Source organism: Falco punctatus (assembly GCF_963210335.1).
Source record: "Falco punctatus genome assembly, chromosome: 7".
Taxonomy (NCBI): domain Eukaryota; kingdom Metazoa; phylum Chordata; class Aves; order Falconiformes; family Falconidae; genus Falco; species Falco punctatus.
Window position 1 is genome coordinate 44,491,098 of NC_137587.1, and position 116,274 is coordinate 44,607,371.

A 116,274-nucleotide genomic window follows, 5' to 3' on the forward strand; every position below is an offset into this window, starting at 1 on the left:
TAAAGGAACTGTACTTGGTTATCTAACCATCTGTAGCTTGAGATGTTCTTCATTTCTGTATCTTTGTGGTAGGCTTAAATATTCTAAAGAGAATTGCTGACAGTTATTCCAAAGAGAACTCTATCTCTGAAGAGAATGTTCATGTAAGTGTTAGGCATGTATCATTTATTTGGATCATGCAACAATTCCCTAAGTATAAAAATCATTGTTCAATAGACCCAAAATTACTACATCAGATGCAACAGTGTATATCAGGACTGAGGAAAACGTAGTGATCAAGACAGAAAAACTGAGTCCAGAAAAAGGTAACGTATATGGTAAAGGACATCCCATTCTAACAGCAGCTTGCATCTGCCTGCAAAACAGCCTTCACATAAAATGTTTCTTGGGTAACATTCATTTACTTAGGCCCACAAATAGGAATCCACCTAGACAGCACTAGATGTAAGAATCTGTTGCAAAGGTAAGAGAATCAAGTCAACTAAAATTGAACTCTGAGACAGCAATGACCGCAGAGCAATAATCACTATGATGTTTCTAAAAGATGAATGAAGTTGTTAAGGGAAGAGGAGAAAAGAAGCAGCAATAAAACCTTCATCCAAATAGACTACTGTCAGCTTTGGGAAAGGTGAAGATCAGCAAAAAAGCAACCGGGTTAACAAGGTATGACCCAAGGGTCTGACCTTAGGAGTAGCTAAGAGCAGAGCTCAAAAGGATGCAAGGCGTACAGACACAGACCTGCAGAACACAGACATTTTATCAACAGGCTGATTCTGACCCTACCTGCACACCTAGTTTGAGATGCTCAGGCTGTTCTTTTAACTGTGGTAGGTTTCCTTGATTACTGCTCCTTATTTTTTAACATCTTAACATTTTAACATGAAAAAGTGGGCTGCTCAGCTAAACATCTTCGTAGTCTCCAGACAAACAAACCTACACCTGTGATTTGACATGCAAAAGGAAGTATAAATGCATTAAAAAAAGACACTCCCACTCCTGTAATTTCTTGCATTGTTAATTCATTAATACCTCTCTATTGGTTGGCTATTTTGTTGTTATATGTGAAGCAGGACCTCTCGCTTATCCCAAAGGCAAGACAGCCACATTTAATCCTGAATGAGATAATAAATATGAAGAAGGGGGGGTGGGGGGGGGGGTGCGGGTAGGGGAGGAGAGGAATACTTCACTTGGAAGGGACCTACAACATCATCAAATCAACTGCCTGACCACTTCAGGGCTGACCAAAAGTGAAAGGATGTTATTAAGGGCATTGTCCAAATGCCTCTTAACACTGACAGGCTTGGGGCATCAACCACTTTTGAAGCCTGTTCCAGTGTTTGACCCTCTTGGTAAAGAAAAGCTTCCTAACGTCCAGTCTCAACCTCCTCTGGTGCAACTTTGAACCATCGCCACTCATTCCATCACCGGATACCAAGGGAGAAGAGGTCAACACCTCCCTATCCACCTCCTCAGGAAGCTGCAGAGAGCAGAGGTTTGTGAGTCAGTGTCCATGACAGAAGATCTGTCTTCCATGGATTGTGGAGATATTAATGACTCTCAAAAAAATTAAATGTACATTGATATAGCATACACAATAGATGAAAAGTTTTCTCGGTACCTGAGTGAAAGCAAGAGAGGTATAATTTATTTGGAACAACTGGGAAAGGAAAATCCTGGGTAAGGGAGGAAAACATTGAAAACAGGTAATACTAAAACTTTTGGAAGAATACTAAAACATCAAGCCAGGTGACTTTGTAGTCCTCACAGAGCTCATAAACCTATGGAGCCAGCTAGGTGCTGTCTTCTGTCACCTGCATTGCTGGCAGCAGTGCTGGAGCTGCAGGGCACTGCACCAAAGCAGGTGTCCTCAGGGGTGAGGCTGCTGGGAGAACAGCGCAGCAGCTCTGCACAAAAGCCACTCTGGTAAAGCAGGTCAGAAGAGAGCATCCACGCTGAAGATCCAATCCAACAACTTTTTCTAGACATGTATAAACTAATACTGAGGAAAATCTGAACTGCCTGCAACCATGCTAGAAAATCCATCCAAAGATAATTAAGAGATGCTAATGAATGCTAACTGAAGGCCCCACCTTACACTTGGTACAGTCCTTAACTTGAAGAAATCATAATCTAAATGAAAGAGAAAAGCAACATGTGGATGGATAAGGGCTATTATTAACCCTGTTTCATAAATGGAAAAGTACTAAGAAATTCAAAGCCTGGTTACGATGTAAACCATTTCTACCTTTGTAATAGAGAAAGAGTAAATTAGAATCACGCTATGAAGGGGCCTAAAAAGTCTCACAAGAAACAAGGGAAATAATCTCAAGTTCCTCTTAGATCCAGTTCTCTGTCTGAGTCAAACCCCTCCTTCATATGTGGAAGAAAACCAACACACGTGATGCCAGTAAAGAAAATAAAAGCACTCTCATAAGCATCAATTTTTCCCAGCAGAAAAGTGTCCCAGCTTGCCCAGAAACTCTGTCCCACTGAACAGCTTCTCTGCACTGTCAGATTTGTGCTCACCAGCAGAGGAGAAAGTAGTTTTCTTACTGCTTTAGTACCTATCCGCCTCAGAACAGTGAAAGCACAGCTTCGAGTGCCATCTAGGGGAGCGCACCCCTCTGCAGAAAAGAGTTTTGTTGGTTGAAGATTCAACTTCTCAAAAGATTTTCAAACTGACCCACCGTTCACGTGTGCTCATTGCGCTGGGCAAAACCTGTCTGCTGTCGTTCTTGCGTGCAAGTAGTAATACAGAGCGTGGAGCTAGTGGAAAGCAGCTGGGGAAGTTCTACTTCACCAGAAATTTTAATTAGTGAATGGATATCTCAGAATATTAAGCAGCTTCTAGAAAGGAAATAGGGGAAGAGAGTGCTGATAGCACCTGCGTCTTCCTCAATATGTTTGCACATATGTGAATACTCACAAAATCTCAGTGTTATTCGTAAATATAACTACATGTCTTGAAAATCTGCCTTAATAACAGCAAGGATTGATTTGTAATGATGGATAAAACATTGCAAGGAATCTTGGGAATGTCTGGAAGAGATAGCTAAGGAGCAGCCTGGAAACCAAAAAATGGAAAATTGGTGGGATCATTTATATGGGAATTTGTGTATATTCATAAAGATGTAAATCAGTCCACATATAGATGATCACAGCAGGTCCCTTCGCCATTCTCAGCACAGAGCAGGGATTCAAAAGCACCAAAACATTTCCTCTGGAGGGTGGGGAGGTTGCACCACGATGGGGAAGCCTGTACCCCTGCTACCCAGTGCTGGCTGTGGCGAGAGATATGGCCTCAGAGCCAAGGCTCTGCCAGCACATGAGTGAAGCCACGAGCTGCCACACACCGTCCAGAGCTGGAGAGGTTGACAGCTCAGAGATGGAGTGCCAGGGCAGGGGTTTCACCCAGCCATTCTTGGAGCCATGCTCTTGGCTTTCACCTTGGGCTCCCTCACCTCTGCTGTACATCAGTCCCAAAGCAAAATGCTCACTTTGCAACTCCACTCCCCGTGTCAGGCAAAGGTGCACAACCTCGGCGAGGTTCACAGAACCCCAGCCCAGCGTCACATTGCTCCACGGCTGGAGCACATGCCCTGTTTTCCATTCCTGTCACTTCTGAGTCACCCAGGGTAGAGCTGCCATGCAGTGGTGAATATGGACACAAGGCTCAGGTTTATGGTCTGCGGTGACTGCAGAAGAACAGGCAGCCCAGAGACACAACACTGGTCAAGCCCAGCACCAGAACAGCTCTAAAAGAGCAAGGACGCTCATCCAAGCACTGCCCACAGTGCAGGTAAGATGCCTTTGCCACACCAGCACTCCTGAAGCAACTTCATCCTATTCCTCCCATCCTATTTGCTCCATGAGGCCAACACACAGACATCCAAACACCACCAGACACTCAGGGCCAACACACAGACATCCAAACACCGCCAGACACTCAGGGTCCAGGGCAGCTGAGCTGAAAGCTGGCCCCAAGATTTAAATCCCAGGCATTTAACCCTGACAACTAGACTCAGCACTTAAATACAGGTATTCCCCTGTACCTCTAATTCTTAAATGCTTTTTAAAATCTGCCCTTGCTATTGTAGGAGATTACTTACATGGCTCAAATCTTAAAGTAGCTAGGAGTTTATTAAAAGTATGCTTAAACACATGTAAAGTAAACTCTGTTAATGGAATATTAACATTGAAATATATAGCTTCCTAAGATAAAATACCATGGCAATAATGATCTGCATCACCGATACATTGAGATCTGGTTGTACCTTCCATGTTTGCTTTAATATCAGCTTGTCATATAACACTATGCATTTCATTAATTCAGGATGAGGTAATCACACAAAAAAAGGAATGTCACACCCTGCCTATTGGTTTTGCAGGCAGAGTCAACTGTGAGAAGTTCTCACGTCATCAAACAATGTGGACACCGCAAAGAAGCAATTTCTCTGACAAAAGCATAAAGAAGAAAACTCCTTGTTTTGCAGAGGGAGCAAGATTCAAACATATTTTTTGTTTCTATTTTAAATGTGTATTTCAATGCATTCAGAGTCTGCCTTTCCAGTTACAGTCTTTCTGCCTCTGAATATTCTCCAGATTCACTGCATATTTGGAATTCCAGTCTCGCTCAAAAAGGTTTTTTAATTGTTCCTGGATGGGCAGTTGCTTTCTTTGCAGGTTGGTCAAGTTCTGTTTGACAATTAGTCCCACGCCAGCTGTATTAATGAAGTAGTCTTCTGACCAATTGGAAGTCCCTATGCAATGGAAAAATAGCTAATTAGAAACCATTAATTCCCCAGTGTTCTGTTTGATCTCCATACTTAAGTGCGCATCGCCTGGCATTGCTTGTTTGTTGTACAACTACAGATCTCATTTGGACCAATGCAGCAGCAAAAATCAGGTCACCTCCTTACTCCAGACCTCAAGTTTCAGAAAGTCAGTATTAACTGCAACCCTGAAGCTTCATAACATTCTGATTCCTTACAGCCTGTGACAGAGATACACAAATCTACTCATAGATATGGGAACAGAATGCAACATTTAGGTATTAAGAGCAGTAAAAGCCAGCGTTTTATATGGGTTTCTGTGTTTAAAGAAAAAAATTAATTCTCTTTGGTTGCTAAAGGAAAACAAGAGGAGAAACTGGATCCTTGATCAATAAATCCTCAGGAGCCATTCTGGGCTCAGCATGCAATGCCCACTTCTAAACCAGGCAAAGCTGGAAATCCAGCTGTAGACATTGCCTAGGGCTCTCTCCAAAGCTACCACAATTCAGAAAATCAAGCACTGTGAAAAAATACACATTATCACTTAGCACTTGTCCTGGTGTTCACCTTAGCCAGAAAAATCTACTGTCAATTCCAGAAGGTGCTTAGGCATGAAAACAAGCTATCTGCATATCTGCCTTCAAAAGACAACTCCGTATCAAACAAATTCTATTAAAGGCAGTTGGAGCTGCAAGTCCTCAGTCCGTTGGAAGACTGGGCTATTTGCTGGTTTGCATTGCTCAGAGGATGAGCTGGCTGAGGTGACAGAGCCCTTTCACATTCCTGTTTTTGAGGGATTCTAACAAAAGAGCAAAAAACAAACACCATCCTGACTTTCAGGAATGGAGCAGCAATTGACATTACCGTATTCCCATTTCCTTTCCTAGAGTTCTGTTCAACAAACAGTGCGTGGAATTAATTCCTCCCAGCAATTTCTTTTTATTAAAGCACGATAATGTTATATACTAGACTATCAGCTATCAGTGCATCATTCTGAGCACACAGTCTGCGAAATCCCTACTGTGCTTGTCACAGCCTGTGCACTCAGACTTGTCATGCTCTGTTCTTAATGGTTGACAATCATATGAAATCATCTCTTACTGAACTTGACCTACATTATTGTCTCTCCTTCACATCTCTACTTCTTTACCCAGGGCAGACTGCTTCACATAGCAAAATGAAGGTTTTTTGATACTGCAGCCCATTCTATCTCAGTCTCAGTCCTATAGATCTGAAGATGCTGTAAGTATTTGGAATAATTAAATACATACCAATATAGGCTACTTTATCAGTGACCATATATTTGTTGTGATTCACTCTCCCATGAGGAATATTTGTGTGATTCAGAACCGGAACAATGAAGAGTTTCTGGAGGGAGAGAAATTAAGTATATAAATAGAAACACCAGAGTGAGAAGCAGATTGCATAATTGGACAACACAGATTTTCTATATTTTCAAAGAATGGAATAGTACAGAAAGGACAGAAGAGAATATTCCACACACTGTTATTAAATATACCATAAAAGAGATGTTACTCTTATCCAAGAAAACTAACAAATACTACTTCCACTATACATAAAATTGGATAAGCAATTGAGATCAGATAAGGATAGTGTTTGCTTCACAATGTTCCATTAGTGGCACAGCCATTATCATTACAGGGCAGACAATTAAATGCAGTTTTAGGCAGCTGTTTAATAGATCTGCATTTACCGCTGATTGCTGCTCTTATTTTGTGCTAGAATGGGCTGATCACAGACACAAGGAGTACTACAGGCAACAACAATGCCTAACTTTTTGTGTTAACTCCTAAAATCTAAATTTCTGTTCCTCTCTCTCTCTCTTCCTCCCTCCCACCCCACCCCCCTCAAAACCATTCCTCCTTACTTCTGTGACTCTCTGTTGTGATAACTGCATTGCGTTGGCAGCTTCCACACCATCCCCTTGACACATTCCAGCCTAGTGCCTATAGCCTGTACGCAATATTTAGTGTTCAAAAATGGGTCCATTTGTATAGACAGTCAGCAGAGCTCTCAATTCTAAAAAACTGAGTAATTAGACCCATTTAAGACACTCTATACAGAAAAAGGTCTGTGAGAAGAGCACTAAGTTGTCATATAAACCGTTATTGTCATGGTGCTCAGCAAATGCAACTACTCAGATAATGTCATAAGCGCTGCGGATAGGCACATCCCTTGATATTACTCGTAGCTTGCAATAGCTGGTTCCTCAATGATCACCTCTTGGGCCTTATTTTCTTAAGGACCTGAAACAGTCACTGCAACATTGGACAATCTGCTTCTCTAAAACCTGCTACTTGCACATGCAACTGGCGACTCAGACTCAAAGATCCGTGTAGGGCCCATGTCCTCAAGCTGTCTTTCCAAAACCAGATTTCTTATACGCACCACGTCAACACTGATGTGGGCATGCGGGTTGTTGAGAGCACGCAGGGACCTCAGATAGTAGAACATGGCTGGGTCAGAGTGGGTCCAGCAGCTGGCCAGAAGCCGGATTTGTACTCTGTAGTTGAAAGCTGCACGTCTCAGAGCGTTGTCAATGGCTGGCCAGTATCTAGAGAAAAGTAGGTGGGTGGAAAAAGGGATATTTTTGAAACGGGTCCATAGAAAGTTGTGACAATAAACTGAGAATACAGGGGATGCTGTGCACAGATGGGATCTCTGACGTCTGGCAAGAGGAGCACTTGTGCCTTCACTGGAGTTATAAATAAAATTTCTGTCTTCTAACCAGCCAGTTCTTTTCACAGTGTTTTGAGACCTGCAGTCTCTGCCAAGTAGGGTTGAAATTGATCAAAAAGTTTAAAGTTTAGTAAAGTGAATGTACACAGATACACACACAGCATGGTGCCATCATGCTCATTTCCATAGGAAACTAAAAATAATGATAGCAACTCCAATGTAAAGCCAGATCATACAGCACAGAGCCCAGAGGAAAGGCTAAAAGCCATTTTGCAGAACATGGCCATTTCAGGATCCTGAAGATTGTTTCTAGTGCACTAGAAACGCTAGTCCGCAGTGGTCCTGTGCCGTCAGCTGGTGTGGACAGGCTCTATTCCCTCCCCATCCCTCCGTGCCCTCTTTAGTAAGCCCTGTGCCCCCGAGGTAACAAACACATCTGTGCTCTTGTGAACACTTATGTTGGAAGTAGCCTAGGGGAAAATTTTTAACATCCTTCACCCAACTACACAGCACAAAGAGCTGGACGATGTACATCCCAGGACTAGTAACTCCAAACACCCCTGTAGCATTTTAATTCTGTAGTTCCTAACAAGCGCTGCATGGAGGATGACAAGCATCTTTAGTACAGATTGGAGGACGGATACAGACAGAGGTCCAGCACTCACTCACAGTCCCATGTGCAATGATGGATTAATTTGCCTAAGTTATTCCTTTCTGTCTTATGTACAAAAGCCTGAATTCTCTAATCCTCCCCTGCACATTGCCCTATCCCAATCAATGGACTGGCCACATGCTTTCAGGCTCAGGCTGACTTGTAGATCCTGAAAAACTCCCCCCCCCCCCAAAAAAAAGCTACTTAGAAATGCTATTTTTGAACAGTTTCCATTTTTAAAATATATCAGTTTCTAGTTGATTAACACTCAGGCATTAAGTCAGCAGCTTTGTTCCCTCTGCCTCAGCTGCTGGAGGAACCTAACCTGAACTAATCAGCCTCAATTCATGGGGCTGCAGCTGGTTGCTGTGGAGATAGCCCGAGGCCCTGCACCGCTTTCCCTAGGCCTTTCAAACTCTTGTCTGCATCTGATCAGACCCTAGATGTCACAAATGGTGGATTAAGGCTTCAGATGAAGAATGAGGAGTATTTACACACTCATTCCTAAGGGGAAAAAGGGAGTTTCTGTGAACCTATTAGCTAAAATGAGGAGATGAGCAACCCAGAGATTCGACCATACAACACAGAAACCAAAAATCCTCTAAGCGATTTGATTTATGAAAAAATGTCCTCCAAGTGGAAGCTCTTCTTTGAGATTTTGTTTCAAGGCCAGTGGAATTATCTCTGTCTATCTATTATCCTATATCCTTCCTGCTAACACACCCATGCCCAGCTGAACAACAGAGGCTTCACGCAGTCATGCCGCACGGCATAATTCTGGCTAAATGGCAACCCAGAGCTCACCCTATTCTTTACAAGCCATGTTGTATGTAATTATTTTGCTTGAACTTCTTTCTCAGTCAGATTATTTAGATGACTGGAAAACTCAGAAACGTTACAAGCAAATAATACTCAGAGCACTTGGTTGCATGTAAACGTCCTAATTCAAGCATATCTAAGAGGATTTGGAGTCTTAGTGGTTGCCCCATGACTGACTCACTTTCTGTGTTACTCAGATCTGAGCTGATGTGCAGAGTCTGCATAATTCTGCTGTGACCTTGGGCAGCCCACTGGGACCATGGCAGTGATCCACCACACACAATTTGATCACTCCAGATCACTACTACCACCACCTCCCTGAGAGCTGCTGCTGCTGCATGCGTCCAGCACGCTTCAGGGACTTGGCTGTCCTCCGGTGGAATTATAAAAAAGGGAAAATGGAAGCCTAAAAATTCCTTCTAGAGGCTTTCATCTATCATTGCAGAGGTCAGCAAGGACAGTTAAGAATCACCCTCTAAACTATAGGTGAAGAACATCAAACAGGCAGCAAAGCCAGTTGTGAAGAGTCTTCAGAAATGAAGAACAGAAAGAGAGAAACAGGAGCAGAAGAGGCGGGGGGGGAGCAAACAACATTTTCTCTGAAAAGTCTGATGTCAAATATATTTCTGCTGTTCCCATTCCTCTCTCTAGTCCTAAAGCTGCTCTGTTATATTTTGAAGGGAGCTGTACCTGACTGTCCCTATTCTGGCACTTCACAGTTTTCTTGCTGCATGAAGAGCACAGGAGGCTGCTTTAAAATGCTAGTGAAGCACATGTGCAATGCTAGATGCCATCCCTTCTGCAGCATCAGTGTTTGCATAGTTCACCAGGAGGTCACGAATGTAGAGCAAAGCCTCAGTTCTCTCCACTCTGAATATTTTCATTGCAGAAGGGGTGAATAGTGTATCTTTCCTTTAAAGAGTGCAGTCAACTGGTTTGCTCAGGATTAGAATTGTACCTCTCTGGATGAATGAAACGGCTGGTAGGGAAATAGTCCATAACAGAAATATAGACAAATTTCTGTGCCTCATTGATAATACTGATTATAGCAAAGAGGTCATGGGTGCGACCCTCTGGACAAAACGCTGGAGGAGAAGCCTGTAAAGGAGAAAACATGCAGGTCAGTGATTTCATCCTTTTTTCTGTCAGACTGACCAATTTATATTCAGATCAGTCCAGTTTTCATTACAATAGCACAAAGCACTCGAGGTGGACCACTGTTGTTCCTCACGCCTTCCATGTCCTCATGGGTGAAATACTCACTGATATGTTGAGCCCACAGGTGATTAAAGGAGACCTGCACCCTGGTCTTGCCATACTACCTGACAGCCAAAGCTGGGTCAACCCTTACTCCTTGAGTAGTTCCAGAGAAACCTGTTGAATGAATTAATTTCCAGCTGGAACACAAGTAACTGAGGACTGCTGAACAAACTTTTCTGGCCAAGGTTTAAACATAGTTTACAGTCTAACTTGTCATTTTAAAACATACTTACGGAAAAATAGGCTTTGGTCAAGATTCCATTAAATTCTACTTCCAGAGGCTGATGCTTGTTAATGTGGGTAGAATAATTAAGAGGCCAAGGGAATGGGATGGTGGCATTGGCATGTCCAAGATCCCAGTAAGTACTAAATGTTTTCCAGAGGTCTTTGGCTAAGCAGCTGCAGTTGTATATCACAGCACCAAACTCTTTCACCTGCAAAGAGAGCAAGCTGTGTCACAGCCCCAGCAAGAGCCACCTCCGTCTCCAGGAGTTTCTTTGCCATTTCTCCCACTCAGTCAATATTCTACATCATTATGATTTTTCTCTGCTGTTAGAACATGCGTTTCCCCCCAGATTTCTGAGTATGCAGCAGCAGAGCTTACCTGAGATAAAGATCGCCAGTCCATATTTGCACTACCAATATATATGTGTTTCATGTCTACTATCCAGAACTTGCTATGCAACACTCCTCCTGCCAAATATCCAAAATCAATCTTTTTTACATGAGCCCCTGAAGGAAGATGAGGAGGGGAAAGAAAGAGTTTAGATACAGCATGGAGATGGCAAACTACACTGCTCCCTTGACTGCCTGAACCTGTCTGGATGTCTAATGCTTGCAGCCAGTAATAACTACCAAAATTCACAAGTACTCGTTCCTGGGACTACAGTCACTTGCAAAAATATACAAAATGTGAACTTCCAGAAAAATCCTTAAGGGCATGACAACACACACAGAAATCACAAACCAGTGAACTCATAGTGCTTGTCCTGTGAACCCATGTAAGCGCCGTGCCAGAACAGGTCTTGGAGCCCAGTTTCTCTCAGATGCCTTTTTCGCAGTACTGAAATTCGGAGTGCATCAATAAGGGAGATAATTACCTTTTTCCTCTAAAAGCTCAAGGTCAGTTGAATTTGTAGCTAAAGTTGGCATACTTGCTGCAACATACACAGAAACGTTCTCTGCAAGTAACGTCTCAAACCTCTTCAGAATATCTTCACCCTGCATGGTACATTGTTTGTTACTTTTTATATTTTGTTATAGAACATTTATAAGATACGTGCAAGTACAGCGTTACTAATGAATGCCTCCTTTGAAGAACCCCAACATAAGGAAGGTCAGGAATGTCACCTATTTCAGGAGTGTTTCATGAAGATCCTGATGTAATATACGAATCAAAGTTTATTTTCTGTCATTTAATACTATTAGATATAAAGTTTAAAAGGATGACCACAGCCATCCCAGACTTCAAAGGTGAATGCCCCAGCAAAGGTCAGCTGCTGAACGCTCAACAGATGCATTGTGTCATTCCTCCCTGAAGATAAAAGACACTGTCCTACACTGAGCTGTCCCTTTACAACTGTCACTTCTACTTTTTCTCCTGTAGAGAAGATGAGTCATCTTACAACACCAGAGCCACCTGGGGAGGAAGACAAGGACAGCAGTCCCAGAGAGCCCAGGAGGACAATGAGGAAGGTGTGCCAGAGGCTCAGCCCACGGTAGTAAACAAGCCAGCATCTGGTCAATGAGCAAACAGCACAATTCTCCCAACGCTTGACTAACACCGTACCTGCCTGAAATAAGGTGGGCTTGTCCCATCTGCTTTTCAGAAGAGTCCCCCAGACCCTGCTCAGGATTGCCTGGGAGGTTGCTAGCTGCCACAGGCCAGAAGAGAGCCAAGGGACAATTAAACATGATGGATGGTCACAAGATGAGCCTGTGCCATGGCTCCTGTCACTCACTTTTGCTGATGGAGCCAGAGAGGCCCCGTAGGAAGCCTGGCTGCACAGGGTACCCAGGAGGCCAGCCCAGCAAAGGAGAATGAATGTCTTAAGCTGCCATCCAATGGCACTGTTCTGGGACACCTGCAAAATGGGCAAATGCAGACACTTGTGTCTGTACGCAGTGGAAAAGCAGCCTCTGAAGCATCCAAAAGTCCAACAGAATTTGCTTCCTGATTCTTCCAGCTAGCCAGTGGGAACTGGGACGTTCACTTGTGGACGTGGGATCCTGTAGGCCTTTCAGCCATGCCTCTGGCTGCCCCTCCCACAGGCTGACCACCTGCAGGGTAAGCAAGGGTTGTTTTGAGGCTGGCCCCTGGTTGCTCTTAAAACACAGCATGGAAATATTCAGAGACATGGATGTTGCCCACATGGGATCTAACTTAACTGGAGGAGGAAAGCTGACGGGCTGCTTCAGACCAGCATGGAAAACCTTTCTGAGTTTGCAGGAAGAGTCAAAGCAATGTCTCTGGGAGACAGACCACGCAGTCGTTCTGTCATCTGCCAAGCGTACATGAGACGTACAACCATAGTTGTGCTTGTCATTGATTTTCTCCTACCTGCTTGGAAGATGAATCATTGACATTGATATCCTTCCCCGTAAGAGACCAATAGTAAGAAGCCACATGAATATTTTCCTGGGCTATATCGAGGAGTCTCATCCAGGCTTGGTACAAGGGTTTGGCTGCAGTGCTATTTATCTCAAAAGGTAAGTCATAAGGAACGTTTTCCACAAGTTCAAAGCTGCAACGGCAATTGTATATGGTGAAGCAAGCAACTGTGACCCAAACAGGAAACCAAGCACCTGTCAGGCTGTACAGTTGGCCATTTTGGACATCAACCTCACAACCAAACAAGCTGAGCTGGACAAACAAGCTGGGAGTACTCTCAAGTTTTGTAGCCAAGCATGTATTGGACATTGTCCTCCCAAACCCAGCAAGATGGGTTCTAAGCTTTTTATGTTACCGTATTAAAGATGAGGAGAAAAGTAACCCCCTAGGGCTAGATGTTGCTTTGGTACACTTTCCACCCCCTGCCAGAAGAAACCTTCACTGCCCACTCCAGCCTCTGAAAGCAGGAGAGCTCAGCAAAGGCTGCTTTGCCCTCTAGTCACTCTGCTGCCTCCCACCGCTGCCACAAAGGGAGGGTGGCTGGAGGTGGTAGAGTAGCAACAGAGCAGTGCTGCACATAGGCCAACAGGACCAGTAGTGGGGCAGTGATACTGCCCCTGCTGCCCCCCATAATGGGCAACTACTGATGACCCAATGCCTAAACAACACCCCCACTCTTCCCAAATTAGTGATACTTTACCACTTATTATACAATGGGAAGAGAAAAAAACCCATGCTGATATTGTCAGCACTGTAAACATTTCTCCACCTGGTGATTACTTCTTCATGTGCCATCAGGCCTGGCTTACCTGCAGGAGTCATTGGATCTACTGGTGTCCTTCTCAACTATTGTGGCTCCTATGAGATCTCCGTAGAGTCCTTCTTCCTCCCCCAGCCCTTTGTAAATGCTGACAATTGCTTCTTCTCTGTTAGGATCAACTGCGCTGTCCACTCTCATGAAGTAAACAGCCATCAGGGCAACAAGACCAAGCATCAAAATTCCCCCTAAGATTTGAAACTAGAACAGAATCCGAACAGGTGAAGATTTAAGGAGTCACCAAGTCACTGATACACCAGCTGATGGATGACTACCTGTTGCAGGTGAGTAAATCACAATCTTTGCGTAGTAGTTCTGCTTTCAGCTACTGGAAGACAGTATTTTTAGATAAACTACTGAAAGTGAGGACCACAAGACACATGGGGGTTGGTTTATGTGAGGACCATCTTTTTAGTTTTGGTTTAATTTTTCCTGTGACAACATATCAAAAACCTGTTTTTTTCCCAAACTTTAATGATTAGTTTGATGTTGATTAGCTTTATTTTAGCACAAGACAAATGGGTGTTCAAAAACCCATTAAAAAAAAAAAATCCACCAAAATCAAAACAGAAAAATCCATAACACAAGATTAGATGTGGGATTAAGATGAACACTACCATAAAGAGGAAGCTCATGAAGTCAGGGGAGAAAAAAACAGGCCTGAAAACATCAGAAGCAGAAGGACATTTTGTGGTTTCTGAACACATTCTGGTTTTATTTTCTAACTTAAACCTCACTTAAGTGAAACTACACAAATCTCGTTTATCCATGCGGCAAGTATTTCCTTGTTCTAGTGTAGTGAGTTAGCCTCATTTCTCTTTTTCTGTGCTTCCTTTTTATTTTTTTTTCCATCTATGTTCAGGGGGAAAAAGTAGCCTGGCCACCTGGTACATGCAGATCTGCATGTCAGTCCAGCCAGCTGCATGCTGAAATGTGTCCCACCAGGCTCTCTGTGTTGCCCTATACTGAGGAGGAAAAACCAGCCACCAGTGCAGACTCACTTGTCCCAACAACTATCGTGTCTGGCTCCCCATGGCAGTTCCTGGGAGCTGGGACCATCCACCACCCTGTGATAGGCAATGTGCACTTCAGAGAGGAGCTCCTGAACCTCCAGGCAGGAGAACCACGTCTAGGACTGGTCATGAGGCTGTAGCTATGAATGTGAGTTCCTGGAAGGGTACATATGAAAATTTGTGCTAGTCGAAGAAACCAGTTGCTTCTGAAAGTATCTATTTCAGTTTCTATGTGGATAAAGTTTCTTATTTTTCATTTTCTCTGATTTTCTTGAGATCTACAGTGCTGCCATCAATTTCAGGCAGTGATTTAAATTAAAAATGTTTTTGAATTGATTGTCAACTTAAATTTTTTCCCTCTGGTTTGTTGTCCCTCTCGTGGAGGGCAAAAAAAAAATCCCAGCAATTTTCAAGAGTTCTGCATTTCATCCTGTGAACACATTGGCAAGACTTAAACATCGCACGGGTTTTAGAAGACATTTCTAGGGTAAGAGATATATTTTGAAGTTACGTGTTGACTGTCACCATGCTGTACACTGCGATGTCCAGGTACTCTAGGCATGGTGAATAAATAAACTAACTCTGGGCTGATGGTGGAAGTCAGGCTATTTGTATGAGCAAGGTTTGCTGTCCTGAGTCAGGGCTGCAGGATTAGGCTCCACGTCACTCTCAGCAAGGTTTGATCAGCCTGCCGGATAAATCAGTGAGGGTTTTGCCACTCACTTGGTTTACAAATAGGATTGAAACCTCCATGGATTTCTAAAACAGGCAATAAAATCATTCTTCCTAATCTGTTATTTCTTCTCAGATATGTCAGCGTGATCTCAGCTCTTGTAAGCAAATGTAGTGTATCTCAATAATTACCGTTTTGACGTCTTTTTGATTGTTCACGCTTAATTTCATGTTGGAGGACTCATTAAACATCAGGGATGTTTTCAATGTTTTTTTCACAATCTGAAAAACAGAAATGTATGCAGGGGGAAAAATAAAGCTTTATGGCAACATTTGTATAAAGCTGGTTACAGACTAAAAATGCAGGTTACTGTCATTGCTCTGTCTAGTGCTTGGAAATTTAAGCACACATCTGTGCAACGTCATCACTGTATTATGGGTCTTGAGTGACGTTAACGTTATGAAGTGAGAGGGAGACAGGTCCCTGCAGTTTGTCCCTGCTGCTGTTTGCACTGCAGTAATTAATGCATAAACAACTGCATTGCTGCCTCTTCAAGTTATCCTTCAACACCCACTTTTGTCCTGTTGCAAGCTAACACATTGCCAACAAGCAATAATTAAGCAGAGAAGTCACGGGTGATAGCGTACAGCATCGATGTCACCCTGCATGTGGTTCTGTCAGGCTCCTGCTCTGCTCTCTTCCTATGCCTGTGAGTTGCCTTCAGTGCCGGCGGTGTCTCTTCTAGAATGGACTCTGTTAAGGTGACAGAGACCAGGCTGAAATACAAACTCTGCTCCTCCCCTGTTGCAACCATGACCCTAGAAAATAACTTCTTTTCTCCCTCTGACAGTATTGCTCCAATCTTGTGTTATCACCAGCAGAGGCCACCACAAGAGCAAATACCCAAATATACCAAAACTGAGAGCAGATGGTAGGGCAGGGGTAGTTGGCCGCTTGCCTCTCTTGCCTTCCCAAAAGGTCAAATCAAAACCTTCTCACATGTCCAACCACCCCTGCATCGCCAGAGGTGAATTCACCCCGTAAGAGGCAGCTGTTGTTTTTCATGCTCAGAAGCAAGCAGTACATCCTGGAGTGCTGCAGATTTCAGCAAGTGCTACCAGATATCACCACCTGTCCAGTCCCCAGACCACTGCTTTCTATCCCTGAGCCACCGGGCACTGTACCCTGGTGGACCAACATGCTGTACTGGTTTCAGATATGCAGTTGCTCTGTGGGTGGCCACACTCAAATTTAAGTTTCAGATAGGAAGGATCCTGCCAGCCTTGTCCCATCCATCTTGCCATACGTTCACAGCTAGTGTCACCTGAACTGTGTGGTGTCTGCCCTCCCACATCAAGGCCAGATATGTCCATGCTGTGGGCAACCCCTGCCCACCCCACCTTTCTTACAGATGCCGTGACCACGTGGAACAGGAGGGAGTTAGACACAGCATAGACATACTCCAAAGGCTTCTCGTGGGACCCAGCTCACAAGAACTAGCGGGGCTGAACCAAGGAGATGGAGGATGTCTTGGAAGACAAGGGAGGTGGGTCTGAAACAGTGACTTGGGGAATGTGGAGAGGGATGTGAAAAGAGAGGACCTAAGGTAAAAGACCAGACAAGGGAGAATGAGAAAGGTGAAGAGGGAAGAAAGGGTATGAACAGTCACACCTGAGAGCATACTAGAGCTGCAGAGGTGAGAGCTGAGTGTCCACGTCCAGGTCTGCTTGTTGGTAGTACCAGCTGTAATCACTGCCGCAGTGCCATGATGTCCAAACTTTCCAAGGCAGTTTTACTCCCACTTTACCGGCACTCCCTTCCTTTTGGTGCCCCCAGATGCACAGGCAAGCTTTTACACTAGGTACACACATAAGTGCTGGCAGATGAACACCCATTCTCCCAGCCCTGGAGAAACTGAGGTGCTGCTAGCAGTGAAGGCCGGCTGGCCGTTCCCCAGCGAACATCAGGTCAGCGTGGCCCTGAAATCCCCGTCCATGTTTTAAGCACAGTACAAAGATGTCTTACCCCAAAGAGCTTGCAGCCCAAGCAGGGGCAGGGGGTATAACACACCGTGCAGAGAAAGCTGTGTGAGTGCAACACACGTCATTGCCCCACCTTGAGAGAAGTGGTCAAACACCGACCCAGAAATCTTAGTGGGAAGAAAAGGAAGAGAGAGCAAGAGAAAAGATGCTAAGAATTTTGGGAGGAAACTGAGCCAAAGAGATTTTAAAGCAGGAGAAAGGCAGCTGAAAAACACCACCAGCAGCCCTCCAGCCTGGGCCAGGAGAACCCATGAGGCTGCAGGTCCCACCACAGCTCACTGCTTTGGTGGCAGCTGCCCCAGCCAGCTGGGCTACCCCAGTAACAAACAGCCCCCCGGCTGCCCCGGGGGGTTCTCAGCACAGAACCCGAGCTTGAGAGGTGTCATCTTCTCCCTCTGCCCCCCAAAGCCAAAGTGCTCCCCACGACACGTTCGGTGACACAGGCTGTGTCTCGGTAAGGAACTGCAGCTGTAGGTGCACCTACAGCCATGTGATGACTTCACAAGGATGGAGCTTACCAAACAATTAGTTTCAGTTCTCCTTCTCAGCAACAGTCACAAAATGGCTTCAAAAAGCAGCATTTCTTTTAAAATACAAGAGCTAACAGGTCTCCTACATGCCATAATGGAGTCATCTACCATGTAGTTCAAACAAAGTTATTGATATCTTTGGCTGGTGATGGGTTGGATTCCCAACTGCTATACAGAAGCCATGAGAACTGCACTAAAATATGCAGTTTAATTTTTTAGAAAGAAAACATCAGAGACGCAACCAGAATTCTGAAGAACAATATTGTAGCCAGTCAGTAATTAACTATGGCTCCCTCGAAGCTTTCAGGGCTTTTCCAGCTGCCAATTTCCATGAATAAAGTCCAACCAAGAGCAATAAATACCAGCACTACTTAGCATTGCTTCACAGGCTGGAACACAAGCTAATACTACAATCTGCTGAGCACACGCAGGAGACTCTTGTTTATAACGTTAAGGCTGCTTTCTCCCCGCCCCCAAAATAACTCTTGGTACTGCTTCTCTCCATCAGCACCAAACTGTTTCAGATTTTGGGTTTTGAACACACGGATGAGATTTTTCACCATACAAAGCCCTCCCAGGAAGCTGTTTGAAGCTCCTCAGATGAACAAAGCACGCTCTCCTCGACCACCCCCCAGCACTCTCAAGATGACAGCAGATGCACTTACCATCCTGGAAGACCTTCTCCTGTGTGGATGTCCTGCTGTAGTCTGACGTTACTCCCAACTCTACTTAAAAGGGGCAGCGCACATACTTATCACCAGGGGCTTTGTTTCAGGTTCTTCTGTCTTTTTCCTCCTGCTGCTGAAGATTACTTCCTCTTAAACGCATTTTCACAACATGCACTGACAGAGTCCCAAGTGATCATCTGGTTGTTACAGCCCGGTTCTTAGACTCCGGGTCCTGATCTTCACCTGTTTGGCATAACTTTCTACGCTGCCTGACCTGGTTCGAGCTGTTGAACAGCTAAGTTCCCCCTGCCCTCAGGGGCGTAAGATCAGTCTAGATCAGCACTAGACTAGCCAACAACACAGAAGACACCAGTTGAAAGGACTGCTCAGTTTCAGTGCAGTTTGCATCGCAGGCATGGCAGTATTCTCACTGCTTCATTCTTAACCCACCAGCAGCTTCATTCTAAACAGACAAACCCTCCAAAACCTCCTCTCCACCCAGTTCCTCTCCCAAGAGCTCTCCTGCTCAATCATCCTTGGACAAACATAAGGGAACAAACTAGCTCCTTTGAAATAATACAGCTTTCACCTTAAACACACGGTATTTAGAATTTGCAGTGACATTGTCGAGGGAGAAGGTTACATGCAATGTTGAGTTTGATATAATTAAGCTATAAAGAATCACTAACAGGCTGAAACAAAAGTAATGATTAAACCGACCTATTGAATAAGCTCACCAAGACGTAGCAAGCTTTCTGGGACACCAGGGATGTAACAATAGACAAGAGAAGTGGGGTAATGGGGCACTGCAGCCAGTACATGGCACAGAGAACAGGTGAAGTTGTGAGCAAGTCGTGTACATGTTTCCCAAGAAAGTTCAGCTGAAGTTCACCAACTTGTCGACGACCATGGGACTCAAAAGACCCCCCCAGGGCCTTATGCATATGTAACTCATTTTGGGAAAGTAGTTATAATACGTACAGATTTGGGGGAAATGCGACTAATATGTATACTTTGTTACAATAAAATGAGGAACTCTGGTCAAATAGGTGTGCATTTGGGATGCTAATCTCCACGTGCCCATTGCTGCAATGAAGAGTGCCTGCCTTCTAGGCTTACAAAATGAGCTCTAGAGGGTTTTCTTCTTGCTGTTTTTTCAGTTCCAAGTTTGAGGCAACTTCTAAGAAATTATGTCTTCTGTAAAAACCCAAAGGCTGCACCCTCAGCTGACGCTGCTGTTATCCTCCAGGCAGTCCCTCGATCCTATTGAACGGAAGGATGCAGTCCAGTGCCTAAGGAAGGCTGCTATGGGGTAGGGGGGGGGCGGGGGGGGACGACAAAGGGGAGACAAATGAGGCTAACAAGGCTTTATCATACCTTGTATTAAGCTGATGATGATGGGAAAGCTCAGAGGAGCCAGAAGATACATCAGTTATGGCAGAAAGAGGCCTTCCTCAAGGACGCTGTAGATGTCATAAATCCTCTCCTTCCGCTGGGACCAAAAGACAAGCAGTAACTCACAGAGAGCCAGGAGTGAAAGATGGTGGAGCAGATGGGACGCTTGTCTGACCAGCCAGTGCTCTCCTGAATTTACTGCTGCGCACAGATGACCTGCTACTGGGGCCACCCCAAATCTCTACTAAATACAGGACTGAGAAACAACACAGAGGCTACCACCACCCCTTCAAACCAGGTTACCAGAGAGCTGAAGACAGGATCCTGCTTGACTGAAGCTTCACCTGCAGTCAGGGAAAAGAGGCAGCTCCAGTGAAGCAACATGCTGAGGGTCCAGACAGCCCTGGGACGTGTCCCTGTCCCTCTGCTGACTTCAGAGGCTCAACATCTAGATTGAGTATTTCAGCCAGGCGCCTCATCAGTTCACGCTGGCGTGCGTGCTGTACACATCAGCAAGCTTAGACACGAGCCACCGGGCTCAGTTTATGTGCAGACTGAAATCCTGGCGTGACCTACACCAACGTAACTCACAAAAGCTCCCACTGAACACAGTGGGTTCAGGATCACACCACACAAACAGCAGCACATTCATATGGCGTTCAGGACTTAATCATTTATTGCCCCAATATAACCGGTTTAGTTTAAACTGGGAGAGGCTGGGTTATATCAGGGGGAAGAGCAGCTTCCAGAAAAAGTACCCGTTTTTCTCCTCCTCCTTGGCAGCTCTCTAACCACTTACAGCACTGATTAATCCCATCGTCCTCCTCCTCTCCAGCTTGCAAAAGCCTACTTTCCTTCTGCTTACCTGACCTCATGTATCAGCCTAACATCAATTATGCATTTCTGATCTTACTAGCAGCGTTGTAGCTCTGACATTTTATGGATGGAAGTGGGTTTGTGGGGAAAACATGATTTATTTGACCAACGGATGCAATCGGAGGGAAGAAAGAGACTGGCAAGTTTCAAGGCAAACAAGCAATCTTTTTTTATTCCTCCTCCTTCCCCGTCTCTCAGACAAAGTTCTTTCTACCGGTTGCTCTGGTTGACTTGCCACAAATCCCCCACACCGAGTAAATACACCTCTCACTGTACAGTTGAATGTCACGCTGTGGTTAACGTACACCCTCCAAAAAGCAGGCTTGGCCTCCAGTTTGTTAGAAGGGCGCACTGGAAGATGCAGTGAAAGATCTTCTAACGCCTGTGCGGGAGGTTCGCTAAGAAACTGCCAGTTTAACACGTTCTCATCTCTGAGAGCTAATAATAGACACAAACATTGCCACTGCTGCAGAGATTACTACAAAACTACGTTTTCCATTTCACGAGGACTAGGCGGCTGGGCTCCAAACACCAACAGTCGACAGAAGGATGGGAGGCAGGAACAGCCAGGGTCCTCACACTTGCAAAGAAAAATGCTCTATTTATACTTTGTGCCAAAAGATTGTATACTCAAATGAGCTGGGAGGCGGGAAGAGAAAAAGTCATTTCAGGTCAAGAATTGGGAAGTGATTCAGCTGTTAAGCCTAGAGAAAATTTGAAAGTCTAAATAAAATTGTGATTATTTTGTTTGGAAATACTTTTAAAGGTTTACTCAAATTCCATTAAGAAACTCCCCAAAATAAAACCACCAACCAATAAATTCACTAAATTACCTAACCATGGACTTGAAACATTTAACTTGAAATATCTAACACTTATTCGGAATAACTTTGTTCAACCTAAAATTATATGATTCTCAGATGCATTTTGTTTGCAAAAATATTTTAACTGGGGGGGGGGGGGGGGGGGAGGGGAAACAACCAAAAAAAAACCCCAAACCCAGTGATTTGCATAGCCCAAGTAATTGCAGAGTCCTTTCTTGTCCCAGTCTCGTCACTCCTGTGTGGCACTCACCCTCCAGTCGCACCTAGGAAGGGCGACAACAGGTGTTAGGAAAATCTTCAGCAGGTGCTGTCTGCCTTGACCACCTCCAGCGCTGTACTACAAAAGTTACACTCCTCCTGTTCGATTTGCAAAGTACCTGGCAACCCAAGACACCGCTGGCCCGATGCAACTGCTGTCCTCATATCCTCCTGAGGATAAAGAACATTTTTCTTGCTTACACAGAGGTTGCTTTGCCTGCGGTGAAGGTGTGTTACGGGCTGTGGTATAGCCCATCCTCTTCCAGCCTGCCCAGCTGTCAGTAGCTAGGAGGAAAATCCATTCCCTGGGAGACACGTACCACCCAAAGCAGTGACCTGCTATCTATGGTTAGTGCTCTGCTCAAGCCTCTTACTGAAATCAAATTTCATCTGTGCCTCTGGATCTTTCCTTGTCTATGAAGTGCCCCCGGGTGTCAGGGGGATGCCACGTTTTGGGTTTGTGGCTTTTTTTTTTTTTATTATTTCCTATGGTTCCTCCAAGGTGGATGTTGACAAAGGCAGAAGCATTGCTGTTGAATAAGCCTTGTCTGGCACCAATTGTTTTGGCAAGTACAGTATTTGCAGTAATTTCTGTTCAGAGAAGGAAAAAAAAAAAGCTTAAACAGGGTAGAGTCCTAGTGAGCACTGTTTTCTTGCATTGGTTTTTCTTAGCTTCCCTTGCTCAACCCACATCATTCAGAGACCTAAGCAGCCAATCTGTTAAAATAAACCACTTTTTCTTGATAACTGCATCAGGTGTGCTCCTGCACACAGGTGCCCTAAGGCTCTACAGGGCTGCGTCCAAATGGTTGTGCCTCTTCTAAGGAAAGGAGCCCACCCCACAGCCTAACCACCCACTGGTGTCCCACTCCAATCCCATCTTACCAGGAAAAGCTGAGACCAGCAGGGCTTTGCTCTTGAGCTGTCCACAAATGTCCCTGTTGAAAAAGGCATGGTCCTCTTACACCATCGTGTGGGCAGGACCCAGTAGATGGTGTCTATTGATAGATCTTCACACGACATCAAAAAATGACAACGTGTCTCTCCAATGACTTAAAAGTTTTGCTCTAAGGAAAGATCCTGCAAACCCTGCTGAAGGCAACGCTTTCTGGTGTTCCCTTCTATACCCATGTGGAAAGCCAGACTATTTTCCAAGGCAGATGAGGACGCTGAAGAGCCAGGCAGGATTGCAGCTGAACACTCAGCAGGAAGACACACACAGGAGATCACTACTTTTGCCATCTATCCTTTAGTTTTACATTCTGCCAGATAGCAGCTTTCATTCCACTGCAAATAGTTTTGGCCACGGTTCCACTACCTCTTCTGTTTATTCAGTCAGACTGTTAAAAATTAATGAAGTGGGTGTACTACTGATTTCAAAAGGGCACTTGGCAGGGCATCCCAACTCAAACACCGCTCAGTACTGCTGGGGAAGCCTGCGGAGAGGCAATACAGAGTGTAACCCAGCCCTGTACACAGAAACCCTTCTCTGCAGACGTCGCACACGCAAACTAAGCATAAGGAAGCCTCCTTAAGAAAGGCAGAAGAATTTTTAAAGTTTAAATTATTTTCAACACAAAATCCCTCCCTAAAACTTTAAGCATAAAAGGTCTCATGTTCAAAGATGTAATGCAAATGTCACCAGAGGATGGGAAGTTTCCCACTGATCCTGGTTAGGTACTAATATCTCCCTCCCCCTCCTTGACGTTTGAGTTACTGCTGGCAATCAATGCAGTGTTTTTGTCAGCTATGCACGTTCTACTTCCTATGGAAGCTGTGCTAATGCAGTGGGTACGGAGGCAGAATCCCACGTGGCACTGAACCGGCTGGGGGAGGCTGGAGGCACCTGAAGGCTGCGCAGAGGGGAAGGAGGAATTAACGTTATTTCAAAAGTGCCAGGAAGGATGCAAAGGTCAGAAAGAACTGCAGGAGGGAAGGAGGACAGTGATGGAATGAAGGGAAAAATCAAGAGAATTTCACAGACATGTAAATGTTAATATAGATATCTAATATACATGCATATATATATATATATAAGGTGAGAGCAAAAGAGTGAGTCTAATGATGTCTTTCTGTAATCACATACCTGCTGGGAAATGATCATATCCAAGCTGGATTAAACTTCCATTGTTAATGATGGCAATGAAATAAAACAGTACCAAAAACTAAATCAAGTATCACCATACCATACTCAGCAGTAAGACCACACTCAAGTGACAGGGACATCAAGCCTGTAAGTACAGGTGCAGGGAAAGGGACCCCTGTGCTATTGGAGAGGGGTCTGCCCCAGGCGTAGGTGTCAGCAGGATGGATCCAGCTGCACTGTGTGTCTTCTGTTGCTGACAACTCTTCCATTACACTGTACTTAACACCAATGTAAACAGGCAGTTGAAAAATTTAGTCCATCCAATACATACTCCCCCCCAGATTAACACATGAAATCCAGACCCATTTTCACATGATAAAAGAATGATTTATTAGAGCAACTTTATGATAAAATTATATAAAATAACAATTTGTTTTTTTAAAGACATCCACAATATCACCTTGAAACAAAATGTACAGATACTGCCTATAATCCAAACAAAAATAAATTACCATTCAAAAAAAAAACCAAAAGCAGAAAAAAAATCAGGGCAGGAGAAACAAATCAAATTTATACACAGTATTTCAGGAGGGTGTAGAACAGAGATAGTCATTAATCGATTCAAGTTATACAAACGTGTTTCAGCTTTACTCTCAGACAGCTCAGCTTGCATTTGTGTTGCATGCAAATGGAATGATCCAGTGAACAGTTCAGAACAGCAGAATCAGCAGCATAACAACAGCAGAGAGTGAAATAGGCACAATTCAGCACAGGGCACATCGAAAGTGAACAGGTAGTTCTGTCTGGTCTTTGCAAAAGTTATACACATTTACGGAACTTCAAAAATAGCTACTGTGATCTGCAAAACGAGAAAAAACTAGTAGAATCTTGCACTTAAATACTTTACACTTTATCTTTTTTTTTCCCGTCTCCTCTTTTTTTTTTTTTTCAGTAGGCTGTATGTAAACATTCCATTAGTTGTACCTTTACTAAAATACTCAAAGATGATGCAGACGTTCTTTCCTCTTGGAGCATGACCATGACATGACATCACCATAGATACAGTTAGGTCCTCGCTCACAAAGCTTGTACACATCCTCCCAGGAATTTACATTCACACAATCAGAACAGAGTAAGTTTTTAACATCTGAAAGCATCGAACTGAGAACACTGTTTTCAAGTATAGTGGAAGAGCTGAGGGCTGGGATTTTGAAAGGTACTCATGGCATTAGGCACTCAAAGCATATGGAAACCCAAAATGACCTGAGCACCTGCTTCCCTAAGACTTTGAAAATCCCACCCTTTGTTACATTTCTTTAGTCAGATACAAAACACAGGAAAGCAACATGGTATGGTCAGTGTCACCCCTGTCAAGCTCAATGCAAGGCCCATCCATAGCTGATGGAAGCCAACAGGTATCTTGTGGACTGACCCTGGGCCACCCCGATACACCACTACACACCCGTTAGAGTCACACTGGAGCCGCACAGAGGTGTTTGCATGGTTGCATACAGTACTGCTTGTAAGAATGAACAATCAGCGAAGGAGTAATAGTCAAGTGGCTAGCTCTTTGGCTTATCTGGAGCAGGCAAGTGCAAACGGGGTGTACTTCAGAAGCAGTGAATGCAAGAAAAAATATGTTGCATGTCATCGTTGATTAGCAAACAGTTTTAACTGCAAAGATCCAAGGATGAACTTTGTGTCAGGACACAGAAACATTTTACAGTTTGGCTGATTCACAAACAAATCAAGCTGGGCATCCTCCCCGCCTTCACACACACATATCCGAATTCTAACAGACACCTACTGTTGCATCTTTAGTCACTTGAAGAGGTACCATATTTTGCGGGTTGATTTAATTGATGTAAGGTGTCTGTGGGCGCTGCCTCAAGTTCAGAACAGAGCAACCAAGGAAGAAAATCCACCCCTGATGTGTTCATCAATGAAAGAAGAATCAAGCGATTTTTAAGTGAAAGTAAAAAGAACTTCCATCAAGGACATGTAGAGAAAAAAAAAATAATCCACAAGAGCATAGCCATGAAGATGTGGAAACATTGTTAACAAATAATAATAAAAAAGATGTCTGAGTAATTCACTTGTCTCTACAGCAAAACTGAAACCACCACCACCACCTTATCTGTGAAGGTCCTGCAACTCCTAGTGAGTTAGGGTAGCACCTGTTCGGTTCAAACCCTAACCAAGGGCTTGAAAAGTTGTGTCTCATATCAGGAACAATGCCAACACTTACGATATTCATCAAGGACAGAGTCAGGTATTTCAAGAAAAGACAGATCAGAATAAATGACTGAACGAACACATTCAGATAGTGCATATGTTACAGGCAGAAGAACACCAAGGGCAAGTTCTTTTTTTATTCTGCACTCATCTACGTGAAATCCAGCAGATTTCTTCAAGGAACAGCATCTCCACATAAGCAGATGAGTCTTAAAACCTACTGGAAATCTTGGAAAGATAATTGCACCTATTGTTTACTAGCCAGCAATCTTGCACGCTCAAAAGAAACTAATGGCCTGATGGCATACTCCCATTTTGGGAACGATCCTGTTTCTGCTGAAATTACTAGAAAGCTCCCTCTGGCTTCACCAGGAAAGCAATCATGGTCTTCACTAGTAAGATTAAACACTCTGTGAGCATCCCTATTTATTTAAATTATTTTAACAGGTTCTCACTGTTACAATATTCTAGCAGAAAAGCTCAGGTAACTACTGAAGCTAACTAAGGAATCCACTACCCACCCCAAAATATAAAGCCAGCACACAAGAAGCAGTCAAGCTTGGGAAACCATTTTCACTGGTTAAACTACACACTGTATGAGGGCAAAGTGGAACTCATCTGCTCACCTTTCGCAGTAAGCATATCCTCCATGGCTACAAAAGAATTTCTTTACCTGATTACTGTTTATTGACCAGGAAGAATGAAAAAGGAATTGATACAAGACAGAGAAAACTGGGAGCAAACACGTCTGGAAGAGGTCCCCTCAAAAGCAAAACTTTTGTCCTTAAAGTAACAAAAATTGCTTAGTGTTTTGCAGTTTAACAGAAAGACAGAACACAAAAAACAACTTTAAATGAGAAACTGCTCAGTGCAACTGCACCCAATCCTTAGTGTTTCTAGGATTATAACAGACCAAAAATAAAATCCAGACAAAAATCCCAAATGTACCAAGCGCTTGACACTGTTGAATAGTTTCTGAGGAATACCACAGAACGGTGGTCTTCAAGCACTTTTGCATTGAAAAAAAATTTGTAACAGAACTAGCCATAAAGGTGGAGCTACATTTAAGCCATTTTATTTTCAGTGCTGTCAAGTGAACGCTAGCTCACAGCAACTGTGCAATTGTGTTTATTACATGAGCCATTGGAACAGATGTTTTTCTTAGCAATTAGCTAATTGCAAACATCTTAGTCTTTGGCCCAGCCAAGAGCATTTGTAGCCAGCTCATTGTAAAAAGTCTGTATATTTAAAAAAAAAAAAAAAAAAAACCAAAAAAAACCAAACCCACAACCAAAAAAAGGCAGCTTCAAGACAGCTTTTGTACCAAAATCATGAAAATTTGGCAAGCTAAACTGTAAAATCTGAATTTTTGTACCTGCCCAAACTTTGGGCCTGAAACATCATCAAAAATAGTAACTGTATTAGTAGTCTTTACATTCATACCACTATTAAATTTTACACTTTCCCAAGAGAAAAACAAAGGGTTTATTCTGTCTCATTCTGGTTTTTGGACTGAAAAAGAAGGATTCACAACTTCAGTGTGGTTGCCTTTTTATGATTGCCAAAAAGGACTTCTCACACAACTGTAGTAAGAGTTTCTCCTAGAAACCCACAATATTGCACGATCATTCTGTTGGATTTGCACATCGATTCCAACAGAGTTGTAATGCTTCACTTATACACTTAAAAAAAAAACCAATCAAACAAATAAAACCAAACCAAACATAGTACCAAAAAAGTGTTGTTGTTTTTTTTTTAAATTACGCCTCATTACAACTGAATAATTATAAACAGGCCAATGCAAGAACACTTTAGCTTCGGCAGTATTGAATGGAGCATATGCAAAGCCTGTTTTCTCATGGCACACTGCAAGACTGAGTAATTTTCTAAAATCAGTTTGCCTCTATGCTGAATATGTGCTGCTCCACAGTGCTAGTCTTGTTTAAAAGGCATACACAGACTTTCCATTCACCCTCACAGCATAGATTATTTTTTTTTTGTGCAACGTGTTAGCAATCTAAACAACTGCTCCACACAAACTGTCCACAAACCACTCATACACAATACTAATGCGACAGTAGATTACAATATGATAGCAATACAAAATATTGTATCAGATCACATATTTCTCTCCATCAGGAATGAAATTCGAATCTTGTAAGCTAGAAGACCCACAGTTCGATTTCTGTGTGTAGTTTCTCATCTGTGCTGGGGACAAAGTCTCCAGTGTGGACCCAGAAGCATTAGCAGTCCTGACTTTAGTGGCTGTAGATTGCTTAGCAGCAGAAGATGCTTTGTTACTGGCAACTACATCCAAGTTTCCAGTAGGGTCAATGATAGCATTTATGACTGGGGAGGGGGAAGAAGAAAAGAGACATACACAGACATATTAGCAGCACTCAGCAGAGTTTCTAAATAAAATGAAGGCAGCAGAACTGCAGGCAGCACTCGCATTCATTTTAGTCATAGTATTTTCTTCATTAGTACCTTCAAGCCTAAGCAGCTTTAACAATCAAAACTTCTCCCAAACTGAAGCTACAGGACACTCAACTTTCTGGTTAAATTGGAGAAACCAAACTAAAGCAGCCAAAGGGCAAGCTTTTAGCAGGACCCAAAATGACGCCTGTATGCCTTTATTAATCTTCTAGACAACGCAAGAGCTTGTCTTGCCTTTTCTACTGCACAGATCCATGTGCAAAACTCAAGTCCAAAAAGCACAGTACAGCTTATTGGCTGAAAGAGCTGCTAAATATTATTTCAGCAGAACAGACCTTTGTCAGTTCATGTTATGGGAATATGATAATTACCACAAACAAAGCATTTCCACAGCAACAGCTTCCACATTTCAAAAGTCAACAATTTTCTTAAAAATTGGCAGCACAAGATAAATCTACTGTTCATTCCATATGCACACTCAACAGAGAGCACTGTGCTAACACACTGAATTTCTGCATCCTTTCCCAGCTTTCACTGGCAAATCAAGTCATATTATTTTGTGCAACTTACTGGCATTTGAGAGACAAAAAGAACACTTTAAATGACCAACCTTCAAGTTGTTTTTGAACTCTCCTCAGCTCCTTCAGGATAGAACTGATTTCCTAGAAAGAAAAGCATCAGAATGGGAAATTAAGCAAAGTACTCAACTGTCGAAGGAATCTAGTCTTAATCCTTCTGCCTCATCTGATCAATAAGATTCAAAGTCCATTCCAACCTTGCTTGTTTAACAGAAAAGACAAAGCTAGTATCTGTATCAAGGTGCACTTGGTCAGTACACAGGGACCTCTGCTCTGCATCATTTCACCATGCGCTACCACACCACCCAATTCATAGTCACAGTGATTTTTTAGGTTTGAGATGCTAGCCAGATTAACTGTAAAAAGGCTCCCCCACATCCTCTTTAACACTAAATATTGGAAGATTACTTGTAAACTCAACTCCTAGACCAGACAAAGCAGCTGGCCACATCTATACTGTGGTAGCACCCAGCCACACAGGTCCCGCAGAGTGTTACACGTACACTAGCATCAACCGTGTTTGTTGGGTCCGTGACTGTCCTTAAATCCTTACTGGCAGTCCCCATCAATGACAACAGGAGGTCACAAGAGCACAGACACCACCCTAGGGCTGAAGCTTTTTTATTGCCATATTATTAAACTGTTACAGGTGAAGAAAACAAACGTTCATGATAACCACCTGTCTACAACTGAAGCTGTGGCAACCACATGGTAGGTGATGCTTTGGTAGATGTTTAAATGAGGCTTAATGACCCTGAATTTGAACATCTGTTAAGGGGCTGGGTCTTTGAAGATGAACCACAGAAGGGAGAGGGTAAGAGCTGGTGAAACACAACAGCTGAAGGAATTCACTTTGTCACATTTCAAACAGCAACAACACACAGCAGTTCAACACATGCAAATGGACTAGTAATTTCAGAAACAGATTTGAGAAGAGCCAGAGGTTGTTGTTTTGGTCTCTTACAAAGCTTTCATGGACAAAAGCCTTCAGTATTTCACTTGTTTGCATGGTCTTACCTTGTTTGATGTCTTCAGAATTGGCACTTCATTTTCTGAATTAATTTTGGCCTCCATCTCCTCCCAGGTGCTTTCTGAGTTTTGAAACAGAATCCTGCAGCACAAGAAGCAGAGCAGGTCTTAAAGTTGCCATTCGAAAGCTGCTTGTTTAAAAGACTTCATTATCACAAGATGTGGCAACAAAGATTAGTGTATTAGCAACTGGACAAAGCACCTTTTAGTTGATTTAGGAACAATCTAAAGTCCTTCCCTAACTGGTGCCTTCTAGAGCAACAAGCAGCTATGGAGAGATTTCACAAACTTGGTGACCTGCAGGCTTTCTGAGAGACTCGGGACAGAAAAGGAAAGAGGAGAGAATCCACCGATTTTCTGCTGTAGCTTTGCACAGGCAACATTTAAAAGTTAAGGCATCAACAAGCATTACAAATCCATCATTAAAACTCCAAAGGCCAAACGTATGAGGAAAAGACACGGCAAATAATCATATTTCCCCTCATTCACACACACAGTTTCCTACATCGAGATTCCCTGCTTTCCAAGGAGACAATGTACTATCTTCCACAACTGTAAATCAACAAACTCAGCAGCAAGTCAACATTTCAGGCCAGGGATAAAAAGTTACTTACTTCATTTTTTCAGCTAGATTTTCTGTATTTTCACGGATTGTATGTGATAACTGGGACACTGGGTTCAACATCAGATTGTCAAAGATGACCTAAAACATAGGGGCAAATCAGAGAACTTTCAGCAAAAGCGGCGTATTACAAAACTGGAATTTTTTTTACAACAAACAATCTCCACTCAAACGTCTTCATCTATGTGGACGATACTTGAAGCTCAAAAGGAGATTAAGATGACGTGCGGCTTTGTTGCAGCACTTTGGCAAAAAAGATTAATACTAACTTGTTCAGATTTTTTTTTCTGGAGACAGAGAGACAGAGTTGTCTGCAGTAAGGTAACTACTTAAGCATTTCTGAAAGAAAAAGCTTAAGAGTTTCCAAGCCTCACAGGCACCTCCCCCCATCAAAAGCCCTCAAAAGCCAAATTACAATGCAAAAAAGTCCCACAAGCAGTCACACTGAAACAATCTACTGTTATTTATATGGGTTCAAGCCACCTTCGCAGCCAAGTATCCCACCATCTTACATTCTGCTTTATTAAAATACACAACAACAACTCACCAACCCCCAAATATTCAAGTCCTGTGGCTCAGCAGAGCCCCAGGGCTTCTGCCAGGAAAGCCCACATCAGCTGGTGGCACTTTGAACCTGCACCTTTTATTCAGGCTTGGCACCTCTCCACATGGAAGTGAGGGATTGCTCGAAGTCAGGGGCAGGGCAGGGGCAGTACCAGTACCAGGGGCAGTACCAGGGGCAGTACCAGTACCAGGGGCTCAGCCCAATTTCCCCCTTTGTTAGCCCGGCTCAGTCACACTCCTCCAGAGCAGCGCAGTGACTGTGCTGAAGTCCAGCTCTCCCCTCCTGCCTGCTCTGCCTCCCTGGAGCCTCTGCCCCAGCTTTTCCTTCCCAACCAGAGCCAGCAGGCAGAAAGCAAGCAGAAGCAACAGCTGAGCGTTGCAGCAGCAGCAGCCTGCACTTCACTCTCCTGCCGCATCACCCCACTACCCCCAGCCCAGCACCATTCCCAGCCTCAAGTTTCAGGCCAGTCTTCCTCACCCCTTAGCATCATCACAGTGATTTCCAGGTCACCTTGCTCTCTCAGCCCAGAAGAATCGCATCAAATTGCGTATGTTGGAGGAAGCAAATCAGAACAAGTGGCTTGCTCTCTGCACGGCATGGCACAGCAAGCCAGATGTGCTACAGCACTCCAGCCCAGCTGCAGAAACTCCTCCTAAGGTCCAGATTCTGCCACTGCTGCTCCATGGGCAGCTCTAACCAGGACGCCAGTTGCAGAAAAGTAAGGTGCCATTAAACTATCAGTGCTGCAGATTTCAAAACTAAGGTTTTGGTGTTTTTCTTTAAAATAGAAGTGAAACAGCCTAAGTAGGCTCCGACACTGAATGCCTCCTCCCGAAAAACAAGTGACCAAGCCTCAGGTTTTAGTGGAGTTTTACACAGAAAAGGAAACTTCCAGTCAACATCGTCAAGAAGGGTGAATCTGTTCCTTTTTTTTTTTTCTCTTTTTTTTTCTTTTTTTTTTTTTTTTCTCTTTTTTAAACACTGTTTCTATACCTACAATTCAGGGCTCTTGAGAGGTATTTTTGGTTTTGTTTTTGGTTTGGGTTTTTTAGGGTTTTTTTTTTTTTTTTTTTTTTTTTTTTTGAGTTGCCTCTTTTGGCAGCTTAGAAAGAACAGGTATACATACTGCAGCTTAAAGCAATGTCATATATAAAGTAAAGAAAAAGGTGGCCTGCCTCCTCACGGTTTCTTGTCCTCGTTTTTCTTGAAGGATCCTCTTCTCTATTATCGTTCATATTTTGGTCAAAATCCTTCAGTTCCACTGATCCTGGAGGCACTTTCTGGTAGTTCAGACTTGCTTCTGGAATGTGCTGCACCAACTTGGAAATAATGAGTAATGAGTCATTAAAAATTAGTAGGGAAGGAGGCACACAGGCACTCACTGCAGGTATTGCAGATTTTCAGGCAAGCCCCAGAGGAACACTGATTCATTTAAGTCTTGTTCAGACAGGTATGGGTTCCTAAGCAAATTACTAGACCCCAATCCTGCAAGCATGTCTACCCACTGGAGTCATCCTACTGAACTCAGTGGGGTTATTTTATAATTTTGAATCTTGTGCGTGTACTTGAAAAGTACATCTTTGCCTTTTTTGAATTTAGCTAAAACTCAAAAAGGCCCTGCATTCCCATATCTCGTGTTTTAATTTATCAACGCAACATTAAAGCCACACTAAAATTAATCAGAAACCAATTAGTAACACATGGAAGAGATGAAAAAGCAATACAAAACCACTGATAATGCAAATTAATTAACAGGAAGAACAGAAAAGATAAAACAGCTATTCCTGTTTGGTTGACTGACAGACAAAACCTCTAAAAGAAGGGCAGGAAAGTAACAGCGACAAGACAGAGATACAAAAATAATGGGATGGAAAGTGCACCTGAGATGGATATGCCAGCCGAAAAGATCTACGAGCAATCTGTGTTAAAACAGAAACAAAGAGATCAATGCTAGTGAGTGACTGTGGCAGCAAGTATCAGAGAACACATGGTTTGGGGTTATTTTGGGTTGACATTCCCAAAAGCAGATTCCCGAGGACCAGCACTCAATGCCCACCCCTGGCATGCACTGAAGCCCACGTCCTGGTCACCAACCAGTTCTGCAGAGGCGGTCTCAGGCAGCTCCCCAGTTACTTGGAAACGGACTGTGCCAAGTGAAATCCAGCAGCCCTCCAAGCACAAAGAATGGGCTAAACATACGGCCAGGAGGCTCTTTGGCTGGCAAAGCACACAGCTCTTGCGAGGAAACCATGTGCCATCCAAGGTTCAGGCTCCCCACGCTCTGTGCAATAGCACTTGGGTTATACACACGCAGAAGGTATGAAATATTATGGTACAGGGGCACAAAAGCCAAAAACGCTTAGCTAATAAAGCTTCTCTTCTTTAAGCATCCTTTCATGAAGTGCAGAACCAGTAAGTTAGGCTGCTTACGGCAGTGAAACAGCATCAGGAAGGAATGAGATATTCCTACAGTCCAGCAGTTCTCAGCACAACCAGTTGAAAACACAGTGAGGACAGCACCAGCTCCACCACAACCAGGAGATTTTCATGTGTGACCTGGACTCTTCTCACGCTTTCTGTTCTGTCATGCCCACAAACATTTCCTCTAGTCATACCAATACCAGTATTAAGTTAAACAATAACTTCAGAAACTAAATTGGGCTCTGAAGTTTTTGCTATACGTCATCAACTTTAAAAAAAGACCAACTAAAAGAATTTCACACAGCTAAAATTTGCAAAGTGGCCAGTGATTTGGAATGACCCACCTGACTATACCTGCAGCAGCTGCAATTCTTGACTGCCCAGCTCTGCAGAAAGCTGGATCCTGTAAAACCTACGCACCAACAACCCAAGGCATCCCAAACAACCTGGAGCTTCGGTAAACAGGATTCATGAAGATTTCACCCTTGCTGAACTCTGGTTTGGTTTGGTTGGTTGAAGAGGTTTTGCTTAATTTGTAGCAGTACTTAACTCAGTATGCCAAGAATTTAGTTTATTATAAACTATACAGTTGAAGATACAAAACCAAACAAAACTACCCCAAACATGCATTGGGGAAACTGAAAACCTCCCTGGCAAACATCCAAGCCAACACTAGTCCTGAAAGGACAGAACATGAAAAATAAGGTTTACACCTAAGGCTCCATCTTAACTTTTAAGAGAACACTGATGACTTTAACCTTTAACCAGGCTTTGTGTCATGGTGCAACGCAGCAGTTAAACACCACACAGCTGCTCACTCACTCCACTCCACTCAGTGGGACAGAAGAGACAATTAGGGAAAAAAGTAAAATTTATTGGTTGAGATAAAGACAGTTTAATAATGTAGAAAAGGAAGGAATGATAATAGTAATAATAGAATTAGAATATACAAAACCAGTGATGCACAATGCAATGGCTCACCACCCACCGACTGATGCCCGGCCAGCTTTCCCCCGAGTTTATACGCTGAGCACGATGCCATACGGTACAGCATGCTCCTCTGGCCAGTTTGGGTCACCTGTCCCAGCTCCGTCTCCTCCCAGCTTCTTGTGCCCCCCAGCCTGCTCGATGCTGGGGTGGGATGAGAAGCTGACAAGTCCTTGACTTAGTGTAAATACTTCTCAGCAACAACTGATACATCAATGTGTTACCAACAGTACTCTCATCCTAAATCTAAAACACAGCACTATACCAGCTGCTAAAAAGAAAATTAACTCCATCCCAGCTGAAACGAGGACACTTCATATTTAAAGTAATATAAAAAGCAATTCATTTGAGGCTGAGAAATGCTGTCCCACACACTGGTCCAAAGTGAAGTTTCTGGTACGAATTAAACCCTAAAAATGATTCTAGCATCAGCATTTATTCTTCCCCGCTTTATTAGAATAGGCATAAATAGCAGCAGAAAGTCAAGAACTAGCAGAATGGTATACAACACTGCAGGAGCCAGAGCAGTATAAGAAACAGTCACACACAGCGAACAGTTCTTATTCATATACTTCCTTTTATCAGGTGTTTCAATACACTGCTGTTACAACTATAGCAGCTATTTCTCATCACTGTCATTTCTTAGAATATTTTATATAAAGTTGTTTAATAAACACAAAATTCACAGCGCTTAGCATCACACACACTGATCTTCAGATATTTCCTAGCAACTTCCCTGTATTAAACCAAAAATAATTGTGTTGGCACAGATTCAGCAGTATTTAGACTGAGGGAAGCATGTCTGCCGATTCTAGTCCAGTTCCAAAGATGAGATACACATTTATTAAACCCGTATTTCTTTTAATTGCTCCCATTCATAACTGGACCCCTAGGATGCACCGTTCAGGATCCCAAGCTATCTGGGATTCAACTCCACATCTCAGCATAGCCAGCAGAAATCCTGCTGATTTAACCTGTTGCTGGTTATCACTAACATAAGGCAGCTTCACTGATGAATGGTGGCATTTTGGGGGTAACTCCAACGCCCCCCAGCACCTGGCCCTGCTGAAATCACAGTGCTATCCAACCTTATTTGGAGTGAGTCTAGTTAAAAGCCTTTACGGCAGTTTCAGCCACCACTGGCTGAACACACCAAGGGTTATCTGTCTTCATGGCTCCTGCCACTGCTTCCTCCTTCACGCCACTTTCAAGATTTCAAAAACTGCTCTAGCAGCGGGTACTGCCAGGAGCATTACCTACAGCACAGCCCTACATTTGCTCTCCTGACTATTTTTATACTCCTGAAGGGGCTGACTGGCATGTCCCACCCAGCAGCGCCGCAAAGCCACGTAGCAGAGAAGCCCTCAATTTGGGTCCAAGCAATCCTGGCTTTGTGATCCTGCCATTCAGCATCACAACCACACACTTTGGAGCCCATCATTCTGCACAGAGCAGAAACGCCACGTTTCACAGGTGCCTCTTCCTCTACCAGCAGAGGACATAGTCCTCTGTATGACCTGACTTATGGTGGTACCCTTCAGTGGCACTCCACAAAAAGGTAGGTACGCTGCTTTTCTGGCAGGAACAGGAGTACGGGCATTACCAACCCACAGCAAACTTCCATTTGCAAGTCAGAAGTAAGGTAGATACGTCACCTGAACTGCTCGGAAAAGAATAATACAAAAGGCAGTTTTGGGGGTGTGGCGCTCACAAGGAAACAAAGCAACAGAACACTTTATCTCAGAGCCTGATGTTATTGTGAAACATTTGTGCACTGAGGCTTCCAAAGGGCCCCAGGAAAAAAAAACCTTGCTGAGCAGGCTGCAGCTGACCTTGGCTTAACACAGCCACACTCCCTGATCTTCTGGTAATCTCCCTAAATTTTTGTTTTGCACCTTCAGTGATGATCACAGCAGGGTCACAGGGCCTCCAAGTACTCCCTTAGAGGGTGACGGGTTTGGTCCTCAGCTCTGAAGCCTGCTTAGGTCAGGCCTGCAACGCTTACAACAGTCAGACAACAGGGGGCCAAAAGGCCCATCTGAACAGCAGACAAGAGCAAGCTGTGTATTTTTTTAAGCCCACGATGGTGGTAGACAGGAGGGAATTTAGATTTAAACAGCAGCATTTAGCAGCTGAAGCCTCCTGGTGACCTTGCAGCCAAGTCTGAGCTGAGTCCCTGTGCCACAGCACTGGTGAACCGAATTAAGAAATTACTTCTCTTCTCCCCACTCCAGCGCATACAAACTGTGCTACACAGCCCAGGAGGATGCCACAGCTCCACTGAAGAGCTGGAAGACACTTCCCCAACTAACTGCTCTCCTTGCTCAACACTCTGGCTGGAGAGCGAGTCCCTGGCCTCGCCCAACGACACAAAGATGGAGGGAAGGGATTCAGGTAAGACCTGCCCAGCATTTCAACAGCCCCGGCAGAAAGCCCAAAGCAGAGATACAAAATACACAGCTGGTACAGAGCATGTAGCCAGAGCACATGGTCAGTGCCTTGTCTGAACAAGGCGAGAGGCTCTGGCTCCTAGGAACAACAGCACACACCATCCTGTTCCTCTGATGCAAACTTCAGGGACCAAAGTCCAACCAGAGGCCATGAGATCTTTAGGAAATAGGGCTCCCTCTTGGCAAGGCCGGCTTTAGCACAGAGGACGGCAAAATAAAGAGCACCCTAAACAGTCTGCAGTCAGTCTTGCTGGTGGTGGTTTTTAAGAGGATGGGGAATGAGGATTTTTCAGTGCTGCAGCAACTGGGGATGCTGCCCTGGTCTCCCCCCACAATTGTGCCCCACATACTTACGAGCATTCAAAGGCAGAGATTTCTGTCATTCGGGATCTTACCTCTTCTCTGGCCGATATGGTGGAAGCAGGAGTGTTGGGCACAGAGCTGAGGGAGGTGCTTGGTCCCGTCCCTGATGAACTCTGTGAGTCCCCATCTCCGGCAACATCATGAATCTCTCGGGCAAGTATGGCCACATCCTTCACCAAGGTTTGGCTGAGTCTAAAGCACGGGGCATGCAGCAGAGCCATTAGGACACATGATACAAGCCTCACATTCATAAAATATAAAAAGAGAAGCCATAAAACATTTGTGGGAACTGTAACCTTTGCAGAGGCTAGGGAAAGCAGGTTATTTTGGGGTGCCTTGGCAGGGTGCCGAGAAACATTCTGGCTGCACACAAAATAAGTCCCCTCCCCTCCCGAACTGTGCTTTGAAGTAGAGATTTGATAAAAAGCAAATTCTAGTGACTACATGCTACCAGAAAGTATTGGAGACAATCCACACAGAAGCTTTAGTGTTATTGCTGTCCCACCCATCCACTCTACTTCCTTCAGGGGTTTTTTTGGGTTTGGGTTTTTTTTGAATTTTTTGGTAGAACCGTTTTTCTTCTTGGGACTTCTTTGTTTTCCCTTAAGAAGCCCATACCATAAAAAACCCATCTTTTTGCTTTGTTACTTAAATAATAAACCCTCAAATTTTCTTTCCTTCTTCCTTGTGTTGTATAGACTGTAAAGCAAAATCTGCCTCCACGTTCTCCAGAAGGGCTGAGGGGTTACCAGGGTAAGCATGGCATACCTTAAGGGATCTGGTTTTCAGAAACCAAGTCTCAAAACCTCAAGTCCCTTGACAGGTGTCCCGTTAACACTTAGCAACTTCAGCACACTGCTCTGCTTGCTCTAGATCCCAAAAACAGTTTCTGTCTCTGCATTGTTGCTAGCAGAGCTTAAAAAAAAGCTCGTTCAGACCAAAAGCAGATGTTGTGGTAATTTTAAAGAAAAGCGTCTCAGAAAAGAAACAATCTTACAGCTAACCTGCTTCCTCTGAAAGACACTTTCTTCTTCAAATGAAAAAAACAACCAATCTGATAAAACTGTCAGTTCATCAAAATATTTCCTTGGGAAGAAAACGCATAATTGAACTAATACAAAGCAGTTTGATCTGCCTGCCTAAGATGCTCCCTCTCCCTGCTGGTCTGTATAGCGCTGTCACGGAAGGCAATCCATTATGTGATTCACTTACTGTAAACAAGTGGCATTTTCCCTTTTAACTCTGTCTGACTCCTGTAAACCCCTCCCAGTTAATTTGGGAGCAGCAACGGAAATCAGAACTGCAATTACGAAGCAGACTCCGTGACCGAGCCCTGCAACATGCAGCGCCAGACAAGTCTGACGCAACCTTTTATTTACAGCTGCTGCGAGAAGCGCTCTCCCATGCGAGGAATGCTGCGAGGAGGGAAGCCAGCGTCTCCCACATGCACGCTCGGTGCGGCACCAGTAATGCAGCCCAGTTTGAAGGCTGACACGTTTCCAGCAGCCTGATAGCAATGGTTCAGGCAAGAAAAGCCCTTTCGAGATGAGTGTGGCAAGCCATATGGAAAGGCTGACCAAAAGCAGGCAGAAGACAGTTTCCTCAGTCAAAAGTATTTCAAGTATGGCCAGTACAATGGGAGACCAGTATTTCTGGAAAGTTGGCATAACACAGTTGCATATTAGAGATGTCAAACCTCAAATGCCACTGTTTAAAAAAAGAATCTATTTGCTTTACCGCCAAGGTCCTCCGGGCAACCATCAGACCACCAGTAGACACAGTATCCAGGGACATCAAGCTAAGCAACGACTCATTTATATACAGGGCCTAGACGGATCTGGATTCAATTGTACCAAGCAAAGAGGGTTCTGTCCTGCAGCAACTGCCTACTGCTCCCTTGCTGGCTCCAGGCAAAGCAGCTTTGACAGTTTACACACTCGGTCTTTACTAATCCATCTGAGTTCCTCTGCAGAGAATGAGGACAGTTCACACCAGCCGCTCACCCGCTGGCTTCCAGGAGAGAGCAGGTAAGCAGGTCTAACAGTTCCAACTTTTGACAGACTTTGAGCTAAAAGAGGAGACCCATCCACAGCTTGCACAAGAAACTAGGCCATGATACAATACCCTGCACCTTGGCATTTTCCAGAGAGAAGGTACAACCAAGAAGGTACACTCAAGGCGGTAAAACTTCATGAAAACCTTCCAAGTCTGACCTAATCAGTAATCAGATATGAAGGAGATGGGGGACACACAAACAACAGGAGAGAGTGCCTCTCCTTCTGCCTCCACACCTGAGTTGGGTTTGAACGCCAGGGAAAACTCAATCCATTTCCAACACGTGAGTCAACATGTAAAGCCCCACCTCACCTGGCTATTTCTGCTATCTCTGCTGTTTGCGCCATGAAGTTGTAGGGGTCAGGGTGGTCATCGAAATCTTCATCCTCATCCGTTTCTCTGCCATTGTGCTTCTGCTTGCTGAGCCCAGAGCCACGCATCCTCGGTGTTTGTGTGGCTGTTGAAGTATGGGAGCGTTTGTGTTTAGGGGAGCTGTGATTTGAGCCATATTCCTCCTCCGAAGTAGAAGTGTAATCTGAACCCTGTGGTCTCCGCCTCGATGCTTATAAAAAATGAATTGGTTTCAGACCAGGGAAAGTAGTAAATAACTACAAAAGCGCAAAAAGTTTAACACAAAACTAGCCCAAGAGCACAAGGAAAGGAGAGTTTCTGTGCAGATTTTAAATTAAACAGCACATTCTGAGAGCTTATTTCAAAGTTGAGCACTTCTGTGGCTCCCATTCACTATGCAAATTTGGAGTAGAAAATTCCAATGGAAAAGCAAAATGACTATGCTAACAACTCCAGTGTAGTAAATTACTACCAGAGACTTGGCTTTCCATGCACAGAAACTCTGTGTGTAAGCAGCACACGTTTCAGACTCCTCATAGCCCCACAGAAGTCCTTTTCTAAAAAGAGCCCAATTTTCAAGCCTGCAGACACCTTTGCAATTAGCTGCGAGTACAAGCAAAAGGAGGGGGTTTGCGAGTGAAGAACAGACTATGGAGCTTGGTGTTATTTGCAAGAGTCCACACCCCCACCTTCACCTCCTGCCTCGCAATTCACCATTGTTGACACTACAAGAAAGAGTGTTCACACAGTCAGGACCAGCTCCAACCCCTGGAGCCAAGTGGAAGCTGCCCACTTATCCCAACTGGTTCTGCAGATCTGTAGACACCCAGGTCCTCCTTGCACGGGATGCATCAAGATGTCCTTATTTGAAAACTGGGCTCCCGGTGTTCGCTGCCTCACTACACTCTCTATGGATACCGCATCATTCCCTTCTGGCCTTCCCTGGAGAATGAAGACCCACCAAACACAGAACCAGCCAAGTTACTTAAAATTATAACACCTAAAACCTTCAATGTGTTACCAAGATTACTGTAACACTGAAACACTGCAAGCAAATTAAGCATCATAGATCATACAAACAAAAATAACAAATTTGGCATATAAGATGCAGAAACTATAGATAACTACTGTATAGTGGAAAAAGTATTCCTAGACATTGCTATCTCAGCTACAGCTAAGTAAGTATCTTGGCTTAAAATATACACACAGAGAGAAAAAAATAAATTTGCTCATATTCCATCAACAGAGATTTATTTTTTTTTTAAACACAGGTTTAGAATCAAGAGGTCACCCTGTTACTGAACAGCAATTTTAAAAAGAAGAGCCTCATTTTTCATCCTTGTATGCAAAGAGAAATCAGAATCAACTCCCTCAGTACCATTCAAGTTACACTGGATAAACAAATCAGGTACACAAAGGAGCAGGGGAAAGAGGCTCTTAGCTTTCAGAATTGGTAACTTGGATTAACTTGGATTATTTCACATACAGTTACTTCAGATGGTGTGACAATCTACTGGCATTTTTTTGTCTCATGGACAGAGAGTTCACTCTGTTCCTCTGTTAGCAAGATTAACTTTCTCCCACCAGGAGAGCTGGAAACTGTTGTGGTTAGCTAAACACTTTAAGAAATCCTTGAATGAATCAGCCACATCTGCCTCCTTACTCCCAAGTCTTGACACTCGGTGCTCTCAAAGGTTGTTGTATCATGCTACAAAATTTCTTGATGGCAAAACGCAGCAAGTCAGTTTATCAGCATTTCACTTTTGTTCCAGGAACAGGGTGCTAGGTGATGATTCACTATATTTTTAATAGCATTAGTAGAGGAACATGCATCACACACTTGGTACAGCACGATGAAGCATGAAGTACACTAGTATACTTAGAGCTTGTGCAAGGTCCACAATCCTATCAAGGCATTAGAAGGTTAGTATTATAAAAGCAACTATCTCAGAGAAAGGATTAGCATAATCTGCTGCAACTACAGACTAGGAAAGGTATTAGCATGCTGCTACAGAGCTCTAGAAATCAAAAACCAATTCATTTAAAGCAAGAACTGGCCAACACTTATCATTTTTTCTCCAAATGATTTGAAGTCTGTGGTCCAAAGGCAGAGGGAGCACAAAGAGTGCCTCCTGTTCGGAAAAGTCTGACCACGTTATTTTGCTTTAATTTGCTTATTGTTTAACAAGAAGTCAATAATAGCATTATCTCAAAAAAGGCAAGAGAAGAGACTGTATATACTCTTAGCTTATTCACATTCTGATTTACATGCATATTTAAATGTGTAAGAAAAAAATCATCAAAATGAAAGGGAAGCTGGATGCACTAAAACAATTCAAATCAAAAGTAGCAGAAAATAACATTTTTAGCATGCAATAAAAATGAACACTGCAAGAAGGATAATTATTTCAACTGTTTGAAAATATATGAAAAGGACACATCCAGAACCCTAAGACCCCTTCCAAGAACACAGATCTGCTGAAAATAGCATCCCTCTCAACGGACCTGAGGAACCCAGCCAAAGGGTTCTGCCTGTCCCTTTGGCCCCCCGTCATTCCTAAAAAGCTAAGCAGACAGATCGGCTTTGCCACTTCCATGGCAGGTCAAGGACTACGGGCATAGACTGGGACTTGGACAATCCGTGATTACCAGTTAAGACCTTAGAGCTGTCAACTGCATTGTCCCCACCTCTTAATCAAAGGTTGATTTCAATATAACAAATGTTGATATTGCAAGGGTCTGCTGAGTGCACAGCTGTAGGGCAGGAGAGTCCCCAGTCCTCCCTCTCGTAGGAAACACAACTGCGCATCTGCCTTACCTATGGCAAAAGTGAATGAAAATACACAGTAGCAGAAATCTCTTGGAGCAATCAACACGTGCTGTCCAGCTCCACATCTGCATTTACAGGAAGAACAAACGGACAGCCTTCACAACATAGGGACATCCATTTCTTGTTTTCCTGTTTCAGATGCCTTAAAACCTGCCACCTTGGACATCAGCTGTCACCAACACCGTTATAAGCTCTCTGGGAGCAAACTTTGAATCTTAGAAGTCGAAGTAAAACAGAACAGAATTCCTTGTGGCACTGGAAAGGCACTAAATTCTACATTTTTAACAGAAAAATGGCTAAGACGCTTCTGTCAAATGGCAACGGGTTGTTCAAAGAACAAAGTAACGGGGGTGGGAGGGGGGCAGGAAACGGGAAAGAAAAATCACTATTTGCAACGTCCTTACTGCCAACACCACACCACTATCTCACTGGGTATGAGAGATGCTCTGCTGTCTCTAAACCCCCAGGAAATCTCAACCTCCATACTGCTCATTAACGCAGACTTTGTACTCACCGATGCAGCACTTGTATTACTGAGATAGCAATCCTTGGCAACCATGCACAGCCTATAGATCGGAAAGATGGGAATAAGAGAGAAACATAAAGCCCAAGCACTTACTGGATGAGGAGGAATACTTGACACTGCTTGAACGGGTCCTGCTGAAAGGCTGCTTTGCAGAGGCAGCGGCTGCTATTTTCCTGGCCGCGGCTCTAACCTCTGAAACACCCGTTTTCCGATAGGACTCCACACTCCGGCCTGAAAACCCCGTCCTCGACTGCGCCGTCTCGGAGTCACTGGGCACCGTAAACGAACCTGCCCGTTTCCTCGGCATGGCGAGGATGTCCAGCCGAGAGAGCTTCTTCGTCTCCGTGGACTGCTTGGTGCCCGGAGCAGTGGCTTCAGAGTTGGAGGCCGTTTTCTCCGTATCGATGCACTCGTTGTCCGAAGCATCTCCCAGCCGGGCACGACGTAGCTTTGAGGCCCTTGTGGGCCGCGGAGTGGATAAACTGTTGGAACGGGTGAGAACTTGCTGGATTTTCTGCACATTTGAGGTTGTTTTGCTGTGGTCCTCCTTGGTGGATTGAGTAAAAGGTTTCCTTCTGGGAACTGGCCGGGTTACCGGGTGCTCGTGGTCAGACACGACTGCGTCGGGGACTGGCAAGTAAGGCAAGCTCGAGCTCTTCTCGTCATCTGTGAAGTCAAGCGACCCTCGGGTCCCAGCACTCCGCTTCATCTGGAAGCGCTTGGTGGTCTCCACACGGTTTGACGCTTCTGGTGCTTGCGTTTTCCGCTTCTCTGTCAGCCTGTCCCGAGCGCTGGGCTGCCCGCACTGGTCCTGGATGGAAGGCGTGGAGGAAGATTTCTCCTTCTGCAAGCTCACGACCGCTTTGCGTTTTGGGGCATTTGTTGGGACGTTTTTGCCACTCACCAAGCTGACCGTGCTGGCAGTGTCCACATCTGAGTCCCCTGACAAGGAGTCCTCCAACTGACCAGCAGTTTCTGAGGGCTCCAGATGTTGGCTTTGACCAAGTAATTTGGCTTCCAGCGCTGCCAAGGCAGTTTCAGTGTCTTTAAGGAGAAGATGAGTCTCCTGACCAAAGTCCATACGAGTTGACCGAACAGCCTCTAAATCTTTAAGCAGAGGGTGACTTGAAATATGCGGGAGTTTATTTTGAGGAACACCACTGCTTGATTTATCTTTGGTAAAACTTTCCTGTCTAACAAAAGATGATGCTTCCTTTCCTGCCATGTTTTCCTGATCTTGAGGAAGACTCTGATGAAGGGAAATAACGACTTTTCCAGCTGCATTTATGTAAGCGCTAACATCTTTGACCGGTGGCTTTCCAGGAATTGGTGTGCCAGCAGACTTGAAGGAAAACTCCTGATCCTTGCCATCTTTGTCTGCTCGAGCATGGGACATGCTCAGAGAGAGCTTGGAGGGAATCCCCGCATCGTTGCTGTCATCACCAATGTAGAATGAAGTAGAAACTGGCTCGCTCACAGCTCTCGTGTTTGAGACTCGGGAGGCTCCTGGCTGCCGGCTCTCTGATCTTGTGTCTTCCCCCATCTGCTCTAGCATTTTATTGTTCTCTTTAAATTTCTTGCCTTTTTCCATGCTGAAGCCATCATCAGATCTGCTGGCATCGCTGAGGCTATCTGGATCCAAGTCTTCCTGGATGAAGAGGCGGCTGCTGGGATCACCATAGGCTTCCACACAGTGATCCTTCACGATGGTTCTCTTGGTAACCTCAGAATAGGACTCTTGGCAAACCAGGACCGTGGGTGTGGGGCTGTCCGATTTGTCACTTGGTGGGAGCTGGGGAAGAAGTCGCCTTGTTCTCGAGGGTGCAGCGTTTTCTGGTTCCCCAGGTTTTGGGGCTACACTGCTTTCTGCAGAGAGTGAAGTGGACAAGAATCAACTGTTGTACAACTATACCACTTATTTATTTATTTAGGAAAAGCTTGATCCTGCAAAGTGCAAGTCTATAAGAGCACTCACAAGGAACGTGCTTAGAACTAAGCTTTTATGTAATATGAACATCAACAGGGCCTGGCTGGTGCTCACTCCCTCAGGTTTATCAAAACAGGCACTACACTTAATTCCTTTGCTGAGTCAGTGCTCAACACCTTCCTTCCCTCTCTCAAGGTAGGGACTTCCATTCTCCCATAATATTCCTCTCAGCACAAGCACATACCTTAGGGGCTAAAAGCATTGCTGGCATCTATCTACAATAAATCAGGGCACAGGAATGAGACGAAAAGTCAATAAACCACTGCAGCAATTCAGTGTTTTAAAGTGCAATTCTACACAACATAACCCATTTGACTAAACAGATAGTCTTTTTCACAGGTCAAGTTCTCATGCAATCATATCCCACAGCAAAGTCTCAGGAGAAAGACCCTATAACAATTAAGAGGCTCTGAATTAGAGCTCACCACCTCAGCGTGGGTGGACTTATCAGTATGGACACACTTCATAGAAAGTGCACCCTTATTTCTCCCATGCTGCTGACCAGGACTTCATATCTGATACTGCTTTTAAATACCAAGATAACTAATTATTTGATGACAGTAATACTTCAAACACTCCAGGAGTCAGGTTCTCACACAGTGTGAAAACTGACAGTAAAACTCGGAAACCTTAAAGGTTTCTTCTAATCTTTACTGAAGCTATCCACAGCTGTTGATGGCAAGAAGGTAATGACAAATATTCCCAACCAAAAAGGTTGAAAACAAAAAGGTTGAAAATGTTTACAAAAGCCAACAAAGTGCTCTTCTCCCTTTCTCACATACCAACAGGACCATGGGGTCTGTAAGCTGTCTTCCCAGTTACAAGGAGAGCCTGATGTTCTCCCACTTCCCTTCTCCCCTCCATACCCAGTTCTCTGTGCTGACCTCCACACTTCAAACCCGCCATCTGACAGCAAACCCCAGAACAGCCTAAAATTCTCAGCACAGCCAGACACGGGAGAAGCACGCAAAAAAAGCACGAGTCAGCCATGAAGTCCAAGTTGCAAAGGGCTTTCATCTGGCATCATAAGGCAGTCTAAAGAATCACTGCTCAGGGCTACTGAATACCCAAGGCTCTTACAATCTTCCTCCTTCCCAGGTGCCCTTCAGCCATGTCAAACTTAACATTTAAGAACTTTTTGGATGACTCTGAAATGCAAACCAGAGGCTCCCTCCATCTCCACTCCACTGGGAACAATTCACTCTGTCTTTCCCATCCTCAAATGCATTAGCTAAAACAGAAAATAAGCCACAGCCAGATGCACAGAAGCCTTTAATTTCTGCCTTTCATATCATCCTGGCTTAGATTCAGACACCTTCAAACAGTAATGTCAGGATGAGACTTACCTGCACCTCCATCACCCTGCACAGAGACAGATCCAGAGTCAGAGTAACTGTCCGCAAGGCTCGCCCACCTGGACACCCACTTCTGACTCCCTTGAGATGCTGCAGACATCTACAACAAGGTGGGGAAGGTGGTGTCAGAAAGAGGGTTTGTAAACCAATTCCTAGCCACAAAATCTCTCCTTTCACACATACATCACTCGGTCTCCTCAAAATGGAAATCAATCTACACATCACATTTCCATCCAGACAGAAAACCCATCTACACCTCTACAATCCCAGCAAATCCACCTGGACTGGCCATACCTGTGCATCTGCCTGAGACCCACTCACAGCTTTTGAGGCAAGTGCCTGGAGCAAAGGTGACTTCTGACTAGTGCCATTTTCACTGATTAGATGCTGATGAGAACCAGAGTCATCTTTTTCACCTTTAATTATTGGTCTAAAGGCTGAAGAGATTCTGGAAAATTCGGGTGACTCAAGAACACCAAAAACCTGAAAAGGTATTTGCATGGGAAAGATTAAACCCCAAGAAAATAGGAAAATATTAACCCAAAAATCCAAATCCACAAAGCACTAGTCACACACAAATTATGATCCCAAAAGGCCAGAAACACTTGTCAATGCTTCCTTACTATGTAAATAATTTTCTACTGTACTCCACAATAGCAGCTTTAAATACACTTATTCATAGAATCCCACTCATAACCACCTTTCCTCCCTTCTTCATTATTTCAGTATGTTGCCTTTAACAGTAGTAACTTTCACTGAAAAGGAGTCCCTTTTCAGCCCTGAGAAATTCAGGATGAGGTCACGAAAGCTATTTACCAGCTCATTCATGGAAAATTAGAAACAAAACGGGTAAGCTCCATCTCCAGGAACTTTCGTAGACTGTAGCAGAGAGTGGGCTGAGTAAAGCAGCCTTGCACTGCCACGTGAGAACCCGGGAACGGATGCATCTCTGAGATAGGTGAGTGTTTGAGTTAGTTGGCCAGATTCCCTCTGAAGATAAACAGGCTTTCCTAGGAGGGTGACCAAGATCCATGCCTCAGAACAGGTTGTTTCTCTTCCCTGACTACAAGTAGTTCAGAGAAAGATGCTACTGTGGAGGGTGCCTAGGCTCGGAAGAGATAGCCATAAAGTTCTCCACTCTCACTTTTATTTAAAAAAGTGCGTGTGCAATGGTGGAATAAAAAGTAAAGTCACCTCAAAACCTCAGCAAGTCCAGAATTCAGATCATCTTTCTTCCTGGACAGAAACACTGAGGTCCAGTTATTACTTATTTCCTGAGTGTCAGGATCTGCACTGCACCAAGCCTACGGCAGAACCAGGAGCAGAACTTGGCCAGCTTGCCTGCCGGAGTCACACAGCTGCCAAGACTACTCCCCAGAAATAATTGCGTCTCTGTGGCATTTTTATTCCTATTTCCCCACCGGAACAATTAACCATCTAACGTCAGGACTAGGGCCTTGCTGTGGCTTAAACATCCTGCCCTGAAAGCTTCCGATCGCGTTTCAAACAAAGATGTAAGGAAAAAATGTAATAAACAAGAGAGGGAAGCTAGATCCAGGCTCACAGAACGCTGTATACAAAGCTCTACGGCCAGGTTCAATTAAGGCTTCCTTTGAACCTCACCGTTCTCCTGCCTACAATTCACTAAATCTTCATAGCAGCTTGCCAGTTTTGTTTTTATAATAGACCGCAGATGAAAGTTAAACCTGAAAATCAGCCAACCTTTGGTTTGCCCTGTGGTTGCTTAGTTGGGTGGATTTTTTTTAGCCTCTCCCTCATCTCTGGGGTTTTGTTTTCAGGCTATCAGTCACTTTGCAAAATCCAAACAAGTATAGATCCAGCTAGGATTGCCTCTGCCCTAGACCACACCCTTCACTATCTCAACTAGCTGCCACTTGCCCTGCCAGCAAGCACTCCCTTTCCAACCAGGCACAGCTAAATGCTTCCCACCTACCACTTGGGAAGGATCAAGAGCACCAGCCCTTGGTCTGCATTTCCTTTGGCCCAGCATAGGATACTGCATTAGCGATGGGCTGCAGCTCCTGTTCTCATAACGGTGGGCAGGAGGGGATGCAACGCCAAGGCAGAGGCTTGGAGCAGTCCTAGAGACTAGAGCGGCTCCCGGCATGATACGCCTCATCTTTATTCTGTCGTTGCCTTTCCTCTAAACAGACTGCAAGCCCGCTCTTGCACTTTTGCATCCAAATCCCATTTTGGAAGCAAGGCAGCTCTTTGCTGTGGGCTAACTTTGCCTTGCACTCTGCGATTTTCTGTTTGTTTGCAATTTTGTTGGTTTGCTGGGGTTTTTTAAAGACCAATCTTACAGTTTGTTGGGGCCTATCCTTAACCCAGGTCACCCAGCATGATCTCCCACTCCTAAACATAAACCCCTGCTGCAACCAGTTCAAAAAGGAGCAGTCCTTCATGGCAACAACTAATGAAGTTAGACCCTTCAGTCCAAAGTGCAGAAGCCCAAGCCTTCAGCCCTCAGCTCACTGGCCAAGCACAGAAAAGCAGCATTTACCTGATCTATCATTTTTCGCGCTTCCTCCACCTCTTTATCCTGCGACTCCGTCTCAATGGTGTATGTGCCTGTCTCGCTTACACTGTCTTCCTCATCATTCCTCCTGCCCTGGGCAGACTTTACCTCCGGAGGTGGAGCAGAGGCAGGCTCTGGTTCTGAAGATATAACCACACGTGGAGCTACCGGCACAGGCAGAGGTGCTGATTTCTCAGTGCTTGGCTTCCCAGACTGAGCAGTCTCACGCAAATACTCGGCCATAAAATCCTGAGCCATTTTAGACTTCCTCCCAATGCTCCCATAAGTTTTGGCTGATGCTCGGGAAGCACAGGAGGACACAGTGTTGATCCGATCCTCCATCTTCTCCCTCTTGAAGGAGCTAGTTCTCTGCGTCCCAGAGGAGCTGTTACTAGGTTTGCCTGCTTGGGCCCCAAGGTGGGACAGCGGCACCGCATTTCCCAGCTTCTCCGCTGGCACTGTGTTCTTGCGCTTTTCAGCCTTGGTCTTCAGCCCTGGATCGGTGTCGCTCTGGGAGGAGTGAGCACTGTGCGTGAAGGACTGTGACCGCTTCTTCCGTGGGGTGTCCTCAAAGAACTCGATGACGAAGGCCTGCTTGTTGTGCAGCATCTCGTGGGGATCACGCCTCATCTGGCGCTGCAGCCTGGTTTGCTCCGTCGCACGTTCGCTGCCCGTTGTTGTCTCCTTCTCTGCCTTGGGTGCCACGGGGTCTTCGGAGTCGCTCTGAGTCCCGTCCTCGTGCCTATTGCCTGGAGACAAGGTATGTAGATTTGACTCTCCTATACTCAGTTGCTGTGGCCTTGTCATTACCTCCCAGTCAAACTTTATCATTTCAGTTAAAACAAAAAAATCCGATAGGATTAAACAACTTCAAAGACACCTGCTGTGGTACAGGGATTGCAGCCCATCAGAGGAAATAAAAGAGAAGGCAGCTGTCTCCTGACCCCACTTTTCACAAGCGGTTGGCTATCAAGTCATGCAAAAACAATTCAATAAATCATTTCAACCCCAAAGATTTCTGATTTTGTAGCGCTGATTGTTTTAGGTAACTACTACTAGTTTTGGGGTTTGCTTTTTTTCCATTTAAATAAAAACGATGACATTATTTTGCCATTCTGCTCAATTACTGTAGTTCGAGATCACCTCATTAGGGTCCCTCTGTTACAGAGCAGAAATCTCTCTGCAGGATCAGTAAATAAGCCCTGCATGCTGCCTCCCATCAAATCCCCATAATGAAAGACCAGATCAGTGCGTTACAAGTGTATGCACCTCTGAACATCCACGTTACCCCCCTCTACGAGAGGGAAATAAACCAGAAGCTAACACTGAATTTGCAGGATTCTTTACTTTTCCTGAAGATTTAAGAATCACACCACGACACCCCCATGAGTTACACCATCCTATCACGAGCCAAGCAAAGTCAAATCATTACTTAAGAGTTCACTAAGCTTAAAGTAAGTTTATAATTATTTTTTGCTTATGTTAGCAACAACCATCTTTACAACCTGCTCTGTGTATCAGTGATGCCTGCCATTCAGCACCTCAGTTCAGGACTCTGAGAAAGTAAGTTAAAAATAAAACAAAAAACAAACCTTTTTTTGAAGAAGGAAACGGGTGTGAAGGCACACAACACGATTCAGTCAACGACCAGGAACCTGTCATCGGGAGAAGGGGGAAAGAGGTCTCTGCGCTCTAGACTGTAATATGCAGCAATATATACTGGCTAAAATACCACGTGTTTGAAAGGAAAACTGCTCAAACCTACTTTGCAAGTTCTCCAGACACATGGATGAAGACCATTTATTACTGCAAGTTAGCTATGAAAGATTAGAATTTAATACAAGATCCATTCAACCCAGGAGTCAGTCCTCTGAAGAGTTTCCTAACACTCATGAAGGAAGCTAGCAAACTTTGCATTGTGCCCTGAGGGCTGATAAGCTTCATCCTTGGAAGGGAAAGTTCTTAAATTAAAGGGTCTTGGCTAAGAACTCTGCTGAATGCAAAACGGTGAGGACACAAGGAAAAACACTCATCGCGCCCATGGATGCCCCAGCAGAACACCATGCACATCCCCTCAAGCTGCTAAGACCTAAACTCTCTAGTCTTGGTATCAGGCTTTACATTCATCACATTTTTCCTGAAAGTGAACAAATATTACTAATGAACCCCCATGGTGGGCGTCTCCAACCCTGAAGACTCAAAGCTGGTAGGCAGCCAGCGGTAGCCTCCAAGACATCTTCAAAATTAGCCCTGCCAGAAGAACACGTCACACAGCTATCGCAGATAAGTAACACCCCGTCCTCTGCCAAAGCAGAGGTGGATAAACTCCTCAGGCCACCGACACTGTATGTTTTAATCAAATGTCCAAAGAGTTGATTTCTTGATATGCAAGTTATGCATTAAATTACCTCAGCTTCTTTTCATGTGTTATGGACTCTAAAAAGCCAAGTACAGTCAGCCTACTATTCCTGTGCATCACTTGGGAAGATCCTAGGATGAACAGCAGCTGCCTAACTCTCCATAGTTTTCTCCAAGAGGAAAGAGCAAAATTACTGAAACACATATGTATCCCTGAAAATGTTCTCCAGTAACTCAACAAAATCCACTATCACAGTAACAAAAAAACCCCAACCCAACCCCCCCCAGACACAGCAGACTGAAAGTAAGACCCTAATAATCAAGCAGAGCACCTCAACTCTGTCCCTTATTGGGAAGAACTAGAAACAAGCAATGACAAAAAAGCAGTTCCATTGCCAGGCCATAACAAACCCCAGGGCTGGATATGTGAGACCTTTCTGACCACAGCGGCTTTTCAAAAAACTGTAAACAAAACAGCAAGTTGGAGGTGTAACAGGTAAAGCTCCTCATATTATGAGTTTTTTTCCAACAAGGACCAAGCAAGTACTCCTTTAAGAGAAAGCAAGGTATTGCTGTCATTTAAGAAGGACCTCAAGCATAAGTAGGTCTGGTAACCTTCAACATTACTTCACCAGTTAAAGCTGCAGTTCAAAACAATAGCTTTTCCATAAGCCTGCAAGGGAGTGAGAAGGCAGGAACCAGTGGTCTCCTCCTAGCTGTTCAGTGCATGGCCCAAGAGAGAGATCCAAGCAAGCTCAAATGTTGCAAAAATACATTCAAAATCACATGACAACCATCTGCACTAAGACCTGGGCTTCAAACTATACTTCAGACCTTTGAAAATCTCCAAAGAACTCCTCACAGTGACACACTTAAAAGGACACAGGTCCACAAAACCTGAAGGTTTTGAACACAGCAGGATTTCAGAAAAGCCTTCATTTAAAAGAAACCTTCCTTCTACAAGCACAACAATTTCCTCCATTGGTGACCGTTTATATCTCAAATCTGTCACCAGTCTTTATGTCAGGACCTTCTGTCATCCAACCAAGTGGCTCTGGTCGCTACAGCCATCAGGATGATCACAGGTTTAACCTCTTCTGGACTACAGTGAAAAAGAAGTCATTCCTTCAGCTAGGAGAAGCCAAGAGAAGAAAATCCACTGAAATACCTGTATTTACCAGCCTGCCTGACCACACGCAAATTATTTTAGACATTTACAAATCAAAATCCTTTTTTCAATCACTGTTACTGCTGAGTTGGCATTATAGATGTAGAGGAACCAGATTAGAGTGCCCTCAGGCCAGCATCACACATGACTTGAGGGCCAGGTGAAGAGCCTGCTAGCCAGATTCAAAACCATTAACAGTCATTAAAGAAATATTCTTAACCTTGCAAATTTTGGCTGAGATAATTAAATTCAGTTCTCCTTGACAGGAGTAGGGTTTTCCCCCCTTTATTATGCTGCGTTTGCACGGCCAACAGAGAAGTACGTCCACTTGACGAAGTATTCACTCACCTTTAAGTGTCCTCACATGAACTGGCAGGTCACTCTTTGTACTGTACACATCATCTCCCGGAGACTGCCGTCTCATCAAGCTTGGGTCATTCTGGACAAGCCAGTCAGCCACTTTGCTCTCCGCTGACATCACTTCTGTATGAGCTGGTTCTTTACCGTACAGTCTTCTCTGTCTGAGCGAAAATTTAGTTACATGGTCTTTTATCTTTATTTTACCAGGGGTACCATCATCAAATTCAATGGTGAAAGAGGCATGACTCTGCACAACGGGGGCTACTACAGCGTCAACATCCTTTGTTGGGATCTCATGGACCTGTGTTTCTGGAGATTTTGATGGCTGCTGAAATTCTTTAGTTGGAATCTCAAAGTAACTTGGCTCTCTCCGGAAGGCAAACACAGACTGTTCTTGGGCATCTCTATAAGCAGAAATATTACCATTCAGTTCTTCTTCATGTTGGGTTATTTCTTTTGGTCTTTCTACAAAAGAGGAGGAAAAAAAAAAAGACAAGAAAACCTTAAATTCACAAATATTAACTGAAATGGATTAAAGAAAAAATACAAGCTCTGGTTTAGATAGCTTTACACTCTGGCCTCATCACTGAAATCAGTGCTTACTGCACTGCTGCAGCCTGACCAACATTTATCTTCACTTTGTCCTTTCTTCAACTGCTGCCCAAAGAGAGAGCTGAGCACACACTCACACACGCACAGTTCTGTTTTGACAGAACCCATGTGGCTGGTGGCATTTCAAGGTTTCTGTACGCCTGGGCTGATGTGGAAGGAAGATCCTGTTTCACTTTGTGAATTCACTTACCTACACACTGACTCAAATTTCCACAGTTCAAAGGAAAAGACTGAGTGTGCAAAGCTAATCACAGGCATGCTTTTGATGGATCAACACCTAATTCCATAACATCACCAAGGATAAAATCATATATTTTCAGTAGCACCCAAACTTCTTGGCTAGAGAGTAACTTACTTATTTCAGCCTCTTGGGAGGGCTGCTAATCACAGCCCCTCACCGCTAGAGAACAGATACGCTGCATGTGCCTCGAAATGAAACACTTGTTTGTGCAGTAAAGGATATGCTTGATAGAAACACCAGGTTTACTGAACAAGTGACACCTTTCACATATACAGATTCACAACAGGAGCGGTAAGACTAAATGGATTCTAAGGATGATGAGGTGAGGAACAGATTGCTCCCATATTAATCAAATTCAGTCAATGCATCAGCTCTTAAAGTGCCTCTTAGCAAACTCCTGGGAGACACAGTGGGTGGTTTATTCAGGTGGGCTGCATACAGTCACAGATACAGCACTGCTGCATAACTGTGTCTCAAACCAGCTTAGCAAGGCCTTTCTCATCCGTACTGAATTATTCCACAACTGCTGTTTCTAATGTTCAAACATTTCAGTGGAAATATTTTATTTTTCCCTTATTCTGGTTTCATCAGCAGCAATCCACACGTAAGAATGTGCACATGCGAGCACAAAAAAAGTGGTAATTGAAGCCTTGAAGCAGGATAGGTTCACACAGTAAAGCTCAAAACTGTACAGAAATTTTGTCCCCCCATCTTCTCCCACCCCAAATCACCCCCATTACCTGAGTAATGTTCCTCTTGCCTTCTGTCCTCCTTGTTATTTGCATCATCTTCCCCCCACCAGGAGGGCTGCCCATAAAGAGGGGTGCGGTAAGTACTGGTTTCTAGGAAGAGGATAAGCAAATACCTTGATACAGAAAATACCAGTTTACCAGAATCACTGAAGTCAATCACATGCCAAAAAGGAAAAAAAAACCAGCAGGGTCAGATGAGATCAGGTACCTGTTACATTGCAGTTATAACAACAAGAAGTTATACATAATAATAAGTATGCTCAGGCTTTTCTTCCCCCTACTCCCCCAATCCCGTTTTTCTTCTTTACATTCTGCTGTGAGATGTTGACTCCACCTCCCTTACCCGCCTGTCTTAGTTGCATTTCCCAAATACTGACTTTTCTCCCTTTCTAGCCTCATTATTCACAGAAAATGGAAGATTTTTGGCAGGACAGACTACAACACACTACCTACAAAATTGTCTGCAACTCACCCGCAATTCAGGTTAAATTCAGACTTTTTTCCTGTTCTTAATTGGGAAGACTTTAGCTTTGCCCTTGCTTGCTCCACCATGTCCTCGGATGCTGTGAGGCCAGGGATTTTTCCCAGCATTCACCACTCCCACTCTAGGTGACGCACATCCCACAACAGTAAATTCTTGAAGTGTTACAAACTTAGGAAAAATGGTAAAACCACCTCCTTACACATACATAAAGAAGTAAACTCTTGCCCTAAAGCTTAAAATAAACTAAGTGGATTCCTGAGTCACTGCAGGAGAGGCTTTTCTCGTGGAGAAGCTTCCCGTAGAAGAGCCAGGCTTCCATCGTTATCAGCGAGCACTCTCTGGAAGATCAGGGCTTCACCACAACAACTGGTACCCAATGGAGCTGATCTACTGCTTCTCATTTATCTCCCACAAAGCAAGATTGTGTTTTGGCAGTGCCTTGGGCTGTTGCTGTTTATGCAATAAGTAAAAAGAATACACCTCAATTTACCTGTGGTATAGTTGTTATGTTTTTACAATAGTTTCAAAGAAGGAAATAAAGTAACTTTTGTCCTTTCATCTAGAGGTGATAGAAACGCATGGATAGGCCAGGGGCTGAGGTCAAGCTCCAGCTCTGTTAGGTGTTTCTGCCTCTACCTGTGACAGCCATGAGCACACGCGTTACCAGCCCGTCTTAACCCTGGCTCCAGCTACAGAGCCATAGCTGGGCTTCTACCGCCAGCTACTGCTGGGACTGTGGTTTTAAAACCACACGCTGCTCTGCGTAAAGCAAGCCTCCAACAGCCCTGCAGTTTTGCGTTCCCTGCTTTTACCAGGGAGATGACAGAAATTAGTCATTAACATACAGGAAGCCAAGAGAGGAAGTCAAAGGAAAAAAGACGACTGATTTTAGGCTGCTGTTTCTAAAGCTACACAGACCCAATGGCCGCTACTTTTTTCTACAATAGTTCCAGAGATACACGCTCATACACTGGCAGTCCATAGACAAAAAATTTGCTTTACAGATGCAGCCCACAGGCCCTTCCCAAGAGATCTTCTTCCTCTTTCAAAATTAACCACGCTGCCTCCCTTCACACCGAGGATCAAAAGAGGCTGAAAGCGTTACTCTCCTTTCTGCCTAGAGTGCACGGAAGATAAACCGTGTTCCCATTATGTAGGCGGCCTTTGAAAGTTCAAAGGAGGAAGCACTTCTTACTGTGAATAAATTGGAATTGCCAAGCAATATGTTTCATAATTGAGGATGGGTAAACCACTCCAGGGAGAGGGGCGGGGTGGGGGTGGGGAGAGAGAGAGAATCCTATTCACAAGCTTGTCAATGAACTGAGGCACCCAAACATAGGGTCTGGTCTCTGCTAGGCTGAGACCTCCCGTCACACAACCTAGCAGAAACCTACCGCCCTCTCTTCATGCTATGACTGGCCCACTAGACCCCCACCCCAATCATGCAGGATCTGCTCTACCAACATCAGGCACTTCTTTTGGGTACACACTACAATGGATTATCACCCTCTGAATTGCAGTATTTATCTTAGTGATCAATATTGATGGCCAAGAGGCAGTCAGGGCCATGAGAAGGAGAAAAACACTTTGGGGCGATGGACAAATCCATTAACAACAGCCAGCTATGTCTGGGGTAACTCATGCCTAAAGATCAATGGGGCACCGCGAAGGGCTCAACCCTTAAGAAACAGGACATCTTGGATACTTGTCTCAGATTAATGTGATCAATTATGAAAGCTCATCAGTGGTTTATTTCAAGTTGCTGGTGGAACAAATCCTGAGCACACTACCCTACAGATGAAATGCGAAGACCATCTCACACTGACTCTTGTACAAGAAGCATCTTTCCCAAGCATGGGTGCTGTTACCGCTTGCACCTTGCAAGGAGTTGCCTCATTGCAAATTGTCTCTCCAGCACATCCCAGACCCTCACAGGATCCCAAAGGCCCCCTAGTCTAGACAATTCTAGTTACCTGTTCCAAGAAAATTTTGTTTTCAAAGGGGCAGAGGTGAGCTAAGAGAACTCACATCCATCCTGCATGACAGACTTCTTCCCAGAAGCTGCTGCATTCCTAAGAGCTGTGTCCCACTTGCATACCGAACACAGGAGCTACTGCCTTTGGCCCTCAGGAGCTTTTCTGCTACAGGGAAAAGGCAGCTAGGGGAGCAAGTCAGCCTTGGCCAGACTTTTTCTATTGATGAGGAACTTTGGGATTGCAAGGAAAGCAGAAAGAAAAAACAAGAGGATTTATAAAGAATAACGAGCCAGCTCCTTCTGTCCTCTCAAAATTTTCCCTCCACCCTAAAGAGCCCTAATAGGTGCTTGGAAATTCCCCAAATTCCCCTTCTGACAAAAGCTAGCACAAAGCCAAAACCCCAGGGCACGTCAAGGAGCACCTACTGCGAGCACATCAGGTTGGCCAGAGAGCAGAGACCTGGGGCCACCAGGGTGGGAGACACCCTGCTGCGCTCACTGCACGGCAGCAGGTCCCCCGCTGCCCATCACACAGAGCTCATGTGGCTCCACCTGGGACCCTCTGTTACACCGTGTGTAACACACCTGCTCCCTTCTGTGGGGTTTGGTTGTGGGGTTTTTTTCTTCATTCCTTCCCCCTCCCTGCCTCCACAATAAACTGGAACTTCATTTTAAAGACTGCAAAAAGCACAGATGGAAAGCCAAGGAGTCAGTATCTTGTTATCTGGGGACAGTTTCAATATTTTAAGAGCAATTAATGTTTCCACTGAGCCTTCATATTAATTTGTATTTTCAATAACATTATCAAGTGACACAGACACCCTCATTCTCAGCTACTGCTGAAAGTGACCTGATGCTGAGCCAGAGTAAAATTTCCCTGATTTCAGAAGAGCTACACAAATTTGCTGTCCTGGTCATGTTAGACCCTTCTGTCCCTTCTAATTTGCCAGCACAACCAACCTGACGCCTCTCCCTGCTCCAGCTCTAACACGACAATATTGTATAAAGAGGGGAGGGCAGGAGGGGGGCTGGGGGAAGCATGATAGGAAGGCAGCTAAACCAGATGGCTGTGACAGAAGCAGGGCAGGGAGCAGCTACACAGGCAATTGTGCCAAGGGGCTTTGCTCTTCACCAGCTGGGATGCATTTTGGGTAGTGACCTCAAGCTGGACCTGCAGCATCCAGACCACTGCATCTGCCTGTGTTCTGAGACACACATAGCATCCTGAAGCCACCACCTATCTGTTATATTTTAGTGTAAGATGGAAGCTTTTGCAAGAGCAGAGACTCGGGGCTTGCCCAAGTCAGCAGTGAAGTGAGGAACACCAATGAAAACTAACTGCTCGGTCATTTTAATGACATGAGACTTACTCCAATTGATGGCAGCTCGTTACCACCTCTCTGCACTCTGTGCCAGGCTAACCAGATGGTGCCAATTCATTTAGACATATTTCTTGGCTCAACAATTCAGGCAGACAGCCCGAAAACCATCCTTTTAGATAACTGAATTGAGGTCAGCACAAGCATTCAGCTAGATAAATACTGAGCTACTGGTGACAGTGTAATACAGGGAAGACAACTGATATACACGTTCTGCTCCTGGATTTCAGTCTTCGGGGCAGTCACTCAAAAGAAAAAATGAAGGTTGTTTTAGCACAGAACAAGGGAGGTCCATTTGTTTAACAAGTCTGACAAGAACATGGCCTGCTAAATTAATACAGAACTATTGATCACCTGAAGGAGAGGCACCACGAGAAAATGAGACGTGTCAATACAAAGGATGTATGTCTGGAGAAGTGAATTGGACAGAACACCACCCAGGCAGAACCAAAAATACAGTCCACACGGTGAAAGGGAAAGGAGGAAGCCTGTGTTAATGCTGCCTTCTATCAGCGTGTGGGCAGAAGAGTTTTCATGACAAGCACGCAGCTCCCACTGCAGAGGGGTCCAATTCCCCTTGAAGGAGTCCCCTGTGGTCAGGACTGAGGGCTGCACTTCGCCCAGGTCCTCACAAAGCTTCCAACTGTCATGAGACAGGCAGCAATGGCAAATTTCTTTGCTGACAGAAGCACACACAGCTTTGAAGCTGTCCACGGCAAGTCATAACAAAAGCATGAGAAATCCAGCTTGCTTTAAGTCAAACTGGGTTTGATTCATTATTAATAACAATAATGTCTGTCTTCAGAAGATGCAGAGCAGGCTTCTTACAGCAGAGGCCTTGGGGGAAAAAAAAAAAAGATGATCTAGCTATAATATTTTAAAATTAATTCCTTACATCTCTTCTTTTTTACATCTCCAAAACAGAGAATTCAGACATACTAGGAATAACCATAAAGCAATTCTCTGACTCTTTGCTGCAGAACTTATTTCATATGTGCCTGGCAAACCTAACCTAAGCCCTGATCTTTTGTACCTGCTGTGAACATACACAGATTCCAGAGGCTTTCAAATCAGACTGATAATCACAAATCTATTTATATTAATTACACGGTCAAATCTTTAACATGCTGCAGGTACCACCATCCTAGCTCAGAAGCAAAACAAATACACCATCACCACTCCCCTAAATTAAAGGCTAGGGTAGAGCTGTGTGTCTAAATAGCTATTACCATGATCTCATGGGGAAAGCAGCCAAGGACCATGGAAACCACTTCACAACTGGGCACAACTCCCACTGCCTCTGTCCATGCTGCCTGCTGACCTCAGCCCCACACACCAACAAGACTTTCAAGTTGGCCACAATGTTGAGAGGACTCCCTAATGGCACAGACGCTAACCTGGTGAGCAAATCTATTTCACAGATCCCAGGAGAAGCTCAAGTCCTGCTCCTGCAGGTGATGCCCATTTCAGCTGGACACTACAAGCAACCTCCACCCCTGGAAACTCGGGCCTGCAGCAGTTATTCAGAGATTAGTCATCACATTCAGCCTTAGCTAGTCCCATCAGCCTGTGAGGGCTTTACACAAAAAAAAAGTAAATTAAGATCAGCCTGAGGATTAACTGTGTTGAGAACAGAAGACCACAAAGTAGCTTATCTCATCCAGCACCTCAACTCAGGTAGCAACAGATGGGGATCGTGACAGTCTTAAAATCTGCTCAGTTCAAGGCTGTACCTGGCCTGATCACTTAAGGCTTTCAACCTAAGAGCTGATGGCTATTTTTAGCATTAACTAGCTGAACTGGGGGCACTTTTCTTATTCATATCCATGTCCAACCCATAGGGCTTACCAAGCTTCTTGCTTCAAGTATTTCACAAAGACTGATGATTTTCTGCTTAGAAGAAACATACACCCGAAAGCTGGCAAGTTCAACCGCATAAAGGCTAAATGGCTGTTTCCCATTCACTCCACTGGGTCTCTTTATCCTCAGCCCCTCACCTCCCTCCCATTTCTAAGCAGCTCTAATTGTTCACATTGTTTTCTTAAACCTCTTCCCTGAAAGCTTGCATTCCCTCTGCCTCTTTTCCACTCAGGCCCTGGGAAGCGATCCTTCTAAAGGCTTTTGTCACCCCAGACCTTGCTTTAATTAGTCAATGCAAATTCCTAAATACCTACAGGCTTAGCAAAACAGCTCTTTCCCCAAAGCCTCTTACTGCTGCCACTAAGCAAGCCCACTCCCTGTAAGAAAACCTACATTCTTCTTTCCACTAATCATGCTAAATTGCTGCCACTCCTCCAAGCAACCAAGGAGAAACTGTGCATGTGTGCAGCTGAAGACAAGGTGAATTAGTCACATCGCAGACAAAAAAGGGACTCACTGATCATCCTGCTCATGTGACAGGTGCTTTTTGGAGGGAGGCACTGATTTAATGCTCAGGCTCCCTCTCTTGCTTCCACAGGCTTCAGTCCACTCCAGCAAAATACTTTTAACAAAGCCCTGAATTCCTCCATCATTCTGTGGGGTTAGCAGCACTTCACAGATTTTTGTGTGTTTGTCAGTCCCACTGCATGTGACATACTTCAGCACCGGCCCCCAGTAAGTACTCACAGTCCTTTTTGCCTTAGACCTAGTGCCCACCAGTGACAGAAACATAACGCAGCCCTGCAAACCACCCGCTAGAGAAATGGGTCACCTTGCTGAAGAGTCAACGTCCTGACTTTGAAGGTGTTCCAAATATCAACCACTTATTCTCTGTAGGTTAAAATCATCCAGAGTGTGTTTTGGAAGGTGGCAAGAATAAAAATGAGAATGTTCATGCAACCAGGCAGCAGCAAATGCAAACTGGCTCCATTTACTGGCAAAGTGGCCCAGTTACTGCCAACGCTTTTCAAAAATCCTATGACCCTTGAAAGGCAACTGGAGAGCGCTCCTCTCTGTGAGGTTCCCCTCTTCCCGTCCTCCACGGTATCATGGTTAATCATCACCAGCTTCATCCCTTTAACTGAGCGCTTGCGAGGCAGTGTCACAAATGCCACATCCATGGGGGAAGGTGACACACAGACACACCTAAAGCAACAAAAAAAAAGGTGCGGAAAACGGTAGCTGGGCACAGGAGTGCATGTGCATGTACTTTCACATAGAGCTGGAGGCAACAACAAAACCAGGGAGAAAAATTGCACTGTTTTAGTACACTATGTCAGCTTAGAGGGATTTTAATAGAGACAATACATGGGAGATTAAGGTCAGTCAACTCACTCCACACAAACCCTTAACAGCTTTTACCCGAAGTTGTACCCTTTTCCAGAAAGCTGCTGTATCTATCTCTAGGTCACCTGACACAAGATGCTGCCTCACTCTTTTACTTGCTAATCTCCTTCCTTCCACTCACCTTCCTGCTTTTTCCTCCAAGAGACCCCTGCGCAGTTTCTCTGTTAACCCTAAAGCTTTCCAATCGCTCTGCCATTCCGGTGCCACAAGACCACCTCTGGCAGACATCCATCACTGGGATGGTTTAAAACTGCATTTGTTCCTCCCATGCATCACCAAGCTCTAGAAGGCCACCGGCTGATAACTGAGCAGAACTGGGGAGAACCTGCCAGGGCAGTGTACGTACAGGAGATAGGAAGCTAGGTGAGACAAGACTGCTTGGGAGGTCTTGGTCCACCACGACAGGGAACGGGGAGGAAGCAAGTTTGACAAAGGGTCATTAAAGGAAGGCAGCAGTGGGTAAAGAAATGGAGAACAGTAGGAATTTTTCAAATGGAAAAGGTTTGCAGCTGGGGAACAGTGAACCTGGAGCAAATGTCTCCCACTTTGGCAGTCAGTTTCAATCCCACATCTTGGCACGTTAGGAAATACAGTCATTCAAGACCATACAGAGCTTTTTTTTAAAAAAGGCTTGTTGCTTCTTCCCCTGCCTGTCAGCATCATACCACAGCAGCCACACGCTTTCTACTCTGAGTCACCGTCTCTGTTCAAACACCAGCTCATGGTTAGGAAATTAAAAATAGACCAGACAGGTGCCAAAGAACTTACCAAACCTGCTCAGCCCACAGGTTCTCCAGCACACACACTGCAACAAGGCATGCTTGAGCCATCACACCAGCTGATCCTTTTTTTTGGAGGCTGAATCTCCAAAAACTGAGACTCTGGAATACTCAGAGGATTAGAAAAAGGACCCTTCTGGAACTGCTCCTAGATGCAACCCACAACACTGTACCATCAGAACCATGACCCCGTGCAGGGCTGAGCCGCAGTTTGTTCTGAATCTTGATTAACTGGTTCCAGAGCAAGTACCTGTAATTGCTTTCCTCTCTCCTTTCTCCAGCTTTGCTTGTGGGGACTCAGTATAGACACTGTGCTCCATGGGCTGCTCCGCCCTCTTGATTGCTGTGCCTTTGTAATTCATCTGAAGTTGGCTGGTGTACTTCTCATGCTGCAGAAACAAGCAACAGTTGCAGCGTGCCCCTGTGATCTGTATACTAGCCCATGTAAAAGATAAACCACCTTTCCCCCACAAACAGATCACACACAGACAAATAGCGCAGCTAACTTCTACCAAAAAAAAAAAAAAAAAAAAAAAAAAAGAGACCTGAGTAGAGGCTACAGAACAGCAGAAAGGCCAGCTGAGAGGTTTGCAAGTACCCCGTTTGGAAGACTAAGTGACAATTCTAGTTCACTAGAAGGTCACTGTGAGTTAGTTCTGCAAAACAGCTAATTAGGAAACCCTTTAAAGAACAAACCAAGAAGAAACAGAACGTAGGCCGTTTTCCATTCAGGATTCAAATCCTAAAACCTGCTTTGTTCTTAAAGCAACATTATAAATTCTTTCAGGGTGCTCATTTGCATTATCTCAGTTTTTCAGCAGAGACAATTAAAATATATCTTAATTATTTCTCTCCAAACGCTCTCTCCAGCTAGGAAAGTGATTCTGCCTTAAAACAGGCTTCACACATTAACATAGTAAATGAGCTATTTAAAAGTGGGTTTATTACAAGTAAAATAATAAAAGGGCATACCCATCCAGATTACCCCTAAGTAAATTCAATGAATCATGTGCCCAATTCTAGCTGTTACATTTCCAATTCCCTCCAAGTCTTAAACGTGGAACCAGGGCTAAACCGACAGTATCTGCTAGCCAGGAGGCAGGTGATGCTTGGCACCGATAGCCCAAGTCCCTCAGCTGAACGTGACAGCTTTCTTCCTAGAGGGAGTTGCTTTTCTGCCTTAGCTAAGCAGATGCTCATACTTGTTACTGAACCCTTTGTTTAAAGAAGGCCTCACTCCGAGGACAATTCAGTAAGTAAAAACACTGGAAGCCTGAAGGCAAAAATGAGATGATATACAGGAATAAATTAAGAAAACTTAAGCCTGCTGGAGGAAGTGTGATGGAGCTGGCCTAAGTCACCATGCTCAGAAAAAAGCATCTGCACTCCACTTCTCAGAGGGAACAAGTTCTGCTGTGCTTCACCCACAAGTTAATGTGCTGGCTGTTCTTTAATACATTACAGCTTTAGTAAATTTTTTTGTTGGTAGTCATAAAATCATAAATAACTTCATTACATATTAGCACAGGGATAACAGAGATCAGAGCTGAGATAACTGGGAAATGTATCCCTCAAAGTAAGGTTTTATTAAGTCCCAATCCAAAGACAGACTCACACTATAGAACATTTCATTGCTGTCAAGAGTATTTTAATATTTCTGTTTGCTTGACCATTACTAGAGCACTTAAAAAAATCTCTTTTAAAAATGCACCTGCATCCAGACACCCTTACCTTTAATGCTTCTTCTGGGACTTTGTGTTGAATTTGTTCCAGGACGTACATGTTTGAATGTACAGAACTCATTAAGGAAATGGCAAAGGAATTGGAGATGGACAGAAAAATCTAGCATTTAATCATGGAAAAAAACCGAGATCACAAAACCAGAGAACCTTATAATACATACCAAAAGTTGCCTGCGCTGTATCCCACCATGGCCTTTGTCATGCATGTTTTGCAAGACAGCATGCAATTGCTTCTGCTGCCCAGACCCACGCCAACTGAAGGGTGGCAGACAAGGGGAGCAGGGCAGAAGAAGCCTGGAGGAGCACCAGCAGCTCCGTGCAGGACCCAGGGGAGCAACCAGACCCCTGACTCAATGCACACCCCGTTCCTCTCCACCTGGTTGGCAGCTCCAGGCAAATCACTCTCTTCCCATGGTATCCTGGCCAAGATAGGGCATTCTTGCATGCTCTGGACAAGTGAACAGCAGAGTTCAGCTCCCTGCTGGGGATGGTGATGCCTGGGACTATGGTGCTCTCTTGCCCTGCCAAGGCCTTTCAGCCAGTGCAGCTTCTGAGATGAAAAGTAAATCAGGTCATGAGCTGCTGTGACCTATTAGGAAGGGAGGAGTTCAACATGGTTGAGCCTCAGCAATAATCCTCAGCAACACTGCGGGGGGGGGGAAGCATCTGGCAATGTCATCATCAACAAACCAATCAGAGCAAAGGGGAGGAAAAAGGAAAGATGGAAAATGTTAGACTAAAAATAAACCAAGTGATACTGGCATAGCAGGGAAACTCCGCACAGTCTGTAAGTGAAACTGTAAATGGAAAAGAGACAAACGCTCTCATGCAACAGCGCAGAGCAGACTGAGACCTCAGGAGATGCTGTCATCCACACTGAGCTTAACGTGGTACACAAAGCGCTGCTAAAAGGACTGGCACTGAAGCAGCAAAGGGGTGGAAGAGATTTTAACTGCCATGGCAACTATGCAGAAGTAAAAAGATGACTAAAACCTACATTCTTTGAAGTTTTCCTGCTGAGGGCAATAAATTCCATTAATTCATAAATGCAATCATTCATTGCACATGAATATCCATGTAAGGGCTGCAGGACTAAGCACTTCCAACTCAGCTGCTTAGTGCTTAGAATTGCTTTCTATACAAAAAGTTTAAACCTGTATTGCAGCCATTAAAACCTACCCATGCTCTAGGCGCTGGTTTATGCCTTCGCTAGACTGGGGTTCACAGCAAATCTACAAGCTTCCCCACGCATCTAGAGACCAGAAGACACATGACCAGCTACATCAAAAATACATTTGCAAAACCGCAAAGTCAAGAAAAGCTAGAACTGGGGCTGCTGATGGGACTGTAACAGGCTTCATCACATGCACACTGAGATGTCACCTTTAATGACCTGATCCCAGAACACTGTGCTCTTTTATTGGGCAGCACTCAGTATCTCTCCCCACCACGTATGCCTGAACACTCAGCTGCACCCCATTCAAATACTGATCTGAAGGCATATAATCTGCTTTTTTTTTTTTTTTTTAAGATTCAGCAACTACCTCCCTTTAAGAAAAAAAGAAATACCACTGTGAAGCAAGGATTTGTTATTTTTAAAATGCAAAAAGACAGCACAAGACCAAGACCAGAAGTATGATCTAACACAAGGCCTAGAAAGCCACCTTTTCCAGCAGATCCAGGATTGCACACACATCAGTTTAAGCATCCCTGTTGCAACAGTGAGTGTTCCTGCACTGTCGCTACTTAGAGCGGAGGCAGCCAGACCCCTAAAAGACCAGGAATGCTCAACCTCTCCTCACTGCTTCAGCCCTCTGGGCTCCAGCAAGGTTTTGAGTATTTCAAAAGCTACAGCATGGCAAGCAAAACTGATTATCATGGGAACAACAAAAGGCACAAGAACGTGACTTTGGGGTCAAGGATGCACAAGAGTTTTCCAGCCAATCACTTCCTCCCCAACACTGGTAAAACATAGTCTTTGCCTCTAGTCTCAGAAATGTCTGGACTGTTTTAACTGAAACTTCCCCACAAAAGAAAGAAGAAACCTGGAGAAGATACTTGCTACTTCTAAATTAAGCCTGAGTGGGTAAAGTTTGGCAGATAGAAGCAACTGAAAAAAAGTGAAAAAAAAAAAAAAAGAGGATTAGATCATGTGAAAAGGCAGCAATAGGAACCCCTACTTACCACTGTTGCTCTGCAGGCTCTGAAAGTCATTCCAACATCTATGCTTGTAGCCAGTCATACAGCCACATCAGGATATAAAGGAAAGGGATGGAGGCAAAGGTGTTTTAGCAGACACTAGCAGGATTTGTGACTCTCTAAACAAAGCAGTAACTGCAGTCTAGCCTCCCTCAATAGAGGTGAAATTTACAGATTGACTCTCACATTTTCTGACAGAAGCAATTATTTGCACGGGCAAATTTCATTCCATACAGAGTCAAAGGTCTGACCACAAGCCCCAGAGCTAAATGTCTAAGGCTGAAGACCTGCAAATTGTCTGAAAAACAAGCATTTGGGTGAAATGATTAACGAAAACACCCAAGCTGGATGAAAAAAAATAGGAATATGTTAGTTCATACAAAAGCATATGAAATATGTTTGCTCCCCAACTCGTACCAGCTAGTTACCATACAAATAAAAAGAAAAAACCTCAACCCTTCCCTAGAAAAGGACTGAAGAGGCACCTTCACAGTCACTACCTCCACAGTTAGTACTGCCAGTGCAGGGCCCGATTCAAAGTCCAATGAAGGTAGCAGGCATCATGCCTAATATGCTTTAAGCTTTTGTTTCTCCACCTGGTAAAGAGCCATCCAAAGGCTCCAGGAGGCAAAACAAACACCCTTACTCATTAGTCACAACTAGCGCTGTTAATTCTCCATGCAGCAACCAACACAAAACCCAATCAAAGACCACATCTCACTCCCTCTTCAGACGAGAAGGATATCGTAGCCGAAGCGAATGACATCATTCAGTTTTAGGGTGATGTACTTCTGGTCAGGAATCCTCACATCATTGACAAACGTCTGCAGGAAAGAAACACAGGAATGTTTTTTGACTGGCGGTATCAAGGTGATGCATCTCAGATGGACTGGGCTTCTGAAGGGCAACCAGGCCTAAGGAACTGAGGGTGCACTAGCACAAAGTCAGCCAGGCAAGGAGCTAAGTTACCTAGAAAAAAATCAACACTGGCAAGTAGCTCCCATGGGCAAGTTAAGAGCACCCCAATTATGCTTCAAAGCAAGATGCTGAAGGGACCTCTAGGAAGATTTACCTTTCCATCAACTGCAAATGAAATTTTAGTCCCCAACTTGGAATACATAAATGAGGTGCCTGAAGTTAGGAACTTCAGGTGCTCTCGGCTCTCTTCCACCCTTCACAACCAGCAAGAGCAGCAAACGGTGCAACTCATACTCTAATTAGTGAGCTGGGAATCAGCTTTCCGCTGGATGTCAAACAAGACTAGTGTCAGCCCCAAGGCCTGCTAACTTAACAAGCAAAGCCTATCACAGAGGAAGGGGGAAATGAAAATGCATAGGAAAACAAGCATTTGCAGCAGCATCCCTGTGATGTCTGATGATACATTGTCCAAGGCACCATATTATCAGTACAACAAGCCTCTTGCACAAAGGATTCACATACTTATTTTTCCTGTGCTCCAGGCAGTTAACTGGGGCCCAAAGAAACTAAGTTACCCTTACAAAGGTGCAAAAAAAAAAAAAAAAAATGTACTTCATAGCTGTGAACAAGTATCTTTGATGTCTCACATGCCGACTGTCCGAGGGGACCTCCTAAGGAACAATTCTTGCGGAACAATGGAGGAATGAATCAAGCACTCACGGACATCCTTCACAAATAAACCATGTACGTTTGTAAAAACCTGGGCCAAATAAAAATAAATCAGGAAGTCAGTTGAAGAAGCACCAGCATGCTGATGGGGATTAGGCACTCAGCTGCTTCTGGGGCAGTCACGGACACCAGGAGTCACCCTGCCTCCCAAGGTGGGATTCACCCAGCCTCACAGACCAGGAACCCGCTGCTGAGTCTTTGTAGCCTCAATACAAATGCACCTATGCTCTGATGAATCAAAATTATGCTAGGAAATGAATATACATGCTTTCACCAATGAAGCACAGTCTTTTTCTGGCTTCTCACCTCAGCCAAGGCAAACAAGCATGATAAAAACAATTATTAACCACAGGGGAAAAAATAAATGCTAGAGCAGGAAGCTAGAACCTCAGCAGACAACAGCCCCCAGTTTCCTGGCAATTTACAGAAGAGCTGGGGAACAGGCCTGTAATTTCAGAATAAAAGCAGTGAAGCTGGTTAAAAGGCATGAAATTCCTATTTGCATGAAATTTTTTAATATTTAAAAATTCGACAACAGTGAGATCCGAAACAGGAATAATTATTTGCTGACTCTTCTGCAAAACAAAAGCCTGCAAGAAAACCCTTTTTGATGATGTTACTTATGCATCTATGGTTACTTCAAATGAAATAACCCAAGGAAACTGCTTACTGCAGACAGAAACACTACCTTCAAAACCAAAGACCCTTAATAGACTGCAGAATCAGCTGAACATTATAATAAAAACAATACAAAACATTTTGACAATTAATATGAACCAGATTATCCAGCAAAGCCATATAATGCACTGTTGACAAGCCATGAAGTAAATACAAACTAAAAGCAAATCCTGAAAATGGAATTAAAAATCAAGGCCCTCCGAAGTTACTTCCTTAGTTTTGGGGGGAAAACAAGTTTTCATGAAAATTTTCAGGTAAGGACCCATGTTCCTTTCATGCAAAATAAATTCAGTTTGGCCATAACAGCCTCCTCCAACAGAAGTGTGTTTGACCAGCTGCAGAAGACAGGCACTGCTACAACTCCTTTTACTCCACTGACTCTCTGAGCATGCCTATTAAAACGTTGTAAAATCATATTCTTTAGCATGTCAAAGTAGAAAAGAATTAGTAGTACAAGCCTTCCCTCTCTTGCAACCAGAATTTTCAGCTGTTATTTTACCACCACGAGTCAAATACCACAGGTTTTGAACCAGGGATCTATCTAGAGCCCAGGCCACTTACCAGAAATACTCCCATTTCAGCAGGGCTCTGTGTCTTCAGCTGTTAGGCTGAGAAGGATTAACACTCATTCTTGCTCTTTTCAGACACCAGAAAAGGCAGAACAATTGAATTCTGCTTTAGCTGCTGCTTTTGTACAAGTTTCTGGGTTCATCTTGTGCTTTTGTGGTTGTGAAGGTGGAAGGCTTCTGTTTCCAAGCCCAAAACAATGACTGCAGTAAAACCCCTACTGCGAAGACAATTATGCGAATCTGGCTTAGACCTGCTCCAGCAGAGGAATAGCTCCACCGGTATGAAGAAACAGCCAAAAAAGAGGCATGCTATGGCATTAGGATAGTTTTAACTACTATGGTGTATTTAAAAATCACGGAATTGAGGCGGGCAGACAGAGCCCTCACCGAGCTGCCTACTACCACTGCATGAATTAGAACCATGGCAAGGGTTAAGATTGTAGCAGGCTCAGCTCCCTGTTCTGGGTTCACATTATACCTCAGTCTTCACACAAACCAGGCCCAAGGCAGGCAAAAAAGCAATTTTTACTATTAAAAAAAGGTGATTTTAAATAGTTTCTCCCCAAAGAAAGTAAATGTCTCATCATCCCATAAATCACCGCATGCACTGACAACTGAATTGCCAAAAGGTCACCCTGCTCATGCTGAACAGCTGCTCCAGAATCTTCACCAGTTTAACATTAACATCCCCCAAAATGAGACTCAACTTATTTCCTTCTCTTTTGCAAGAGGCTCTATGATTTTGTGAGCCCTGAAGCATTCTGCAAGGACATCAGAAGAAAAGGAAAAAGAAATACAATATTTACCAAAGCTTTCCTCTTCAAAGATGAGATGCTACATGACCTCCATCTCAGGTCTTGCAAATAATTACATATGTTTAGCTTAACTGATGCCAACAGTTGCAGTGACCCAAAAAGGTCTAACAGTAGAATTAAGTAAGTGCACAAGTGCTTGCAGACTCAGCACGCCGCGTGATCACCTGCATCAGCCAGGAGGTTTGCGGAGGTTTGCTACTTACGCCATTTAAGCTCCCAAGATCCTTCACCCAGTGCTCATCTTTCTCCTTGTCATAGTTGATTACAGCATGCTGCTTATCGACACTGCGGGACTGGCAACGAAAGCACAGTGAACGTGAGACCGGTCAGGCATAAGAGACACTGTTAATCAAAGCAACATTTAGACATTAAACTAACTTGATATAGGGTAAGGAGAGAGAGGGGAAAGCAAGAAGGATTAAATATTATTTACTGCTATAAATAACCAAAGGCTAAACAGCAAATGCTTCCATGGTTGTTTAAACAGCTCACTAAAGACAATACTCGGGGGGGGGGGGGGGGGGGGGGCGGGGCGGGAGGGCAAAATCACTGCAGGCTGTCAAGTCTACACCATAATTTCAATAAGTTATATCAATACACACCGAAAACAAAACCAGTCAAACTGAAAGCCTGGGGGCAGGATCTCAGCCAGTGCTAACTAGAAGAGCTCCACTTTTCACCAGCGGAAGCCGGTGGCCTCATCACTGGGGACATTCCTATTTGGGATGATTTTTTTTCACTTTGAAAAATAGGAAGAAAACTTTTTTTTAGGTTACAAACCAAATGTATTCACAACAATATAGACTGTTCCCAGCATTAGGTCCTGGAGTTGATTTAAATTCTAGGATGTTTTTCAAGTTGGAGGGAGGTTAGTAAACTTGGGATGAGAAAGAAAGCAACTCCAGGAAAATTCAAATTTAAAGCTAGGTTGGAGAACACTGAACTGGACAGTGATTTGGTTCCACTGGCTTTGCCACAATGCACAAGTACCAAATACACTTCATCTTCAAAACAGAAGACGACACTTTAGCAGGAATAGCGCCAGACTTCTGAGGTAGTAGTGTTAGAAAAAAATCTGAATAATTTTCAAATATGGCATGTTACAGCTATAAAGACACCAGACTGTCTGTATTTAAACCTACTGCCTCTCATAACTTTAATTCTTGCTATAGTTGACCTCAACCGGCCACTGGAACAGTGTGCATCAGCACAGGCACATGACACTGTGACCTCCCTGGTATCTCAGGCCAGGGGAGGGTAGGATGTGCTATCCGAGTAAGGGGGCAAGCCAGGCTCTAAATCAGCTAATCCTCCTTTTCCTGGGCATCAACCAACAAGTTCTCTGTGAAAATCCCTTCCCTTTTCCAAACTATAAACACGCCGGTTTCCACAGCACCACTCTCAGCAAGCCACTGTCTACTTCCTTGCAAGCGTGCAGAGGCAAAGATTGTTTCAGGGGAATTCCTTGGTGAAAATACAGAAGCTTTTCCAGAAAAAACTGCTACCGTTTGCAGGAATTTCTTCTACCCCTGCCAATGCCAAGCACATTGGTAATATCCTAACAGCTGATAAATGGTACCTCCTCCCCCTGCAGAGCATATGTCAGCCGAGGAGACCCGTCCTCCAGGATAACCCTGAAGTACCAATACGGAGCAAGCACATACTTGGCCAGAAGACTGCCCTTCCACCTTGCGATGTCCCTCACGCCATTCACGACTTGCCACTGCAGGCAGAGGCAGTCAGGAGAGGGGCAGGTGACTCCAAGCCTCTAGCTGTCTCGCTAATATAGTTATCCATACGCTGCTGAATTTACAAGTTGTCAGCTCACATGAGTCCCAGATGGAAAAAGAAGCAGCGCTTTGTTTTGCTGCCCAACTGGTGCTGCTCGGACAGCAAATGCTCCCGAAAAAAACCTAACAACAGGTAGAGACAACGCACTGGGGCACCCCACTTGTATCTCCTGCTGTGCTGAGCCCGGAACGTGGGCAGTGTCGCACAGCAATTCCCTCCCCAAAGGGGCACACACAAACCTCTCACCCTCATACAAATGCCCACACGTAGTGTCTGATGCCGACCTCAAGCTAGGGGCAGGTCTTAAGCATTTGCAGTGCAAAGCTGCCGTGTCTCCCTCTTACTATACACGTTAGATACAGCCCCTCAGTCCAATGTGCAATTGCCCGAGTGGCTGTGGCAGGTATGCGCACTGCAAGGTGAGGATGGTCCAGGTAAGGACAGCTGAGGGATGTACACCTCAGCACAGGGCCCTGAGGATGGGAATGTCTCCAGCCGCTGCCTCGTGGTATTGCAGCAGCTGATGCCACACAAGCTGGGGTTGTACCTGACACACCACATGGTCACTCACACCCTTTGGGAAGATGCAAAAGGGTGTCTTTCCACCACCCTCCCCGCTCAGGTCCATTCCCACAACTGGGCACTGACCTGGGCTGGGGTTCCTGGAGGGCTCGCTGCACCTTGCCAACAAAGCAGAGGTGGGAGAAAGTCCCTGCTCACAGCATGGGTAGAAATCCCCTTTCCCCATCCATGGGCGCTCAGATAACTACATTCCAGCCTGCTGGACTCAAAGGCAACTGCACACAGGGGTCCTGCCTGCACGGCACAGATGCAAGATCTTCACTCATACCTCTCCTACCCAAATGTGTGGGCATCACTGTTCCCAATGGGATGTGAGGGAATATTGATTAACTGCTGCAGAAGTGTTTGCTTCAGCTTTTTAAAGCATGTCATAGACACTCATTTAAAGATTAACAGGTTTTAAAGGCAGAACAATCCCTCTAGCCCCATTCCAAAGGCAGAAAGGCTTCCACCCCAAAAGGTTCATCCAGACAAAAAATTAGGGTACATTTTCTCTGGTATCTGATTTTAAATGTATCACAGGTCATTTTAAAAAGGGTTTATTTCTGGGAACCAGCTGTCTCCCAGAAATTCAATTTGCCCTGCATCTGACCCTGATGTAAGTCAGCACAGCCTTTGGGCTGCTGTATTCTACAACAGCTGACTACAGCCACTCAGGGGTTCCAAACCACACAAGGGTCATCACAGGGGAGCAGAGACACATTCCAGCAGCGTGATACATAAAAGCAGGAAGAGGTCACCAAAGGAACTAATTTATGCCAAAACTTCCCATCTTCCAACGAAGATTCAGCTGTGTTTGAGACAGCTCTTAGCAAAAGGAATCAAAACAATATGCAAAATCTCACCCACAGTCTTGATACAACTTCTCAGAATCAATTTAAAGAGCACCCCAGGAATACAGCAAACTGTTACACAGATCGTACTTCTCCACAAAAGCATAAAATTTTACAGAAGAGAGGAATTTTCTTAGTTTTGTTTATATTAAACCAGCAAACATCACAGAAACTGGCAGCACGAGTTCCTAAGGGCCTGTCTCCAAGGAAACTCAACTTAAAATAACTAAAATCACACCTTATTTATTTTGATGTAGACTTGCCAAAGGTCACTCTTACTTGAGAACAGAGGTGTGGTTTATTTCAACATCGGTCACATTTAACATAAACCACTCTTGTGTGCTGTGACAGGAGCAACCCAGCAGCTGACTGTGCTTTTGTTCTCAGAGAGGAACATCCCACTTCCCAAGAATTGACTAACCAGTTTGCAGACTGGTAGCAGCCAAGAGCCCAGGAACAGTCCTGCAGAAGTCACTTCAGCCCAGTGGTTTCTAATGCATGACAGTCATAGTCATGATAAGTCACAGAAAATTATTTAAGCCTGAGTCGACACATATTAAGAGCAGCCCCATGGGTGCAGAGCTCCCAACTGTCTGCAACTCTGCTGTGAAGACCTTGGGCATCTATAAATTGAAAAGCGGCAATTAAGTCGACTGAATCACAAATATAAGAGGGCTCCCTAGCTTAAATGCACACTTGCACCAAGTACTGAGCCTTGCTTACAATCACAACCATCACACCAAAAGGCAAGACTGATCCATCTATCAGGAGGGGACACAGGGGTACAAGCCGAAAAAAACATGAATTTCCAATAAAGTGTTAAAAAACCTGAAGTGCCTATATCCAGACATCAAAAGCAGACAGTAAGCAGTACACCCTAGCAGTCAATCATTTTCACCAGAAAAGCACTTGTGACGGGGTGATCAGCACTCCTGAGTTATGCCAAGGATCACTGAGATTCTGCTTGGATCCAAACAACAAAACCAGAGCTGGGACACCTCAGATGAGACTGAGAAGGGGAAAAGAAGGCAAGGAAGAGAAATATCCTCCTAAGCACTAGTGATCTGCAGGTAAGAAATAAGGCCAGACTCCCAAGAGGCTGGGAATGAAGGAAGAACACAGCACTCTCACCATGTCCCAACATTGGACCTGTTGCCAAAAGAAAACAACTCTTGAGAAAAAACAATGCATGCTTTTGTAATTAACAGCATTTACACTTCTCCAAAGGGAAAACATGGACACTGATTTGTCACTACATTAAGCTCATCCAGGGCTTGCATTTCCAGACATTCAAATCACTTCCTAATATAAGGCTGTCCTACTTCTCCGTCATACTACCTACAATGTATCATATTTTAAATACCTAGCAGACAAAATGCACATGCAGCACGTATCTGAAGACAGAGGTATTTTACAGCTCTTCCTTCTTCCAAGATCATATTAAGTAGATAGACCAAATCACAGATAGGAATGGCATCTCTGGGTCTGCCAGTCCCATACTAGCACCAACATCTTGGATCATCAGCCTCCAATCAGTCATGCAGCTCGCTTGTGATTCTTGAAATTGCACACCAAATCAGCAAAAGCCCCTGCTTAGCACGGAAGCAGCAAAAGCAGCTTCAGAAGCGCACAGGACTCTCCACCGAGGCACGTATCACGCTGGCTACATGTGCTGCAGATACCCTACAGCTTTGTGTTTGGTGCAGGGTCTGATACTTGATAACAAGGCACTCAGGATGAAAGCACAAGCTGCAGCGATGCCAAGCAAAACCCACAAGGAAACAAGACCTGCTTAGGAAGGCAGGAAAAGAAATACAGCCAGACAGCCTGGGTTTCCCCACAGGGCCGGGAAGCAGACACAGCTCAGCTGTCTACATAGATACAGATGCTGCTGCTTCTTCCCCAGGAGAATTACCATGGGCAAAAACCTACTGCTCGGGGTTGAGATTTGGACCTCAGCCTTGCCAGTACCACAAGGCATCATGGTATTGGAGATAAAATAAACAAATGAGAGCAGTTTCCCTATTCCTCACTGCAGTCTGTTGTGCACGTCTGGCACAAGATAACTGCAGCATTCTGGTGGCAACGCACAATAAACATTTGCTCAAATACTTTCCATAGTGAACAGGTTACATTTCTGCCAGTACTGTGCTCTGCACAAGTGTCCCAGTAAGGAAATACAAACCTCTCTTAGCATCCCAGTTTAGAAGGGAGACAGAGAAAGCCCAATTTAAATAAAACCAACAAAAAAACCCAAACCAAAACCACAAAACACCCACACACAACAAAAAAGCCCAAATTCCTTGCATTCTGGCCTGAAACACAATTTTTGCTCCTCAGAAGTGAAAACCCACACAACATTTAATGGCAAATAAGAACACTGAGTTTCCCTTTCTCACCACGATGCATTTCAGAGTTGTGTATACTGGCCACTTCAGTATTTTTCCGGAATCTTGGTGCATGCACCGTCCTGCCGCAGGCTAGTTGCAAGCATGACACCCCCACAGGAGGCAGCCTGATCGCTCCCAGGAGTGTGTGCTGCCCATTTCTAAATGACTCTGCCGAAGCAGACAAATGTCTCTCCAGCAAGTGCAGCCACCTCATCCCAGGGCTGGACTCACTTTACAGCTCCCAAGCTGCACAGGCTCCTGCTTTCAGCTTTGCTGGCATCAAGATCGTGGGCTTAGCAGGTCTGTGGCAGGACCAAGGCCCAAGTATTCATGCAAAAAATAAGGCACTGAACAAAAGAGAAATCCCCCAGGAAAATGAAACTGTAATCTCCACAGCTTGGCAAAGGGATTTGGAGGCTGGCATAGTTCCCACAAAAACTTAAGCTGTCATTTTGGGGTAAAATGTGGTTTTGCTTGCTGGTTCCCCTTTCCCAAAGTAGAGCACCAGTTCAATTGACCCAGGGTCAGATCCTGACTGCAGGCTTTCCCTTTGTTTTACGTGGCTGCACAGGAGGTGTGGAAAAGCATCATCTTTGGTGGGACAGAAGCCTGAATTTCTATAGTGCAGCCGAGCTGCATATTAGTGCCTGGATCAGGATTTCAGATGTTGAAGGGGCCCTTTTTTCTCTGCCCACTCCTAAGAGGGACAAACCCTCCCTCCACAGGCCAGGCTCCCAGCACCTTGCTAGCCACTTGCAGCCCTCTCACTCTTAATAACCACCTGTCTGCAGTGCCACCATCACCTCTCTCCCTACCCTGCCTCCAGCAATGAACCCTCCCCCTCCCAGGTTCGCCAGTCCTGCCATGCCTCCAGCCTCCTCAACCCACATTTCATCAGTCATCATAATACTCCCATCAACTGCACATTAACAGAAAACAATGGGAGAGGTGAGAGCCAAAAAAACAACTCTAGGCCTGGAAATACGGGATGTGCATCCTTCCTCCCACAGCTGCTGCCCAAGCACCTAGAAACACTACCTGTCAAAATGCAGAACATTCCCAAGGCTAGATCCTTTCCCTTCTGCCTGTGAGACACCTACTTCCCTTGTGAGACCTAATGAATGACTCTCAGCAGTTCCCAACGCCCAGGGACTAACTTAGGTGCTGGTTTACACCCCCTGGATAAGTGCAGCAAAACAGCACAGGCAGGGTACTGCCCTGTCACCAACTACAGCTTCCAACTTCAGCCCTGCACTTCCATGGGGAAGGAGATCAGGGCACAAAAGGCAGCAAAGATTCCCCATGGCTTCTGCTGGGAGCTCCCAACGCAGCACATACCTGAGTGGTGGAGAGATACGACTTCTGCACCCCAGCCAGTTCACCAAGTAGTACCAGGAAAAAGATAATCTACCAAGTTCACACCATCTGCTTCCTCCCAGCATAATGGTGTAGACAAACTACACCACACCTATCTGCACTTATTTATGTATACACTTACTAACTACATAGAGGAGACATCATATTCTTAAGTGCGGCCTAGGGAAGGTAGGATACATCAGGTCAATGAAACCTGAATGTGATCAGATGTCACATACACACAGAGTTCACCATTGCACTGTATTATTTGCAGTGTGCCGTGCACCCTGCGTACCAAACACTAAACAGATCCTGCGGGGAAAAAATATCCAGTAATGACACAATAACAGATTGCATCTTCATGCCTATATACACACAGGCAAGAGCGTGATTACACAGGCAATCTTCACACTGGTACGTCGTAACTGCTCTGCAGTTATAAACAGTTGACTTAGCAGCCGTAAGAATGTTCCTTCAGTGCCTAGAATGCTTGTAATTCCCAAAGCAGGCTAAAAAAAAAAAAAAAAAAACACCAAAAAACCAACCAAACGAAAATGTCTATTTATTTATCTGATTCACCAGCAAAATGAACTTGTATGTTCAGCTCACAAGCCTCTACCACTTGAACTAACTGATACCATAAGCAGCATACAATGTCCCATATGGACCAGTGACAGATGCTTGGCTAGTAGCTTTCACAGCTTCTGCTGATATCAGAATAAAAGCAATTCTTTACCCATCTCAGGCCTAAGGGAGATGCTCACGTCCTGTAACACCTTCTTTCCCCACACTGAATAGCTTCTGCCCTATATGCACCACCCTCCACTTCTTCAAGTTCTACTGCTCCTCCTCTCACTCTTCACAAATGACACAACTCCTTGCTGTGCCTCACTGTTCAGCCAAATCTTTATCTCCTGGCGAGACTTTGTTACAGAGTAGAAATCCAACAAACAGATGCAAAGATCTGGCCTCTAGCTTCCTGAAACACAGGTCAAGAGGTTAAGCTAGTACTCTGGAAGTATCATTATACTCTTGGCTTGCCCTCGCACTTTCCTTGACAGCTGCTTTGACCGCTGTCTGAGTCAGGGATACAGAGCTAGATGCACCCTGATCTAATCTAGTGCCATTGCTCTTACATCTAAACCCCAGCCCTGTGCATCCCTTCACCTAGTTCCTCTTTGCCTGACCTACGACAGTTCCGTCCTCCAGTCGATCCCCTCACCGACTTCTCTCCCATATGAAATATGACTTAAGGCAATAGTATCAAACAAGTCCCTGCAGACCACATGCAAACTCCCAACTTTTTTCAAAGACTTGGAATTTGGTCAAACACATTTAGATTATTGACCGGGGGGGGGGGGGTGGAATCACCCCTGACCTAGGCATTCACTCTTGAAAACCATCAAGAGCATCACCCCTCAGCTCAACAGCACCAGAACTTCAAATAACATGTTAAACATACTTTCAAATAGTTTACATGACAAAAATGGCATTTTCTCACAGTTGCTCACAGCAAAGATTGAAGAAGGGAGCTGATCACATCCGGACCACACTCCCCAAAACAGATGCCTAGAAAATAAACTCTCACCCTAAAGAGTTACAATGTTTAGCAGAGTTACAAGCAATTGAAAACAGTGTCTCCTGATACGAAGTGTCAAGCTGTCTTAAAAGGCACACACAGGACAAAGGCATAAAACACAAAAGAATCACGCCATCTGTACCTACTGCTGCTGTAACCCACACTCACATGTGCAAACTCACTCAGCACAGGACAATAGCATGCCCAAACCGCTGTTCTAAAGAGAGGGAAATACTCAAGGGAGCACTGGTTAAACACTTTGCTTTCCCAGATCTTCCAGTAAACATTTCTCTCCCAAACAAAACCTGGGAAATCATGACCTGCTTTCCCTTCTGTTAAATATTTACATTTAGCAATAATGCAAAAGATGCTTTGTTTAGGGGCATTGGAGAAGGTTTTAATGGTTAAGTAAAAATTTTAAGTTTGCAAAATGTTTGTCCTCCAAGTAAACATCCATCACATTAAGCAAATGATCAAAGCTGATAAAAATGGCAACTGTATTTCCCAAGGGGGAGGGGGGGGGGGAATTTCTTTGTTCAAGGCTGTCCAAAACCCCTCGTATTTTTGGTTTAGAGAAAAGTAAGACCTTTTCAGAGAATTACTTCCTACCACCACCAAGCTCCACAGAGAAAAAACACGCTAGCACAAGTTAATGAAAGTCTAGATTTCCACACTCCTGCTGTTTGCTGACTGTCACCTGAAGGGAGCCAGTGAGACTGCTGAAGAAATCAAGCACTATTCCTCAGGAAAAGGGCAGAACTGAGTCCATAACTCTGCGTAACAACACTGTGCATTCCAAGCTACACTACATGGCATTTTCACCCATGCATTGATATTCAAACCCAATGTAAATCTTGCATTTATTTGTACTAGAAGCTTTACAGTGCTGCAAAAACATTTAAAGTATTTCTAATCCTCTTAGTAGGTATAGAAGATTTCAAGGTAGATTATGTTTCCCCACTATGAAACCTACTTAATTTGAAGCTTAAAGACTCTGGTTTCCTTCACCTCTTCGTTAACCAGAAAGCAAATCTAAGTTAACCTGTACGAAATAAGTAAACACAGGCAAAACTAAAGCTGGATCGTCTGGTGACAAAGCCATCATTTTTTGCTGTTTAGGGACCTGATACCCTGAGACAACAGTTCTAAGATGAAAGAACAAGACACTCCTAAAACAGTAAAATGAGAATGCAAGACCTCCAGGACAAGGGTTATCTCTGTGTCATATGTTTGCACGCCGTCTAATGCACACAGTCTCAACAGGGAACTACAAAGCTGATCACAATGAAATCACTAAGCAGTAACAGTTTTAGAGAGAAAAAAACACCAACCAGGTCATCTGGTCCATGCCCCAGACACTGCCAGTGTGATCCCAGTGGTGCGCTTTAAGGGATTAAATGCCAATATTTTGAAATACATAAGCAAAATAATTGTGTGGTGAATGTACAGTTTCAGTGTCAGTACCACAGAAATACTACAGGTGCAAACACTGTCACAAGAGCTCTGTCCATCTGCTCTGATAACTGCCCTGCTTCTTAAGCTTTCCCCAAGACAAATGACTGTGCCAGTCTGCACAATGTTTTTGTGACATGGCCTGTCACAGTAGGAGAAAAATCTATTTTTAGATCTCATCCTCCATCTGCTCACACACAGTTTTGCTTGGGTATCAAGTCTCTGCTCACTGTTCCTCTTTTGCACCGAGTCTTACTACAGTCATCTCATTTGGAGCCCAAGGTAGCTCTGGAAAACATCTTTATAAGCAAATAGCTAGGAAAACAATGTGCTGTGCTGTTCAAAATAAAACCTTACATGCGAGTTACATGTGATCCTACAAAAAGCTTTCTTACTAGAGATAGTAAACTAATATGTTTATAAAGGATCACACGTAACTCACCCCATGAACATACACAGCTGGGACAATCCAGCACCTTCACTCTGCTGAAATAATGAAAACCTCCTTTAATGTCACCACCACCTATAAGCCCCCAAATAAAACCGCTTCACTCCCACAGATACTGCTGGCTCCTCCAGGAATCTCAATTCAGTGTAAAAAAGGGCACGGCAAATGTAGAGCATCACAAGGTTGCTAGTCCACACACAACATTGACGAGCCAGCTCAGACTTACAAAGAAGTATGAAATACTCCGTGTGGTATGGAATGGCTTACAACCTATACTGTCCAGTTAACCCCATAAATAACCAAAGAAACAAGCAATGCATATTAAGCATAACTGATATTTGGGTACTTTTATTTTAGTGTGCACAACATGAGATATGTGACTGAGAGTGCTGAACCCTGACAGTAAGAAAAATTATCAGGTACCTTCAAAAGGTATTAAGAAGGGCACCCTAAAACATAGGCTGGTTTTGGAAACCAAGGCCACTGTGTATGTTTTCTCCCTCCAAGCCATGAAAGAACACAGCCATCAGGTTTCTGAGCAGTCAAATGCAGGCTTACAAAAAATATCAGAACATTTTTAATGTCTCACCTTTACAGGCTGTGGATAACTGGCTAGCTGAAAAGAGTCACATAGACATAGTCCAGCTGGCTGGACAAAAATGCACATCGCTCTCAGCTTATCTGAAGTAAAGCAAAAATACACTATCCTTGGCTGTTCTGGTTACACAATAACAGGAAGATCGCGGTGGGAAAAGAATGTTACAGGTGGGAACAGATAACTACAGAAAAGAAACTAGGGGCGGGCTTGGTATTTAGGCAACTAACCAATAATGAGCTTAACTTTTGTAATATGTATGAGCTAATTATGACAAGGCATAAAAGGTGACTGTAAGGGACAATAAATGAAGTCTGCTGATCACTCATATTGAGTGACCGTGTCTTCCCTCCATCGCGACAACAGGCCTCGCGAGCCAGACACGTAGAAACATGAAATAAAAATTAGTGTGATTCATGGAAAAACCCAAACGATCTGCTGTTAAACAGGAGTATGCTTCAGACTCTGCCACTGCAGCACAGCCATGCCATTCACTGCCAACTGCAGGCTCTCCTTTTGTGGTCAGTAACATTTCATTAGTTGTAATGACAATATCTTACCTTCCAAGTACACCTCGTACAAGAACTTCTAAACCCTAAACAGACCTCCTGCTAACGTATCATAGAAAATCCCTGCAGTGACTACAAACACATGCTGCTTGGTAGATCATCAGCAAAGCATTTAGGACATACCTGTGACCAGGCTAGCAGTGGAAGTTATGAGAGGGGAGTCCCCATTGTACAGGCAGCTTCCTAATTCTGCCACCAACATTTGCCACCTTTGTAAAGGGACAAATGGGGGACAGGCAGGTGCAATCAAACGGTTTTTTTGCATTGAAGTACTCATGCCATGGGTGGGTCTAGCAGAAACACTAATTTAACTCTGAGCTTCTACAAATTCCTGAGCTAAACTGCTGCTGTCAAAAGCTCTACAAGATTCCAGCTCCCTTTGTTTGGAGTGACATCCACTACATAAAGCTGTCAAACATCAGACCACAGTCAACACTTCACACACGTTGGACTAGGTCCAGCAGAGACACATGCTGGTAAGGGAAGAACTAACTGCAGATTTGCCCAAGTGACACAGTTACTTTGGGAAGAGGTCACCACCTTACTCACCCCACCAAAACACCTAGTTTCTCACAAACTTAAGTGAGAGGCACAAGCACCGACAATTTAATAAAAAAACCCTGCCCCCATTCAGTTTGCATGTACTAGTCAACAGTGGATGTATTAAAAGCTACAAAAACCACAGCATAATCACAGATCAGGGCAAAATGGTCTGTCTTTGCTTACTACTAGTAGCATCATTATAGTTACTCCATTTGGTTAATCTATTTGATTAGTCTCCTACCACTAGAGCTCCTATCTATCTGATGACATGGCAACTTGAAAGAAACCTCACTTGCACTTTCACAAACATATTATATCTTCTTGGAAACCACAGACAACATAAAAAAGGAAGTTCCTTTTAAAAGATGTCATTTGAAGAAAGTACGCAACATCTTGACAGATTCCCAGCGTTACATTCACATCTGCATCTTCAGAAAAAATAACAAAAAAGCCATGTTACCTGGAGCATCAGTTCACAGTCATCTCTGCCAACAAATATCATCTCCCGAGGGAGCCGATGGCGAATGCCAGTGCTGCTCACCAAGAACCACGAAGTCACGCTCATTCTGGCGCTTGGCACTTAATCTTTACACATCCTAAACACAAAAAAACCACGTGAGCTATTAATGAAGTGTAGAAGTACACCAGTGCATAGCTGCAGTTCCCAGATTTCCCTGTGCCATGGGACCCAGCGCTGCCTCTTGCACTTCACATTCATGTCTTAAATTTCTCATGGCAACAAGCAGTTGTGAAGTGTGCCAGGATCTGCTGTCCATGTGCCACGTGTAGGAGCTCTGCAGCCCTGAAAATAAATATTCCCACAGCAAAGAGCAAGGGCCTGAAAAATGCATTGTTAAAAAAAAAACCATAGCATGCAGCTGAATCCAATCAAAGAAGTTATGAAAGGGGGGTGGGGGACACCAACGAAAAAAACCAAGACAACCTCTTTTCCAGAACATTTCGTTGTTGCTAGCTCTGTGCACGAATCACAGCTTGAGCTTCCCCCATCATCAAAGATGAGGACCAGCACATCGGTGAGGTGACACAACCCGGCTCCTCCAACCTTTCCCAGCACACTCCCAGGAGCGGTTACACCACGCTGGGAGGAGAACAGCCTCCCTATTGCTCATCCCACTTCCACGCTGATACGAAGTCGGGAGCCCACAGATCCTTCCTGCCTCCCTCACCCCACGAACTGGTCTGGACCCAAGGCAGGCTGCTGCTCCAGGCCGGGACACACCGGCCACAGCTCCCAGCGAGGGGTCGGTGTGCGGCCCCTCTCCTCCCCCCAGCAGGCGGCTGTAACCTGCGGGGGCAGCGCTGATGGGGGATCCCTGCGGGTGCTGGGGGGCTGCAGCCGGGCCCGCGGCCTCCCCTCCCGTCATGTCGCCTGTTCCCGGCCGAAGGAAAACCAAGCGGCACGCAGCAGGCGCTCCCCTTCCCCTCACCCACCTCCCCGGATCGAAGCTGCATTCCGGAATGCACCGAGGGAGGGAGAGCTCCATCTCATCCGCCCTGCGCGGCGCTCCCCGGCCTGCCCGCCCCAGCGGCCGCGGGGAGCGCAGGTGACACCCGCCGGAAGGATGCACGGCCTCCCCCGGCGGGGGGCAGGGGAGCGGACCGCACACCCCGCACACCCCGCACCCCTCTCTGTCGCTGCGGACACGCAAACCCGCCGTGGGAGCCGGCGGTGCGGGACTCCGTCCCGCTGGGGCGTCACACCAGCGGCCCCGCCACGCCGCGCCCGGCCCTGCCGGGGAAACGCCGACAAAGCGCCCGGGGAGGGGAACCGGGAGCCGCCGGCCGAGCCCCGCGGCCGCCTCAGCTCAGCCCCGCCCCGAGCCGGGCTGCGGGGCTGCCGGCCTCCTTCCCAGGGCCGCCGGCCGGGCCGCGCTCGCCGCCAGGGCGGGTGGGCAGCAGCCGAGGGCCGCGGCGGGCCAGGTGCGGTGCCGCGTCCCTCCCGCGCGGGGCGGGCCCGGCCCTTTGTCCGCCGGCGCCCGCCCGCCCCCCCCGCCCGGTGCGGCGGAGAGCCGCCCGCCGCCCTACCTGCTGCGGCCCTCGGCGCGGTGGCAGGCCGGGCGCCGCGCCCCGCCAGCCGGCTCTGCCTGCCCCGCGGGCCGCTCCCGGCGCCCGCCCCGCCCCGCCCCCGCGCGGCAGGTTCCCGACGTCAGGAGGCGGCTCCAGCCCCGGGCCCGGCCGCGGCCCGGCCGCCTCCCCCGCCCCGGCGCTGCCCGGGCCCATCGGGCCGCCCGGCCTCCGCCCGGCCACGGCCTCCGCCCGCCCGGCTACCCCCGGGGCCGGCCCCTGGCGGGCAGGTGCGGCAGAGGCTGCCGGGGTCTCTGGGCCGCGGCTGCCCGGCGCAGTGACAGCCGCGCCCGGCGCAGGACCCTCAGGCAGCCTCACGGCACCTCCGCCCGGGGTGCGGCTGCCCCCGACCCTGGCAGGCCCCGCAGGCGAGGGCAAGGTGGCAGGGCAGGAGCTGGCGCCTCCGGTAGCCGCTGGAGCGAGCCCTGGCAGCAGGCTGGCCTCCCGCCCCTGTGACCCCCAGCACCAGCCGCTTCGTCCCAGTGACCCCCAGCACCAGCTGCTTCGCTCTCACTCGCCCCTGGGCTTCGGAGGGCAGGTTGGCGCCCATCCCTCGGGCCCTCTTGCAGAGTGGCATCTGATGGTTGGCAGCACCAAATCCATCTCGAGGATCCAACCATGGAGCAAGAGCCCCAGGCTGATACTGTGAAAGGATGCTCCATTTTATCAGTACTTGTCAGTTGTAGGTAACTAGAAAATTCCCAAAGAGCAGTAAGCGCAGAGAGCAATGACGACTTCTTTTTCCCATCGGGAGGAAGACTTGAGTATCTCTGGTGGTAACAGATCCAACTACTGGACAATTCAAAAGCTTTTTCAAGCCCCCAGCTCCTGCAGAAGTCAGTGGAGCTGCGAACAGCAGCAGCTTCACACCGTCTCTCTGGTCCCGGCTGGCACAGGCCACTGGAGGAAGGCTACAGGAAGACAGCAAGTTTGTAGTAACGTTTCCCCAGGCTCATATTGCAGCTGAAAAGGTGTCTTTGCATTTGTACAGTGTACATTTGGTGTTGCGTATCGTTTCTCAGTCAGCTGCAGGAGCTTCCCTTGTGTCTTCTATGCTGTCATTTGGAATTTTGGCCCAGGATGTAACCTTAATAAAGTCTGATGGCATGGAAACCCCAGGTCCGGTATGCCACTTTCTGGGGGCAGTCTGATTGCAACGCTGCTCCATGCACCCTCTCCTAGCCTTACAACCTTACTGCAAGGCTGAGGAGCCGAGAAGGTCAAAGAGGGTTGCAGTAGGACCATGAGGAGGGAAGGAAAACACTACTCCTCTTTCTGAAGAGCAGTAGGACTTTGTTATTATTTAATCAATAGTATTACTGCCTTCTTCCCTGGCAAATACATCATGCCCCAGGGTGATTTCAAGGTGTGATTATCTTCAAAGGCTTCAAAGCTGGCTGAGGCTGCAGCATCTATGTTTTATTGGAGTGCTCTTGGTATCTCCTTGGTGGCAGCACCACACCCTTGCAGCATGCCGTGTCCCTCGGACGACGGGCAGGAGATGGAGTGAGCAACCGCCACTTCCGGGGCACTTTAAAGGCTTTTTCATTGAGCGCTGCCATAAAGCAATAAAATCCTTTACAAATAAAAATGGACTTTCAACGCATTTGCCAGTTTGTCCTGTTGTTCAGTGTTGGTTTTTTATTGATTTAGCTGACCTATAGCCTAAGTGTTTATGAGTATTATTCACTTCTTCCTGAACTACTTCTGTTTACTGGAGAGGCTGCTCTATGAGCCAATCTGTTTAGCATCTCTATACTGCTGTAAGGAAGCAGGATAATTTACTTCTTTATACAAGCCTGCCATCTAGGCAAATCTTTGTTATAAGTTACTATAAAAAGGTTAGTGTTTGCTTTAGTGTCTCTTTAAGACTCGTTTACCATTCATTTATACATATGTATTTATCTGAGCAGTCTGTCAGTATTTCCCTGTTTATAGTGAAGAAAAATAGTCCCTGTTCCCACCGCGTGTCTTCTGACCTGATTGAAGATGCAGTTTAGGCCAACACACCGGGCCTGGCTGAATGCTGCATTACAGCCTCTTTATTTTATTCCACTGATCTACAAGGAATAAAAACACTAGTAAGTGGAGTCCTTCCTTCTCTCCTCACTGCTCCCAAAATAGTGCGTGAGCACCAGGTTCTGCAGAATAGCCTGGTGCTAGCTACACTGCCATCTCTAAATCCCAGGCAGAGAGTGCTTCTGCAGGGAAAACAAACTGTTGCACTGTTGTATTTTCATTTTTACTTTTTTTCCCCTACTGGAACAAGCCCTGTTGGCAGCCACTGCCACCCTTGGGCTACTTAAACACACAGGCTGACCAAACACACAACTGCCTTTGGAAGTATAATACTATAGAAGTGTCTTAAAACCATCTCTTCCTGCTGGGAAGAGGGAAGACCTGGGAAAGACCTCAAGAAGTTGGGTGCAGCAACAGCAGCACAATGCGGCTGACCTAAGTTTGCAACAGAAGGTGCTTGTCATGCAAATCTCTACATTCATCTACAGCACCACCACCTTCAACTATGAGGGATGTGCCCATGGCTGTGTTAACCTGCATGACCCAGGAGCAGGAGGTTCACTGTTCTGTACATGGTGCAGACGCAGGGTAAGGACCAGTTCCTTTTCCCAAAGCACTCATATTCCTAGTAAACAAGGAGGCTGAAGGTGAGATAAAACATCCGGGCAGAAGAATAACAGCGGGTTGCAGGGCTGTAGGATAACCAGATTTCTGTATCCAGAGCTGTTGAATCAGGTCATCTGTGCTACTGAAATACCTATTTGTTGAAATACCTGAAAATCCACAGCTATCACGACTTGGAGCAGAGCCAGCTTAGATCCCTGCTGCAAAACTAATACCCCACCATCCCCAGAGGAGCTGAACTAAATCAAAGTCTTTCTGCCAGGCTCTGATGTAAGGGAGATTTTTGACAGAGTTCCCAAATATGAACTGTCTTGCTGCATCTTGCTGCAGAGAGGCTTCTGTTCCAGGCTGATCATAGCCGGATCCAGATATCCCATGTGGCTTTCCCCCAAAGGGCCATTTTCCCTGCGCATGAGCTAAGGGGAAGAAATAATTTTGATTATTGCTTAGATATTGACATGATGGGTAGCTTTTAAGTAAAGGTGTGCAGGACTACTAGGCGAACTCTGCCCAGTTAACCCATCACAGGCTGGCTGAAATCGGGTGTGCACAGCTGCATGCACATATATTCACCGGCATGTGTGCAGCTCATTAATTCCTGCATGCTTTGCATCAAAGAGACTGCAGAAGTGGTTGTCAGGCATTGCTCCCCAAGATTATTTCATTTGCTCTTTGCTATCTTACTTTGAGATGCATCGGGTGAGGTTCCCACGTAGGTCACACAGGGTTTCTTAACCCCCTTCTTCACTTGGACAGATTCTGCTCCCCAGCAATGACTTTCTTTCCCAGAAAGCCAAAATTGCAGCCAGGCCAGTTCTTTGGGCCCTGCCGCAGGGAGCTGTGCACTCCCGGTGTGTGCCTGCAGCATTCTCACTTCAGATCAGGATTTTTGCCTTGATTTTTAATGTGAGCGGGAAAATCTGTGGACTTTTGAAAGCAGATGCTGCAGGTCTGAACCTGCGTTCTTCATACAGCTAATGGTGCTGATGCCTGCCAACAGAAAGTGCAAGATTGAGCCCTTTCCTATAGAGCCCGAGACCAAACCTTTTCATCATCGGTTCTGGGTACCAGCATAAGCTGGATCATTGTAAAATGCAAATAATCCCCCTTCTGGATATGTGCTTTTTAGGTACCGTTTTGAAAATCCTTCCCTTGAGTTTTTTTGTTTATTGATTGATTGATTTTTTAAATGACTAGGTACTTGTCAAGAGTATGGCTGTTTATCTTAATTTTAGTTAGGCTGGTGTAACAACGTTGCTGAACTGAGTTTGGACCAGCAAAAGCAATCTGCCCCTCCTCTCTGTCTAAGCATCAATCTTTCGCTCTGCCCAATATGTCAGTTGTGCTGGTTGCCAACATTCCCATCTCCTGTACAGCCGGGAACAGGCCCCAACCCTGCCTAGTCAACTGGAAAACAATAAGACCATTCATGTGCATGGTTATTCACTGGCATAAATGTTTGCAGAGATCCAGTCTGACTGGGACAGGCCTCTGTCTTTTGGATGGTTCTACAAGATGGCTTTTTACAATACTAGTATTTTTAACCCATTTATCAACCAGCTATAGGGACAGATTCTTAGCTGGAGCATCGTAGCATTACTGAAAATGGCTTCAGTTTGGTACTCTTGTTTTATACAAGCTGGAGGATTTTTCCTGTATTTTTTTACCCACAACATAGTTCTATGTACCAACATGAAATTTAATTTTACTACTGTGGAATTTACTAAAATAAAATCCTGTGTGTGATAACACTTATTTTCAGAATGTGCAGTATGGCCTTCTCCAGTCACCCTCGTTTATTCCCCTGCCATGACACAAAAATTATTTTCTTTTTATTATGTACCCGAAATCATACAGCTATTTTTAATTTATGACCCTCATAAGCTGGGGTGGGGTGGGGTGGGGTGAAGGAATATCAATGCAATAAAAGAGTGGCACTGGTGTAGTATGAACATTGTCAGAATGTCTCATCTAGGATTTGTGTGGTATAAAACTTTGCTGAAAGAATTAAAAACATAAGCTTAACTGATCTCATTTTTGGCATTTTTAATTAGCAAAAGCTCAGAAATGATGATGTCGTGCTGTCTGATGAGATTAGGTCAAATGATACATGGCTGTATGGTGTAGCATCTTAAATAGGAATCACCTTATGGCAAATCGGAGCCATTTCAATATTACATTTAAAGAAATAGCTTCTCAGGGAAACTTGATTGGTTTCATAAGAGAAGCAGCAGGGTTTTGAGGACTCCTGTGTGGGAAAACGGGAACAACGGGCAGCTTGAGATCATCTCTATTTCAGTTTTTTTCCTCTTATTCGTTCAATTAATTTTCATGAATGTGCGTATTTCTTATGAGAAAGGTTGCAAGCCTACTTAAACAGAAAAATGATTTCACATGGCCTGGAGAACCCAATGCAACGCATGGCCAGAGGGCTGTACTTTGCCCTCCGAAGCATGAGTAAATTCCTTCTCTTGTTCCTCTGTTGTTGTTTTTATAACGCTAAGGCAAGAATATTTGGTTGAATACCAGGGATGCAAGATTTCCTTAAGCAGTATTGCTCCAGTAACCACCTCTTTTTTCTTCTCCTTTCTTTCCCCTAGTACTCCTCTCATGTGCTTGTGCATTTTCAGAGCCAGCCCAAGGTTTATTTTGGGAGTATGTTTGCCGCAGGCTCTGTTCCATGCAGCTGATTCCCTGCTGCCCTGTCCCAAGGGTCTGCTTGTTCAGAAGATGCTTTATAGAACTTCTCCCATTGGATCAGTTTCACGCCTTTCTAGTAAAACCCTCTTGATATTTCGTTCACTGAGGCCATTTGATTGATATTCATGAAGAGGATGAAAATCCCAGTTTGAATGGAAACATCAGTTTACACTGAAGAAAACCAAGATTGCCATTCAAACGGAGCTCACTGATTTATGAACTGCACAAAGTTGTTCCTCGCTTGAGAGACTTATTAAGACAAGACTTAGAGACTCAGCAATGGGCGAACGAGAACTTATGAAAAAGAAGCCATTCTTGTATGCTTTGTTCAAATTAATGTATTTTACTGGGAATACAAGGCTGCTGAACTTTCTTTGCTGGCTTTATAAATAAGGCAAATAAAGAAGAGAGATTTTAGGTTACAGTAGACAGTTGCATCTCAAGAGGAATCATTACTACTGTCTCTGTAGCCAAGTGTTTCCACTGCTGACTGGTACTAGATCATACCATTCCGGTTTAATGAAAATGTTAGTTCTGCTTGAAGCTATCTTCTTGGTTTCTTGTATTCTATTGCATTATAATTTTTGCCTGCAAGATTAAAAGCTTTGATGCAATATTCAACAGGTACATTAAAAAAAAAAATAATCATAGTTCCCTTTAAATTGAAGGATATGTCTACAGTAATATCCAATGTAGCAGCAAAGACCTTACAGGAAGAGAAGGTTCATAATTTGCTGGCCTGCAGGGAATAATTCATTAAATCACTTGGAGATTCACTGTGTTTCTGCCCTGTGAAGTTAAAATCATATTCCACTGTGTCGATCTTCAGCGATGTTCTTCCCTCACTTGAGAATGGCAGAGAAAAGAGTTATGAATATGGATGAGAAGGTCAGTAGTGTCAGGACAAGCCAGCCTGCTTTGATGGCGTCAGCTGTAGGGGCAGCTTTAGTAATTTACAGCGTACCAGCCATCAGCTGGAGATTTATATGTTTGCCAGGCATTTTATAAGAACTCATCAGAGCAATGTTTATTTCTTTGGGGAAAACAGTTGGATTAACAGCACCATAGGAGAATAAAAGCCACCAGAAGGAGACCAGCAGAGCAGTGTTTTTGAGAAGTAGTGGTAGTGGATTCATTACATGCTGGTTCTTAAAAGCTTCAGGATACTTTGGGATAATCTTTAGTCATCGGGTGCATGAACTCCCGTGTGTTCCACGCTCATTAAATCATCTTAAAACTCTGCAAAATATGCATGTTATCTAACTGCACATACATGCTTAGTGTTGTCCTTCTCACCACAGATTTTACAAGTAGAAGCTCCATCCCTTTCAGATAAACAGAGCGATCCGTGCTGAAACAAGCTCTCAGGTAAGCTGGGCACAGATCATAGTATCATTTCAACACTCCTGGCAGGTCTGAAGTTCCAGGGTATTTCCATGCGGGTGAAATTAACTCCCAAAAATTAATTGTAGGTAGGTGAGATAATCAATTATCTGTGACAGAAGTGAAGGTGAAGTGACAGAAGAGGAAGGTAAAGTGATATCTGAAGAAAAATCAGAGGTACCACAGTGTTGGTTATCTGCCAGGCACAAAGCAACTGCATACTTCTTACACAGGCTGCTTTGTCTAAATCGTCCCGAACAGACTCAGAATACCACTCACCTCCACAGAGTTTTACTACCTTGCAGTATTTTTGAAAAGAATAAAATTCTGGGCCCTTTCAATACCTATACCTACAGAATGGATGCCTGCTGGGATCTAACAGCAGCATCCCACTGCCTTGTTTAATAATTCACTTCAGTGTTTGGGGGTGAATTGCATTTTCTACAGGAAAAGCTTTAGCAGAAACAACTCTGAACTGATCGCATCTGGCCACTGCAGACAGAAGGACCATGTCGTAGCTTGCTGGCCAGATCTAGTATCAGAGAGCACAAGAGCTCTCAGAGGGGGGTCCAGCCATCAGCTTCGGCTGGTGCCTCTCCCTTCCCTGGGGCACAGCAAATTTGTGCAGATTTCCTCTTTTTCAAGGACTTGTACTCCTCCATGGCACCAGTTTCAGAGAGAAAAGGAGGCAGATTAACACCAGTGAGCAGTGCCTCCAGGAAAAAACAGTGACTGCAATGCTGGTCACACCTGCCCAACAGGTGACAACTTGAAGATGAGAATAGATTGCACTACTACATCTCACTGAGGGGCTGCAGCCACCCTTTTTTGCACTGGGACATGGAGAATAGGTTCTATGTCACCTCACAGGGCAGAGCCTTCTCCATGGCACATCACGATCTCGGTCACGCCTAGCCTCATTTTGCCTTAGCCACCAGCTGCTGCAGGTCAAATTTCTTCTCTTAGGGTCCTGAAGAAATATCCTGGAGTTTTCTGCCCACTCATCACGAGTTAACTTTAAATACAGAGATATTCATTAGCACTGTATTTTACCTGAATTTCTCATTCATTCTCAAGGGGTACTTTCCCCACTCTACGTTAGACATTTCTCAGTACCTGCGTCTGCATACGCATCAGCTCCAACACATAGTGGAGACAAGAGGATCCAACACAGCAGACAGATGCCGGGAAGAGATTCTCCAGGCAGTGGAGTTGAGACCAGATCATCAGGAAAAAACAAGCATGAAAGAAAATGCAAGGAGAGGCAAGAAAAAGGCTGAGGACTTTACACCTAGGTATTATACAAGATTGAGAGGTAGCAACAGCAGATGGGACATGAGAATTGTCCCACCTTGCAGCTATTTCCCCTCCTGTTATCTTTAGTAACCAAACAGACTGCAAGCACTTTCAGTCAGGGCTGTCTTCAATACATTTCTTGTACTATGCATTGAGCTTCTCAGCACTCCTCCAATACAAATAGTCATTCAACAGAAGCTAATGTATGCCATGCATGGCTGAAAATCAGATCCCTTTGAGACCCTAGGTAAACTGGAGGTAATGTGTTATAGGAATTTAACTATGAAGATAATAAAAATGAGGAGGGGAGAGAGATGGTGATATAGTTAACGTTGATGACGCATTCTATAATTTCTTTCTTTGATGGACTGGTAATAGCTGAGCAGAAAAAAAGAAATTGAGCAACATCTTTTACTGAAATGATCACATTTATTGCAAGCCACCTTATTAACACAAGGGGAGGATGAATAGGAAATTCTCCAGTGTGTAGTTTGACTGGTCCTATGATCTGTGGCTCAGCTATAAGCTGATTGCTCAGGACACGCCTGGACAAGGAGAGGAGCTGAGGTTAACGATGCTCTGTGGAGAGCTCACTATGCCCTTTCACAGTGAATTCAGCAAACTTTATGCAAATGTCTTTTGCAAGTATTTGAAGGGAGGGAAACCAGCAACACAATATTGTCCTGGTGGCACAAAAGGACTTTTGAAATTTCCAGTTAATACTTGAAAGCATTTTGAGCTCTGACTAGAGCATTGGCCAATTATTTGCCACGTTTCTTTGTTCCACCCTGCAGGATAAAAAGTCATGCAGAAGTATGGCTCAGGCTTCCTTGTCCGTACAGATCTGCCTTTGCAAACAGAAATGGGCACAACAGCTTTCAAAGGGATAACTTTTCTTGCTTTAAAGCAAGAAAAAAGAAATAATAACACCACCACCCCCATACACACACCCAAAATAGCTATCTTTTAAAATAGGCTTTTCATTTTTCCATAAAATAAAAGGGGATGCAGTTGGAGGACGAGAGCGACAGTGTCATTCCTAGCATGCCACAGAGCCCCATGCACAGTGAGCAGGAGGAGAAGCACCACGCCGGTGGGGCTGGGGTGCTCCCACCGCAGGAGCCCTCTGAACAGCAGGGATGCAGCCCCCCCTCCGCTGCCCCGCTCACGGCAGCACCAAGCTTGACCCCCAGAGTACCCAGGGAGAGAGAAATCTGCCTGATGTAACATAACCCCTGGGACAACCAAAGGGATGTGGGTACCTTCAGAGCCCTAATCACAAGATCAGGTCATAGTCAGTTGATGTTACCAGCGGCAGCGATGATGTCGTTGGCCATCGGGCACTTCCATGGTGTATTTCTGTAGCTCTGTGCCATTTCTGCATTGTGCTATCAGAGTTAAGCTATTTTCTTCCATCTCTGAGCTACAGCTGGTTAATTTTTTACATTAGAAGCACTTAGAGCGGATGGTGCATAGGATCCAGCCTTTAAAAACATTGTATGAAAGATGCCTGCTGTTGCAAAAAAAATTTAAGAATGCCATTGGCTTTAAGAAAAGTACCGTGCTGCCTTTCAGACTAATTTAAAACTTGAATTGCAGCCATTTCTAGCTTTAACGAAATCGATAAGACCGTATGCTGTGTCAGTCATTGCCCATTTCAATCTCTGAAGTAATTTTGGCAGTCAGTAGCAAAGATACCAACATCTGGGAGGTTGAGCTCACCCCCGAAGACCCTTTAGGATTTCAGTGGGGTTTTCATATTGCTGCAGTCTTGAACAATCAAGCCCTGTATCAGTCACAAGTACATTAAATAGGACAGGGCAACTAAGCTGGCATTTGGCTTTAGTTTACATTTAAGAAGATGCTTACTTCATCTTCTTAAAACGGTAAAATTGCTGATGATGATGTGAAAAGGACTGTGTTCAATAAGCATTTTTGTTCTGAATTTGGAAACAAGAAGAATCATACACTGATGTCATGAGGCCAATGCACTTTCCATCCCATTAATAACCAAGGAGGCAATTAAACAGATAAACATTATTACCTTAACAGATCCAAACAACTGTCACCTGCACAACTGAAATGAATCGGTTTAAGGGATCTCTGACCCACTTAATCCTGGAGGACTGCAAATGTTTTAGAGGACTGGAAAAATGCTGCATTTTGAGTAAATAATTAAAAAAAACCAAACACTAGGGCAATGTAAGTGATTCTGAGCCAGTCAGCTTAGCAATTCTGGGCTAAGTAATGAAATACTAGTTTAGAAGTCAGCAAATAAAGAATGTCAGTGGAAGTAATAGGGGTCAACACGATATACAGGGAAAAAGTCTTGTGAAAGAAACTTTTTATTTTCTCTTTTCCTTAAATTATTGGTTGGGTTGATAACAGCTACTAAATAGATGTAAGATATTTTCCTTTTGTAGATTGCTTTATCATTTGCAATACTCACATATGTTATCACAATAACTACTAAATTGCAAGTACCAGGTAAGTGAATTAAGAACTGACAAACTGGCAAGTCTTAAGTAAAATACAGACTTCGATAAAGACTCAGAGAGAAACCGGAGTGTAACCAGCTCCCGATACCGCAGCCAACATCACCCTGCTGCTTCTTCTATGGTGAGTGGTTTGTGTAGTTTGTGTACAACTGACTCAAATTAAAAAAAAAATGGGGATGTGACGGTTTATAGGAGTGCCCGCTGAAGCTGGTTTTGTACCACTGCCTCCTTTGCAACTGGCTACGAAAAACTACTGTGGTATAACTGGGCTGCAGCTGGTGCCTCTGGGTGTAGGAGGTCTAGAGCATGTGTGGGGCAGGAGCCCAGCGCTGGGGCCTCTCCCCCAGCCATGGCAGAAGGAGGCAGCACTGGATGGACACAGAAGCAAGTCGATCTGAACTGCTCCACTTCGGCAGAGCCCTCTGACCCTTCTGGATCAGGAGATTGCGCACTGGCTGGAGACGGGCCGTGTCCTCTCGAGCATTGCTCCGGGAAACCTCCCAGCCTTGTGTGCTGCTGTCCAGCTTCATGGACCCACCGGAGTACAAGAGGTTCAGCATTTGAAGTTCTGGGTTTTGGCTACCAAAGCAGTCCTGCTGGGAGTATTTAGCACAGCTGAGTGCTTCGTCTGTGCTCCGACTGCTTTTGCTAGACAGTGTAAAAATAAAAAGCTGAGAAGTAAACATGGAGATGTTAACATCCTTACACAGCAAGTTTTCACATCCCTGAGAATTTACATTCCAATTTACTCTTCTTGAGGAGGAAGAAGGGCAGGAGAGGCTTTGAACACCCTCGTCTAGTAGGAATAGATCCCTTTAAATCTATTTACATTTGCAGAGGGTCCAACCACATGCATTTATTCTTCTCTGTGTAATTACTGCTCTTGCCTCTTGGTAATTATTTTATTACCCATGAAGGATTACAAAGCCATTAACCTGGAAGAGAAAAAGAAAAAAGCAGGGGCATGTGGGAAAGACTTTGAACACTGAATTCATTCACCAGTTAGAAACGAAGGTGTGTGTTCAGACGGTTAATAAACAAAAGGTCTGTCTCAAGGCAACTTCTGCTTACTACTAATAGATACCATGAAAATTCATAAATTCACAGCTCCCGATGGGAGGATTTGCTGACTGTAGACTGCTGCGTGGGACTGCATCTCTCTGCTCCTTTGCAATGGAAAAGCAGGGGGTGGCCAGAACCGCCCCCCCCCCCCCATTCAAGTGAAGGGGTAAACTCCTGCTGACTTCAGTGAGGCAGGTTCTTACACACTGTGTCCTTGTCTGTCAGGGACACGCATCACCCCATGCTCAGGGAAAGGCTTAAATGGCAGCCTTTGCTATTTGAAGAGAAACTTCAAGCTCTTGACCTAAAAGTAGCACTGCCAGCTGCGTTTTGGGCAGCACACCAGCTTTTGCTTTGCTCTTGACGTGAGGCAGGAAGGTGCAGACTGCAAAGGTTCCCCGTGCCCCAGGGACCTGCTCCCACCGCAGGCAGAGCCAGTGCGTGATGAGCAATAGACCCAAGAGCTCACCTGTGCTCTGGGAAGCAATGGGTTTCCTGGGAATGGCTGTACCCCATCAAGCAAGGGGCCACCTAGGCAGCAGTGCCTCTCTGGCCACAGCCAAAGTGAATTCCTGGGGAAAAAAGCAAAAATACCTACTTGCCCTGGGTGCTGCCTGGCTGCCAGCTGTTCACAGCTCAGGGGCTTCCTGAGGTCTGTGTGGTTCCCCTCTGCTAAACAGCCTTTTGCAAACCTGCCCAGCCTCTCCTTGAACTCAGGATAATTTTTATCATTCGCGATCTAATATTGCACCAAAGAGATATAAGGCATGTGAGGTCACGTTTTGCTTTCCTTTACCAGGCTACTGCGGGCTCCCCAGTACGGGTGGGGGCAGAGGGGATTTAGGACACCTGCATTTGGGTTTATTGCATCTGAAGGTTGTTATAGATCAGCTTGCACTGAGTTTTCCTTCAGGCCTTTATGCAATTACTGTGATTTCTTGGCACTGAGTGCCAGTGATTCACCTGAGTTGAGTCATGCACAAGGCAATGTGGCTCTGGAAGGCTTCCCACAGCAATCGCTGTGCTCAGCAAGTCCATGAGGTGAATACAAAAGGATCTTGCAACTGCTAAACCTTCTAGGGAAAAGGAGAAGCTTAAAAGAAGCTCAGCAGTCATGCGCACCAATCGCAGCCATCGACTTTATAAGTCAAGTTTAGTTGCTTTTCTGGAGAGAATCAGCTTCTGGGTATCTAAGAGCTGAAGGGAGACAGCACAGCTAGAAAGCTGGGTTGGGGGCACAGGGCTGGGTGTTGGGAAGGTAGTGTGGATTGCCACAAAAATGACAGAAGCCAAGCGTGGAGGAATTACAGAGGAATGAAGGCAGGTTAATTAATGTTGATAATATACAGCTGTGTGCTGGCTTCAGGGGCGGTGGGTTGGCTGATGTGGATAAGGTGCAGCTGTGGCTGGTTCTGTTAAGTAGTTAAATAGCTCTAAGGGGTATAGGAGAGGAGCACTGGATGAAGAGGGACCTGGAAGAAGCAGAGGGAGGAGAGAGAGAGTGTGCCCCAGATGTAGGAGAGACAAGGTAAGGCCCTGGGAGAAGCAGAGAGAAGAAGGGGACCTGGATGAGGGGAGGCTGGCTGAAAAAGAGGAGTCTGGAGAAGGAAGGAGCAGCAGAGGGACTGGTCTGAAGAGGCTGAAGAAACAGCACGGACAGTAGATGAGCTTTTGAAACCTTGTGGGGGGTTGGTGGCCATGCCAGGGCAAGGCACGGGAACTACTTATTGAAGTTAACCTGGTATGGGATGGTAAAAGCCTTGTTGCAGCTGGCTAGTTTTGAGAGTGCTGTGACAGTCAAAGAGCAACACCGGGGTGACTCCAGAGCCCCCCAGGCCCTGCAGCAGGCATGGGACAAATAGCATAGGCTGAGTGGGTGGGTAAAACCTGCTTAGAAAGACAGAAGGCAGAAAAATACCAAGAAAGCAGCAGAGGCAGCATCACTTAATATCCCAGGAGAAAAGTGGCAGTCAGTGCTGCAGGTGGCATTACCAGTTAAAGAGTAGAAGAAAACACTGTGTTCAGCAGCACCCAATCTGATGGCCATTTCAGTCGGCAGCAAAGCCAACAACTCATGCCCAAAGGCATGATGGGCTGTGGTGTGGGGTTATGAGATTTTGCATAAAGCTGGATGGATAACTCCAGCAATACCTCCCCTTGCCACTGCTATGCAGCTCTACAATCCAGATCGAGCATTTATTGAGGCTTTCCAGTGACCAAATGACATGTTGTTTGGCCCCACCTGTGTCTAGTCATGATAAACACTTTTTGCAATGCTTCTGCTATCCATGCTGTCCTACTGAAACCACTGCTGGTATAAACAGAATGCTGTGTGTGTGCTCTCAAGGTGGGATTGCAATAGGTTACCTGGAGGATGCAGGACAGGAGGTGAGCAATCAGCTCTGCAAGTCCATGGACAAATACTCACACACACACTCCCAATGCCCAGATCCACCCCAGCTGCAGGGTGGAGGGGCATCAGTCCACAGAACCCAGCAACCTGTGATTCAGTTAGCATCCTGAACAGGAAAAAAAACCCACAGTGGCTTTGGTGTCATGAACATTTCTGCTTTGATTTTCAAGATCTGTGTTGCTTGAACCTGTTCATCTAGTGTTTAGCTCTGTAATCTGATTAAATCACAAGTCAGCGAAAGAAGTATGCTCAAAATCATGGTGTATGCCCAGCAGTTTTCTTTAAGGTATTTGAGTAGACTAGAATAGATCCAGATAGAGGAGATCTACAATGATCATGTAGTCCAGCTGCAATATTTGCCTACAAAAAGCTATGTGTGTTCTCCCAGAGCTACCTGCTTGCCCAGTAGATATGTCCAGTGCTTCCCAATGGATTTGACTTTACTCGTTTACTTGTAGTTTTACCACAAGAAACATTTATTTTAAACTTTGACATGCCAAGCACGTGCTTTAGATTGAATTTACTGAAGTTCCCTGGTGCCAGCGAAGATGGATTTCTGGAATTCTTGTTTTGTCATGGCTTGAAAGGGTGTAAAAGTATATGGGGGTAGGGAACCTGAGGTGTAAGGACTGGGCCGTAGCCACATGCTCTGGGTTCATCCAGGTGCCGTTTTGCTCCTTTGTAATCATAGGTCACAGGATCATTTAGGCTGGAAATGACTCTTAAGATCATTGGGTCTGCTCTGAAGGCTCAGGCAATGGAAAACAGCAGCTGAAGGGGCACAGGTGGCCACTTGGCCATCTCCATCTGGTTAGATGTCGGTGTGTCCGAGTGAGGAAGATGGGTCAGGTGGGGCAGACAGGCAGGCGTGAAGATCCTGCCGCATCTCGCCATCTTGTTGAAAACCAGCTCATTGCTGGAGTTTCTAAAGAGAAAGGGTTGCCAGCATTTCTTTTCCTTTCTGGTGTTTCTTCGAAATAGCTAAATAGAAACTTGACTTCCATTCTGGGCCTGAGGCAAAGAGAGGATGGAGGGATTTAACCCAAATGACTAAGCCTTAAATTGCATATAACTAAGTGAAAACAGGTTTATGAGAAGTTAAAAATAGCACTGCCAGCCTCACCTATAAAAGGTATTATGTGAACTGAGCTCAACATTTTGTGGTTTCAGTCCTCTCCAAGATTTGTAATAAGTGGTGAACTTGTTCCTTCACATGTTTGATCACATCAAGAGGTATTTATAAAATAATTTGGAGACAGTCTAAAAGAAATAAGGGAAGTTAAGATTCCCTCATGTGTAACGGACTTTCTAAATTCCTGCATTTGCTGTGATTCCTTCAGCTGTTTCAACACTGTTTCCGTACAAGGTAGCACATGAATACCACAATGATTGGCTTTAAATACAAACATATAAATATTTGTATAGATTAGTGTGTGCTTAATTGAAAGAAAATCCCAACATTAAAGAATCTTTGAGATGTATTTTTGAAAGCTAAATAAACTTACTGTAATGCAGCCCACTGGCGTAACACAGGCTTATACCAGTCTATCCATCTTCCTTTCTGAAAACACAAAGGAATTATCACAATCCCTTTTATACTGGAAACTGTGCCTGCGTGAAGGAGGAAAATAGGTGAAGAATTGTCTCTCATATTGATGCCACTATAGTGAAAGAGGTAGAAACAGAAACGGGAATTGTCTCTGCACCTGAGTGATTGCATCCAGGATGCAATACAGAGCGGAACGGCATCAGGGAATGCCTTAAAATGAGCCCTCCTTCGACATCCATGCTCGATGCGGGATACACAGATCATCAGTTCCCTTCAGACCCCTCACACAATATTGCCTTATCTGGCTTTCTTACTGCTCAGTATTTCAAGTTCCTCCCCTGAAATACAAATGCTGTCAAATTTCATGTCCTTTTCCCTTCCCCGTTTCTTCTTTCTAGCATAGACTTCTTGAAGTGTATTTCAATGCTTAGCTGCCTCCCAGGGTGAGCCTGATGCTCTGTTAGCCTCATGCAATGCCATACAACACCCCACCTATAAACAGATCAGGGTCTACCTTGAAAATCACTCTGAGCTTCTCTTCATAATACTTATTCCCACAAGGACATTCTTCCATCCCCAAGAGTTAGAAGCTGGTTCATTCCCAGCCAAAACTACTCACGGGATGACCTGGCATTGAAGCCAGAAGCCAGTCCCTTCGTTCTCCCCAGTACATGGTCCCTGCATCACGCCGCACTGCAACAGTGTGGCCAGAGATGTGGCCATGGCCCCTTCAGCTCTAGTTTGCTTGACTGGGCCCCACTGACCATCTCCAATACTTTTTGCATGAGAGGTGATGGTAGAAGAGCATGTTCCATGCTGTGCAGTGTGATACCATCCTGGAAACAGTTGTCCTTCCTCTTCCTCACCAGGGCTGCTGCTTCCCACCTCAGGTAGTTCTTGCTTGCGCTAGTACAAAATTCACATTGGACGCATGAACAAAATGAAAGAAAAAAAGAACAAAACACATTGTTTTAGCCTGGGGCAGGTCTTCAGTGGCAGCACTGCTCCCTTCAGTGGCCACACCACCTTCAAGTGCTCCTTTCTCATTGCATCCTCCTACATTCGCCTTCCTTTCACACAGAGGACCAGACTAAGCAAAGTATCATAGGTGAAGTCTCACCAGCCTCTGTACCATGGCCTTTATCTCACCTTGTATCTACTGGAAATACATCCCCGCCCCTTACATCCTAGGAACAAACATACCACTGTCAGGGTCATGGCATGGTGGTGGATCTTAGCCTTCTTGCTCTCAGAGAGGGCACTGAGGTGTTCTCTTTCCCAGTCGTTCCCGAGGCTTGAGCACATCTTTCATGGCAGAAATTCTGTTGCTACTCCATAAGCTGATGCTCACAGCAACTGAATTGCATCCCCTTCTCCTACTCTTTCCATCTGTGCCCCACTGGGACACACCAGCTTTCCTGTACTGTCAATGGCTTCCCAGTCTCCTTCATGAGGAACTGCTCCAGCAGCTTCCCCAAAAGCCTTTCCTACCACTCACAATGCCCTGGCCAGTTCCTTACCCCACCAAAACACTCCTACTAATTCCCAACTTCATGCATAATTTCCTAAATGGCACTTTATCAGCTGCTCTGAGAGAGAAGGTAGGTAATGTGTGGATGCATTAGATATTATCTGGAAGATCAGTTCTTTTATCAAAGCAAGCTAACAGGTTAGGCTGGCATGGTCGACTTTGGGCAGGCTCTGTTGGATGTTATCTCTTTTTCTATTTGCTTCCATGTTGGTAAGTGCCTATCCCTTCAAAGTTTTTTTCAAAACCTTTTATCCCGCTCAGGTGAGATTAATCTAACCTGTGGCTGTCCTGATCTCACCCTTCCTCTCTACTCATTTAGATTTTGCTCACAAATGGAGTGTGTTACTTGTCCTAATAGCTGCGCTTCTCCAAACTGGAGCATATATGCTGCCTTCCTTTCCTGCAGAAGTTTTCAGAGTGTTTTGCCCCAGGCTTTTAGCAGACAACAGTAGCAACCAAACCCCCAACCACTCTGATAGCAAGGTGGTTCAGTACTGAAAGGGGGCCCACAGGAAAGATGGGCAGGGACTCTTTAAACGAGGGAGTGTAGTGACAGGACAAGGGGTAATGGTTTTAAACCAAAAGAAGGTAGATTTGGAGTAGGTATTAGGAAGAAATTCTTTACTGTGAGGGTGGTGAGACACTGGCACAGGCTGCCCAGAGAAGCTGTGGATGCCCCATCCCTGGAAGTGCTCAAGGCCAGGTTGGATGGGGCTTGGAGCAGCCTGGTCTGGTGGAAGGTGTCCCTGCCCATGGCAGGGGGGTGGAACTAGGTGATCTTTAGGGTCCCTTCCAACCCAAACCACTCAATGAACATGCACATGTGCATGCACAAAGTCAGGCTTGCTGCAGACTTTCTGCAATAGGAGGTAGTAAGAGGAAACCGTGTCGGGGTTGTGACTTTGTGGGAAAGGGGTAGTTTGCTACCTGAAGAAAGCCCAAATAGTAGGGCACAGTGAGGTGGTAAAGTATGGGATCATTTCTCCTGTCCAGACGCTGGAAGGTAATATGTTGTCATTGCCCATGTGTCCACCCACCTGTAATATTTATACAGCTCCCCATCATCTTTTAGCTGAGCACTCAGGATAATAGGTTTGCTCCCTTCTGAGGCAAGAGAATTAGCCTTTTTTCCATTTTACAGAAGAAAAAATAAGGCACTAGATTTGTGTCATATAATACCATAATAGCATAAATGCACATAATAGCCATGTAATGGCTATTTTAAAATCTTTAGCTGCACTCTTCATTATGCACCATTTTTCACAGTGCAGAGAAAATCAAAATGTTCCGGTGTGGGAAAATTGCTTACTGTTACCGAAAACATAAAGTAGGTTTTCACAGCAAAAGAAAAAAAAAAAAAATCCCACAACCTCAAAGGTGGTTTCACTTACCTTTTCTAATTAGCAAAATACATTTCTCATCGAAACACTCCCCGTACAGACATTACTGTCATCTGAAGCACATAATACACATTTTAATACCTTTCAAAGTGCTTGTGTGCAGCAAGCCTTCCATTTTTAACATACCTGGTCATGTCAGTACATTGAACATGAGGAACTGGCTGGCTCCCCGTTTCGAGGGGTTACAGAGGAGAGGTACCCAGCTGCCCCCAGGAAGGCTCAGCCCCGGGGGGGTCGGTGCTGGAACGCCTCCCGCAGCCAGCCCTGAGCGCAGCCGGCACTTACTGCCTCTCTTCGCTTCCCCCCTCAGCCAGCACCTCGTGCTGCCTTCTACCGCGAACTTCAGGCAGGGTTTTTTTGCTCTTGACAATATAATTTTTCGTAAAGCAACCAGGCAGGGGACGTGTCAGTATTACCTTACATACACACTAGAGGATGCTCTTGGGTCACCAGTGAGAGACAAACTGCTTCTGCCCTCCCAGACGTTTCCGAGGCTCAGAAAAGTGTTTCAAGGCTTAGCCAAGGCTTAGACATTGTTTCAAGGCTTAGAAAAGATACGAAGAAAATGTTCACGCAGGGACAGAAGTGTAATGCAAATGAGAAAGTAGAGACAAAAAATACTCCCCCCTGCTTTTGCGATGCTGTTACTACTCAACATACATTTAAAATATACATGTGGGCAGGCAGGGACTTAGACAAGCCCGATAGTTTCTTTCTTTTTTTTTTTTTTTTAAATCACCTATTCACTATACATTGGGGGGGGACACAAAATTTTGACAGAGAATATGGGGCAAATATCAGATAAAGGCCCTTTCTAAATGCTCACATGCTGTACTCATTATCATAGACAAAAAGAAAGGAAAGGAAAACATTTGGAGCTGCTGCAAATTTCTTCAGCACTGTGGAGAAGCACCCACCCACCCCCAGCCCCCATCTCCCACGGGGCAGGGAGCCCCCAGGACTCAGCGAAACCCCCGAGTTTCGGCTTCCAGGGCTCTCTGTGCGCAGGCTTCAGGGCGTAAACCGGAGTCCCCATCCTCCTGGATGCTCTTGGGGTACCACGAGGGTATTTCTGGGTGGCAGACGCCCTCACACAACAGCCCGGAGGATGGAGGGCAGCAGAAAGTTTAAGTACATACTTGAGCATCCGAGTGCTCCCATTGATCCAAGATTACATCTACAGATATAATCCAGACACGCAGCGGTGCCTTCCCTCCCACCGTTAAAGAGGGATCTTCTGCAGAGATTTGTGTTTGTACCAAGTGCTTGTTTATAATGGCATTAGTATCTTGCTCTGCTCTGGGTTTGTTTTGCTAGTTTGAACGACTTTTCTGTAAAAGCCCCTTTTCAGCTCACTGCCACATTTTGCAGGACGAAACCCGTTGCAGTGCACTGGAACAAATCCAATGTAACGAAACACCTGGATGCAAATTGAGACTGTCAAATGAGATTTAAACTAATAATAAAAAAAGGATCTTAAATGAAGGGCTTGCAGTTTCAGGGGGAATTGGAAAACCCAGTGGGGGACTTTTTGATTTTTAAGAACTATCCTGGCATTCTCAAAACAAAAGAGAAAGGAAAACCCACTGCAATAATTGTTGAAATAAATTTCAACACGAGGTGACTAGAGGATGCCGCAGCCATCATAACTACGCTAAAACTCCGACTCGGGTGGCTTTACAGGATCCCAGTGCCTGTGAGGCTGCAGCCAGGAGAAACCTTTCTCAGCAGCAAGGCTTGCTCTGGCCTTCAGCCCTGACAGTCCATCCAGCAGAGCTTATTTCATACACAAAACTTTCTGTACTTCGCTCCTGCCTGAAGAGAAGGTAGATTCCAGCCTCTCCCACGGCACATTGTCACCCATCAGCTGGAGCGACGGGGGAAGTGACCAATGCCTTTGCCACCCACACACAAAACCATCAAGCCTAGTCCATCCCAGTGCTGGGATGGCACCCAGGAGGAAGGTAACGTGAACTGTACCACTGCCAAAACTGCTCTGGTGGGGAAGTTCGTGGTGCTGAGTGAACCTATGGTAGGAAAACCAGTTATAAAAGCAGAAGAATAGTGTAACCAGTAGTCATGCACTCACCTGGAACTGCAGGTTGCAATTCAAGACCTTGCTGCAGTCCAGAGAACATCTTAATCACTCAACTGAAGCTGAAACTCCTGCCCTGGATTTCAGACCCCTCATCTGAAACTGAACCTTTTTCCTCGGAAAATCTGTTTTCCATATAAATCTCCAGATACCCTTTCCTCTTCCAAAGATGTGCAAAATGTTTGGCCTAAGCAGCTCCATGTGGTAACAAATCCCAAAGGCTAATTGTGTAGAAAAGCATTTCCTTTCATCAGGTTCAAATTTTCTGCCTTTTAGCATTGACTGCACCCTTTTCCTTGCATCATGGGAAAGCAATGTTTAATGCACAGAGCTGGAAAGAGCCCAAGACCACCGAGCCGTTGTGTGAAGACCAGCGGGCTGCCAGCAGCTCTAAACAACTATTGATCACCACCATCACCGAATTCCAAACAGATTACCAAGAAGGGCCAAGGCCAAACCCCTATTTCTAGGCTATAAAAACAAATTCTTTCAACCGTTGTTACAGTGAGGAATTCGGCTCATTTGCAGATGACAAGCAAAGCAGAGCTGTCAGTTGGTGGCAGGGGGATAAGACCCAAGGCTTGGGAAGTTGTACCTTTCTCCTTTATTTTGCCTAGGTAGTCATTAACATTGCAAACAACTTTTCAGAAGCAAATGCCAAATCACTCCTCTTTTATTTTGAAATAACGCAGTAGTTACTCTGACTTTCCCCAGTAGCATCTTCAGGATGTCTCTGCAACTTGAAGAGGTTTCCTCCTTCCTCCCCAACTTCACTTTGTCCTCCCAAGCATCTGCAGGGGCTGGTGGCTCTGAGGGCACCTTGGAAAAAGCCAGACCAAGGGATGAAAGGAAAAGCAGGCAGTGCCCTTACTTTGCTCTTGCTAAGGAGCCGCAGCAGCTCTGGACAGAGATGGTTCAAACCCACCAGCCCAGCCTGATCCGAATGGCTTCAGGCCCGTCTCCCAGGGAGTGAAGCTGGGATGGCAACACAAGAGAAGCTTCAAAGCCTGCATCACCCTGCGGGCAGCGCGTGGAGGGCCCTGGATGTGGCTGCACCGTAGCAAGGGGGAGTCCAGGTTCAGGCCCCCTTTCCTGCTGCCTCCTCCTTATAGATGCTCAACCCCCAGCTGTGGCAGAGGCGGTCTCATCTTTTCCTTAAGAAATCCAAAAGCAGCCTTGTAGAAGAGGTCATGCACCTGAATTCAGCCTTTCCAAGAGCCAGGAGAGCACCAGCTATGCCAAGCCTACCTGTGTCAGGCCTCCAAACACAGTTTTTCTCCCATTTGGAAAGAGGATAACTTTAAAAAAGGCAAACTCACCAACACACCAATAAGCCAAATCAGCGTGGTTTCCCCAGCTCATCCGTGTGGCTGATGCGGGCCAGCGAAGCCATCATTCCTGGCTCTGCCTGCTTCTTCCCAACGCGTGCCGGGGGCAGCAAGCGGTGTCCCCCCGGCCGTGCTCACGCCAAGCCCTGCCCCGGGCACGGACCCAGTGGTGGGCAGAAAGGGCAGCAGGCAGGTCAGGGAGCAGCACAGCCCGGCCCATTGAGCTCCCGGAGCCTTTCCTTCCTTCGGGGGGGACTCCTGTGTCCGGGCTCTGCAGAGCTGGAGCAGACACTGGGTCTGTCCGCACAGGAGAGTGCTGCGGCGTTTGTTAGGACCAGGCAAGGCAGAGGATGGATGCCCTTGTGCATGTAGCTCTGCTCACCTTCCTCACTGTCCAGCCACCACTGATGGGGATGAAATAACTAGCTGATAATCCTAATAAAAATGCCATTATAAATTAAGCATTACCACCCAAATCCTTTGCTGTAACAATGTACAGGGTAAGCTTACAGCAGATTAGTCGACAGCTCCCAGCTATCCCATATTCACATGCATAAACTCCACTTTTCTAAAACAGCTGCTCCTGTAACCTGCATCCTCCGATAAACTGGCATCGTTTTGCTCCCTTCCCTGAGAAGACTTGGCATGTAGGGGACAAACGCTCATCAGAGGCCAGAAAGCTCTGGGGTAAATCCCCTTTTATTATCTGTCGATGTAAACAGAAGGACTGAAAATAAGTCAGCTCAGAAAATATCCAGCTACCTCACATGAAAAAGTGGCATTTGGGAAAGTTAACTGAAGGGCAGCAGCCTTCCCGAGGCTCAGATCTGCTTCCATTTACGCCAATATACGTGAACCTCGGCTAAAGTACTTAGCAGAGATTTCTTCCCAGATCCTTCACTCAAAATCTTTGAGTGAAAGAAAGTACAGTTATGATTTTTGTAGGTTTATGGTCAAGAAAATGTAACCCGGTTATTATAATGGAAACAATGTCCCTCATATCACCACAGGGACAATGCCGAAATTGTGGTTGAGTTGGAGCTATGAATATGCATTTTTTGGCTAAAGTGAAAAAATGCACTTTTGGCTCTACAATATAGTCAAACATGCAAGTAGGTAATTTTCAAAAGCCAGAGTTCTGAGATTTTTGGTTGTTTCCAAGGGGTGTTTTTGCTATTGAAGTTTGAAAATTGCTTTTTTCATTGGGGGTGGGTGGAGCTGGACTGGCTGAATTACAGTTTGGAATACAATCTTATTTAATTTGTCTCACTTCCTCAAACAAAATTCCTCTAGGATAAAAAAAAATATCTCTAATTCCTCCCCATCCTCATAGTTATCTTTAAAAAAAAATCCACATTAAGTTCAACATGAATGTCTTTTCTGTACACGTCCCACACACATTCGGATGGGCAGTTATGCGCATTCATAACCTCAGTTAAAATTTTGTTTAAAGACAACTCACCTCAAAGAGCTCCTGAGCAAGCCAAATTTGTTGCCTGCCATACACAGGCTTCAAAGCAAAGTCTGTTTGCATTCACATGTCATTAGAGACAATATTAATGGGTTAATGAAAGGTAGAAGTGGAGCAAAGCATCAAACACTTGAAATAATCCAGGGACAATTTTATATTAAGAAAAGAGCTGCTCTGCTCTAAAGAAGCAGAGAAAGAAGTTGAAGCAGCAGCAAAAGTGCAAGCAGATGCTAAGGCAGCCTCTGCATGCAGAGGGGGAGATGAGGGAAGAAACTGAGCTACAGGTTCTGCTTGTTGTCAGCTAAAACAAGCTGAAGACTCGCAGATAATTTCCCCATCCCAGTTTATTTCCCTTTCTTTATGCTTATGATGCAAGTACAGATTAACATGGTTTGAAACAAAACCTGAACCGTTGCATAAATTCAAGTTCTACAGATAGTCTTGAGAGGGAAAAAAAAAAAAAAGGATGAGTATATGAAAACCAAATATTAGTACAACTGGTTTCTTTAGGAGTGCGGAGGTGATTTTGTTACTCTTCTAGCAGGCAGCCAAAGGTATTATTGACTTGTACCTCAAAGGGTAAAAACTTGACCAGGCTCATCTTGATGCTGGGGGAGAACTCACGTTCTGTCAACATTCACCTCCAAGATACCCTCAAGTTAATTTTCCGCCTCCTTTTCCTGTTGCCTTCCCACCACTTTTTCCCAACTGCCTTCTGCAGAGGAGCCCGTGCCGAGGGCACCCGGTACGGGGGCGAGGGGGCTCAGCTGGGCTTGCTGCTAACCAGCTGCCCCCTTCAAGCTGGAGTGAGAAGCTGGGCTTGGCTTAGTTCAGCTCCTTGTACAGTTTTGCACACGCAGGAGGTTCAAGGAATCCCACAACAGGCCTAGTTTGATTTTTGTAAGGGATTAAGAAGTAATACGGAGAACAGCGTGTCAAGAATAGTCTGTGACCCAGGCTTCCTTCTCCCCCATCCCACGCTACAAATGTTCCATGCCCTCCGTTTGGTGTCTGGGTCACTCTGGCACTTCTCCCAGCCACAGCCTGAGGAGCTCAGCACAGGGACCAGACCCTGCTCTGTCACACCCCCTCCCCGTTCAGGCACCCCAACCCCACGTGGAGCCTGGTTTGGCTGAAACTCAGCTCATGCAGGGAGTGCACCCACATGTCTCACCTTGCTCCGTCACCACTTTCTGCACAGCGTGGAAGTGCTTTGCAGGTGGGTCTGCAGGGCAATGTCCCACCCTGCTGCTGGGAATAGCAGAGTTCTCCTTCGTTTCACAGGACCCAAGATTTCACCTAAATACCTTTTGCTGTTTGTTATTCTAGGGAGAGGGGACTTTCTGTGGCAGGTGACAATATCACAGAAGTGATTTCAGCATTATTGGCTCTACCACAGCCAAGAGACAAGCGCTTTCTGCTATTTACCCCCCAAACCCCCATCAATATTTACCATATTGCTCTCAATGCATTAGTAAAGTTGTTCATTCACATCTGCTGCTTGCCAAAAAGCAAGTTAATTTAACTTGGTGATACAATGCAAAGCGGTTTAAGCCATCCACATCCCTGGCTATCCATGTCCAGCCAGATGCTGCATCCATCCACACATGCATTAATGAAGACTTAAAAATAGACCATCGATTCCTCTAGACCTGAAATAACACGTCTGATCCCAGGAAAGCAAAAGACCCAACAGGGACAACCTCAGACAAGGGGGTGCAACACGGGTTGTTTTCCTAATATATCAAGTGGTGGTGGTCGGGTCCCCCTGCTCTCCTGGAGCCCACAGCTGGGGAGGAGGCACTGAGATGCTCCAGCAGTGCCAGCGCTACTGCCTCAGCTGGGCTTAGGTGCTGACAAACGGCAGATCAATTATTCATCAGCTAAAAAGCAGACTTCTATTACAACAGATGTTTCTCCGAATGTTTGACACTGCCCATTAACTCACCCTTTAATTTTAATTGCTTAACTAATGACTATGTTCAAGGTTAAATGAGTTTAAATCTTCATTCTTCTCTTGCACCACTTAATATAAAGATACCATCCAACCTAGCGGGGAAAAGGGAGGGATAAGGAACCGAACCAAGCATCACCTTTGACGGGATACAAACAAGTGGCCAGTTAATCCTCCACACGCCTGCCTGGGGGTAGGCGCAACACTTGGACCTGGTTTACTCTAAAGCAGAGAAGCGATGGAAGGATCCCTCTGGCTGAAGGTGACCGTGGGGTTGCAAAGCCGGGCTGGACCTGGGACTGCAGTCAGGAAGGAGGCAGCATGGGGCGAGCATCCTTCCTGAAGCCAACACAGAGAGGAAATGCCTGCTCAGGGAGGTAGGAAGTGTTTGTTTCAAACATGCTGTTTAGGTAGCCTCCAAACTGAGAATTTGACTCACGTGACTAATCTAGGTTTGTAAGTCACAGCGGCGTTGTCCGGCACGCTGCTCCTATGCTTCCTCCTGTAAATATTTACAGCCCATCTGAAGAGCAGAGTTTGCCGGCCAAGCAGGGAAGGAGCTCCTGAGGAAGAGGGGAGCTTCACCTCCCTGCCTGGGGCACCAGGGAGGGATTTGTCTCTCAGAAGATGGGACCATGAAGAAGCGTTGGGCTGCAGGGCAGGGGACACAGTCCCTGCCTTGCTGCTGCCATTGTGTCCTTCTGGGGGTTTTCTCCACTTGTTCTGTACCAGGAGGGGCTACGCAGCTGGTGCCTGGCATCTTAGTGAGATCACAAACACGCGGATTTCTGCAGCATGTGTAGCTACAGCCTTGCTACCTGCCAAGCCAGTAAATCCCATTTTAGATTTACAACTTGGTACTGCCCAGGAATGAACAATGTAGGTGCTGCTAATGACACAGAAAGAAGCATGCCCCTGTTCCCTCACGGCTCCCCACCACAGACACTAGGATGTCCACAAAGCAGTACCCACCTTCACTGCCAGGATCAGTCCCCTCAAGTCACACTAGAAGAAAACATAAGCATGCATCCTGAAGAGGACACAGCACCAGGCAGGAGGCTTTTCCTCAGCTCAGGAAGGCTCAAAGACATCCTTTGGCATTGCCTCTGTTGACATAACTCAAGAATATGTTGTACCGTTTTTCTAGCGTGGCCCATGGATTTAGTTCGGCTGGTTCAGATCTGCCCCTCAAAAAATATTACCAGTACCAGGGGGAATAAAGAGAGAAGCAGGACCAGACCCAGCCCTCTGCAGCCCAGGGAGCAGCAGCACCACAGCACCCCGTCCCAGGAGAGGGACTTGACACACACGGTCAAGGAAAACACTTTTTATTCTCTGTGTCTTACCACACTGAGGACACAAGGGAAGGAAAGAGGAAGGAGGCAGAAGAATAAGCTTTTTTTTTTCTCAACATAGAGGAGAAAAGGAAGCACTTCTCTTTCCTTTCTGGCTTGCTTTCCTTCCTTTTGTCCCTCTTTAAAGAGATGAAGGAGCAGAGATTAACACATACCATTCTCCAGGTTGTTCTCGCCCTTCAGGATGTGTTGATCCAGGTACTTCTTGTCTGTTTTGTGAATGACTTGGAGACTGAAAGGTGAGCAGACCCCGTGCTAGGGCTAGGCTAGGACTCGATCTCTGCTCTGCCGGTGTAGACCTAGCTCCATGCAGCCATTACAGCCAAACCACGTTCTAAGTCTACGTTCCTACCAGGATTTTGTAAAACCCCTTTGGTTACAACCATCACTTAGATCCAGGAAACTTATACCCGGCTTTTTTTCCTGGAAACATTCAAGGTCAGGTTGGATGAGGCTCTGAGCAACCTGATCTAGTTGAAAATGTCCCTGCTTTTGCAGGGGGGTTGGCCTGGATGACCTTTAAAGGTCCCTTCCGACCCAAAATATTCTACAATTCTATGCTTTACCAAGGAGGTTATAACCAGTTGCTTCACCGCCATCATGCATCAACCACCGCTACAATCATGATCTAGAGCACGCCCAGGCCTGGTTATCCATGTGGGAAGAGGAAAAAAAAGTTAAAGGACGTCAACCTGTCCCCTGTTGCCACAACCAGTGTTAAGATCAGGGCTGGCCATGGTTAAACAACCCTCTGGGTCCCAGGGACATTTAGCACAAGAAAAGATGCTCCCTCCTTCCTCCTGTAAGAGGGGTCTCCTCCACCCCAAAACAGTACCAAGCAGAGACAGCCAAAAACCTGTGACCTTCCAATTCTGCATGCAGCGGGAACGTTTCCCAGCCTTTCTTCCCAGCTAAGCAATTATAAAGTGGAGCAAGCCGCTTTAGTTTCGTTTCTAAACTGAAAAGAAAGTTCTTAGATTTTTTTAAGGGTTGGTTGTGGTTCTCTCCCCCCCCTCCCCAAGCAGGCTCACGAGGACATCCACTCATTTGATTTTGGCTCCAGCTCAACAGCGTTCGGTAGTGACAACCATCAATCCTGCCAGACAGCCGATGGCACAAACTGCTAGGAGTGGGCGATCTCAATTTTTTGCAGCCACGCTGCAATTTGCACGGTGGTTCAAGGCTCGCTGGCAGGCAGCCAGGCGCTCAGCATCCTCCTCCCACCCAGAAAGGTGTCTCTGCAGAGCAAGGTGCCGGGGCTGCGTCGGGGCTGCCAAGACCACAGCGTGAACCGTGCCAGTCCTGCAAATAGATGCCGGATCGCAGAGCTGTTAATCCTACACATTTCGGTGTCGCAGAGTTCACCAGTGAGATTTATTTCCCCCCACCCGTCCAAGTTCAGCCTGAGCAGCGTTAAGTTTAATTTTATGGATCGTTCAGTGCAGCCCAGTTTTTGGCAGAAAAGGGGAAGGTTGCACCGAGCACCAGCAATGTCGAGGTCCACTTACCAGCTCGCCCCTACCCTTTGGTGAATATCGGATTTCTGAGTGCAGAAGTGAGGATTTCATTCTTTGTTCTTGAACTCAGTCTTTCCATCCCAGGGGCCAGTGGAATGTAATCTCTCCAGATGCCAGCACCTCTTAGGAAATTGTAATATAGCAACTATGCACTGTAAGTGGCTTATTCATACACAGAGAAAAGAATAGTAATATCCTTGGGGGACGGTTTTGAAACGGTGCGTGGTGACACAATCCCGGGGACAGGCAGGATTTGCTTCAGCTGAGGACCTGTCCCCAAACACGCTCGCTTTCAAGAGAAGCAGCAGAGCTGGCATTTCGTATTTTACTCTTGGTTTGTTTAAAGTCTTTTCTTGCTGTTTAAAACCACCAGTGCTTCCTTCCTGGGGAGGGAGGCAACGCTTTTAGGGTTACTGTAAATAATCAGAGCCAGAACAATCAGCTGAGTAAATTATCCTGTCTGCTGACACTAACAGACTCCACCGAGCTACTAGGAACTTGATCAGCTTTTTTTTCCCCATTTGCTACTGTTATAAAAAAATAAAGATTTGCTGAAAGTCCCTCTTTGGAGAAAAGCAAAAAAAAATTCCTCACGGAGAGCAATTCCAAGGAGCATTCTCAAAGCTCTCATTGACCAAGTCCGAATTAAGAGGTTTGTCGAGAAGAAAAGGCATGCAGGAGAACAAGGCAGCCCAAAGAGCCAACTGACAGATTACCACACGACAAAGCTAAAAGGGAACTCCAAGCCCTGCCAGCGCGGCTGCCCACAGAGCCTGCCAAGAGCCAGATGCTGCCACGGGGATAATATCCTCCAGGGCTGGGGAACCGGGAGCTTCTCAGCTGGCTGAGCCGAGGACAAGGGGATGGAGGGGCAGCTGTGCACCTCAAGCCTATCATGTCTACAAGAAAAAGCCCAGAAAGAGGCATAGGCAGGTCTTTTTGGAGGAAAAAACCACACACACACACCAGGGTATCTGCTTCTTACCCAGAAACTCCTTTGGTGGTGGTGGTGGGGGGGAACCATAAAAGCTGCCAAAAAAATTCTGAGTCCTTCTGTGTAGTGTCCTTGCTCCCCATGCAAAGCAAACCACTGCTCACAGCAGGGGGTAGCAAACAGGTCAGCCAGGGGAAGAAATGACACATGAGCAAGGGAATAACCATCAAGCTTTGCAGAATCGGGAACCAAACGGCACATATTCGGGAGCTCAGCGCTCATCCCAAGCTCCAAGCAGACTTTATTAGTAACCAGCTCTGGTGGCCCTGCAGCGGGAGTATGTTGAGAAAAGGGCACGTTAACACAGACACATCGGTGTTAACATTACCCTTGAATGGAAGTAGCATAAACAGAAAATATTTGTTTCGCTGCTACTGTGCAACATCTGTTCCTGATGACTTACTCATTCTCCACTCTCCCTCCCTCGGGGTTTCAAAGTACACAAGGAAGAGGGAGAGGCTTGCAGGTAGCTACTGCTGTTGTGCCCGCTTGGAAGTTGTGCAACACCAGAGCCCGCTGGGCAGCCTTTACGTGGGCAGGTCTGCAGCACCGCACTGGATTTTGCCCCACCAGGGCAGAGCTTCGCAAGGCACAGCCAGCGACTGGCTAGAAAAAGTTCATTGTGTTCCCTGCAGTTCAGTACCTCCACGCATGCAAATCTATGGGGATGGCAGATCTGAAAACTTTTACCGAAAAGGCTGCAAATTTAATGATTTCCCGAGTAGATTAAAAAAAAAAAAAAAGATATCATAATTTAAAGCCGTATTTTAAAATCTACTGAATAAACCAGCTTTGGCTGCAGTGCCAAAAGCCAGCGATGCAGTGAGAGCTCTCGCTACATCTATTTTTCTTCCACAGAACTCTTTAACACCACAGAGTTGTAAAAGCTACAGGAGTTTGTGCCAGGTCATGATGTGGAGACAGGCTCTCCCGGGGAAACTCCCGGCACTGACATTTTAGCAATGAGGCTTTTAGATATGTCAACTTGAGAGGAGAATTAAGAGATCCAGATATCATGACTGTGCATGAGATCATCCTGGGGGACAAATTTGGGTTTTGTAGTTACATTCCTGATACCTCCCCACACTCCCCCCGTGCTCCATCAGCTGCACACAGCCACATCACGTACCCTGAAGACCCAGTAAACAGAGAAAAACACACACAAAAAGGCGTATTTTAGAAAAATCATTTTCCAGAATAAATCTCCTATGTTTCCTTATTCTGAAAGCAGTTGACATTTCCTGTTGGGTTTGAAATAAATGAAACAAAAAGCCAGAACTTCTGATTTGAAGGTGAATAATAAAGCATTGCAAGAACTTGCCAGCATGCTACTGGAGGCACAGTAAAATGCTGCAAGAAAGTCACCGTGCTCGTACCATACTTCAGAGTAGTGTTCAGTAAGCTTTGGCATCTTTTGATGTTTGCAAATACTGTCGAACAAAGTGTTGTCTGATCTTTTAAATTCTAGTTTTTCAAGCACCAAGGCTCAAAAAACCCCAAGCCCAATAAAACAGGTGGCTTCTGTTGTTGAAAGTCTCCGGTGACTTCTTAGCCTAATTTTAGAGGTAACAAGAGTTTCTGATTCTGCTGATGGCGAGGAGTTAAATGCAGCACTTGGGAGGTACTGCAGTTTCCCTGCCCCACTGGAACTTTGTGCTACCAGGAGCCACAGCACCTCGGCCCCGCTAGCCCTAGCAACAAGGGGCAGCAGCACCATTACCATCGTTTTAGGGTGAGACCACGGCCCAAAGCCCCATGCTTTGCTCCAAGAAACAATCACCCCTTTTGTGTTCAAGTCTCCAACCCCAGATCCCTACTCCCCAAAATTGTCCTTATCCACCAGGTGCAGAGCCTGGCTCTCATCTTTGCCATCTCTTTGGATAAGTCATGCCCTTGCAGGAAGGGATGGAGAACCAACAACCTGCAGACACTGCTGGCGGTGCCCTAGCCAACGAGGCACGCAGTAAGGTTGAGAACAGCAAGTTCAAGTCCCAAAAGGCTGTGAAAGGCCTGAAGCTCTGCCTGCATTCCTCCCAGGCAAGCGCTGCCACCCCAGGCTTATTGCACTGAACAGCATCACTGACTCCAGCTCCTTTCCTTCCCCAGCTTTGAGAAGGTCCAGACAAGACACCATTGGGTGCTTGAGACTGCACCGCCTCTGGGTACGTGGAGCTGAACAGAATTCAGTACTTCAGTTTTATGGCACTAAAACTAGGGCTGGGTGGCAGCCGGGCAGAGCTCCCTCAGACCTGCTCCCCAGCTGGAGCAAAACTCACCCCCCTGGGTAAACCTGAGCTTAAGCAAACTTCCCACACTCCCTCCGAGGCATGGAGCTGAACGTTTGTTTGCCGGGTGTAGGAGAAGCACCAGGAGACAAAGCGCTGTCCAGACCAGGAGATGATGGTGAGCAGGTATTAATCCCACTTCACCCTTCCATCAGCCCGGAGCAGAGCAGAGATACGGGTACCTGCAGCACCAGGTCTCGCAGACCAGGTGTTTCCCGATGGTCCCC

The 116,274-nt window shown here is 45.3% G+C and overlaps 2 protein-coding genes across 10 annotated transcripts; both read right to left on the reverse strand.

Annotated features, from left to right (window-relative positions):
• Nucleotides 1-4,121: 4,121 nt before the first annotated feature.
• PLD4 (phospholipase D family member 4) lies at nt 4,122-18,744 on the reverse strand. 3 transcript variants are annotated; one of them, XM_080397298.1, is made up of 12 exons: nt 18,555-18,740; nt 15,509-15,598; nt 13,624-13,832; nt 12,764-12,947; nt 12,165-12,287; nt 11,304-11,424; nt 10,808-10,935; nt 10,437-10,637; nt 9,902-10,041; nt 7,182-7,347; nt 6,044-6,140; nt 4,122-4,760 (listed from the first exon to the last, which is right to left on the reverse strand). In XM_080397298.1, exons 1-12 carry the CDS (start codon nt 18,555-18,557, stop codon nt 4,552-4,554), a joined length of 1,671 nt encoding a protein of 556 aa, XP_080253424.1. In that variant the 5' UTR covers nt 18,558-18,740; the 3' UTR covers nt 4,122-4,551. The 3 variants fall into 3 exon arrangements, with proteins under 3 accessions (XP_080253424.1, XP_080253425.1, XP_080253426.1); XM_080397299.1 differs by lacking the exon at nt 15,509-15,598 and having other exon boundaries at nt 18,555-18,744; XM_080397300.1 differs by lacking the exon at nt 12,165-12,287 and having other exon boundaries at nt 18,555-18,733.
• Nucleotides 18,745-24,541: 5,797 nt separating this feature from the next.
• On the reverse strand, nt 24,542-84,656 carry CEP170B (centrosomal protein 170B). 7 transcript variants are annotated; one of them, XM_080397293.1, is made up of 21 exons: nt 84,535-84,656; nt 82,949-83,084; nt 70,554-70,643; nt 67,385-67,465; nt 64,432-64,488; nt 62,951-63,089; nt 54,805-54,906; nt 53,200-53,676; nt 50,918-50,980; nt 49,311-50,074; nt 47,081-47,269; nt 46,778-46,886; nt 43,538-45,310; nt 40,050-40,194; nt 37,715-37,874; nt 33,342-33,380; nt 32,637-32,780; nt 30,889-30,977; nt 30,263-30,356; nt 29,278-29,329; nt 24,542-28,580 (listed from the first exon to the last, which is right to left on the reverse strand). In XM_080397293.1, exons 2-21 carry the CDS (start codon nt 83,051-83,053, stop codon nt 28,345-28,347), a joined length of 4,908 nt encoding a protein of 1,635 aa, XP_080253419.1. In that variant the 5' UTR covers nt 83,054-83,084; nt 84,535-84,656; the 3' UTR covers nt 24,542-28,344. The 7 variants fall into 7 exon arrangements, with proteins under 7 accessions (XP_080253419.1, XP_080253415.1, XP_080253416.1 ...); XM_080397289.1 differs by having other exon boundaries at nt 40,050-40,299; XM_080397290.1 differs by lacking the exon at nt 84,535-84,656 and adding an exon at nt 83,941-84,067 and having other exon boundaries at nt 40,050-40,299.
• Nucleotides 84,657-116,274: the final 31,618 nt, after the last annotated feature.

Excerpts from the sequence above, each read along its gene's own strand:
- PLD4 (XM_080397298.1), bottom strand. Across the intron at positions 13,833-15,508 it reads ATCAAAAAGACGTCAAAACG|TTTCAAATCTTAGGGGGAAT; the intron begins GTAATTATTGAG and ends ATTCTGTTCTAG. Across the intron at positions 4,761-6,043 it reads TGATAAAGTAGCCTATATTG|GGACTTCCAATTGGTCAGAA; the intron begins GTATGTATTTAA and ends TCCATTGCATAG.
- CEP170B (XM_080397289.1), bottom strand. The coding sequence starts at position 83,053 with ATGAGCGTGACTTCGTGGTTCTTGGTGAGCAGCACTGGCATTCGCCAT. Across the intron at positions 64,489-67,384 it reads TCATTCGCTTCGGCTACGAT|TCAAACATGTACGTCCTGGA; the intron begins ATCCTTCTCGTC and ends AGTTCTGTACAT. Across the intron at positions 46,887-47,080 it reads GGTCTCAGGCAGATGCACAG|ATGTCTGCAGCATCTCAAGG; the intron begins GTATGGCCAGTC and ends ACCTTGTTGTAG.